We start from the raw sequence: 103678 nt of genomic DNA, 5'->3' as shown, positions 1-103678 counted from the left end.
GGTACTTAATTTATGCCCTGAATAGTTGTTTAGTTGCTATCTCTGAAACTCCTGAGAATTACCCCCGATCTAGTGTTTTGTTTATTGCCTTTTTATACCGTTTTTAATCGCTTAATTGTTACCAAAAACCAACTTTGAATTGTCTTAGCTTGAAATTGAACCAATAGAACCATAGAGTAAAACTTGGTCTTCGTGGGATTCGACCCCTAAGTACTACTTCTTTGCTGTGCACTTGCAGTAGGAAAATAGGGTTTAAAAACTCTGTCTATCAAGTTTTTGGCGCCGTTGCCGGGGACCAAATTTTTACCTTTGGTTTTCGGCGAAAATACTAGACTAAGACCTTACTGATTTGTCTTTCTGCTTCTTCTTTGCGTGTGTTTCAGGTGCATGTCAAGAAGATCTACAAGAAGAAACAACACCGAAGAACTAGTTGCTTTGTCAGCCGCAGAGCTCTCTTTGGCAGAAAGAACAAACCGCAAGAACAGAAAGTTTCAATTCGTCAACATGGGTGACAACAGAAACAATGAGGATATGGCTGCCGAGTTGCAGCAACTTCGACAACAGTTGGGGCAGTTGCTCCGTGCTCAACACGAAAGAGCCGCGCCGCCACAACTGTCCATTGGGGACAAGGACAACCCGCATGTGTTCTACACCAACCGAGCGGCGATTGTTCCTCCCACCATCCAGAGACAAGATTTTGAGATCAAGCCACAGATGATCTCTCTAGTGAAGCAGCACCTATTTCACGGTCTCCCAGCTGAGATTCCGATGGACCACATCGAGAATTTTGAGGAGATATGTAGCACCACTGGTTCAAATGGGATACCACCAGACTTTCTGAAGTGCAAGCTCTTTCCCTTCTCTCTTGCGGATAGAGCTTCACGTTGGCTGAAGTCATTGCCACCTGGGTCTCTGACATCATGGGAGCAGTGTAGATCGGTGTTTCTGGACCATTTCTACACCAAGGCTAAGACCGCTGCCCTGAGAAACAAGATTTCATCGTTCCAACAGCACACTGGAGAAGCCTTCTGCAAGGCTTGGGAGAGGTACAAAGAGTACCTTAGAGAGTGTCCGCACCATGGATTCAGTGATGAACAGATTCTGGGCATTTTCTATGATGGAGTTAACTGGGACTACAGAAACGCTCTCAACTCGGCCAGCAATGGGGATTTTATGACAAAGTCTAAGGAAGGAGCATATCAGTTGATTGAGAACCTAGCTGCAAGCTCCAACAACAAGGCTCCTGAGTATGACAGGTCCGTGAAGGTCAACAGTGTCGATACGCAAAAGATTGACGAGTTGACAGCCAAGGTGAACCTTCTTCTGAAGGGGAGCCAGAAAACTGTCCATTTTGTCGATGAGACCGAAGACATGCCGCTAGCTCAGGAGATTTGTGATGGAGAGGATGAAACGATGGAGGTTAATTATGTGAGCTGGCAAGGTTTTGTGCAGAACATGGGTTTCAACCCGAACTACAAAAGCCATCCGAATTTGTCCTATAGAAGCACCAACGTGGAGAATCCTCAGGATCAGGTGTATCCGCAACAAGGAGCTCAGAATCAGATGGGTTATCAGAAAACCTTCTCAAACAACTTCCAAGGCAAACAGTTTGTGCCCACTCAAAACCGTTTCCAAGGGGGGAACCAGCAGGCATATACAAGCGCTCAGCAAGCACCGCCTTTCACCAACCAGCAGTTGGGATCTTCATCTGCTAGCAGCTCTCAGGATGAGCTGAAAAACATGATGCAACAACTCTTGGTGAATCAACAAAAAACTTCAGTGGAAATCAACGCTAAGGTCGATACCATGTACAATGACCTTAATGGGAAGTATGAGGCAGTAATGTCACATGTGAAGAAGCTTGATGTTCAGGTTGCACAGACTGCTGAAGCCGTGAAAAGAACTCCTGGGACTCTGCCCGGAAAAGGAGAAGCAAACCCGCGGAACGAGTATGTCAATGCGATTGAGCTAAGGGGAGGAAAGAAGTTACCCCCTAGAGAAGCACCATCCGCTAGGCTTGACAAGGGCAAGGGTATTGCTGAAGAATACCTTCCTCAACATGCTGCTGAGACTCTACCGTTGAGTCAAAAAGAAGCCGAAGCATCCGGCGAGCATGTGCTCCCACCCAGCGAGCACGTGCTCCCGACTCCCGATCAGACCGTTCCTACTGAGGTACCTCCTGCACGCGTGTACACCCCTAGGGTTCCTTACCCTGTTCCTCCTAAGAAATCTCGCAAGAATTTGGAGGATGCAAAGTGCAAGGAGATGTTGAGAGAATTGACGGTAAAACTACCCCTAGCTGATGCTGTTCAGATGATACCTGCTTTGAAGAGATATGTGAAAGGGTTAGTTTCTGGGAGAGTGTCAGAGGAAGAGAACGTGATGATGGTTTCAAGAGAGTGCAGTGCTGTGCTGCAAAACAAAGTTCTAAAGAAGAGAGATGATCCAGGGCGATTTGTCTTATCCGTGAGAATCGGTAAAACGATTTTTGCAAACTCCCTCTGTGATCTAGGTTCCAGTGTGAACCTTATGCCATATTCAGTGGCTAAAAGGCTGGGATACACAAAGTTCAAGTCTACATGGATTTCGTTAGTATTCGCGGATAGATCCACCAAGCACCCCATAGGAGTGTTGGAGGATTTACATGTCTAGATAGGGGACACGCTTATCCCAGCAGACTTTGTGGTTCTGGAACTTGAAGAAGAACCACGTGACCCCCTGATCTTAGGTAGATCATTCTTATGCACGGCTGGTGCGATTATAGATGTGCAATGGGGAGCGATCGATCTCCAGCTGGGGGATATGATTGCAAGGTTTGAGATGAATAAGCTACTCAAGAAACCTATGATAGATGGTCAGACTTTTGTGGTTGATGATGGTTCAGAGGTTGCACATGAGGTTACCGATGAAGTTCTCACTCTCGACCCGTTGGAGGTTGCCTTGACAAAGGCAGAGGGTAAGTATGGATTCTTGAATGAGGAAGCTGATGGTTTAACACGCATTTTGGATGCAGGTACACGGTTCCAGCAACTGGTAGCTTACGCCATCCTAGACGATGAGAACCCATCAGAGGAGGAATCCGCCGAGGGAGCACCTGCTCCGGATTCCGGAGCACATGCTCCGGTAAAGTCAGCGGACGGTCCTTGGAGCGAGTTAAGAGCTCCAAAGGTAGAGCTAAAACCACTTCCAGCCGGGCTAAGGTACGCGTTCCTAGGTCCTAACTCTACATACCCCGTGATAGTGAACTCTGAACTAAACAATGTAGAGACCGCTTTGCTCCTTTGTGAACTTAGGAAGTATAGGAAGGCTCTAGGGTATTCACTAGATGACATCCCAGGAATCTCACCAGATCTTTGCATGCATAGGATACATCTAGAAGATGAATCAATGACTTCGGTAGAACATCAAAGGAGGTTGAACCCGAATCTAAAGGATGTTGTTAAGAAAGAGATAATGAAACTTCTAGATGCGGGTGTAATTTATGCTATTTCTGATAGTTCCTGGTTTAGTCCAGTTCATGTAGTCCCTAAGAAAGGTGGAATTACAGTGGTTAAGAATGATAAGGATGAGTGGATTCCTACTAGGACAGTTACGGGACATCGCATGTGCATAGACTATAGAAAACTTAATGCTGCGACCCGTAAGGATCATTTTCCTTTGCCGTTTATTGATCAAATGCTTGAGAGATTGGCTAACCATCCTTACTACTGTTTCTTAGATGGCTATTCAGGTTTCTTTCAGATCCCAATCCATCCCGACGATCAAAAGAAGACCACATTCACATGTCCTTACGGCACCTTTGCTTACCGCAGAATGCCGTTTGGCTTGTGCAATGCACCAGCGACCTTCCAACGATGCATGATGTCCATTTTCACTGACCTGATTGAGGATATAATGGAAGTTTTCATGGAAGATTTCTCCGTCTATGGGAGCTCCTTTTCTGTTTGTTTGTCTAATTTGTGCAGGGTGTTGCAGCGGTGTGAAGACAAACATCTGGTGCTGAATTGGGAGAAATGCCACTTCATGGTCAGAGATGGGATAGTGCTGGGACACAAGATTTCTGAAAAGGGGATTAAGGTTGACAAAGCCAAGGTTGAGGTGATGATGAGTTTACAACCGCCTAATTCGGTAAAAGGGATCCGCAGTTTCCTTGGCCACGCCGGTTTCTACAGACGGTTCATAAAGGATTTCTCCAAGATAGCAAGACCACTTACCCAGCTGTTGTGTAAGGAAGTGAAGTTTGATTTCGATTCTGCTTGCTTGGAAGCCTTTCACACGATCAAGGGAGCCTTGGTTAGCGCTCCGATTGTACAACCGCCAGATTGGGACCTTCCCTTTGAGGTCATGACTGATGAGAGTGACTATGCCGTGGGAGCAGTTCTGGGACAGAGAAAAGACAAGAAGCTGCACGTAATATACTATACCAGCCGCACCTTGGATGAGGCTCAGTGCAAGTACGCTACAACCGAGAAAGAACTTTTAGCGGTTGTGTTTGCTTTTGAGAAGTTCCGATCATACCTTGTTGGTTCCAAAGTGGTTGTTCACACTGATCATGCAGCATTGAGGTATCTACTGACCAAGAAGGATGCAAAACCAAGGCTACTCCGTTGGATTTTGTTGCTTCAAGAGTTTGACTTGGAAATTAAGGACAAGAAGGGTATTAAGAACGGAGTTGCAGATCACTTGTCAAGAATGAGGATAGAAGAAGAGCTACCCCTGGATGATAGCCTTCCTGAAGAACATGTTTACTCAATCGGCATCTTTGATCCCGCCGAGCACATGCTCCGCCTGGGAGCACATGCTCCGAAAACCCCGTGCAAGGCAATCGATACCAACAAACAGCCGAGTTTTCCCTGGTTTGGAGAGTATGCAAACTACCTAGCAGCAGAGAAAGAACCTACTGAGTTTGTGGGGAACAAGAAGAAGAAGTTCCTGAAAGACATAAGGCGATATTTTTGGGACGAGCCTTACCTCTATAGGCATTGCTCGGATGGTGTTTTCAGGAGGTGTGTGACTGAGGAGGAGATTCCTGGAGTCTTGTTTCATTGCCATAGCTCACCCTCTGCTGGACACTTTGCTACTTTCAAAACCGTGTCCAAAGCTCTTCAAGCGGGTTATTGGTGGCCTACCATGTTCAGAGATGCGCAGTGGTTCGTGTCTACTTGCGACATATGTCAGAGACAAGGTAACATCAGCAGGAGGAATGAGATGCCTCAGAATTTCATCTTGGAGGTTGAGGTATTTGATGTTTGGGGAATTGACTTCATGGGACCTTTCCCGAACTCATTCGACAATGAGTACATATTGGTGGCTGTAGATTACGTGTCCAAGTGGGTAGAAGCTTTGGCCAGCCCCAATAATGATGCAAAGACCGTGCTCAAGATGTTCAAGTCGATTATTTTCCCACGGTTTGGTGTCCCACGGGTAGTCATTAGCGATGGTGGATCGCATTTCATTAACAAGGTCTTTGAGAGTCTTCTCAAGAAGAATGGAGTGAGGCACAAGGTTGCCACCCCCTACCACCCACAAACAAGCGGCCAAGTTGAGATCTCTAACCGGGAGATTAAGAGCATTTTGCAAAAAACAGTGAACACAACAAGGAAGGATTGGTCTCAGAAGCTAGATGAGGCTCTATGGGCTTATAGAACCGCCTACAAAACACCCCTGGGGACTACACCGTTTCACTTGGTGTATGGTAAAGCGTGTCACCTTCCTGTTGAGCTAGAGTACAAGGCTGCTTGGGCAGTGAAAATGATGAACTTTGACACTAAGAGCGCCCATGAAAGGAGGAAGATGCAACTGCATGAGCTAGAGGAGATTAGGCACCTCGCCTATGAAAACTCAAAACTCTACAAGGAGCGTACCAAAGCCTACCATGACAAGCGGATCCTCACTAGGACTTTTGCTCCTAATGATCAAGTCTTGTTGTTCAACTCTAGGCTGAAACTGTTTCCCGGAAAGCTAAGATCACGATGGTCCGGACCCTTCACCATCAAGGAGATTAGACCATATGGGGCTGTTGTGTTGCTGGACACAAAAGGAGGAGAATTTGTGGTGAATGGACAGAGGCTGAAGCCATATCTTGCCGCCTCTGAGCACGCAAGGGGTGAAACCTTCGCCCTAGGCGACCCTCCTATTGCCTAAGGAGCTTCCAAGTCAAGCTAACGACTTAAAACAAGCGCTGGGTGGGAGGCAACCCACTAGGTATATATTGCTGAGTTTTTCTTTTTCTTTTTAGGATTTGTTTCTTCTTTTTTCGGTTTCAGGAATGTTTGAAGAAGACGCGGAGCACATGCTCGCAGGACGCGAGCAACCCGAGCACATGCTCGGCGAACTGAGAAAAAAAGAAAAAAAGAGAGGAGCGATTGGGCCAGGTAAGTTCAATGCAATTCTTTGGCTCAGGCCCACCAGGCCCAATAGCCTACCAACTCGCAAAACCCTCCTCTCTTCTTCTTCTCCTTCTTCTTCTTTCTTTCTTATTTTCTTCTTCTCGTCGCCGTCAACCTCTCCTCAACAACAAAAGCCAACTTTTTCAGCTATAGACCGATTTCTGTGATTTTTGAGACTATATTGCATTATTTTCTACCACCATCATCAATCTCTAGTCCATTTAAGCACACACTCAAGGTACAAAATGGCCCCTAGACGCTCCACCTCGAGAAGAAAGAGCACAACTAAGAGACCAACCGACGATTCACAATCATTCCCGTGGCCACGGTGCGAGGGAGAACCGTTCAACATGAACGATGACTCGTTACCCGCCGAGTCTGACATGGTTTGGGATCAGAGGGACGCCAACCAATACAACAAGCTGTTGTCCGTAAAGATCGAGCCCACCCGCACTCTTTGTGATGACACGCTCAAGATGCTTGGCTTGCACGACCAAGTCTACCAGATATTCTGCCAAGCGCGTGTTGGGATCTTTACCACTTGGGAGGGAGACTTATACCCTGACTTGGTCCGGCAGTGCCTCGCCTCCGCCACACTCACACACGCTGACCCCGAGAAGAAATCCATCGCTGGCGCCACATTCTCTTTTAAGGCCAGCGGGCGCCGTTACGAATTGCCCATGCATGACTTCGTCCTCCATTATGGGTTCTATCTCGAGGACGAGAACATGAGCTTCCCGAGGAAGTTTCCAGAGGCAGCCACCTTTTGGAGCTTGATAGCTTCGGGGCCCTACCGCTCCAACAGGGCCAGCCAGACGAGCATCTGGCATCCCGCAGTCAGGATCGCCTCCCGCGTCTTCAGCAACCTCGTCTTCAACCGCGACATCGGGAACAAAGTCCACCACGACGACTTGCTGATGTTGTACTTGGGGTGCAGCTTTTTGACACCCGCGGCTCCCGGAGCACATGCTCTGTTTCCTGGAGCACCTGCTCCATCTGATGTGCGGTGCAACATGGCTATGCACTTCGCTGAGATGATCTGTGCTGCTAAGCAAAAGACTTCTGGCCGTACAGAGAGGATTGGCAGCCTTCTCACTCATCTCTTTGAGCATATGCGGATCGATCTGACGAGGTATTCTCGTGTAGAGCAGAGGGAGCGCATTGACATACAGCATCTGGTCCACTCCCGAGTCATCCAGTTAGCCAACCCCTTCTACACATACCGGTACGGTGGCCCTGACGGTAATCAGAGGAGCATTCGCCTCCCAGCTCCTGAGCTTACGCAGCTAGCCACGGTGGATGATCTGCGTTTCTCCTGCTCCCCACTGCTTCTGGGAGATGTTCCCCCTCCACCTACCCAGTTTGATCCACCACCAGCGGACTTTGCTAGCTCATCCCACCACCGCGAGGACAGCATTCCACCATTCACATCATCCGATCCTCAAGATGAGTTTGATCTCCCACCGATCTCTTATGAGCCCGATACCGCTGATTACAGGAGATGGATGGTCGAGTCGCAGCAGAAGAACAACAGCTTGATGCGGCGGATCCTGATGGCACTATCTCGCGGTTGCTGCCACCACACCACCGCCGCCGCCGACCCAAGCCCCCCAGTGAGACCACCACGTCGGAGGCGCCGCCTTGCCCGTTCGGAGAGCGAGAGCCCAGACGATTCCGACGCCTGATCGCGGTTACACACACCATCACTGTCCTATCCGCCTTATTTTATTTTCATTTTTTTATCTTTATTTTTTCTTCTTGTCTAGGTCTCTCTTTGGCTTATTTTCACACCGGAGACGGTGTGAAGTAAGTCTGGGGGAGGGTCACCTATGACATTTGTTTTCTTTATTTTTCTTTTTATTGAATCAGTTTGTCATGTGAGTCGAACCAAAACTTGTGGGAATTAGGACCGAAATCTGTGATGCTTTTAACCATTTGTGAGTTTGACCGTTTTTCCTAGTGACCATTGTTGCAGAACTAAGAGTACAGAGACGAGCTAATACCTCTTCACATTCGGACCCTTCTCCTGTCCAGAAAAGCTTCATCCCATTAAGGTTTCACCGAAAAGACTTAGACTCTACTTTATTGGAACCTAACCGGATTTAAATTCTTCTCGTTCTGGGCATTAGGATAGGGAACGTGTCACATATTCAGGACTTCTTATTCATTTTGCCAATCTTGTTGATCCTGAATAGCTAGCTCATTTTAAGTTAGTACCCACCCCGAGCCTAACCTCCTTTCAAACCACTTGCACTTGTATTTTCGTTTTCTCATTCTGTGCAGCTATGTGCAAAACGGTCGGGGAGAGCAGGACTGACACAATCTCTAACTCGCTCTTGCTGGAGAACCAAAGAGGAAAAAGCCGGACGGACAGAGCACGTGCTCTAACCCAGCGAGCACCTGCTCCGAAATTATATAAATCCGAGTCCGCGAGTTGTTTTGAGCAGAGAGAGAGCCTAGGATACGGTCCGCATGCTCCAGGGGCAATATCAGAAGAAGATCCCCCATCATCCTTCATATGTCTAAAAAAAAAAAAAAAAAAAAAACGTTTAAGGATGATGGAAAGGGACCAGAGCTAGTGTTACACACCCCCGAGCACGCGTTGTACCCTGAGGAGAAAAGAGAGGCTGAGTTTGAGAAGATAAGAAGAGGAGAATGATTAGAGGTTGTGGACATCAATGAGTCCACTCTCCCTTACCATTTTGTGCGATATCCTGCACCTCTTTCGAAGTAATGGTAACCCCTAAACACTCTATAGCTCCACCATTAAAACAGCCTTTTATCTATCAAGCCTCGATTTCACTAGCTTAATGCCCTTAATGAGAAGCTCACGCCAATTTTAATTGAATGTAAAGAGTCTTTGTCTGGAAAGTGATCTTTTTCTGGGTTTGATTGCCAATTATGGTTCTGGTTTTGGAGATGTTTGCTGGAGAAGTTTTTGGTGAGAATCGGTATAGCTTGTTCTAACACATGTGGTCTGCAGGTCATGGTCTACTCACGGTTTCTGAGATTTTTGCGAGTTCCCACCTAGGCTCTCTTGGCGCTTGGTTTGAGTTTCTTTGAGGACAAACAAAGATCTAAGTCCGGGGGAGTTGATATGTTATGGTTTTGACTCACTTTGACCCCGTTTATTTGATAGTTTTGTAGTTGTTTGAGTCTTTTTCAGGTTATAATAAGAGGCTAGGAAGCTAAAAGCAAGGATTAGAACAGCAGGAGCAATCGGAGCAGAAAGGAGTTGAATTGGAGCAGAAAAGCTGATTTTAGACCCAGGAGCAAATGCTCTCGATTTCCGAGCACATGCTCCCAACTCTACGGTTTCATGACGACACATGGCAAGCATCTAGGCGCCGATTCCCTGCCTAATTCCCCTTATTTTAGGTGATCCTTTGTGAGGGAAAGAGGGCTGAGATCGCTTTTTAATAGGGAGATTTGAATTTGGAATCTTTTCTTATTTTTCTCTACTTGTATGCTATTTAACCTAGGGTTTTAGGAGAGAGATTTGGACCTGTTTCGTTTGGTTTTTGAGCGACGCTTTTGTGAGAGGGAGAAGAGCGGCTACCTTGTGAAGCATTCTCTGAACCCTTTTTATTTTTATGTCATTGAATTTCTCATCTTTTGCTATGATTCATTTCTCTATGTCTGAGTAGCTTTCTTGCTAGATTAGGGGTTTCATGGGTTAGCAACAGAACACAAATAGGATTCTATATAATCGATTGTCTTCACTATTGTTAGTCTTAATGCGTAGGTTGATTTGATCACCCAATCTATGATTTTAGGTTTATCTATTCATCAAAAGTGTAATGGGTTGCTAGAAAAGACATTAGTGGGCAAATTATCCTAGACCTGCGAAAGTTGATGTGTAGGTGATTTGTGAACATATCATTCCTGTTCTTTAATGCTTGTCTGCGATTCTGGGCTCAAACGACAGTTTAGGGTTTATGGACCGCCGAGCATGTGCTCCGGATTTCTGAGCACGTGCTCCGCGTTTCCGCACAGAATCGATCAGATAGAGTTATTGATACCACGACAATGGATCAGTTTATATTTATGTTTGAGTTCTAGACTGATACTTAATCTATGCCCTGAATAGTTGTTTAGTTGTTATCTCTGAAACTCCTGAGAATTACCCCCGATCTAGTGTTTTGTTTATTGCCTTTTTATATCGTTTTTAATCGCTTAATTGTTACCAAAAACTAACTTTGAATTGTCTTAGCTTGAAATTGAACCAATAGAACCATAGAGTAAAACTTGGTCTTCATGGGATTCGACCCCTAAGTACTACTTCTTTGCTGTGCACTTGCAGTAGGAAAATAGGGTTTAAAAACTCTGTCTATCATGAAGCTTACTGGCAAGGAAAGACATCAATTGCTGAATCTGAGTCGTAAACAAATCTCCAGTGACTGCACCAGGATCACTTGATGCATCCTCAAGAGGAACATTCACAACAAGAGGAGATGGCTTGTCAGTTTAGACATTTGGCTTAAAACTAGTAGGATAGTCATGCTTCTTCCAGCACTTATCCACAACATGACCTGCTTTCCCACAAAAAATACAATGTGGACAATTGCTTCGCTGATAGGTAGGACTACTTGCATCTAGAGAAGTAGGAGCCTGAGTTGGTTTACTAAATCCTTGAGACTGTGACTGAGACACCTGAAAAGCAGCAGTACTGAGATCACATGTGGCAGAGACTGTTACACTCTTCTGGCTGTCATCTTGGTCCAAGAGATTGTAAATCTCATAAAGAGAAGGAAGGCTATTCTTCATCAAAAAGAGATTGTGAAGATTATCATAAGAGTCATTGAGCCCCGTCAGGAAATCTATGACCCGATTAGTCTCCTTTTCTGCAAGAAGATCCTCAATGGTATGAGGTGTTGTTTGAATGTTGGAAAGTTCCTCCCACAATATCTGAGTTTGAGTATGATAAGAAGACAGATCCATGATGCCTTGCCAGAGAGAATGAAGTTGATGATGCAGCTTGTACAGTCAAGGCAAGTTAGACTTGTGAAAGCGTGTATGAAGATCCTTCCAAATGTCAGAAGCATGCTTGATATACAAGATGCTGGAATAGATATTTTTAGAAACTCTGTTCATTAGCCATGATTACCATACTGTTGCAACGACACCAAATCTTAAAATTTGGATCATCAGCCGCAGGCTTCACAATAAATTCATCGAGAAAACCTAGTTTGTTCTTAGCTTCGTGACTAGTCATCATAGCAACCATACAAACACTGTAATTATTCCCATCCAAAGGTTCTTATGCTAAGACTAAACCACGGTGATTTGAGCTATGCAAATGATATGGAGAATAGATATTATCCGTCGAATCAGATACCTCAAACGGTTCGCGAGGAGGAACAATTAGAGATTGGCGAGTATCCGCACTATCGGACTGATCAGACCGCGATTCACCAATCCCGAAGCTTCGCGAGGTTTGGATGACTCGTCGTGGCCTCTAGGTGACAACACCGTGTCGGATTCTGGTGAATATGGTACAAGAGAACGATACTTCGACTTACAGTTGTGTTTTCCCATTGAAATCTGAGTCGACTTCTCGAAGAGAGATGAAAAGACGATACAGAATCAAGAGAAGAGTAAAGACGAAGCAAAGAGAAGCTCAGATGAGCTGAAATTGTAGAGAGACGGTGAAAATCCGGGAAGATTCCGATGAGATTCCGTTGAAGGATCGAAGCGGAAGTTAGTTGGAGAATGAGATTAAGATATTTTGCTCTGATACCATTTTACCAAATAATTTCTTTCTCATTAATTCAATAAAGATTATAAATGTGAGTTTATATATAGTTGTTAGAGGCCAAAACAAAAGCCTGAAATACTGTAATACAAATAGAGACTATATGTATATTTACTATTTCCACTAACATATTGACCAATATACACTAATTGAAACACAGTTCGAACAAAAAGAGTCAAAAATATCAGACATTTGTTAGTTAGTTAGTTAGTTAGTTAGTTTGTTTGTTTGTAACCAGAATAAAAAGAGACAACTTAGCGCATCATTGTCTTACTCTGTACCGTATGGATAGAATCTGAAGAAGATTGAATTAGGACGGAGAACACGAGAGACAGAAATTGATGCCATGTCCCTGATCAGGGATATTCAAAAATCAAATGCATTAATAAGACAAGCCCTCAGAAGTGAAAAACAATAAACAAATTCACCAACTTAGAAACCACAAAAAAAATTAAGTAAAAAAATCATGAAAACACCATTTGTAATTCAATAGGGGAAACAGGGAGAAGAATCCCTAGAATTAGTTCAAACCCTAACCCTAGATCTAGATGGGGATGATAGATTAAATCGCAACTTAATCATTCCCATTTCAAACAATCAAAATGTATTTACAGAAGAAACGTACCACTTACCAACTTGTCGTCCTTGTAGACACAAAATCTCTCGAGGATTCTAAAGCGATTTTTTTTTCTTTCGAGAAACATCATCACCACGAAAGTTTTTTTTTTTTTTGGTTAACAAAATACAAGATCAGTTCAAACAAGCCAATTGGACGGTAAATCGTTTATATATGTAATTAAATGTGAATCTACACTAGCACATCTCGCCAGCTTGTCCGTTTTGCCATTCTACAATCGGAGAATTAAGACTAAAGAGAAGGAGAGAAATTCATCCTTACCAACTTCAATCACATCGAAATAAGACTTGAATGCAGGCCACTCGGAGGGCGAAGACACCATCTTCACCAAGTCAGAACAGTCCATAAGGAAACGACATCTTGATTATCTACACCAATCATACACCGCACTGCCCAAACTAGAGTGGGGAGAGACTACGTCGGAGATTAGCTGCACCTATAGTGGGGTACTCCCTTACAGGAGAAATACAGTACCATCCGCGACCAGCATGCTGGCCAGTCGCTTTCCAAGATCCATCCACAAAACATCAATAACTTGTTATAGGACTATCCACCACCAAATTATTAGTACCCCTAACAGGTCGGGATCCAGCTTGTGGGGGATCCCCCAAAGGATCCTTCTGGGCCGAGAACCAAACCTTGGATTCTTCCTCTGGTAAGCGTAGAATCGCTAGTGGGTTAAAATCCAGATTACTAAAAATTTTATCATTTCGAGCTTTCCAAATATACTATAGAATCCAAGGATTGATATCCACCGAAGAAACCTGCTGGAATCGCCAAAACAAAGAGTCCATGTTTGCATAGATAGACGCCAAAGGGAAAACCCCCCATCCCGTCGGAGACAGGGATAGAGCCCAAACCTGGCTCGCCGGAGGACACTCAAATAGGGCATGATTAATTTTCTCTTCCGAACAGCCACAAAGCGCACACTCAACATCACATCTTATTCCACATTTCCGAAGATTAGTTGTTGTTGCTATACAACCAGTGATTGTTTGCCAGAAGACATCGGATTTGCCAAACAAAGGCTTGTAAAGGTATAATATTTGGGCTGCAAGCTTGCATAACAAGGGAAGAAACCCGCTGCTGCTGCAAAGCCTTATACCCAGATTTAACCGTATAAAACTCAGTTTTTGTCAAGTGGCAACCCAACCTATCCAGTGAGTTTTGACTACCCAAAGGTAAGGCATAAATAAGGGCAACATCTTTCGGCTCAAAAGTGGCCAAAAGCAACGCCATATTCTAGGAGTTTGAGCTCATGTCAATGAAGGTTTTAAATCAAAGTTCAGGATCGAAAGACGATCCCGAATGCAGTGCTGGTCTCGGAAATTGAGCAGGAATTCGGGGATCAGACAATACTAAGATGGAATCACCGGATCTTACCTGTTTAATAAGTCATTTTTTTACTAGAGAGCGAGCAGACACCATAATCCGCCACACATAAGATGGTGAGTAAGATTTAATTGGATCCAACAGATTAGAATGTTTATAATAACGACCTTTAAAAACCCTAGCAAATAGTGAGTTCGGAACTGTAATCAATCTCCAGAGCTGTTTAGCCAACAAAGCAGTGTTACAGTCATACAAACATCAAATCTCAACCCCCCATCCCGCTTACTAAAACACATTTTATCTCAAGCGACCCAATGTAAACCCCGCAATTTCCCAGATGAGCTCCACCAAAAGTTAGATATCACACTAGTAAGCTTTCGGGTGACCGTTTTCGGTAGACGAAAGCAAGACATGACAAAAGTAGGGACAGTTGTAGCCACTGACTTAATCATGACCTCTTTCCTGCCCCTTGATAACAGTCTGGCAGGCCAGCCACCTGTTCGTTTCTGTAATATATCCTGAACGAATGAAAAAAAAATTGTTTTTAGGCAACCCAAACTTTCCGGTATGCCTAAATAAGAATTCATACCACCCAAATTAGTGATGCCCAAAATACCTTTTAATTCCTCGCGCAAGTTCACATCCACTGTATGCCAAAATTGTACCAAAGATTTCTGGAAATTGATTTGTTGGCCAGATACTCGTTCATACTGCTTAAGTATCCCTAAAACAATCTTGCATTGCTCCTTTGTGGCCGACAGAAAAAAAGACTATCGTCCGTAAAAAATAAATGAGAGATCGCTGGACAGGCTATCGATACCTTAATACCCGTAATAAGTTTAGACCGCTTTGTCGTACAAAGATTTGCACTGAGCACCTCTATACAACAATAAAATGACAGGGGATCCCATGCCGAAGCCCTAGAGTAGGAATTATAGAACCATGGGATTGACCATTTAGCAAGACTTTATATTGGACTGACCAAATTTCCGTACAAATGCTCAACTCTACTCGACTACGGAAGCTCTTTATATTATGATTGATGTTGGGTCTTTTTTCTCAGTTTATTCCAATTTTTGGACTGGCTTTTTTCAATAACTTTTTTTTTCTTATAAGATTTTTAGTTTTTTTTTAATGAAATTAAGTCATGTTTCCACTTCGAGTGTTTATTTTTTTTTTAATTTTACATAAACTGAAATTTGTTTCTTTTTTCGTAATCGAAAATTAAATATACCAAAATAAATATATTTTATTGGATCTAAATGGTCTGTAAAATAAATTATAAGTCATGCAAGAAAATTGTATTTTATTTTTCATTTAAACTGCAACAGAAAATGTAACTACAGAAAGGAAGAAGAAAATAACATGATTTATGTTTTTATCAAAAGACAAGATTTTGTCACATAGGACTAGATTCAAACCATCATGAGCATCCAATATTGAGATTTTCGTTACCCTTTGGAAGTTTATTTAGTTTGGCGACTGCTGCTTCTGTATCTAACTTCACCTTTTCAGGAACCGAATGCGTCATGAACATCATCTTCTTCGTCACGGTTCCTTGCATTATAAATCGCGAAGCTAATGCAAATTGTTTCTTACTCGAAGCGCGGAAATGATACATCCACACAGCTTCCACGCGGAAATCAGCATTGGGAAACAAGTTTTCCTCCCAGTTTTTCTCTTGTGTTCCACCAATCGAAGACTCACCTTCTTCCTTATAAACATTCTTATCCTATGTATACAACAACAACATACATAAACATGCTTTGCATATGATACCTACTAATCAGGCATAAGTGTTGACGGAAACAAAACATCAAATCTAACTAAAATTGAAGCATAAAATGTTCGTACCTTAAATAATATGAAGAGACCTAACATTGTTCCATTCCATGCGACTAAAACATTTCGCAACATCTCAACTTCTTTCCAGTTCATTACATCCACGGCCACCGCCAAATATTTATGCTGCTGAAAAAAGTTAGCATCTCTACCCACCAAGAACATGTCCCCAAGATTTTCTATCTCCTTCAATTCATATAAACAACTTAAACATGTCAAACAACATATAAATGATATATCTATATATATATATATATATATATATATATAATGCAAATGCTTGTACTTACCCGAGCTTTATGTGAAATATTATAGGTCATGGTTTGTAATCTCCCCTTGTTTATAGACTCATATTTTGTAGTAAACAAAATTCTAGGGGTGTTGATGACGAAGTCACATATCCCATCAAAACGGTAGTCAATGGAGAAAATATCCAGAAGAGGTGCATACACCTCAATACCATCAACATTAGAGCAAGCCACATGCAAGAGCTTTAGGTTATTGTTACGAATCTTCAGGCAAGCCCTCCCGTTATCCCACATGACATGAAGCACCAGCACCTTGAGAGAGGGGCACGATGCAATAATTGTGTTTAACACGTCAACCTCAATAGAGATTTTTTCAAGTTTGAGAATCAGGAGGTTATGACATCGGTTGAAGGCATATGCGGTTTTTAACTCGTATAGACATAGAGAGAGTGATGCGAGATATGGATGGGAGAATATTTTTGGGGGCAAGTAGAGCTGATTGAATCCCCTACCATGAACATGAAGGTTTGAAAGTGAGAGATTCCTGGTATGTTTCTAAAGGGTAAGTAATCGAATCCACGTTTCCAGCACACCGTTGTGACATTGGTGATACTCATGTTTGATTGTGCATCCCTCAAGATGACCATTGTGATTGTTTATAACCTATAAGAAAACAAGATTATAGTGGTTTTAATAAAACTACTATACACATATACAAAATATAAGTCGTCAATACACACATATATATATATATATATATATATTAAAGATTTGAATCTGAAGCTACAGTTATCATCACTTGTTAAATTCATTAAACTATATATATATATATATAATATCATGTAATTAACTATTTGAATCAACCAAGAGATGTATTATTAGATTTTCATTAAATCTTATAATAATGCATCTCCAATCTATGCTCATCTTTTCAAATATATTGATCAATGCTCCAAAAAAAAATGTGCGAAAAACCGTTGTTATCACCACATTTTAAGATAAAACCCCATATGAAAACATGTTTAAACTTTTGTAATAAGAAAATTTCTTGTGGTTTTTTTACAAAAGTTGTAGAAAAAAAATCATAGAGTAAACTTTTTGTTCTCTTTTCCATCATGGATTATCTGAGATTGTTGCTTGGCTCTAGTTGTCTAAGATTTTTGTATTCTATATATATACAAGTGTATTACAAACAAAAATGTACTCATCAATTTAACCATCAGTACCATGGTCAAACAACAATAGAGAGAGAATACTGGAAAATAGAGAGAAAATAACCTTTGTTATTTCATTGGCAACACGATGAGAATGATCGGTCAGAGTTTCCATGTTGGTTACGATAGAATTTTGCAAATCAAAGACGAGGTATGGAACCTTTTTCCATACATTCTTCCATCGTTTAGACAACACACTTGTCTTGATGACATCTTCTGTGACCAGTTTATTTAGGATCATGACCAACACATCATCTGGGAGTTCACTGATCCGGTCCTCCACCGTATTCTTGGATTTGGATGGGCGATGAATGTGAAAGGTTTTTAGGATTGAGAGAGGGAAGCAAGTCATGTTTTACTTTGAAGTACACTCAGAGAGATGATGTGGGTTGGATTAAAAATATGTCAGATGTATTACGAAGAGATAACAAGGATTACAAGTAGCCAAAACATATATATGGCTGGAATTTTTTTTGGTAATAAAAACCTAATTGATTTTTTAAAAGTTTTTATTTATAAAACTGGAAATAATTCAACAAATTAATGCATTTCTTATTATTTATAGAAAAAAATATTGCTTTTGGTCAAACTAAAAAAAGGTAATATGATAACAAAATATGGAAATACCAAAATATACACGTCACTAAACCCACTTTTTGATTGCAAAATAATTCTTCTTTGTTATTAGGATTTTACTTGGTTTAAGATGTAATTAGGCTAAAGTATAAACGAAAAAGCATCGCATGGGCTAGGCTGTAACAAAAAAATTCTTATGCATTAGACAGAGATCCCTTTATGATAATAGTAGAGATTTTGTCAAAATTGAGAATTATGAGGTTATGCCATCGGTGGAATACATGTACAGGTTTTAAATCGTAGAGACAGAGGAAGAGTAATTCAAGATTTGGATGGGAGAATGTTTTAGGGGACAATAAAAGCATATTGACCCTACAATTAACATGAAGGCTTGAAAGTGAGAGAGCCCTCGTATCATCGTATGTTTCTGAAGAGTAAGTAATCGAATCCAAGTTTCGATTATACCGTTGTGACATTGGTCATATTGGCTATAATCATCTCCTTTTCAGTAAAAGGGAAATACACAACATAGTTTTTGTAGACTTTATATTTTTAATAAATGGTTACTAATGGTTATAAATATGTTATAGATAGGTTATAGATTAATTCATATATTAATCGGTTACACTTAAATATTGAGTGCAACCTTAATTAGGAATATTCCAAATTGATAATTGATATATTAATGGTAACAAATAAAATCATGGATATTTCAAACTGTATTTTCGGAAGATTTTAGTCCTATATCAAGTTGTTTCCAAAGATCTTTAAACACAATATTACAAATTTCTTTTCCACAAATTTTATTGATAAACCACCACGTTCAATAAAAATTAGGACCCGTGCTAAAGCACGGATTGAAATTTTTTATTTATATTATAATTTTAAGACTTACATACTCTAGCACGGGTTAAAATTTTATATACTCTAGCACGGAAGCTGTTGGACACACTCTAGCACGAGTTAATAATTTTATATACTCTAGCACGGGTTAAAATTAACAATATAAGACTTACATAATAGATTTAAATTCCATGAGTGATATTTACCATAAAAATTGTTTGCATGAGTTGCATCCAAATAATATTATCAGCAATTACATATATAATATTTTAAAAATAATGAAATGTATTTCAACCCGTGCTGTAACACGGGTCAAAATCTAGTATTTGATTATCCAGCTAACTAGATGATCATTGTGATTCTTTATAACCTTAAAAAGAAAAATAAAATTCTTGTGGTTTCGATAAAATAAAGTAAAAGATTTGATTGTGAAGCTATTGTTATCATCACTTGTTAAATTCTACAATCTAAAAGATATATGTACATATATAAATAATATCATGTAATTAAGTATTTGAATCGGGCAAGCGATTATTTATTAGATTTTCATTAGATCTTATAATAATGCATCTACAAAGAAAAGGGAAAATTTGATAGCTACTTAAGTACTTAGTGTAACGCCCGCGTCTCACGATCCTAAAGGGGGGCAATTTATTTTAAGAAAAACAATAGCTAGATGAGCTTAAGTAGCTAAGCTACTAGCTCAAATAGCTGGAATACGAGCTGAACAAGCTCGATGAACAAGTTAGTTCACCTGCGGACAGCTATCGGCCAGCTGTGGACAGCTAGCTGCGGACAGCTATCGGCCAGCTGCAGACAGCTATCGGCCAGCTGCGGCCAGCTAGCATCCAGCTAGCGTCCAGCTAGCGTCCAGCTCGTCCAGCTAGCATTCAGCTCGTCCAGCTAGCGTCCAGCTCAACCAAAGCTCGGCCAGCTGGACGGTGTGGACATTGTGCGGGTCAGCTGGGGAGCTCGTGGGCGGTCAAGGTACGTGGTGACCGAACGGGCATGGCCAAACAGGCACGGCCAGACAGGCACGTCCGAAGGGTCTTGACGGACAGGTTCCTTTTGGGGCCTAGACTTCGGCCAGGACAGTATAAATAGAGGGTCTTGCCTTCATTTTTCGACACCATCATCCATCCATCGTCCATCTAATCCTAAAAAGAAAAGGGGGTGCGGCTCGGCGAGTATACTCGTCCGAACTGATGCGCATACTACCTCTTTATCGAAGGTACGATGAGACGAGCGACGGGTCGGCAATCAGGCCAAACCGATCGAAGGATAAGCGGTGGTTCGGCGATGGAGTCGAACTGATCGCAGGATGATCGACGGTTCGATCATAGCGTCGGACCGATCGAAAGGTCATCGACGATCTGCATCCATGGACGGATCGATCGAGGGTTGACTGGTGATTCAATAGCTAGTCGGATTAGGTGATCAAAGGATTGACGATACGAGCCGTAGGTTGGATTGATCGGTCGGGTGGTCGACAAGTCCGTCGGAAGTATCAGCTCGGGTCTGTAGTTGATCGGCGATTCGATTATGGGGTCGGATCGTTCGATCGGACCTGGCTCTGATACCAAGACTGACAAGTCGACGGTGTTCAATGGTATGACCGATGGGTTAACTAATGGCACGTCCGATGCCAAGCTTCGGGAACACGAGTGGTTCGAGAAGCCGATAGAGCAACCGTTCACTGTGAACCGAAGGGACTATATGTCCCCATCCCTAATGTGTGAAAGCTTGTGGGGTTAGTTGGTTGTATGGCTAAACACAAAAGGATGGGTCAAGGTTAAAGTTATATTCCGCTGTGTGTAAAGGGGTTTATAAAACAAGGCCGCGAGCCAAAGCTAAGTAACCAAATCAATGGATATTCGGCCAAGAATGGGCCTAATGGAAGTCGTGACCGCGGACGCTGGGACGTCCGGGTCGGGGTCTTTCACTTTGCCAAGATGCTATTAATAAGAAGCATACTTTCAGATTTCGAGAAGAGATTGAGGCCCAGAACTTCACACATATGTAGACTTGGTTTCAGCGTCTGTTGAATGGAGGCAAAAGAGCCGCATATGAATATCCATTTGTTGTTGCTAGTGTCAACTGTTCATTACTGTTCATGCAAATGCTCGATCTAGAATCCTATGAGTATCTCCACTCACTCTCCAACAGGCTCCCCCTTGCCTAACTCCTTCTCCCTTCTCTCTTTCTTACCAATCAAATTCCTGTTGTCACTTTAATTACATTTAGACAAGTTCACATAAGGAAACCCAAATTTAAAGAGATAAATTTTTTTCTTCATTTTTTTATTTATTTCAAATATCGATCTAATTGGAGAGATGAAAAACAAGTTTGATGTAAGTCATTGACTGAAAAAGATTTTATACCATAGAAAAATGGGATAAAAAAAACAACATATTAAAGTTTTCTGAAAAATCATAACAGATTTTGTCACACATGACTAGGGATATTATAATATCCTTCTTAGATTCGAACCCAATTTCATCAGAAGTATCCAATATTGAGATTCTCGTTACCCTTTGGAAGTTTCATTAGTTTGGCGACTGCCGCTTCTGTATTTAACTTCACCTCTTGAGGATACGAAGACGTCATGAACATCATCTTCTTCGTTACGGTCCCTTGCGTTATAAACCGTGAAGCTAATGCAAACTGAGCCTTATTCGAACCGCTGAAATTAAGCATACACACAGTTTCCACACGGAAATCAGCATTGGGAAACACTTTTCCCTCCTCCCACTTTTTATTCTGTATTCCACCAATGGAAGATTCACCTTCTTCCTTAGAAGCATTGGTATCCTAGATATATACAAGAACATATACATTAACATGAACGTGTTGGATATAATTAATAGACACTAATTAAACAAATGTGATAAAATAAACGTACCTCAAATAATATATTGAGGTCCCCAAGAATTCCATTCCATGCTACCAATATCTGCCGAAGCAGCTCAACTTGTTTCGAATTCATTACATCCACGAACACCGACAAAGATCTAAGCCGCTTCAAATAGTTAGCATCTCTACTAATCACGAACTCATGCGCAATGTATTTTCTCTCCTTCGATATAGACAATAACTTAACATGTCAAACAACATATAAAATTAAAATAGATATATAATACAATTAATTGCTTGTACGTGTACCCGAGATTGACGTGAAATGTTGTAGCGCATGTTGAATTCCGCCAAGTCTAAAAAGCCATTATGGTGCAAAGGTCTTGGGGCCTTGATGATGAAGTTAGCTTTCCTAGCAAAATGAGTACAATAAATCGAGAAAATATCTAGAAGAGGCGCATTCACTTCAATGCAATCAACATCAATGCAAGACACATGCAAGAGCTTAAGGTTGTTGTTGTGAATCTTCAAGCAAGCCTTCTTGATGCGCCACACGACACGGTGGAGCACCAAAACCTTGAGAGAAGGGCACGATGCAATAATTCTGTTGAACACATCAACTTCAGCATGGATTTTCTCAAGTTTGAGAATCTTGAGATTATAGCAGTTTTTGAAGTCATGTGCAAATTTGAAATCATATCGATATAGGAACAGTGTTTTGAGCCTTGGATGGGAGAATATTTCTGGAGACAACCGAAGCTGATTGGTTCCCGTACCGTTTCCATGACGGTTTGAAAGTGCGATAGCATTGGTTTGTTTCTCAAGAGTAAGTAATCTGATCCAAGTTTCGAGCACACTGTCTTGACACAGGTGGGCGTAATGAACGATTGAGCAGCCCTCCAGATGATCATTGTGACGATTTATAACCTTCCAAAAAAAAACAATTGTTTAATATCTTGTGCTTAAAATCTCACTAATTAATACACATATATTTATATATATATATATATATAAGTAAAATGGCTATATAGTTTTATCAATTGTTAAATTCAATTAAATTGAAAGATAATAATAATATCATATGTAAAATATGAGAGTAAGGCAATAGATTTTTTTGCCTAGATTCTCATCAGCTATTAAATAATACAGTCACAACCTAACCGTATAAGCACATATATAACCACAAAGATAAACATATAAAAGCTATTGTATAAACAAGTGTTATTGTAATGCAATGATCATCAATTCAACCATCATTCTCATTCATAAGCTTAAAGGGAAACGAAATAGATTAAAAAGAAAAAAACATTTCCAGGTAACAGATTAAGAACTCTTAAAAGAGAAGATGCTAAAAAATTAGAGAAAAACCTGGGTTATAGTTTCCGGAGCCAAAGGTGTCATTTTGTTCATATCAACTAGCATATCGAAGTGGAGGAAAGGCACCCGCTTCCATACACTCTTCCAACGTTTAGACAACACACTTGTCTTGACGGCTTCTTCTGTGCTCATAGTCCCTAGGATCTTGCCCAACACAGAGTCTGGGAGTTTGCTGAGCCGGTCCTCCACATGATCGACAAGGATCCGTTTGCCTCTTTCATCCGACGATAGTGATGCGTTCATGGGTTTGGGTTGATCATGAAATTGAGAGCCTTTCAGAATAGAGAGAGGGAAGAGACTCATTTTTTTTAACTTGTGTATACGAAAAGAGAGGTGAAGATGTTGTTTGATTCATGGAGAGGTAAGAAGATTATATAGACAACAAATGTATCTGGGTGGTGTTTGGTTGTTTTACTACTATAACCCTAATTGGAGTGTTCTTTCTTTTTATTAAAAAAAAAATATATTTACTCTCATATGACCATGACAATTAATAAATCATTTTATAAAAGATGGAAAGAAATTTACAGTTATTGCTTTCCTTATGACTTACAAGGTAAAACATGGTTTCTATATAAAATAAAAAGAAAGAAATGTGTCTGGAAATCAATTATTTAATTGCTGTAAAAAACTATTTAATTACAATTTTTATTTTATTTTAGTTTATAGTAAAGAAATTTCAGTTATACCCAAAGAAAAATAAAATAAAATAAAATAATCCGGTATTTGCCTTAATTATAATTCTCTATTTTATCTTTTAAGATTTCTTTCCATTTCACCAGATTTCATAGCATATATACCACATAATAGCTTTCTAACTACATTATTATGTGGTTGATTTATCAAAAATGTCGTGGTGGATTTGGGGAACTATAGCATGTAAAAACAAGCTATGGTAACTTTCTCTTTATTAAGTTCAAATAAATAAAAAAAAATTCTTTCATTTTAATATAAATTTAATAATATAGCACATATTTTTAAACTCATATCGTTTGTCATCTGCTAAAACTTAGTTTGAAGTCTAAATTTTAATAAAAATTGAACACTGCAAATCTCTCTCAATGGTTCATCTTCTACTTCTTTGGATTCTAGTAACTGGACTAAACTCAATTACAATTCATGGACTGGGCCAGGCTGTAACATTTTTCATCTTCTGTTTCCATGACGGTTTGAAAGTGCGATAGCATTGGTTTGTTTCTCAAGAGTAAGTAATCGGATCCAAGTCTCGAACACACTGTCTTGACACAGGTGGGCGTAAAGAATGATTGAGCAGCCCTCCAGATGACCATTGTGACGGTTTATAACCTTCCAAAAAAAACAATTATTTAATATCTTGTGCTTAAACTCTCACTAATTAATACATAATATATAAGTAAATTGGCTATAGTTTTATCAGTTGTTAAATTCAATAAATTAAATTGAAAGATAATAATAATATCATGTCAACTATGAGAGTAAGGCAAGAGATTTTTTTGCCTAGATTTTCATTAGCTACTAAATAATGCATTCACAACCTAACCTATGCTCTTCATTAAAAAAAATCGAAATGAGGTTATTATTGTGGGAATTTAAGATAAACTGTATAAGAACATAACCACAAAGATAAACATATATGAGATATTGTATAAACAAGTGTATATTGTAATGCAATCATCAATTCAACCATCATTCCTAAGCTTAAATGGAAACGAGATAGATTAAAAAAAATACATATTTCCAGGTAGCATATTAAGAATTCTTAAAAGAGAAGATGCTAAAAAATTAGAGAAGAACATGGGTTATAGATTCCGGAGCCAGGGGTGCCATTTTGTTCATGTCAACTAGCATATCGAAGTAAAGGAAAGACACCCGCTTCCATACACTCTTCCAACGTTTAGAAAACACACTTGTCTTGACAACATCTTATGTGCTCATAGTCGCTAGGATCCTGACCAACACATAGTCTGGGAGTTTCCTGATCCGGTCCTCCACAGGATCGATGAGGATCCGTTTGCCTCTTTCATCCGACGATAGTGATACGTTCATGGATTTGGGTTGATGATGAAATTGAGAGCCTTTCAGAATAGAGAGAGGCAGTGACGTGTCTCATGTGTATTGAATAGGACATCTGCCCAAAGCCACAAAATAGTAAAAAATTGTAAGGGCACGTATCTTTTTAGTTAGGTTATGTATTTAGTTCGAAAATGTGTTTACGTTATTTATTTTAAAAATTACTGATATTTTGTTTGTTATTAACTCCTTTTATTTCATATTTCTTAATCTTTTGTTTGTATTAATAAAGTATTATATAATGTATCAGATGTTTGAAAGTAAAATGACAAACCACATGAAAGTTCAGAATTTTTATTAAATTTTATACAAAAATATATTTTTAATGAACTAACAAAATATTAATGTGATAATAAAAAATAGATGTTGTGATATTTAAGAGTTTATTTTATGTGTTATAAAAACACATACGTTTGGTTGAAAAAAAAAACACATAAGTAAAACTATTTTACTTATGTTTTGTTCATATTTTACGTATGTTTTGATTATCTTTTGGAGGAATTTTCAAAAATACTTTTTTACATGAGTTTTTTAAAAAAATCTCATTCATGTTGACCATTTTCAAAACTACCGCCTTTTATGTACAAAACGACCAAATTACTTTTTTTTTTTAGTGACAACAAGAATGTACTATTACCAAAATTGAAAAAAAATCTATAAGTTTTTATAAGGTTTTTATAAGTGTCTACAAAGTTTTTATAAGATTTTTATCAGATTTCTATAAGGTTTTTATAAGGTTTTTATAAGATTTTTATAAGATTTTTATAAAAAATTTATAAGTTTTTTATAAGATTTTATAATCCATGCAAAATTTTTATAAGGTTTTTATAAAGTTTTCCATAAGGCTTTTATAATATTTCTACTTTTAAAAACTTTATTAATGTCTTATAAATATTTCTAAATCATTTAAAACCTTATAAAAACTTTATAGAAATTTTATAAAGAGTATTGGACATGATTCTCTACATGACGACCATGATGACCAGCCTTCTGGTTCAGATAGCGAGGTTAAAGAAGTCTTTTATTTGCTCATCTTCTTTTTACTCAGATTTTTACTTCCTCGGTGCTTTACACGTTGCTGTGCCTAAACTGTTATGTTCATAGTTGTATCCAGATCAGTCAAACACAAGAGAATCAATTCATTGTGGTGCCAGTAGGTAATGTCGTAATGATGATGACTAACAAATCCTAGTTTGTTTATGCCAGTCTAGTAAAGTATTCACGAACCTGCTAATCTTGATAATAATCGAACAGAGAAACAAGATGATGCTAAATTTAATTATATAACACATATTTTTTAAACTCATATTGTTTGTCATCTGCTAAAACTTAGTTTGAAGTCTAAACTTTAATAAAAATTAAACACTGCAAATCTCTCTCAATGGTTCAACTTCAACTTCTTTGGATTCTAGTAACTGACTGGACTAAACACAATAACAATTCATGGACTGGGCCGGGCTGTAACATTTTTCATCTTCTGCACTATTTTTAAATCTAAAATTAATTATAACAGAAATTAAAAATAAAGGTAGGGTCCACTAAGAGCAACGAACTTTTTGGTAGCGCTTGTACGTGACTACAGTCTATAATAGGTCGTTAGACGATATTACCCCTACTATACTCACCAAATACCAACGTTGCCCATAAATATCTTCGGAACGTTAAGGAATTAGTCGATATTGCCCCTGCTTTCACCACCAAATTACTAATGTTACCCCTAAATGTTCTTCTCCATTTCTATAAACTTCAAACAAGCTCCCAAAGAGACTACTCTCACACTACCATTTCTCTCCAATTTCGAAATTTAATTTTTGAAATTTTCTCTTCTTCTCTCTGAGATTACTGCGACTACGAACCACGTTCTTCGTTTCCAGACCTCTGCGAAAATGGTGAGCTGAAGTTCTCCGATCATCGATTTCTCCTCTCCGCGAGCGTTCTTCTCTTCGTCTCGCTTTAGTTTTCTTAAAATCTGAGTTCAGTTTTGCGTTTGTTTATACCTCAGGTTGTGATTCAGAAGCTGAAGGAAGCAGAGATTACTGAGCAGGACTCGCTTCTTCTGGTAAGCTACGCCTACGCCGATCATAGAGCTTTTGAGTTTTTTTTTTTTTTTTTTCTTAAACGATAAGTGAAATTTCTAGTTCCTTCCTGATGATTTTCGCAGATTTTGATCTGAATCTAACATATCGAGCTCTTAATCTGCTCTGTGTGACTGTTTTTTTTTTTTGCTTAATCTGAGGAATCGTGAACTGTTTCTACGTTTTGTACACTGACGTCTTTGTTTTGGTTCTCGTTTTGTTGAAATAGACTCGGAATCTGCTTCGTATTGCTATCTTCAACATCAGTTACATCAGAGGACTCTTTCCTGAGAAGTATTTCAACGATAAATCGGTTCCTGCTTTAGGTGAGACGCTAATCTGGAAGTTTCTAGAACTCTCTGCCTTTGGGATCTTAAGAAATCCACTTTAATTTTCGATTTCTGTAAATATAGAAACTAATTTTTTTGGGCGGATGATTTTGTAGATATGAAGATTAAGAAGCTGATGCCTATGGATGCTGAATCACGCCGGTTAATTGACTGGATGGAGAAAGGTTTATTATACTTAAACGATTTTAGCATTCAAGGGATGCTTCGTTTCAATTGTTTCGTCGTTTATCTTTGGTGATTTTTGTTTCTTATCATGGAATCTAGGAGTCTACGATGCGCTTCAGAGGAAATATTTGAAGACGCTCATGTTCTGCATATGTGAAACAGTTGATGGTCCGATGATTGAGGAATACGCTTGTAAGTTTTGGCGAGTTGATGATTGCTTAGCTTTTGATGAAAGCGTGGTTTGCTGGTTTATGGTCTGATTAATTGATTGAGGAAAACGCTTGGAAGCCTCTCTGATTAATTGGTGTATTCTTTGACTAATGTGCTTTTTTTGCTAAATCGTTTTTACGGTTCAATGCTCTTATATAAATGTAGCATCCATTAATGACTGATGAAGAGTTTGTGTAACTGCAGTTTCTTTCAGCTACTCGGCTTCTGACAGCCAAAATGTCATGATGAATATCAATCGTACTGGAAGCAAGAAAGATGGAGGAACATTTAACTCCACTGCTGACATTACCCCAAATCAAATGAGGTGCACTGTTTGAGATACTTCTTTCCTACTTTGAGGTCTATTTGGTTTTATCTTCTGTAACATGCTTTTATTTTTTTCATGGCTGTACTGAAATCAGGAGTTCAGCTTGCAAAATGGTTCGTACACTAGTCCAGCTGATGAGGACTCTTGACAAAATGCCAGATGAGGTTATGAATATATTTGTAACTACTCTTCAGGAGTATTCCAATTACGTCAGTTTCCAAATTGCTGATTACTGAGAATTACCACTTTTTTGCTTCTGTTACAGCGCACCATAGTGATGAAGCTTCTGTACTACGATGATGTGACGGTATGGTTACCGCCTTACTAAATTCTCTGGTGATATTGTTATGATCACAATGCAGCTTGAGTAGAGCTTCTTTTGTGTAATAGTTCTGACTTCTAGGTTAACATGTGTGCTTGTCAATCAGCATTCTATTTTTGTGCTTGTCAATTTCCTATGTACTGATTGGTTCTACACACTTATAACATAGACAGAGTAGCTTTGAAGTTATTGTGTTTGCATACAAGTTCTTGCTATCTTTTGTAATAATTTCTATACCATTCACCTTATCTCACTTTCCTCTACTCTGCCAAAGTTAAATGCCCACAAGAAAGACTGACAGCTGTAATTTGAACCTTTTTACAGCCACCAGATTACGAGCCACCTTTCTTCAGAGGCTGTACAGAAGAAGAAGCTCAGTATGTATGGACAAAGAATCCTCTGAGAATGGAAATTGGGAATGTTAACAGCAAACATCTTGTCTTAACGCTAAAGGTAATGTGATTGAAGAACGATGCAACTCGCTAGACATATTTCTTGTCTTTTGATGTCAATTCATTGTGGATAATCTGTATTCTGTACAGGTCAAGAGCGTGCTTGATCCTTGTGAGGATGAAAATGATGATATGCAAGATGATGGCAAGAGTATTGGACATGATTCTGTACATGATGAACAGCCTTCTGATTCAGATAGCGAGGTTGAAGGAGTCTTTTATTTGCTCATCTTCTTTCTACTCAGATTTTTACTTCCTCGGGTTCTTTACACGTTGCTGTGCCTAAACTGTTATCTTCATTGTTGTTTCCAGATCAGTCAAACACAAGAGAATCAATTCATTGTGGTGCCAGTAGGTAATGATGATGACTAACAAATCCTAGTTTGTTTATGCCAGTCTATTAAAGTATTCACTAACCTGCTAAACTTGATAATAATCGAACAGAGAAACAAGATGATGATGATGGAGAGGTCGATGAAGGTGAATTATTCTATAACTATTAAGGCACAAAAAACTATATTACATGGAATTAGACGAGCTTCTTCTAATTTTCACCTATCTGTGAAATGCTTCAAGACGACAACACACAGGATCCAGCTGAAAATGAACAGCAGTTGGCAAGGGTGAAGGACTGGATCAACTCCCGTCACCTCGATACTCTGGAGCTCACAGATATTCTAGCAAACTTCCCAGATATCTCCATAGTAATGAGTTGTTCTTATTGATTCTCACCTTAGAAAGTGTAACTGAGCTTTTACGTATTTAGTTTCTGCCGTTTCTTAAATCTAAGCCACTTTCTTTCTATGATTTCAGGTTCTATCTGAAGGTAAATCACTAGGCAAAAACACACCACTTGAAGCATCCTCATATGATGATGAATAATAATACAGTTTGCTGATAGCTATCTGCTGTTTACTTCAGAGTCTGTCTTCCTACACTAACTGGTCATATTCTGACTTTCAGAAATCATGGATCAGCTCGTGAAAGATGGTGTTCTTTCGAAAACTGGGAAAGACACGTACACTAAGAAGGTGATTGTTTTATCCTAAATCCTACTGACCTGATTTCATTTGGTTATGATTTTCTCTTTGCTTTTTGATTATTTTTTCTTACTTACCCAAAATATCAGCAGAAACCAGAGAGTGAATTCACCTTTGTGAAAGATGAAGCTGATGATGAAATTGCTCCAAAGAAGGGGAAACCTGTAGCTCCTGAAGACTACTTGTACATGAAAGTAAGAGACTCTGATTTCATACTCTGTGTTTGATACACTTGCACAAAGGATAGAAATAAAGATGGTCCTGAGGTCCATGACTCATGGTTTTTATGTCAGGCTCTATATCATTCTCTTCCGATGAAATATGTGACTATTACGAAGCTTCACAACATGCTGGATGGTGAAGCCAATCAGAATGCAGTTCGTAAATTAATGGACAGGATGACCCAAGAGGGCTACGTGGAAGCTTCTAGCAACCGCAGGCTAGGTTTGCTACCTCCATTCAGACCCTTCTCTGTTAAGTTTTGTTGGTTGTTGTGTTATTGTTTCCTCATTGATGCAATGTTTGTAAATAGGGAAACGTGTGATTCATTCTAGTCTAACTGAGAAGAAGCTATATGAAGTCAGAAAGGTTTTTGCCACAGATGATATGGTAATAATACTTGAAAACTAGAATTGAAACATCCATGGAGCAGCTTTATAATGTGAATGCTTTCACAGGACGTGGATGATAACGAAGCTATTGACAAGACCAACGGCAAATTGGCCAAAGGAACCGGAGGTACACTCCTGTTAGCACTTTGCACACAACTTTTAAGCTGGTTTATCTATCTTACATATTTGAAACAAACAGATGTATCTACGTGTGGAGGTATCCACTCCATAGGATCAGACTTCACACGTACGAAAGGAAGATCTGGGATGCAGCCGAATGGCTCAGTTCTAAGCGAACAGACTATCTCTAAAGCAGGGAACACTCCCATTAGCAACAAGGCACAGGTAGAATGAAATCACCACGGAGTGATAGACATATTCTATTGGCTGAGACTCTTTTAAAAGTGTTTGCTAATTTGGTAATTGTGGCTCTCACTCAGCCTGCGGTATCGAGGGAGAGCTTTGCAGTAAACGGAGGGGATGCTAAAGAAGCCGAGACAGCCAACTGTAGCCAAGCCTCACAAGACAGGCGTTGCAGGAAGACCAGCATGGTATATACACCAAACCACATTGCTCCTATCTGTTTTCAACTTAAGTTATAATTCTGAAACTGACATAAGCCTTTTTATATTTGGTTCTTATGATCCTGTTTGTGAAGGTGAGAGAGCCAATTCTGCAGTACTCCAAGCGCCAGAAATCTCAGGCTAATTAATTGAAGATACCACCTCTCTATCAGACACGTCAACCAACCACCTCCTCAGTGATTTAAATGATATTATCTATCTACTCCATAACCTCCTCCTGACACACTCGCTTTGATTGCTTTATTTACCCCTATGCGTTTGAGAATATTATCACGCTTGTTTTCTTAAGTACTTTAGTATCTTTAAATGTTGCAAAGGTAAAAAACAAACTCCAACAACTTTGTTGGTGTTATATAAACAAAGTAAACCCTTCTTTAGTAATTCTCCAGTGATCTACATTCTTAATTTTTTTATGGAAGTAAGTATGAAAATCGACCAACTTCTTAATTTAAAATTCCCTTTCGGTAAAATCCAAAACCTTGAAAGATTTTTATACGATCACCACACAATGGAAAGCAAACACGTACAATTGCGCAAGGAATCTCCTAGAATCTTTGCCCAGAGCTAAAAAAAAAACTCCAGAAACATCCACACACGATAACACCTTCCAAGAAAACGATTCCTTTTCAAGGGTCCCACCTTGTTTCCAGATCTCTTATTCTCAACCGTTAGATCACGTGGACAAGTCCAGTTCCACTCGTAGTTTTTAATAAATAAATAACCCAGTCCTCCTTCCTCACTCCTCAACGTGATGTGAAGATACTTTACTGTTTCACAACGTCATAGAGAGAGAGAACAGTGACCGTCTTCAAGATTTCTCAAGAAAGCAAATCGAAAAACTCAAAACTAAAGGTAAGAAAGAGATCATCATCATCCGCTTTGTTCTTTCTTTTTAAGTCAGAATTATAATAAATCAAGAGTGATCTCATCTTCTTTGGTATATTAGATGGAGACAGAGAAGAAGAATAGCAAGAATCTAAGCCTAAAGCATCTGGGGTTCGTTAGAGTTGCAGCGATCCAGATTCTGGCTTCCGTTTCAAATCTCTACGACTACGCCAAACAAAACTCCGGTTCTCTCAAATCCGCCGTGGAAAAAGTCGAAGGAGCTGTCACCACCGTCGTCACCCCTGTTTACCACAAACTCAAAGATGTTCCAGATTCTCTCCTCGTCTTTCTAGATCACAAGGTAAACCAAACCCAATTCGTTTTTTTGGGTCTGATTGATGTATAAACCCAATTCGTTTGTTTGATCTGATGGAAACCAGATCGTGTTTTAGTTGTTAAGTTTTAACCTTTTTTATAGGTGGGTGAAGCATCGTACAAGTTTGATAAGCATGCTCCTCCGATGGCTAAGCAAGCGGTGACTCAAGCACATGTGTTGATCTACAAGGCAACAGAGAAAGCTCAGAGCTTTGTGAAAGAGGCTCGTACTGGTGGTCCCAAAGCTGCGTTTAACTTTGCTGCGACTGAGTACAAGTGTTTCGTTGTGACCAGCTCTGTTAAAGTCTGGGCTAAAATTAACCAGTACAAGCCAATTCATGCAGTGGGTGAGAAAGCTTTACCTGTGGCTGCGCACGTTTCTACTCGGTACAATGAATTGGTGACGGATATGACTCAGATGGGTTACTCTTTGGTTGGTTATCTTCCTTTGGTCCCTGTTGATGACTTTGTGAAGGCTTATGAGAAAGAAGATGCAGAGCAGAAGAAGAAGAAAGGAGAAGATACAGCTACTACTGATGGAAAGAAAGGAGAGACTACTGCCACTACTGATGGAAATGAATCATCCTCTGATTCGGATTAGGAATGATTTGGTTGTTGCCTTTGGAGAGTTGGTTACGTATGTAAATGACCTTAGGACCTCTGCTTTTCATCTTAGGACCTCTGCTTTTCTTTTTTTTTGTTCGATCTCAAAACTTGGTCAAGTGTCTCTGTTCTTGGTGGTGTGAAAAATGTGATGTGTGGGGTTTCTATCATCTTTAACCACAAGAGATGTATTTGGCAACAAAACTTCATATATATCAACCGTGTTTCAGAAATTTATATTCATATCAAAGATGGAGAATCAAACCAACTTTACTAAAAAGCCAATGAGCATTCCTTTCCCATTCGTAAATGAGTCTTTGAGCTATTATTTGAGTTTGTTTGTTATTGTACCAAGTTCTCTCAGTAACAAATGGAAACAAAGGGAGTACAATACCTGAGAAAAATAACTTGAAAGCAGACACAGACAAAACAAACAAGTCAAAATTGAGTAATATACTTTGCTCCGGGCAACTGCAAAAGCCAACAAGTATTGACTGTAATATTGAAAGCTAGTCCACACTTCATTAATCTACTGTATGTTTATTTTAACTCAAAAAGTGGTTATTATGTGAGCTTAAAGGATTTTGCAATTTGTTACGGAGCAATTTTGCTCAAGTTCTAATGAATGAAACTTTATATAGTTAGATAGATACGAAAAAAAATGTCATACAAACAAGACAAACCAAGTTGTTAAAAGACATTCCAAACATACAAACAAAATAATGCTATGGCTAAGCGACCGGTTTGAGTTCGATCAATATCCCAAATCAATAGAGGCAGTCATCATACATCTCCATATCCTTTCATAGATCTTCGGATTTCGTCACAAAATCAAATAATTGATCAAGATCGAACTCTTGATTGCACCCATCGAAGCTCCCAAGTAAACCGTCGTCGTTCGCTAGGGTTTGTTCTTCATCAATATTGTTTTGAAACCCTTGGACGTTCACAGTTAAATCATCCATCTCCAAATTCTCCCATAAAAATTCAGGTTTCGTCTCACAATCAAAGATTTTATCATCAACATCAAGCTCTTCACTGAAGCTCCCAACTAAATTGTTGTTGTAGACAGAAACCGCTAGGGCTTGTTGTTCTTTAGTGTTGTTGTTGTGAAATCCTTGTACATTCACATATACATCATCTACTTCAACGCACAGACTTGAAGAACTGCAGGGTTGATGATCTAGGGTTTGTTGCTGATGAGTTACGTGTAAAACACCCTTCTCCTTCTCCACGTCCACGCGATCTCTTTGCTTCTTTTCCAACTCCTTCAGATCGTGTAACATCTTCCTCATTTAATCAATCGCGCAACCCAAATCCTCCAGATTCTCTGAATCGGCGAGATTCTCATCTTCCCACCAAAACCCTAACCTTTCATCATCATCCCGAAGAGGAGTCTGATCGGCGAGGAAAGCTGCAACAACACTATCGACAGAAGAGTGACCAAAAGTGTAGAAAGAGGCGTGTGAATTAGAAGAAACCGGAGACGCTATGATCGCAATATGAGCGTCTGAGAGAAGACAAAGCTGAGAGGCTTTGCTGTAAAGACCCTTACGGCGTTTGAAGAAAGCAACCGCTGGTGGATCTTTCCTCTCTATCTTTTTTCCTGTATCAATCTTACTCTTCAATCCACCCATTCTGATATTTTCTCTATTTCACAGACAAAGAGAACGGAGACAAGACTCTAAGATTTTTTTGTTGTTGTTGTGTTTGGCAAAGAATGTGATATCCACGGAACTCACTCTGTTTCTAATCATATATATAGACTTTAAGCCTGAAAGAACTTAGCTTCTAATTAATCCTTGTTGTTTTCCATTTTCTGACGCCACTAATCAGTAATGAAAGTTATTAAACGACTTAAGTAAAATTGTTTTCCTTTTTTGAATTCTAATTACTCAACTCTCCTGAGACCGAACCAGGTATGGTTTAATTAAACCATCGACTTTATTTCCTTTTTCTGATAATCCGTTAATCGGTAATTAACAAATAAGTAAAAACTGTTAAAGGGTTTAAATTGTTTCCTTTTTAAAAAGAAAAGTAAATTTACCATTTTAATAGGTTTAGTGAAAACGTCTTAATCTATGGTTTTATAGCTGAACTTGAAACACATATGTAGTAAACCAAAAGTAAACCGAATTTGTATGGCTAAAGTCCTAACTCCTAACCTTTATTTACTTTTTATAGGTTGGTGAAGCACCGTACATTACAAGTTTGAGAAGCATGCTACTCCGATGGCTAAGCAAGTGGGGACTCAAGCACATGTATTGATCTACAAGGCAACAGAGAAAGCTCAGAGCTTTGTGAAAGAGGCTCGTACTGGTGGTCCCATGCGTTTAACTATGCTGCGACTGAGTACAAGTGTTTCGTTGTTATCAGCTAGATTAAGGTCTGGGCTAAACTTAACCGGTACAAACCAATTCATGCAGTGGGGGAGAAAGCTTCATCCGTGGCTGCAAACGTGTTTGGTGACTGATATGTCTCAGATGGGTTACTCTTTGGTTGGCTATCTTCCAATGGCCCCTGCTGATGATATTGTGAAGGCTTGTGCGAAACAGGATGCAGAGCAGAAGAAGAAAGGAGAAGATACAGCTACTGTTGATGGAAACAAAGGAGAAGATACAGCTACTGTTGATGGAGATAAATCATCCTCTGATTTAGTGTAGGATTGAAAACATTGTGTGATTTGGTTTGTTGGGTTTGGTTACATATGTAAATGGCCTTAGGGCCTCTGTTTTTCATCTAAGGACCTCTGCTTTTCCTTTTTGTTCCATTACAAAACTTGGTGGTAGTGTGAAAAAAGTGATGTGTGTGTTTCTATCATTTTTAATCAAAAGAGACAATTTTAGCAACAAAACTTCATAATGGTCATATAGCAGAACTTAATATTTCATATCAAAGATGGACAATCAAAACAACTTTACTAAAAAAGCCAACAAGTATTTCTCTCCCATTCGTAAACGAGTCTTTGAGCTATTATTTGAGTTTGTACCAAGCTCCCTGATGAACAAATGGAAACAAAGGAAGTACAATACTGAAAAATAGCTTGAAAACAGACATATGCATCCATCAATCCAGAGAGCATAACGCATCTTCCTGCACCAGACAAAACAAACAGGTCGAAAACTGAGTTTCAACTTCTCACACAGCAGCTAATTCTAGTTGTGCCTACAGGAGACATTAATGAAGCTGAAACTGTAAATAGATAAGAGGAAAGCACTGCAGATTTCAAGCACATATGTTTAGTAAGAGAGGCGTATAGACTCATCAGATGTACAATATATACTTTGCTCCAGGTAACTATGAAAGTTAAACAAAGATTTGCTACATAATAGAAACTATCAACCAACCCATCATCAATACAGCTTAGACCCACAATTCGAAAGCTAGTGTAAACACTAATAGTTCAACCCATTGCTAACAACATAAAAAGTATAATCATATATCAACCAACACACAATCCTCTATTGACAGAGACAAAACTGTCGATAAGTACCAAGTAAGACCACAAATTCTAAGAACAAATGTGAAGGAGAAAAGATGTACAAACTCGTCACTATGCTGGTGATCCAAGGATTCGTTAAGTCATATATTAAACCAACACAAATTCCTCTACCAACCGAGAGACAAAAGCATATAAGAAACTCACCATTGTTTGATTAGTCTGAAGACGACGAAGAAGGAGGAGTGTAGTTGTCCTGAAGGAGATCATCATAAGGATCCCTTCGACCAGCAACCTGACTGATCTGAGGATCCCAACGAAGCTGAGCATTGTGACGCTCAAACGTCCAGAATCCATAAGGACGAATAGGTAACGCCCACATCTCCTTAATCTTCTTGCACCTCTCATGCATCTCATATATGTGTTCCCTTGCTTTCCTGTCTCTATCCTCCGGATTCTCCATTAACCTTAGCACCAAATTCTCCGCAAATTCCATTATGAAACCCATCTCTCTCTCACTGCAAAACTCAAAACACAGACCACTCACTCGCAATCGATTTCACCCCAATGTTAGGTTTTTTAAAAAATCAAATCCATAAATTAGGCTCTGTGACCTAAAATTACAAAAACCCATCTCGTTTCTATAATCAATGCTACTCAAAATCATACTACACACAATTCAATTTCACCCAGAAATTAGGGTTCCTATCAAATCAACGCAATTGATTTCCACAAATTGGGTTCTCTGACCTAAACATCACGGTACACTTCGGTTCCCATCTAGATCTAGGTTAAGGTTCTAGTTACATTACAGCAATTAGGGTCTCTTTTATATCATTCCTCCTGAGAGACGAGGATCGACACAAACCTAAGACTAAAGATCTACTTAAAGATCGATACTAAAACCATTTTGAGAATGAAATGGAACGTACCTTGAGATACGAAAACCAAAGGATGAAGATCGCTGAAGCTTTTTTTTGGCTTTGGGATGGTCAGAGAGTTTTTGATACAACGCAGCGCAGGGCGAGTGAATGAAGAAGAAGAAGAAGAAAACAGAAAATCTGATAGAGAAACAGAAACTGCGTGTTGTTTGCTAATTGGAATGAGGGAAACAACAAGACGTTTTTTTCCGAAAACGCCATGCAGTTTTATGTGTCAAACCCCGAATTGTATATCTTTAGAGGTCCGTTTTGCTCCGTTGGTTATCACATATATTCGTTTCGATTTGATTTTTCAGAATCAAGAATCAACAAGTTTACGAAATCAAGGTAAAAAGTGAAAACACTAATGTGGAGTTATGGTTGATGTATTATTATTCTCCAATATTAATATTAATATATATATATATATATATTTTGATATTTTTACTTCGTTAATATTTACGAAAAAAAATAAAAGATTTTAAGTAATCTATTTTTATCGGGATGACCCGTAAAAAAATAAATCAAACCTAAAAATAATTAAAATAGTCGATTAAACGAGTAATTGAACAGAAAAGATGGCTCGCGAATTAGTAAATCCATTAAGGGTCTTTTAATTTTTGGTCTCAAAGTGTGTTCAAAAACACATTCTCCTTAACGAGTAATTGAACAGAAAAGATCGTTCACCTTTCATAGTCTGTATAATGTATGCAGTATGCTATACTCTCCATTTCTTTGTCGCAGGCCTCACGTACGTCTGGTGAGCGTTCAATCTCTTATCAGAAAATGCAATAATTAATGAAATCCCATAGGATTCGTAAAACATTAAAAAAAAAAATTCTACCTAAGTGGCCGCACTATATTTTTTACACAACATTTAATTTCTTTATATTCCCTACCTAAAAGGCCATAACTATATATATACACACAACATATATACGTATGTGTTTATGATTTGGACTAAAGCTGGCAATTCTAACCACTAGCAATAAATGGGCTGGGCCTCTTGTACCAACCCCCATCCTCTTCTTTTTTTCTACTTTGTTTTTTTCGTTCAAATTTCAATTTAAGTTGATACATTTATTTTGTGACCCCAAAGAGAAGGTAAATGGGCAGAAAGATCCAAATTTTTTTTGTTGATTGATTGCAACAGAAGCTACTTAATAAGTGAGTCAATTTTGGCAGATGATTTAAAAAATTTCTACCCACTGAACAGTAATTCTATTTTACTTTTTAGGCATTGACAAAATCAGTAAATACATTTTCACGATATTTAGTTAAATTAATGCAAAGCTTGTTGGTCCAAAATATATTTCTCTACATACTTCTTCAAGAAATCAAATTTTTATGAAAATGTGCCTATGTGGAGTCAATTTTTATGAATTTTTATAGTCACATAACGTTATTTGATTACCTTGAGCTAAATTCGCATAGATTAGATTCTCATAGGATGTTAAATAGTTATGCCAAATTTTGGAAATTATTTTTAGTCAAAAACTATATAACTATACTTTAAAAAAATCACCATATAGTATATTATACTCTTCTCACATTTTTAGTTTGTTATGTTTATTCCATGCTTACCACACGTGAATATTTGATACTTGTGTTCTAGTAATTCCATTACTTCCGTAGTTATGTTCATCATTGTTCCTTCCGCTGTGACTAGTTGGAAACATATATATGAGTTAAATTGAATATTTTTTTTTTTGTCAAATTGAATATTTCTTTATTTAACAATATTGCTTTATTCTTTTTATTTTTTCTCATTTACACTTTATTTAATTTATCAAAGACTATTTGATTAAAATGCTTTGCTGGTGGGTCTAAAGTTTTTTTCTTTTTTAAAAATCCCACTCCCTTAAAAAATTCCTCATTCTCTCCCACTAATACACTCTTCTATGTTCCTCCCTAATTTGCTTTTCTTGTCATACTAATCATGTTTTGTAACGATAACATGTTTTGAAGATATGGCATAAGCAACGTTCCTAGTAAATGTATGATGTTATGTTCATTTGGTTGTTAGTCCTGGTTTAGAAATCGCAAGGCGCTAGTCGGGCGGTCGGGGTGGGCCTAGCGCCTAACGAGAAAATCGAAGATTAAACGGGGATTAATCGAGGACTAGTTTTAAGGTTATTTTATTAAATTAATAATAAAATAAAAATATATAGTATTAAATATATGTATAATTATGTTTATGTTAAAATAAAATAGAAAACTATAGAATTGTCTTTAACATTATGGTAAACACATGAAACGTAATCTTAAATTTTTTTTTATGATTTTCATTAAAAGTTTGTACATTATTTATTATAAAGCATCATAAACTCTTAATTTAAATGTCTAAATAACAAAAAAAAATACATATTTGATTTATATTTGGCTTTAAAAATAATCATTATATACAAAATTAAGCGGAAAGTAATCGGATTAAACTGGTTATAATCAAATTAGACAAGTATAATTGGATAATCGATGCTAGACGAAGATTAGTCATTAATCGAGGCGGAGAGGTGGGCCTAACGATTTTGCGATGCGTAATCGGTGCTAGGCGGAGATTTAAAAAACAGGGGTTGTTAGTAGTCTACAAATTTCGTCGAAATATACAATCTTTTAAGATTTCATAATGTTATACGAAAGAAACTTTATATTAACAAAATCTTGTTTTCTTGGTTCCCTTATTTAGTGGTAAAAGTATATATGCAATAGTGATTTGAAAGCAAATTGTAAACCAATGATGATGGGCCCGTGAAATAAAACATTTGTGTTTGTCAGCTAATATCGTGGTTGTGGAGACAATAACATAACGTATAAAAGAGGGTCCACGATCATTTATTTAAAAATCAGAAATTAAGCTTTCTGTTAATCCATATCTGATTTGCAGTGAGGTTTTCCCGGTCTGTCTAATTGAATTTACGAAAAAGGAAAAAAGCACGAATTACATGAAGAAAAAGAAAGCTAAAATAGATCGCACACCCCATGATGCTTTGTCACCCATTAACCTTAAAATTTTATTACATAATCACTACTTTTATTAATTATTAACTGTTGCCTGCTGCTGGTATGAGTATCGACAATATTTATTTTTAAGATACAAACTTTACCTTGAAAGCTAAATCTGAATTATCAAGACACGTTCATTTGTCTATAAAATCATTGTCGTGCGGATTTAGTATTTACAAACCCTTCGAATTAGGTGTGGTCAAAATATTCCTAATGAGTAGTCTCTTACCGCAAATTTATTGCTTCAAATTACTAACCATATTGTACAATAGTGGAGCTTTTAGCACTTTTACGTGAATAAAATGAGAGTCACATTTTAACAAAATAGCCGATAATGTGAAATTAGCGATAGTACTGTCAGAAATTACCTTAGCTAGGAGCTCGCTTACTTCAGTTTATAGCTAACTCGCTTCCTCTTTTACTCTTACCGCACGTTTTTACTATTTAAACTTGTTATTTAGTTTTTAACTTTTTATCTCCTTATAGATTTTAGTAAGTTTCCTTTTATAACATTTTCCATTTATAGATATTTTCCAAATCTGAAAATTTTCTTGTATAGTTTGACTAACCTTTACTTTTTTTACTAACCCCCAAATTCTTACTAACATTAGGTTTTGAACCCACACTACGCGTTGGTTTATTTGATATATTTTGATAAAAATTATATATGATTGATTACGGTAATAAAATATTATCTCATAAAAAAAATTAAAATTAGTACTAAGGAAAAAAAATTAAATTTCAGATACACAATTTTTTAAAATATAAAAATCAGTTGTGTTATAAAATCAAACCTGATAAAAAAATCATAAATTTAACTTGACGTCTAGGCGAGGCAAATCAAACTGATGACCTCACATATCCTAAACCATTTTCTTTGACCACCAGAAAAACGAAACAATTTTATAATCATGAATTTAACTCGTTTTCATATTTAATTGATCGTTACCACCTATGTTTTCGTGTTTTTTATTCAATATTTTCTTATTCTTCATATTCTTTCCTGTCATTTTCATTGTCAAATTTTGTGTTAATTGTCATCGTAACTTTTATCGTTTGGTTCTTCATTATACTCTTTTTCTTCTTCTTCCTTGTTAACTTCTTCACATTCTTCTACTGAAAAACATTTTTTTAGACTACCACACAACTTGTTAACTCATCAAACTCCAAAAACAAAATCATTTCTTTTCTCATAAAAATTTGTGAAATTCATGATTACCAGCATAGTCAACACATGCACCCAATTATTGACAATTTTATCCATATACTTATTTGGTTTTAGATCCACGCGTTTAGAAACTTCTCAAACCAAAATCCTTACTTGGTTTATAATTTTTAAAAACATAATAAAATATACTAATAATTATTTATTTAATATGAATCATATGATATATAGAAATATGAGTACACTATAAAAACTTATTAATTATAAATAAATAATATTAATTATATTATATCATCAAATAATATCAACCGTATCATATTATCAAATAATCGTAACCATATATAACAGTAACCGCTTGAACTGTAACTTTATTTAAACGTAACCGTTTGTTAAACGGTTCTGGTTAAGGTTACAAAAATTTCTAACCATAACCAATGGTTAATAAACCTTAACCGTGACAACCGTAACCCTGGTCATGCCTATGTATAGCTAATAAAACATGTGTGTTTGTCGTCCATCTTTCTTCTTTAAACCTCAAAATTTGAATCAAACATCAAATTAAGGTCTTGCGATGTCAATCCTTCTTCCTTAGACCCAAAAATAAAAAATTAATGAAAGAATATCAACTCATCTATAAAATCATACACAAAAATATGTTTTACAGCTCATAAGAAATAAAAAGCACAAATATAGATAAATAAAATAATTTATGTTTTGCATCAATATTTATAATATTTTAAACTTTTAAAATTTAAAACTTATAATATTTAAAAACTTTTTAAAAGCTAAGAACTTTTAAAAGTTTCAATATTTATAATATTTAAACTTTTAAAATTTTTAAATATTATAATATTTTTTTGAAACTGTTTAAAGTTTTAATTTGATCAAATAAAAAACCAGATCAAACCAAATAAAATTTTTAAACTTGGACGCCTGAAAAATCAAACTTTCCTGCTCATTCGTTGTTGGAAGCATATTAATCTTATTTATACTGGTTCTGAACCATTGTCTAAAAAATTTCTAGCCGATGTGGGATATTGTGCTTAGTTCTTTGATTTCCATAAATTTAAAAAATTTCTTTTTCTAAAAAATTCTGTAAATTTAAAAAATGTTAATGAATGACATGTCAGATCATGATAGGTTGTTTAAAATAATTCTTAATATAGAAAATTCTGGAAATTGTATAAAATGTTAATAAGTGATATGTCAAATTTCTATTGGTTGTTTAAAATCCTATGTGGACGGTCTTAGGAGCTTATAGCTCCTACTTTTTATTAGTATAGATTATAGTTTTTGTTTTATTTTATTGACATCTAGATTGAATAACAATTCAGAAAAAAATGAGAATATGTGGTTGTTATTGGATTCTTATTTATAAAAAATTTTGAATACTTCAATAAAATCATCAAAAGTGATAAGTGAAAGATTGTTAAAGATTACTAGAGAGTATTCTATAGTTTTGTTGGTTAGTTTTCTAAAATCTTGTAAAACACTTCAAACAATTTATATATTTTCGTGATATTTTCTATTACTTTATTTTGTAAAGAAAGTGTATAAAATCATGAACCAATAACATAATAAATGAATTCATTAACAATCTTACATTTTTTTGTTTTAATTGAATAACACAAAACTTTTAATAACTTTATAAAAGTTTGAATCCAATAACCCAAATTTGTTAAGATTTTAAATATTATTTTACAAATCACAAACTAATAACACTAAACTTTAGCAGAGTTTAACAAAATATTGAATCTATTAATAATAGATTCTACATAACATTTAAAATTTTTAAAACTCCATTCAAATCTCAAACCAATAATCACTACTAACATTTTTTCACAAAACTTACCATGGGCAGCACACATACCTAAGTAATCAACAGGAGACAAGTGAAAAAGGTTGTTCGTGAAAAATCTATATGGTATCAAACCTATACTAATTTTTTTTTTAAGACACATACAGCCATAACATACTTAATAAAAAGATCAATACGAGAAACTTGAAGACTACGTACCTCGCCCAGATACTTACTAAGTGAAAAAGCCAAAGAAAAGAGAAAAATTTCGAAGGTGTTTAAAGAAGGAGACACGAATAAAGGATCCACAAGTGTCATGGATCCACAAGAGTTTACAATTTTCTGAAAATGAATACTTTGCAAGGTCTCCCGCAGGTCAAAGAAGTATGCCTCCAAAGCTTGAACATCCGGGAACTTTCACAATTAAATGCCTCAGAGAAACACATGCGATCTTATGTAAAATGTGAGCACCATTGCCGTAAAACTTTCAAGGAGTTTGAAGATAGAAAATGATGGAACATGTTGCCGGAAATAGCAACCTCGATCATGAAAGTGTTGGAGTAATGGTTGTCAATATAATTGCTCAAGTCAATATAATTCCAAGTGACTTGAAATCCTAAAAAAAAAAGTCCATTCTTCGCAAATGGTCAAGAGCAATCATAAATGTTTAGAAGGGGACAATGAAAATGAGTTTATTATTATGAAGCAAGATGATTGAATTCAAATATGGTGTAGGGACGATATGCAAACCACGAGGGGAACCTAATGCGATGCAAGAAAAAGCTCAAAACACTCAAGATAAGGGTCAAAACTTCACCCTCCAAATATGAAAAAGGAATACCAAAACCAGAGACGAAATCAACAAAATCAGAATGTGAAGATAAAGAATAAAGGAGAGATCAGCTCCTTACGGCATTAGATTTCTCGACAAAAGTAAACACTAAATAATAATTTTTAACATGAAAAGTGAAAAAAAAGGCCGTTCATTTATAACTCCTCTTTACAGTCGATTTGGAATTACAAAAATTACTCAGCTCGATAGTCGATAGTAATATTTTTATCCTAATCTTTTCCACTAATAGCAAAAAAAAAAATGAACCAAGCTTCCGTTTTTTTACCTTCATCTCTCGCGTCGTTTTTTTTTTTTACTATTCAAAGCAGCCGTTACATTGCCGTTAACTCATTGGAAGCAAAACATTATCACCGTTACCATTACCGTCAATCTGAACGTTACCTTCACCACCTTCAACTTCATCAGGCCACCGTTCAACCGGGACACAGTCCATCTTATGCCGGAGCTTCCAATCCAAAGCTTGACAAGCGCGTGAGCAATAATTCACAACGCCACAAACCGAACACCTCCTAAACTCATGCTTCCTCGTCTCCGGCCGTCCACATCCAGCGTGTGAACACAACCTCAACCCATCTCCGGGATAATCTCCGCCGCGTACGGCGAACCACTCAGCCAAAAACTTATTCGCCGGATGCGTCTCCGGTGCCGGTACATTACACCCGAAATCGCTAAGCAAAGGACATCCTTGTCCATGGTTAGGAGCTGGAGGTGGCTGTGCTAAAGTGAGCCACGTTGGCCTATCTTGTACCCCGGAAGATAAAACGGCGGCGAGCTCACGTGCGTTGGCTTGAACGAGAAACCTACGACCTTCGGACACGTTTTGAGGAACACCATAACCATCTTGAAGACAGTGACCAAGCTCGCGCAACGCATCGACGTGTCCAAGAAAAGCCGCACGCGCACACAAAGCCACACCGGCCCTAAGATCTTTATCGTTCTTGGAACCACCGCTTCCGTTGAACTGAATCACGGCTAACGAATACAAAGCCGGCGCGTGAGAACTAATCGCGGCTTTAGCCATCAACGACGCGCCGTTTCCTCTGTTTTGTAAACAATAAAAGCGAATCTACAAGAAAATGGAAATAAATATCAAAACTTAACAATTTATTTTCACGATACTAAATAATTAAAGTTTTAGGGAACTAACCATTCCTAGAGTGTAAGAAGCTTCGAGACTTCCGGCGTCGACACACCGTTTTAAAAACCGGTGAGAATCTTCCGACCAGTTATGAGCTTTAACAGCAATAGCTTTAGGAGACAACTTCGACAACACGAGAGGGTTCATAGCTAATCCGTTTAATCTCTTACATCTGTAACGAAAAATAAAACACAAAATCCCAAATTAGAACTCTGTAACGCAAATAAACCAAACCGGTGAAAAAAGCAAAAAAAAAACCAAACCGGAGAAAGCTTACGTCATCAAAACGTTGATGAAATCAGCAGGACATCGTGAAAAAGAGCCAAGTTTACAGAGGATAGACACAACAAGATCGTCAGGGATTGAATCTAACAAATCTACACCGCCACCAACACCCACATCAACAACACTTTCCGGCGGGGGAGAAACAGAGGAAAGAACGACATCAACACATCGCCGGCGTTTTCTTCCCGGAGTTAAGTCGCCGGAGAAAGCTCTCTTCGTTGTTTTTGTAACGGGTAACATAATAATCTTATTTGTCTTTTTTTTTTTTGAGAGGAGGATTACACACAGAGACTCTTCTTATCTCTTCTCACTATCTTTTTTTTTTTTTAATCTCTTTGGCTTATAAATATACAAAGTGGTTGAGTTGTATCTCTCTCTCTCTGGTCTCCAAAGCGTACATACGTATGCGAAGTTGGAATTACGGTTATACCCTTGTACTTTTGTCTTTATTCCCCGGTCAAAACGTCGTTGACCCCAATACTCGCTTTTACGTAGCTTCAAGAATAAATATATTTTATTGTGAGGTTATATTTATACAAGAGAAATAAGAGGATCTTTTAATATTTATTTTATAAATAAATCAAAACAGTTACAAAAATGGACCAAAATTTGTTGAAACTAACTCCGGTTATTTTATTTTCTTTACCGTAGAAAATGCGTGTGAAACACGTGAGGGAAAGTGCGAGTAAAGGATTTATGTAACAAACTAGCTTAGGAAAGAACTGATGTATAGGGAACAAGAGAGAGAGAGGTCAAACGTAAAGAAAGAATCAGCAAAATTACTATATTTTACAACGGTTACTTCTTTTGATCTCTTTTTTTTTTTTTCTTTTTTTAATTAATACTTTGGTATTTTGCTTCTTTTTTTTTTCTTTTTTGTATAAAGGGGACAAAATTAAAAGTTTGCATTTGACTCAAAGAAAAAGTAAAGTTATCCTTTTTATTTCTTTTTTTAAAGTGTAAACTGCTTCCGAAACCAAAGAACAATTAAAACCAATTTATGATTTAAAAATGTCATTTTAATTTATTTATTTTTAACTTAGTCAATATATTTTTGAAAAATTAGCATGGGTTTAGTACCTAAAATCCTACATCGTAAATTAATTAAAATACATGATTTTAGGAAAAATAATAATATATATATCTAAGATATTTACCTATATATAGCTTAAAGGCATGATTTACTTTCTCAAATTAAGACAAAATAGTCAACAAACACACAAAATTATGATGGAAACCATTAAAATATACAAAGTGCTATAAATTAGTTAAAATATCTGATTTTTTTAGAAAGAAATATACAAAAGATAACCTCTGTATATCATAAAGACATGATTTACTTTCTCAAATTGGGACAAAATAGTCAAGAAAATACAAGATTAAGATGAGAAACATAACAAATACAAAAACCTATAAATTAGTTAAATTACATGATTTTAGAGAGAAATATACTAAATATATTTACCTATATATAGCATAAAGTCATGATTTACTTTCTACAATTAAGACAAAATAGTCAATAAAAAACAAGATTAAGATATGAGAGAAATATAACATACACAAATACAAAGCCATATAAATTAGTTAAAATACTTGGTTTTAGAAAGAAATATACTAAAGATATTATTTACCTATATAGCATAAAGTCATGATTTACTTTCTCAAACTGGGACCAAATAGTCAATAAAACACAAGATTAAGATGAGAATCATACATTCTTTTAGAAAGAAATATACAAAAAAAAATTCTACCTATATAGCATAAAGGCATGATGTACTTTTTCAAAATGGGACAATATGGTCAATAAAATACAAGATTAAGATAAGAAACATAAATATAAAACACTGTAAATCAAGATATAATGGTCAATGATATAGAAATTTTTTTTTTTGGACAAATAATATACAAGATTAAGATTAAAAAAAAACATAAGTTATATCAATATAGAAAAAGATTGGCGACCAATTGCCACTAACAAATACAACTGGATAAATGCGTTGAGAGTGAGAAATTTTAGAATGTTAAATAAATACACTTTTTAATTTATTTTCAAAATCGCATATTAAATTTATTCAAAAATTAGATAAATATTTTACATTGTTTGATAACAATAAATCACATGATAACACTTACTTCATAAACAATGGAAAACTAAAAAATAAATTGTAGGTATGAATGTATAATTTGATAGTAATAAAATCAGAATATTGCCATTCGGTTTAGATCAATCTCATTCATTGCCATCTAACAAATTTAAAGTCTGACAAATCACAAAATTGCCATTATTTAGTCGAGTTCAATATCATTCATTGCCATCTAACAAATTTTTAGTCTATTCTAACAAGTCACTGTATTGCCATTTAGTGTAGTTCAATCTCATTCATTGCCATGCCCATCAAACAAATTTGTAGTCTTATAATTTACAACCCCTTTCCCAAAGAAGTAAAAACCATCGAACCTATTTCCTATTAACTTGTCTTTGCTTTATTGGAAAAGTCATCCCACGCCTCTATTTATATTTCCCATCGTCTCTGTTTTTTCATTATATACCTTTATACTCTATGCATATAATGCTTTTAGTGCGTTTTAATGTCACCACTTCTTAACAGTATGTGAATAGCTTAACAGTAAACACTTGAAACATTATGCGATTGCCCATAGTTATTTCTATCTTTAATCTTAATAGTCAATACAAAAATTCAAGTACATCAAATCTAAACCGACTAAAAATTTCATATATGACATAGTATAAAATAAAAGTCGGAAAGTTGAAAAGACGTGTAATTGACAAGGCAATTAACTAATAATATACGTAATTAATAGTATAGATATAGTGATTATCAATAACAATGTAAAAAAAAAAATGGTTCTCAAGCAAAACAATTCGTCGGCGGGCGTTAGCTTGAAGGCCTGGTTAAGCTAAGCTGATTGACGTGAATCTCCACGACCCACAAGGACCAGTCATCTTTATGCCTCTTTGTACGTGTGGGACACACTTGTCTCCCCTCCCTCCCTCGGTTCTCTTTCACAAAATCCCATTTTAAATTATTTTCATCTTGTCACCAATCTCGTAAGTCGTAAGAATAACAAAGCCAATACGGTAACGCTCAAAATATTAGTATTAAGTTTCCAACAAATAAAAAAGGAACATCATCTTGTCACAAATCTCCTATGTAATATATCTAACAATGTCCTCTTAATGTAATATGAAGTGTTTTGCATTGGATTTGTCATTTGTGGGTCAGTTTCTGTTTTTTCTCGGTCCGCGATCAACGGGGAAAACATACAGTTGAAGGACAAACAAAAAGTTAAAAAGACGAGTTGGGGGAACAAAACCAATGAGAGAATGGTTTATACTTTATACACATACATTGTGGAACGTCTAATTTATATTTTGAAGCCGACGTGATTTGACATTAGTTTGTGCACAAACAGGATACGTCTCTAATAATATAAAGTTTATTTACGTATCAGTTGACCTTGAGACTTCGTTGTTACAAAGATTTATCCTTTTATCTGAATCTACACATTTCTAATGCTTTAGTTGTTAGTTACTTCTCTTTAAAGAAACAGCAAATCCATATTTTAATACTGTTTTCTCTTTGATTTTCACCTTTTATCAAAGATTTTATGATTTACACGTATTTTATAGTACTAAACTTTCAGTGATTTTAGATTATCTCCAATAATTTTCCCTATCTTTTCCTCTATAATAGAAGTGAGTTTTACTCTATTTTTAAAATAAAAATATAAGTGGGTTCCAACAAATTTGTTCTAAATATATGTGAATTATATGTCATTTTCTGGCACTATCTTATAGTATACTCATTACTACTATAGTTTTACAAATCATGTAATCTTCATATACTTGTAAATAATCTGACTACCCGTATATATCTGTATGGACGATAATAAGGCTATGGTTATTATCGTACATTTGAAAAAGAAATAAATTTTAGTAAATTTGTATCCATTATCTTTTTCTGGTCTTAAACATGATTTCATGTGATTATTCCCTCTGTTTGTTTTATGATTTTCTAGTTAATTGTTTTTATGTCATGTTTTTTTTATTCCCTCGTAATCCGTATATGTCATGTTTTATTATTCCTTCGGTTGGTTCCTCTTCTTAATAATTACATAAAGATTTTTTTTTTCAACTATTGGACCACAGCAGCCCGACCCATTAGCCTAATCCATATATTTACAGGGAACAGAACTCGATCTATGGTATAATAGTATCTTGTGAATTAAATATTTACATTTGGTCATTATACTAAGATTACTTCACAGTACAAATTCTTATTTTATTATTATATCAAAAAGTAGTAAATGTCACCTATTTTTGGAGGGGTGATTGGATGTATATAGATATACATTGTAGTAACTTGAGTATATAAGTAGTGTGAATTGCATCAAATTATCACATTATTTTTTTAAAAAGAAACATAATTCATAGTTTCATACTAGTGGACAGTACTATTTTATTTTATTCTATGTTTAAGGTTTTGATAGATAAAATACGAAAATATTATTTTTTATGAAAACAAAACATCATTTACTATTAAGTATTAACATAATCAATATTCAACCAACGAAAAAAACAGAAATTAAAATTAAAATTAAAAATAATTAGTAAATTTAGATTAAGAATGTAAAATCACTTAAAATAAAACAATCTATTGCGCCTAAAATATCTCTTATTATAATAATACAAAGGAAAGTATGAATTGACACTTTTCAAGTTACACTCAACTACAACACAAAAGATACTAAGATAAAAATAGAGAGAATGTTAATCTAGTCACCATTAAAAACAGAGAGATACATAAATTAGTGGTTAACAATTAGCTAAATTAGTTGTCCAAATTCCACACGCAACCTAACCTTTTAATTTTTTTTTGCTTTTACACACGGGGTGCTCTTAATGCTAAAACTGCATGGCTTTGTAATCTAGTTATAGGCCTTAATCATGATGCTAATTTTAGAATTTACAAGGGGGTACGTTTAACTGACAACTTTCAGAAAACAGTAGGATTTGACTGATCTACTTTGACACTTATTAGTCAATGGACGTAAGATTTGATTTAAATACACTGTCGTGAAGGGAGGTAATCACGTGGCAATATTAGAGAGGCATGCAAAAATGAGAAGCGAAGGCGTCGTCCCTTGCTCCTCCATTTCACGGTCTCGCCGTCGCTATTACGTGCCTTTGCTTCGCCGCTGCCACCTCAACTCTCACGGTTCTGTTGCTTTGATTGTTGGTGAGGTCACCACGTGATTCCAACAACTTTCAAGCTAACTCGTATTTGTTTTTTTTTTGTTGTAGCTAACTCGTATTTGTTTTTATCGTACTCGCAGTATATACTACCGTTCCAAAATAATTTTCTAAATTTTACTTTCTCTTGTTCAACAAAAAATTAAATTTTGTAATTAAAAAAAAAATAAGCATTTAGATTTTTGAATTTACGAACTGTTATTGATTTATGTTAATAAGAGAAAATATTGTATACACATATTCATTATCATAAAATTTCTGTGAAGATTCGGAAATTTTTATCATATTTTTAAAATAGAGAATATAGATATTACATATACCCTTAATCAAGTCGATCAATTACTGGAAAAGTATAATTAAATATATATTTTACTTCGTATAATCAAATACTCCCTATGTCTCATAAAGATTGATGTTTTGGAATATTTTTTTTATCCCACAAAGATTGATGTTTTATAAACTTCAAGAAATAATCATTGAAAATATTTAAAATTTGAATTGTTATTAGTTTAAAAATTAAATAATATTTCTTTAGTCAAAGAAAAAAATATATTTAAACTCAATAATCATTATTTTCTTAAAATATGTAAAAACTTCTAAACATCCATCTTTATGAGACAATGGAGTAGTAGATACAACAAGTATACATGAGTTTATCCATTCATTTTCTGTGATCTAAGAAATTTCATAGTACTTCAGCTTTGTTTTGGGTTACTCAAGATTACAAAACACTTACTAATTAATACGTGTAGAAAATGTTAAAAAATAAATTATATTCATGAAACAGAAAATATCTTCAAAATCTTCATATATTTTCTTCCTAGTTCCTACCAAATCATAGATGACATGTATGTAATTCTTTCGACGAACTAATAAAATAACCAAAACTCAAATCAGTCAAATTCAAAACTATCGGTCGTACTCTTCTTATTAGTTTTAATTTGAAAGTTTATACGTAGATATGCCAAATATTCGAAATGGCAAATAAGAGATAGGGAAGTTGGGACCTAGAGAATACCATCCGTTCACTCTACTAAACGAAGATATATGATATCGAATCAGTTAAAGATGAAAAAGAAAGAAAAAAAAATGCTGTTAAGAGGTGGGAACCACTTCTTGCTGGGAAGTTTGAAGACAGATTTTTGTTGTTCCCTTCGAGTGGTGCACGTCTCTCTTCTCCTTTTGCCACGTCGCCTCTTTCATTTACACGTTGTCCACCTCAACCAAACTCGAATCTTTGGGTTCTTATACTTTTGTATGAAGTTTGGGAAGATAGAGAGTATTGGATTTATAAGATTTTTCTCTCGTTGACTTAAAAGAAACACGAAAGTGTTTAGTAAACACATGGAATGGAACATTACGGCGTTAGGGGGGATCGTACGTGGACGATAGGTATGTTGTCACTTGTTCGGGCATAATGGAAGGGGAATTGGCAATAATGAGGATGTTCTGCTGCTGATTGAGTTTATTTAATTGTGGATTTTAGTGAATCAGTCTATATAACATGTGAATTCTAAATTGATAACATTAGTTGTGATGTGATGTGCTATGCTTGCGGTTTTCCGAAATTGATTTAATAATTTTTTTTCCTATACAGTATTTATGATTTTTGATGTTAAATTAGTAACAGAGCCTAATATAAAATCTATAAAAATAACAAAACTATATAGTTTATAACATTAGAGAACAAATGAGATTCCAAGAGTAATTAGGATTAGCAGATTAGATTTATACATGTGATATTTTAGGAGTTTACAGAAATAACAAAAGAGCCTAAATTCCTAATTGTTTTGGGGTTATCTAGGTTTTATTTTCATATTCATAATAATATATCTAGGATCTACTACTAATCTCTACAAGTCCGGGACCAGAAGCAATGTTAGACTATTCATTTTGGAAATTTTTCTTTTTCTAGCTAAGCGGATTCGAACTAAGGATTTTATTGGTCCGTACTTTTGTTATTTCCCAAGAAAGTCAAAAAACCATTATAACTTGATCAATATTTTGACCCACACGTACTCCCCTAGCCTGTGCTATTATAATCGCGATGGACTTACTCCGTTACTCGCAACCCCCACAGAGTCCTAATCTACTCCATAAATCCATAACAATGCAAACTGAGTCCTAACCTCTAGCCATAAAGCTTTCCAAGCAATAAAATGGAAAAAAAAAGAAAAGAAAAGAGCTAGTGTGTTTCGTAGAGCAGACGAGTAACAATATAGGCGCACACGTGTGTTGAAAATACGTACAAGGCAAGTACGTGTCTTATGTATAACCACATGTATGTGTTATGTAGCAATGTTTGCTTCTGACTGTATTTATATATACCGTATCCGTATGTATACGAAAATAGAAATGATGGAGTGTTGTTAGAAACAAACCCTAATTAAATATATTTGCACTTTTTCGAGATATCGGCCATGCATGCAAAAGGTACAGAGTACGTAAGAGTTATAACCAACAGATTCTTTGAAAATAATTAAAAATCAGATCGTATAACAACTTTTGGGAAGAAAACAAGTAAAGCAACCTCACGCGATTGTCTGTAAACAATAAATATTTTTTAATTTCGAAGTTACCTCACGCGAAAATGTGCATTTCAATTAACTTAGAACGTCGCCAATCTCTATCTCGTACCTTGGCGTAAAATGATGGATTTAATTAATAATGTACTATGAATTTTCTTATTGGCAACGAGACAAATATAGGAGGGGACATTAAATGTTAGTTAAGTATTTGGTTTGTCAAAAATAGTAATAGCTCTAAATGGCATTTTAAAAAGTAAAATAAACCTCGAGTAGAAAAAAGGAAATTAAAATAAGACGTAAGACGTATACTATAGAAATGGGCAAGACCGTGATAATTAGTAAAAGAGAGATATGTTGTTGCTTGACGCATGCGGAGTCCACTCAAAGCTCGCCTCGTAACTGCAGTGACGTGTACTAAGGGACTGCCTCACGTGACCGATATTGTTATGTTACATTGATACGTTAAGTTCTATTCAAGGGTTAAAGCTAGCCTATTTCACTTGAATCTAAATTTTTTTTTTTTAAAAAAACTTGTTATCTATTTTCCTATCGTTTGTACTTTGTAGAAATTATGTAAATGTTCAGTATCGGATCATTAAAAGGTTCTAACATTATCTTTCTTCTCCCTTAATTACTTATACTATCATGTATTTTGGTAATAAAAGTATAATTCTAAATTTCGGGTCTCATATCGATCGGCGTAAATTTATAATTAGGTAAAATTATTCGGAATTAATTAGTATATATACATCTTCTGATCGATGATGGTAATTAATCACCAGGTGATTAATTATACCCTTGGATCGGAGCCCATTACAGAACAAGCAACAGTTTTGGATGTCTTTCATGCAAAAAACGTACGGAATAAGAGCAATACACATTTTTTGATGTGAAAATGTGATGAGGACAATCATCTCCATCTCCATGTTCACGTGATTTTCTGCCTCAGGAATGGACATGAACGGTAGAGCATTGATCCTCAACTGTTACATTACTTGTTTGTATCCTTTTTTTTGCCAGTTCTTAATTACCCCACCTTGCTATTCGCTATACCTTTTTGTTTTGTTTGTTTTCATTGCAATTTTTGTACTTTTAAGACTTTATTGTATATTCAAAAATGATACCACTTTAAAAACGTTACATTATGGACTATGGAGTATGACCACCTATATGTAAATGTACAAAATAAAATTATCTTGATATATAAAATTTAGCAATTAGGGTACTAGTCAATATTAGTGTGGCACATCGACCTTGGACTATAAAAAGTTGTCCGAGAAGAACCATCTTTCGCATAATCCATTTATGCGACGTCCGTCTACCAAGCTCGATAGGAAGAAACAAGCACACCTTACTCAGAAAAACGAAGAAAAACGACGGTTGGTGATAGGATTATTGGTGATGTCGTTTGAGGTTGTAACTTGTTAGATGTTACAAGCATTAATTTTAACTTAGTTGGGGAAAGGAAGAGAATTGGTTCAACGACTACGAGGTAATATAAATGAAATATAGGTTTGGGAACATGAAAACAAAGTAATAGTACTCTGAATTAATCTATCTTTTTAACGTGTCTAGTAGGAGAGGAATTGGATTGGGCGGGTAACGTACGGTGGAGACGAAGATAAAATTGATTAAAAGATGCGGAGTTGGTGGAACCACATATCTCTATAAATTAAGTATCCTTATAAGTTATATACTTATAGCTCAATCAAGTAAGCTCCAAGTGTTAATGCATTTTCATACCACTAAGTTTTATTTTATTTGGAAGGCAAGAGTGTGAGACATTTGTTCCTGGAAGATGAAGTATCCCACACATGCAGTAACCTACGTGCAAATCTATGCACCATATTTAATAAAAATATAATACGAGTTTGGGTGTGTGTCTGTGTCAATTATATATCGTGTGCATTAATTAATATAGGCATCCAGAGAATTCAGATTGCGCATGCATTACCCTCTTTTTATATTACTAATTGGGTATATATGGATTAAGTAACAATGTAATATGAAGGAATATCAGAAGCGTGATTCTTAAATTCGCAAAAATCCGAAGCTCGGTTGGTTAATACTTAAAATAAAAACATAATAGTACGTAATAATTTAATTTTATGCACCGATCTAAGTGTGGTTTACTCCACCGGTTAAAAGAGTGATGTTACAATGTTCTCAGATTGACAGAATCCTAAATGGGAAATCGATTCAGATGAGAGATCAAACATAAAAAAATTTGGTTTCGGATTTAAAATATTTGTCGGACAAAAGTCTGGAACTGTATATGTATAAATAGTACGGCGCATTATATACCTCGCTTAACATGCACATGCACCACGTATTCAGTTTTGCATGCTTATTTGGTTACATGTTTGTCCGACAATAACTTGAGGAACTATTTTTATGTTTGGTGAGAATTTTTTTGTTTTGTTCTTAAAGTTACTGAGAAATGCAATATATTGTTTTGAAGAAGTCATATTTTTCTTAATGCGTAATTATTCAGAGGATTACGGATTGTTAAACGCAGAAACACGTATCCATAATTCTTGGGATAACGTAGAAAATTTGATCTAACTAAACGTACAAAATATATAAATTATATGAACATGAAGGCATGTAGCTAGAAGTGGGGATTTGTGAAAATTTAGCGTAACGAACCATAATAATAAATGGGATTAGGAAGAAGGGAAACCAAATACATAACTTAACGTTGTGGGCATCTTTCTAATAATTTAAATTTCCAAACAAATGTTTTCGAATGATTAAGGGGCAAATTGACTTTTGATATGATACATTTTGGAACCAGCTTATATGGTCTGGTATCATCATCAATTGGTTTCTACTAGATCTCAATTTAAATTCTAAACAATGTATAAAGTAATTGTTGGTCCCATCCCATGTATATATATCTGAAACCAGAAAAGAGAAGAGACTGGTACAAAAATATGAAAGAGAAGGCGTGCTTCCTTCAATTTATGTTTGAGTAACATTGAAGTTATCCTAACATTCTCTGTTCATCATTTCTCTTTACTATTATATTTTTCAATTTACTCATTTTTCTTTTACCTTTGTGAATAAATAAATAAGTAAAGTTTCATCGAATCCAAACTTCAAATAATTTGGCAACTTGCTAATAATACTGTTCTCTTTCTCTTTTGTACAATTTGTACATAGGTCTTCTTTTTGGGTCAAAGTCAAATTTATGTACCTAGTAATAGACAGCCTTTTTTTGTGTGTGGTTGAGATATTTTTAACACTTTCAGCAAACCCGAAATTTGGATGAAGTCAAAGATGAAATAAAAACGTCCAGGTTTCAGTTTAATCGGTACAAATTTCTGACTTTCCAAAAAAAAAAAACAAGTGGAAGCAAAGCAATAGCTTATATTTCAAAAATTAGTATTGTCAAGTGAAAAAATAGAGTCAGTCCATTTTAAACATAGAAATCGATGGCTCACCTTTACAAAAAAAAAAAAAAAAGATTTACTTCGAATTTTTCTTAAACTTAAACGAGTTAGGAGGACTTAATTACTAAACAAACTGTATTAATTTTGTTGACCGACGAAAAAGGGAAACGTCTATAACATCCCATCTTTTACTCTTTTTTTTTACATAAGAGAAGACAAAAGTAGTAATTAAGGAAAGATTGAGAGAAAACATGGTCACATGATCGACGAGAGGGCTGAGAAATTGAAGACGTACGTCAACGGCATTAAGTAAAGTTACAATTAGGGTTTTCACAAGAACGTGATCATAAAACCAAAGCACCATAGAAGACTCGTAAAACATTGCTTAATGCCTGCTATTTCTTGGACAACCTTTACGTGCATGATAAGTGAATAAACTTAACCTCCTTCTAAGTTATCCCCTAAATTTTTTCCCTTTTCAATTAAAAAAAAAAGGGTTCACTTATCAATTGAAACTGAATTGTATGCCATTAGTTATATATATATATACAGTAAAACCTCTATAAATTAATACTCTATAAATTAATAAACACTATAAATTAATAAATTTTGCTGGTCCCAAGTCGGGCCAGTGTAAAAATTAACAATATTCGATAAGATAATAAGATAATAATTTTTTCGAAATCTCTTTATAAAATATGGTCCCAATAATATCATAAATTAATAATTATGTAAATTTATATATATATACTGATATAATAGTGTATGTTTCTCCTAAAGCTCAATTCTATAGAACAATTGTAATGTTGTATTTTCAACCTATAATGATATCTCTAAAATATTTTATAACATGTCATACAAATAATTAAATTTAAAGTTTTAATTTTTAGATATGCATCATTTACAATTTGATAATTTGACAGATTATTAAAATAGGAGAATTGATATTATTATTCATAGATTTGAATTTATGTGTCTCATGTATATAAGTCAATTTGTCTATAATATTTGTAATTTATTGTAAATAGTGCTTTCTAAATATTACAAGTTTAATTCCTAAACCATAAAATTTATAACATCCGAAAGTTTAATCTTATTTTGCTATAGTTGTTCCAATTCATAATTTTTTAAAAAATAAACAATTAAAAATATATCTATAAATTAATAATTATTAATTTACACTATAAAATAATAATTATTAATTTATAGATAAATTAATATCACTATAAATTAATAAAATGTCTTAGTCCCAACATTATTAATTTATAGAGGTTTTACTGTATATAGGTGAACTTATAAAAGTGACATTTCAATATACTATAATCTCCCCCTTCAAAATTATATATTAATGATGATATTAATTACTATACATTACTAAAAGTTTTGACATAGTAACGGTTAGAAATATCCATTTAGGGTGATTACAAATCCGTAAAATTTGTTACAATATAGTCTTCGTATTCTATTTGAGGACAAGAACTCGTTTGGAATGTTTAAGCGACGGCACGGCTACCTCCAAACCAGTAAGGCAGTAAATCTCGTGTTGTTTGCTCGCATGTGTTAGTGACTCAATGATCACCTCTTTAATTTTCTGGTTTAGCATACGGCTCTGGCCTATTTTGTCACTGTTCCTTCTATTATGAGTTGTGAGTTTTTGCAACATTGATTGTAAATTTTTGTTTGAAAGAAAAACCATTGATTGTAAATTTTTTTGGTTGAATAAAGTATTACCTTACAAAATGAAACTAATTATTTGGTATGCTAATTTCTGACATATTTACGACAACTTTTACTCCGTATATAACCACGTACTATAAAATTTATCTTCTGATATTTTTAACCTAAAACCGAAAATTCACGAAAACTTGAATTAAGATTTTTGCCCAAAAAAATATATATATATATATATGTATATGTATATAATATGATATCAACTAACAAAAATTTAATATTTTTTACACCTAATTTTTAGTTTTGGCGGAGGCTATCAACTGCTTTGCCTTATTAAGCATGGAACCTTCCGGTTGATGTAACATGTTCTAGATGTTTAATAACATCTATGCACACTATGACAAATTGTACTTACTTACTAAAAGTAACACCAACCAAAATTTAACTTATACGCTGATTAATATCTCAAATAATCGATTTTGATTTTGGCACAGACCAGACCATCCTCACTTGCTGCGGTTTTCACATACTTTTCTTTTTGCTAACTGGTTTTCATATACTTCTTTTAACCTAAACTCATCAACCACTTGAAAAGTATTCTTTGTATACATTTATATACATTAGCGTCATGATATGAACCTACGACAAATTTTATTAATCATTTCTTTGCAAGGTCAGCTGAAAACTACATTAGGGATACATAGACCCTTCGCATGTTTTATTTACCTCTTCTTTTTAATATCTATAAATTATGTATATATAGAGTCTGTTTGGATGACTTAATTTTAATAATGATCAAGGTTCTCTTAACTTAATTAGTTCGGTGACGTATCCTATAGTTGGATGAATCGATTAACTTAAATTTTAGCATTGAAGAAATGGTAAGATTTATTTGATGCAGGGGTAGTAGACAATGATGGACGGAAAAAAATGAGTTCATACGGAGCATAAATGCAAGCAAAAGAAACAGTCCACCACAAGGTCAAAATGTTGTGTTGTCGATCTTTCTTAAATCAAGAGTAATCCGATCTTTTGAAACACATGTTGGTATTTTGCGCAAGGCCATTTGGGTATTTGAGTTTCTGCGTTAATTTGCGAAAAAAAAAATCTTAATTACCAAAGAAGATGTTCACCTCTGGTCTCTGGATTTTTAGTGGACGTTTCAGCCAAATTACCTATGGTAAATCTAAGAAACACATTGTAATTAGTTCAGGCTGTTGATGACAGTGAGCTAGTAATACTTTAGAGTTTAGACTGATACTTTCTATACCGGTACTTTACGGGACATCATTACACGGACTAATATTTCATGAGACAGCACACTGAATACTTGGCTACCTTTAGTGTAAATACTCAAGATGTTGGCTGGCACGTTTAAGGCTACTTCTCCAGTTTTGCTATCTTTCTTGTCATTTTCATTTATAAGACAAAATACATTTTCTTGCATCATTTTCTTAAATTTACCTCACGCAAGAAACACCTTTTGTTTTGAAATGTCATACTTGTGAGGAGTTTGTTTTTGTTATTGCTGTTTTGATTTTTTTTTTTATTTAACATTGAAAGGAATATTGTATGGTATATTATTATTTTAGACGAGTTCGAGTTTTTTTAAAAAAGGTTTGGATATGGTCAGATCGATCCATATTTTCTTTTTATGCTGTATGGTTTTCGTTATAGTCGCAAAAATAATTGTTAGCTCAACATGTGTTTTTTTTTAATCGGTTGACAACTTTACTCTTGATACAGGAGACTACGACAAACATATGTACATGCATCATTATATTATGGAACTTTAGATATTTCTTGCATTCATTAATTTGTAAGAAATTACGATTTCTAGAAATCGTATCTAAATCTACTGTAAAAGACTTTTTAAACCATTTTCCATTTGAGCAAAGAGGTTCAGTACGTCTTAAAGATTAATGGTATCAAGTTTGGATTTCGGAAAAATAGTGTAGATATTTAGTTTATGAAACCCATGCATGATAGTTGGATTGGATTAATCAAGTTAAGATGTAATTGAAAGGTAGACAAATTGCGAGTTTGAGAGCGCCCTTTCATCTAACTTAAATCTACTCACTAATCCTTTCTCGTTGACTAGAAATAGAATATGTTATCCACTTAATTGCAATCACAATTAGAGCTAAATGCATATGCTAATGACATATGCAGCCGCCGCCTTTTCAACTATGGCCTTATGATTTGATGAATTTTGAAAGCGAGAGGTGGTAGAACAGTTAGTTCCACGAGCCATCGTTGCCCTAAATTTCATTAAAATAATCCAACTTTTGTTCAGATTTTAATGGGTCGGTATCTAATTTCGATCTAAATAATTGAACTCGATCTTATTACAAGACTGGTGATTTCATTTTCTACTAACCATTTGTGTATATATGCATGTTGGTTAATATATCCATTTGTCTTGTTGTTATAAACATATACATGGCATGCCGAGTAGTCGGTAATCAGTTACATTTTATTATTACAGCTTAAGACAAAAACTGAAATTATGTCCATCGACGTCATTTTTGTTGTTGTTGAGAATATGTCTTATTTTGTAACATTTCTTATTTATCTTAATTTGTAAAAAAAAAAAAAAAAACGATGTTGCAATTTAATTTTAGAGTTAGAAAAATGTAGAATTTTGTTTATATTTTAATGCTAAATGAGCATTGAAAAGTTTACTAGTCCCTCCAAAAAGAAACATTTTATTTAGCAAAAAAACAAAACACATTTTAGGGATTTTGTAAGAAAATTTCGAGGTTATAGTGCTTTTATCATTAAGCCATGGAGTTATGATTAGTTAACAACAATTATCTTTCTTAAGTTTAAAATGTTCAATATAACAACAGAGAACCCCAAACAATATCAAAAAATTTAGTGTAGCTATCTAGCTCCCTTGCATGCCAAGATAATATATAATTACAAAAGTGTGATGTGTGGGCATATAGATATTATTTCGATATTATGTCAGATAATTCCAACAAGTAAATGTTAGTTATGTTTGTAGCCTATGCCTATTCATCTTCAGTTAATAGTTCTTTAACTCTTGGTTTCTTGCTGATAACGACAGAAATTGCCAATCTAAATGCATATACGCAACCTACCATTGGAAATATTAAGTCCCGGTACAATGTTCTTTTCTATAATATGTTGATTGCCTTTGTCGACTTCCTTCGCGACATATATCAACATCTTTCTTATTCTAATTGAAAATTGACTTTAGATATTGTATGTTACGTCTATCTCTTATCTCATGGAACATATGTCATATGTGCGAGTTGTGGTTCTCGGTATAGGAAACTAGTTTAATGAGCTAGAGGTAACCGGTACGGTGTAACATTTTTGCTTTGACATGGTGTTGAAATGATATTTATAGGTAAAAAATCTCCAGAGATATATGTCATAGATTCCGCACAATAATATAGGTGTGGATGTTGGGAATGTCCTGAAATCATTTGTTCTTACTCTAGTTTAAGTTGTATCGTCAAAGTTTGATAGTCGAATAATATTAGATGATTATAAGGTTTTGCTAGAAGCCTCTTATAATCAATGACTTTAGAAGTTCATTGCTAATATTATACAATCCTACAGGTCACACACCTAAGCAAACTGGATCAACATTGGGTTTAAGTTATAGTATATATCATATGAGATATGTATGTACCTATAGTTGTGTAATTATAAAAAAGTGTTTATTATATAAAAGATATATATGTAGTATACGATATACATATCTATATATATACAATGTACGTGAGGTTAGTTGGGCTTCGTGGCCCATTACTAATCTAGGTTAACGATAATGACTATATGTAGTCATATGTAATCACGTTCAAACACATCTTTAGGTGGCCGCAACCATAACCCGACGAAAGTAGTTTGTCATCGTTGAGATTTGATCCCTACGGTACTAGCATCCCGTTCGATCCAGTTTGTGTGCGTGTGGATACCAGTAGAGGCACAACGTTTGGAGTGCTTTACATCCTTAGTTTATTTTAGTTCATCTTTCCGTTGCGAACTATCCAGGTATATTAGATTATGACATAGATTTGATTCAATATTTACATGAATCCTGGCAATAGAATTTGTGACTAGTTTTATAAATCGTAATAAACCGGTTAAATTCCAACAGTGGATGTACGAGAAACTTAACGAGTTTAAAACATGACATATATATGTCATAGATCTTCAAACAAAACATATTTGGAAAGCTACCGTTGCAAACTTTTGGACGCATTTTGGATCATTCCAATCAAAGTTTTGGATAAAAAGATATAGCACTACTGTATTACTTACTAATTTGTGGCTATCTTCTCTTTTTGCCACACACAACCACAATTCATTTTTTTTTTTTTTGTTAAAGAACCACATTTCAAACCCGTGGCTGTGGTTATGAGGGAAACTATCTATATGTTGCCTTTGATAGCTACTAGTTGTGGACGGACCACTGACTACCACCGACGGGCTTAGCACGGATTGGCCATGGGTGGCCTAATGTTTGTGGCGAATATAGTCAAGCATGCATGACAGCATGAATATTATTCTCTGTGAAAATATAGTCATGGTCGGCTCTTAGAATGATGTGATATAAGCTATAGCAAATAACATGACTAACAAAAAATATATAACAAATCTATATATATATAAAGTTACCTTTTCCTCTCTTCTTGTTCAGCCACGTCAACATTTCTTCTTTAATAATTTGGGTTTTTCGGATTATACTTAGCCCAAAGTTTTGCAAAGATAATTCAGGCCCACATGTTTTTCTATCCTATGGATTAAACCTATTAATGCCTCTCCTCCGCGCTGTCAAGGACGCTCCATCTCCACCGGTTGCTCTTCTCCTTAACTCACGATCCATGTCGTTTCACCATTTGATGCGAATTCAAGTCTTCTAGTCCTCTACACTTTCACTTATCCTTCCATGTCTTCCATCACAATTGCTACGATTTCGTTCGTAACTGGTAATTATGTTCTTCCATCTTCTCTGATTTAATGGACAGTCCACTACTTCTTCCTTAAATTTCGTAAGTCCTTCTATTATATAAACCAATCTCTTGCTATTGTCATTTCCTCAACTTACACTTGGCCTTACATTCTCTTCTTAGAAGTATGAACTCCTCTTTCGTTTCTTTCACTGATCTTAAAGCTGGTTGACTTGACCAACAAATTGTAGGTAAGATCCTCCGTTTCTGGCCTGCTCGAAACGTTTAAAAACGTGGACAACTCATGGGGGTTGATTTCCTTCTGATTGACGAAAAGGTACCCTCAATCTCCATTCTCCCCTTCATTCATTCTGAATTATTTACTTACCCTTTTGTTTTTATTTACCTCTTTTGCAGTATACTTTGATGCAAGGTTCCATTTACGTCACCCACCTTCCCAAATTCGAACATGCTCTGCGTGATGGGGCTATATATAGAATATCCGCGTTTGACGTCACTAGAAGCAACACCCGTTTTTAAATTGTCGGATTTCCACTTTTCTATACGGTTCACAGCAGCAACTCTTTTTGAGGAGGTAGAAGAGTCTTTCTGTGTTATTCCAAAAGAGTTTTTCCGCTTAAGGACTCATGAAGAGTTAGTGTTGCTTGCAAACACCAATACAGAGCTCCCAAGTTTGTCTAAGTTTTCTAACTCTTAATATGTAGACTATCCTTGAAAAGTGTTTTCACTTTGTTGCATCTATAGTATATTTTCCTGGAAATTTAAAATTAAACTATATGGGTTTTGCTCTTATTAGATGTCATGGGCGAAGTAGTTTCCACCAAAGCGTATCGTAATGGGATGTCACAAACTTTGGAGAGGATGTTAGTTCATCTGCGTCTTCAAAGGTTTCCCCTCATCATTCTTGCTAAAGACTTTCTCCAGTGAGGTTGCCTGGTCGTCAAATGCACTTAGACGGACATTCTGACCACTATAACAAAAGGCAACATGTGGTGAAGGTAATAAAATGCTTAAATGGAGAGGAGAAAACCAGCTCTATAGGAAAAATACAAAAGTGAGAAAACGTTAAAAATTAAAATGACAAAACCAACTTTTACTGTTTCAAAATGGCATGCATAAGTTTAGTCAATGCATTCACTTTAATCTGACAGAATCAATAGACGTTATAATTAAAAAGTAAAAAACCATTTGAAACAGTTATATAAAATGGCATGCATAGGTTCAGTTTCTGCAATTCTATTTAAAACTTATGTATTTGTCTCTTTCATTTTAGTTTGCAACTATTTGATAGATATATATAGATTTAAATTAATTTCATCTACCATTATATACTAATCTTTTACAATTTTCGTCCTAATGCAGGATGTGCTAATGAGTGAAAAAAGAGAAAAAGAAGAGAGAAAGCGATTCTCCTGAGTTTTAGAGATTTCTAGCCGTTACTTGAAAAATCTGAAAAACCAAAAAACACACACAAGATGATCTCAATCTCTCCTGAGTTTTAGAGATTTCTAGCCTTTACTTACCGCAAAACCTATTTGTATATAAAATATCCAACAAAAAAACATAAGCAACCAAAATCAAATACAACAACAAACGTAAATATGACTTTACGTAACCAAAAAAATAAAATACACAACACAACCCAGAATACACCTTCATCTAACTACCGCGCGTAGCGCGGATCAATTGCTAGTAGTATATAAAACAACGGCTAAGAAAATATATATTACTGATGTCTTGCTAGCTCATCCCAAAATTGAAAATGAAATAACCCAAAATTTTAAGTATAATAATGTTAAACTCTCTCTTTTTCAAATTGGTATTATCATAATTATTTTTATTATCTATATGGTTTAAGTATAATAATTTTAAACTCTGCCTTTGTCCACAAAAAAAAAAAACTCTCTTTTTTTCAAATTAGTATGATCATAATTATTTTTGTTATCTATTTGGTGACATAATTAAAGGAATTGGGCTAGGCTTATATTATCTATTTTGATTTAAGTAGCATAATTTTTCTAGTTTAGTAAGCTCATTTTTAGACATGATTTTCTTTTCTTCTCAAATGGGCCTTATTAAGAAAGTGATTAAAAGTCTAGCCAATTCCTTTAATTAGGCTGAATCACAATTATGGCTTTTGTGGAGGGGGCATTATATACACCAAATTGTACACAAGGGCTTGCACTTTCGTCGTTTACGTTTACGTTTTCGCTCCACTCTTGTAACTTCCACCTTCGCTGTTGGAAGTCAACTCCCTTTAGTCTGAAAATTATAACATCAATGGATTGTAATTAGTCCTATAGAAGAGGCTCAAGTTTGGCCGAGAGTATGGTTTTGCTATCTAGAGTGGGACAATCATATTAGTTATCGGATGTGGTATTTTGAGTTTTGAAAATTTAGTTACCATGATGGCCGGTCCAAATCTATTTATTTTTTCATATTATATTGACAAAAGTCACAAAAAACATGTAAATCGCTCTTCCCTAAATTGATGCCAATGTCCAAAAATTATATAGCACTTATCATTTTTCTTATACTTGTATGTCTTTTTAAATAGGCAAATGTGTAACTAGGCTTCATCAAAAGACCAACCATGTGAGACAAAGAGTAATAACAATAGAATACATAATTTATTTTAATGAGAAGCCTCTGGATAATTTATGAATTATAATAACGATTTTTAAACTCAGAAGAAGAACTATGCGGTGTTCCAATTAAAAGAAGTAACGAAGAATAGATTTCTCTGCGCTCTTTAGCAAAACCGGTCACCTGGCTGGTCGCTCATGTTAGCAGCATTGGGTATCTCGAAGTGCCAGAGTCTACCAGCGGAGGTTGTTTTATACTTCTCGCAAAGGAACTCATTGGCGAAAGCCTTCTCCACTTTGCGGTCAACGTCATGAAGGAAGACGTGTGTGGTGCCAGCTCCTTTCCGGTTACGTGCCATGACAGCTGAGGAAAATATCGCGGCCATCCTCCCTGGAGCTAGTGGGAAGTATCCTTTTGGTGCGTCCACCATGATCAGATCCCACTCGGTATCATAGAATTCATCAGGAAGTGAGGTCAACGCCAACGGACACTTTTGGTTGTAGCGGATCGGGAAAGCATTAGCCGGTAAACACATGGGTTCGTTCTTGTAGTACGAGAGAAGGCTCCCGGCTTGAGAAAGATGGGTACGGTACTGAACATGGTGGGCTCTGAGGGACGGTGCATCCTTGAGGACGGCCTCTATCCACTCAGGATCTTCCTCCAAGAACACAGTGTTGCCACCTGGATTAAGGGATGCCCACATGAGGGAGTCACGGCCAAGGCCAAAAACTAAGAAATTGCAAGGGAGACGCTCCTTTAGGACGTTTAACGAGATCGAGATCTCTTCGAAGGATTGTTGTGGGACGGTGTGTGAGGTGGCGTAGTGGACGATGGATTGGAGTTGGATTGGGGTGGCTGTGTATTCGGCTATGGATGCAGCCGTGTTTTTAGCTGTGGAACAGAGTGACAAAGTGTTGTCCGTAGCTCGGATGAAGCTTGTGATGAGGAGTGCACCACCTAATAGACCAGCTAAAGCAACCGCGAGGAACCATGGTCGCTCTAGAAGCGTTTGCTTTCCATTTTTGGACTTGTCTTGAGTCATGTTTGATTTGGTTTTCCTTGTTGGGTTTGGCGAGAGAGGCTGATGAGTCGTGGTTATACTAATTAAGATGAGGGGATCGGATGAGAAAGTGGAGAAATAATGCTAATGGGAGAGTCAACGACTGTGAAGCACGTCGGTCTCAATCATTGCACGTAATATGATTGATCAATCTTCGTTGTGTTTTTAATCTAATTTACTTATTTCTTTCAAGAACAAATCTCAACTGATCAAAAATGTTTTATTTACATCTCGATGAAAAAACTTTAAAATTGGGTGATTGTAAAGATTTGTGCAGTTAAAAATGGGTAATTGTAAACATTTTCTTATATGACTACACATAAATATATATATATATATATTTAATTAAATAATTAATTACATTTTGGGTCACATTTAATACAGTGTATCAAATTAATTTTGTTGAAATCTAATAGTTAGCTAAATTAATAAAAATAATATTGGGTCATAATTTATATATAAAGTATATATAATTATTATTTTTTTTGTAAATTTTACCTTTTCTAGATCAAATAGTGGTTTATTAATCCCAATATATATACAAAATACGACTGTTGAAATGGATGTGACAAAATGAATAGAAATGCTAAGAACAAACACATCTTTAGGTGGTTCGTTAACATTACCGGGAAAAAACGATTTTATATAGTATGAGAATGTTTTTCCTAACTTTTACTAACATTTCGACATTTGACATCTTGGTTTTGATGACACTTTGTCATTTTTTATCTGATTACTTCAGCTTTGTTTTTCTAATATATATTAAAAATCTTTGTCATTAATTCTAGAAGAACATATAACAAACAAATTTACATACTAAAACTTTTTTTCGTATTTTTTTATAATTTGTATCTTGATATTTGTCTGTTGCTTTCTCTATTTTTTTTTCATAATTTCCTTTCTTTCATTGATTCTCACATATTACAATTTGCTAATTAAATTTATTTCAATCTAATAATTATTTCTAACAAAACATATTACATAATATTTCAAGATTCTAACAAATTACAACTTATTACATAATACATAATCATTTAAATATATACAAATTACAACTTATTACATAATACATAATTATTACAAATTATTTATAACAAAACATATTACATAATATTTCAATCTATTCTATCTTTATAGATTTGACAATTTAAATATATCTGAAATGACCTGATCCATTTTTTTTTTTAATATAATGATTCTCTAGTATTACTATAGGAAAAGACATATATTTTTTCAGAATACAACAATCAGAACAAGATTTTATGACCTTGGCATATTCATTAATATTCTTTTTTTTTGTTAAAATATTATCAACTGTTTTGGATTATCAACTATATTATAATAATACTATATTATCGAATATGAGAAGGTAATCAATGAATTTGCTGCGTTGCATATTCATTAATATTCCTACCAATTTAGATGTAACTTGTACTGCTAAGTTTCATATTTGTTTCCCATTTATATATAACTAGATTAAGACCCGTGCTAGAACACGGGTTGAAATTCATTTTATTTATATTATAATTTTTTATAAAATATAATTCATGTGATTGTTTTTAAAGTTTTTTTGGATGAAATATTATGCAATAAAATCATATGCTAAATATGATGACTTGAAAAAGACACTTATTTTGTAAGTTTTGTATTGTTAATGATTCTAATTAAGTACATGTGCTATAACGGTTAAATTTTATTTTATACAAAATTTTGTAGATTTTCTATTTTAAAATAAAATTTTAATATGTTGTATTACTTTATGTACGTGAAGTTATTTCAACAATGTATATTCTACCTCATGACTTGAATGTCAGACATAATTTTGTGAATTTGGTTTTTAAAAAGCGAGTTATTATATTATGAACAATTTCATATATTGTTATACTTTTTATTTTAATATACTTGGTTTTTTTGAAATTAGTTCATATTATAGTGACATATTATTGACATTGCTATAACAAACCAATTTAGAGCATTTATAGTTTCTAATTTTAATATCGAGTTTTAATATTTTAAAAATGTTTCAAAATAAATTATTTAAAGTTTATTATATTATATAAAATTATAAAATTCAACAAAAAAGTATGAAATTGAATTTAAATATTCAAATTTTGAGCCGTTACTCAGTAAATTTTAATTCAATAGATATTAGTTTTAAAGAATAATATTAATAAAATTGAATATTTTATAGATTAAATCATTTATATTTGTTTTTAAAAATTCAACTTATGATATATCCGAAAATAAACTATTTTTTTAATTATAATAAATAATATGATAATTATTTTTTTCACGAAATAGACTCATATATAAAAATGAGAGGTGATGTATAATAATAATTAAGAAATTAAAATGTTAAGTTAGATATTAAAGGATTTTATTTGATGAATAATTTAATAAAGGAAATTAATATGGTAATTTAGATAATATCAAATGATTCCTTTAGAATATTCTCTTTAAGATTTTTGGAAACAATAAATCCAGACTATACAAATAATATAAAACTTAATTTCTAATCTATTTGTAACTAACTTATTAAAATTATATAGTATACAAAACAATGTTGTGTACTTCCGTTTTATTATATAGCGGATGAGGTTGTCGCAACCGTAAAATAATTGAAACTTGGACGTATTACGACAATTTGAAACTTGGACGTTTTAGAAACAATTTCTAATTGGACGTTTTAATAACTTCTGAATTGACACATACCTTATGGACAAAAAAAGTAACAAACCATATATAGATTTGTTTATTATATAAACACTATATGTAGTACGTATAAAATCAATAAACTTAACTAGTCGACTATATATGGAAACTTGGGGCACAAAATGAGTCAAATGATTATGTACTATTACGTATGCTTCAATCAAATGGTACATGTTGGTGTGGGATTTAGCACCCCTGACATACCGAACTAAACCAGAAAGACAATTTGGTTATTTAATTGAGAATCTGGTTAAAAACTCAATTAGGTCATTTAAGCCCAATTCGGATAGAGGAAGCCCAGCCTCGAGGGTGAAGAACCGACTTCCACTTCGCCCGGCGGCCGATCTAAGAGATAAAGCAACCTTTCTTATTTCAGTTCGTCTGATAAGGAAAGTTGCTATATTATGCGATCTATGAATATGTATAAAGGGGGAAAGACTTCTCCATTGTAAATCATCCATTATTGAATACAATTATTGTGTTATCTTCTTGTTCTTAGCAATAGAAATCCTGATTGTTCAAAGATCAATTCCCTTTATTCTAATATCAAAGTTTAGATCGGTTTTCCAAGAGAGTTTACTTTACTGAATTTGTTTTCTCCCATAAACAAATTCATTGTGGAAATCCAGTTTCTACAGTACAAGTGAAACATTCAAATCATCATTCATAAAATATTAGTAACACTATAACAACGAACGATGGTTTTGGGAAAACAAACTGGAAAAAATTCATGTTGCATTGAGATACATGAAGTAGTTCATTGAAAGCAAAAATAAAATAAAAATGATTAGTCTCCTTTTCTTCCAAACAATATCCAAGAATAAATTAGTATGTATGAGATTAAATATTAAAAATTCGTCTAGCTCAGTTGGTTGAAGGCTCTTAATCACTACAATGAATGTTCGATAATGAATACTACAAAAACTGTCTCAAAATGATATTAATCCATTGTGTGTGAAAAATGTAATTTATGAAAACATTGGGGGAGATATGAGGTATCAATCAAACCATTCTCCGAAGACTATTAGGCCTCGACCGGAAGCCCACGGGAAACCACACTCCAAACTCTTTCCAGGACAACTACCTTTGCTTATTGTTTACCCACTTTCAAGTTCCATAACTTTTTTCTTCTGCTTAACGCTTAACTTTGATGCTATAAAAGAGTTTTGTTGGATATGGGTTTCACCCTGCCTTAACAGGTCTTCTACCTGGCCCATCTACGAAATAGTTAACATGACTCTTGGAAGCGTTGACTGACTGGATAATTCTTATCGGACCAGCAGAATTTCTAGAAGGTCCAATAAGACGGACAGCCCAGTAAACGACAGCCCGCAAAGAAACAGCCACCGACTAAAGTTTTGAGGCGGTGCCACATCGATCTCGAGGTACGAGGATGAAACGTCCCATCAACTATAAATACCGGGGCTGAGGCACGCAGAAGAGCATGAAGTAACCTGAAGCAAGAGTTTAGATACGATCTGATTCCAGCCCTAAGTATTAATAGTCATATCAGGAGAATATAATTTTGTAATTAGCCGACCGGCTTAGAACTTAATATATTGTAATTCACCCATCTTTGGCTATCTTAATAAAGTCATTTGTTTCGCTTTCTTTAATTATTATTCCCGATCGAGTAGCTTCACTCGTTCAACAAGTCTCATGTTCTTGCTGATGTAAAAGATGTCTCTGCTTATAAGCTATAAATTAAAGGGTATCTCTTTAAAATATATATATATATATATATATATATATATATATATATATATATATATATATATATATATGATCAATCAAACCCACCATTTTCTCTGAAATCATTTTTGTTCCTAAAAAAGTTTTTTTTTTTCTTGCCATCAAATTCCTAAAAAAGATTTAAACTGAAAAGTTAATTCATTTTTAAAGAAAAAGTGATAATTTCTAACATCTGCTAATATTGGTTAATGGTTAGAACGACATTTTTTTTTTCTCAGAAATTGACTTGGAAAAAAACTATAATATCAACAAAAACCAAATTACTTATTACAAACAGAATCTATTTTAAACCCAAAAAATTCCTCAAATTAGCCCTAATCAATATGTTGGCTACATAAAATATCATGTTACGACTTTTGAGGATAAACTCACCATGTTGTAGGAGATTTTTATTTTTTGGACAAAGTTGTAGAAGATAGAGTTATTTAATTAAGCTAATTAGATAAATGGCAAAAAACAAATGAAGAATTTGGAAAATAGTATAAACAAAAATATTCTCTTTCCCTTAATTTTGATTTTGATATTTTAAAAAAACTGATAGTTTGTTTCAATGGTAAATCATATTCATGTATAATGTTGTAATGAATTTAGCCTTAAAAAGCTAAGACCTTAGGGCAAATAGTTCACAGGTGATTATGTTGTCGAGTGAAGCACAAGTGTTTCCAGCACCTAGGATAAGGACGAGATTGAAGATTGGTTCTTTCGAGCTGCCGAATTTTACTCCATCACTCATCTCGTTAAGCTCTCTGAATGCAGACGCAAAAGTTTCTGACAATCTCTCTAGGGACACACCAAGACTAGTAGTAGAGAAGTGTATTCTGAAGCTCTGCATCAACCAAAAACAAGATTATAAGCAAAGCTTCTGATGAGAGGCTAACATACACAGAGTTTAAAGAATCTCATTCTCACCGTCGTGTCTTGCCAAGAAAATGTATTTTCAGACAAGGTTTTGTTGAGAAGATATACACGGAATCTTGATACACTCTCCAGTTGTTGTTGTTCTTCTCCGGAAGCTTCTTGAAGTTTCCTCATTAGTTCAGTTGAGATAGAGAGAACGGTAATACACATTTTCCCATCAACAACTCGTTTATGCAGACAATCTTGGTGCCATTTCTCTAGCTTAAATCCCCAAAAATTGTAATCTCCTTCACCCAACTGAACTCTGCTGTTTTCATCTTCAGTTTCTGTATCTTCTTCCACGTATAAAAATAGGTTTCACTTCTACAAGAGTTCAATAGTTACTGTTAAAAACCCAAAACTGTTGGACAGATTTGTGACAAGGATGTAAAGGAAGATTCTACGCAGTATTCTAACCTTTTCGGAAGATCGGGGACAAGGATGTAAAGGAACATAGGATTTAGGGTATTCAGTACCCTCCGAAGACTTTGCCAAATCCAATAAAGTAACAAAATTTTCGTGAAGTTGGTCGCTCTCTGATTGTTTTGTGCGCGCTGAACAGAAAACCACAAAGAGTATAGCTGATGAAGAGCTTGAGCGGTTAAAAGACTCTGCTATTGCTTCGCTGTTTGTCAATGCTTGATTCAGCTCAGCAATTGCACCTTCGTTTCAAAGATTCATCGTGGGAGGGTCAAGTCTTGATTGTCCAGCCATGTGAAGAACACTCTTGTGCAGTGGCCTGACGTAGATGATATTGAAGTAACTGAGTTTGCTAATCAGTTTGAAGCTTATTTAGAAATCAACGAGGAGACTTTATTCACCTGACTGTAAGGTCCAATGCAGCTAGGTGCCCAGAAAGATATACTTTCGACATGGAGAACTCTTTTGCTTTCGTCATTCGCAACTAAAACCTCGACATAAGCTTTTCCAAGACCCGCTTGTACCAAAGGGAGTTCTATTGTACTACCTGAAGGAACACCGAAAGGGCACTTCTCTTGTGTGATAAATTTCACATATATCTCATTCGCCACAGCAAATTCTCCCATGTCAGAGATATAAAGATGAATGTACAATACATTCTGCCATTTATACCCGTGTTTTAAAAGCTGGGATTCAAGTTCCGTAAGAACAGTCTCGGGATCTTCTTTCAGACCTGTTTAAAGAGGATAGAGCAAATATCAGGTACATAAGTGGAGAAATCTTGAAGATCTGGTCTGTTTTTTTAATTACCTGTAGAAGATTCACTAGCATCTTCCAACCAGCAGCAGATGGAGAATGTGTTGCGTTTCTCAGTCGTTGATATGTGAAGTCTGTTACTTGTGTGCTCAACTAGATCAACGACTCCATAATCTCGTTGGCAAGTAGAATCTGATGTGTTAGGACCATCTTCTAGTACCTCAGACACTAAACTCGATTCCTCTATAAGGGAATTGGAATCGGGATTCCCTTTCTTTTCAAGATGGAACGTAGATGGATGAAGAACACCAACAGGTGCAATGGAATCTGGTGAGCGTAGCACAACTTGAAATTCATCAAGCACGATCCTCGCATTCTACGAAAATGCAAATTGTCAAACTACAAATAATTGTGAGAAATTAATGAACACTAGTGTGAGGACATACAGTGAAAAGCGGGCAATCTAGAGTCAGAGTTTCATATTCTCATCCTTCACCGCAAACATTACTTCCATATTTCCTAAGTAGAGAAGCATTCAGAAGCTTTAGAACCAACGTAACACAAACAGATAATACTATAAATGAAGCCATAAAAGAGAACTCTGGCATACTCTTTTAACTTCAAAAGATATGGTTCCATGAAGGCTAAGTCTTTACCTAAATGCTTTGAGGGATCTAACCCTATTGCCGCGACCTGTTAAGGTGAAACTACCCATAATTATAAGAAGAAGTTGAAGGTTAATAAAAGCAGGGAAAATATAACAACAATCCTTATTACCTTGAGTAAAATAGCTTTTATCCCATTTTCTATCTGCAAGTAAACGAGAAAAGAGTTAAATAAAAATTGAAGAAGAAAAAGAACATAAATTGAGATTGAAATAGACTTGAATCTGATTCTTCGGTTTCTCTTATCCTGAAACAGTTTACCATTTCTCGAAGAAGCAATGTCTGATCTTGTTTCCACAAAAATGCCAAAGAAAACAAGGCCTAACCTTGAACAAATACTCTCCACCCGCAGTCGTTGGTAATCCGAGGCAATAACACCAGACGAGACTGCAGTGATGGAAGGTATCTGTCTCTTCACTTCACTTAACAACAAAAACATATCTTCCACTTCATCATCCGGAGTCATTTCGTAGCTAAGCTTCTGATGCCTGTAAAACAAAACTATTTCATTAAATCATGCCTTGAAATCTCAAGGCAGAAGAAAGCCTAACGATTCTCACCTCGAAGATCCTTGGATTCTTCTTCTGAACAATGGCACATTCATACACTCTGCGTAGCCCACAATAAACTGGTGGCCTACCTGAACAAAGAGTGCATCCAATCAAAGAACAGAACTTAGGATTCACAATATCATTCTTACTCTCAAATATCTAATCTTATTCTTCTCAAGAACAACAACCAGATTAACAAATCACATAAATGAGATAGAAAAGGCTCAATCTTTCTTCAAGTCCTTGTTCTTACATAGAACTAGAGATAGATAGACAAGGAATAAGCAGCAGAATCTTACAGTTTGATACATCTAGCTGTCCAATTCATCGACTGAATCATCCACCGGTAACAAATTAGCCAATGCCACGATCTGTGGAAACACAAAATCAAGATTTTGAGTTGGTATAGCTTAGAAAAAATCAGACTTTGAAGAGGCAATTTCACATAAACTTTTTTAAAAAACTAAGACAAGGTAAGAGAAGAAAACGGACCTCGTGGCCGTATTGAATACACTTGATCATAGCATAAAAGCTATCTTTGCCTCCACTGACTAAAGCCACGACCTTCATCGGAGTTGCCAGTGAGGTTTCTTCTTTACGTCGTCGGAGAAACTCTGTACTCGAGAGAGAATCATCAAGTTAATAGAGTTTAAGGGTGACTTTGAAAATATTGAATTTTAATAAAATTTAGGAATCTGGCGTGATTTTTCTACTTGTTATTAGATTGGCCCCTTTATTTCTGAGAGAAAGATTTTTGTCAAAAACATAAAACAACTAATAAATTTCTGATAAATATTCTAAATTACTAATAAATTATTTTTTTATTCCAAAGTATCATTATTATATTTCTCTTTTAAAAATACCACTTTTAGTCCAAAAATACTCTAAAACATTATTTAAAAAAAAAAAAATTGGATTTTTGTTTTGTATTTTGGGTTTATGATTTAGTTTTTAGGGTTTACAATTTAATTTTTAAGATTTAGAGTTTAGTTCTGAAAATTTTAATTTTATGATATTTTTGAATTATTTTTAATGGTATGTTTGAGAAACAAAACTAATGATAGTATCTTTGAAAGATGTACTTATTTTATTGATATTATGAAAATTATCTTAATATTAAATGTTTTTTAGTTGAACAAAAGAAAATTTTAATAGAGTTAAAATTTTTATAAAACAATACAGTATTGTCCAAAATTCACCTCTTTATAATTTCTCCTCCCGTGTCGAGAGCTAAAATCTTAGGGCAAAAAGGTGATATCGCCGAGGGGACGTCTAGCCACCGTGCCGCCTCCTTCTCCGGTTGTCTCTCTCTACTTCTCAGACTACTCCAACAGCTATGTCACAGGTATCACTGCCCACTCTATTCGTCGGCCCCGTCTTATATAGCTGCTTGACCTCAATATCGCAGATCTGAGACTCGGAGCTCTGCTTTCAGTGCTTTTTGTGATCGGTTTCTATATGGTTACAGTTACTCGAACCGCATCGAATCATTCAATTTCAATTGCGTCACTCTGAATCAGTTTTTAATATTCTTCCTCGTACCACTGATCTCAGTGTTGTTTGATCGGTGAATTTGACTTATTTTCTTTGTATTTTTTTTAGGTAGACAACAGAAATTCATCAGCTGCTAAGCGTGCTAGAACTGACGGTAATGACATTTTCTTGCTTCCAAAAACTATACTGTTGTGTTCTGTAGAGTATATAGCTCGGAAGATAGTTTCTGTGTGTACATTGCATCCAGTGTCTAGCATGCTTGTAGTATTAGAAATTACACTGTGTTATATCAACTTACTTTCGACATATTCGAAAAAATTGTCAATGTGTTTTGTTTCGGTTTTATTGAGTATATAGTCGGTTGTTACAACGCCGTACTAAGATCTTCGTCTCAGTTGTATATATGTTTACAAAGTGTTTTAGATATCAGACTTTCTGTTTCTTATACTACAAATATGAATAGCTGTTTCTGTTTGGTTTACTCTTTTTGGTTGTGGATAGGGGGCCGCAGAGAAGATGATTGGATCTGTCCAAGTTGTGGCAATGTCAACTTTTCATTCAGGACAACTTGCAATATGCGTAATTGCACCCAGCCTAGACCTGCAGATCACAATGGGGTAAAGTCGTTTTCAGTTGCCATTTCTGATACATGTCTTTCTGCTTTGAAACAGTTTTTGTGTTTAGTCGTATTTTAGAATTGGTTTTGCAAAACAGTCATTGGCTTCTTTGCATGGGGCTAAAATTTAGAGATGTTATCTTATGTCTTGATGTATTAAAATATCCTTATGTATTGATGTATTAAATATCGGTCTTAGTAGAGCTCTTCGAGTCGCACATTTATAGAAAGCAATGATGGTGAGTAGTTTGGATCAGGATTTTCAGGTGTTTGTTATGTAATATAAGATCAAATGTATCATATCAGTCTTAGTTATTGCATCTACTCTAGTCTGTGTGCAAGAGATTGTAGCTCTGTGACAGCTGCATTGGCAGTCAGCAGCAGCAGGTGTTGCTGGAGGTTGATAGGTTAACGAAGGGATAAGCAGAATGTAAAGGGCATTCAGGATATTTCTTGAGTTTTGTTGGGTCATGTGAAAGAACTGGGTTCTCTTGAATAATCACTTGGTTCTAGCTTTTGTACTTTGATCTCATTAAGGATATAGAAGAAATACTTTCAACTTTACAACCCATATGTTGTGTATCTTTCAACAAGAGCAGCAATATGTGACTTATGATCCCTATTTAAACAATTATCTACTTGGTTTTCTTTTATTTCCATGCTTGTTGATAACCTATTTGCTACATATCTGTAACAGAAGTCTGCTCCCAAACCTATGCAACCTCAACAAGGTTTCTCCTCACCCGGGCCATATTTAGGATCTGGGGGTCCCCCGCCAGTATATATGGGCGGGTCACCATATGGATCTTCTCTCTTTAATGGGTCGTCTATGCCTCCTTATGACGTCCCATTTTCTGGGGGTTCGCCTTATCATTTTAACTATAACAGTCGAATTCCTGCCGGAGCTCATTATAGACCACTACATATGTCTGGACCCCCACCATATCATGGCGGATCTATGATGGGAAGTGGTATGTATTTTAAATCAGTTTTTGGTTTCTGGCTATTTCTCAATCGGTGTCAAGTCTTCCAGTTACCATCATTGTACGTGTGTATAATTTGGCTACTGTATTGTTGGGTTTCTTTTTTTCAGGTGGTATGTATGGCATGCCTCCACCAATGGACAGGTTTGGCCTTGGTATGGCAATGGGTCCTGGTGCTGCCGCTGCTATGGTATGTATAACAGTAAGATGCTTGGTTTTGATCATAAGCAAGATCTTGTAAGTCACTGGACTTGTAACATGAGCTGAAATCTTTTCACAATATCTGTGTGCCATTCTTTGCAGATGCCAAGACCAAGATTTTACCCAGATGAAAAATCACAAAAGAGAGGTATGTGCTAGACAGTTTATTTATTCCCCATTCTATAATATGTCAGTTGTAAAGCTGGCCTTTATTATATAGTGATATTCAACTTGATACATTCTGTTGTTTTACAGATTCTACTCGCGATAATGATTGGACATGTCCTAATTGTGGAAATGTAAATTTCTCATTCAGAATTGTATGTAACATGAGGAAGTGCAACACTCCAAAGCCTGGTTCCCAGGTTTGTGCTAATTTTTGTTTCAGTTTGGTCTTTTCATATAGCGAACATGTACACTATTTAAATTTCTTGAGCATGATTTTCCTATTGAAAACAGCTTGCTTAATCACTATAGATTGCTTACTTGGATAGATCTTGAGTTTTTTTCTCTTAATTTCTGACCTTTAACCTCTTATAATTGCAGCAGGGTGGGAGCTCAGATAAAACATCCAGTAAGCCCCTGAAAATTCCTAAATATTGCAGCTTACTTGATGAATTTTGAGACTGACATATGGATATGTGTTGCTGTTTATCAGAACAAAATGCACCGGAAGGCAGCTGGAAGTGTGATAATTGTGGGAATATAAACTATCCCTTCAGGAGCAAATGCAACAGGCAGAACTGTGGAGCTGATAAACCAGCGGATCAGTCTAATGAATCTCCTTCCCGTGCACAAGAAGAGAACGATCAGGTTTGTCTGATGTATCTATGTGGCCACATCTGCTTGTTAATAAACTGTTTGCCTCTGAAACTCGTATATGTAACAATCGGTGTAGATTTTATGCCTTGCGAAAGCAGCGGCTATTTGTTTATGAAATATTTGACTCTGACTATGTTAAAAAAATTTAAACCCAAATTTAGAGTCTCTGAACGGTGTGTTTCAATTTGTGGTCTGTTCCAGTGAGTCGTAGACATGTTTGGGGGTTGCAAAGGGTGAGTCTGATCCAGCGGGTGTCGTAATGTCAGTCAATGTCTCGTCAGGTCGTCCATGTTGAAGCGGTCTCGTCAAGTTTGCTTCCTTGCATTTGTCTCTTTACCACTCTTTGGGTGGCTATGTTGTATTAATAATGCATAAATTGTTTTATCTACTTTGTGGTCGTCGTGGATCTTGTCTTCCTATAGAATTGTCCTTCAGGTCGTCCATACTGTTTACATCCTAATCTTAGTTGGCACCTATGGTTTGGTTCTTTGTAATCCCCCTCGTCAATTTTTACGTTAAAACCATTTTCCTAAACTTAGAAACACTAAGATAGTTTTCTGGGTTATAGAGTCTATCTAGGGGATGCAAGTGGTCGTTTCGTTTTAGACGAATAAATTTTTTCATAGGTATCCACTCATTTTTCTAAGAACAAACTGAAACGTGAACTAGCTTTAACTAAAAAGTAAATCTATCAGACTACTAAATTGCACTATGGTTAGAAAATAATTTGTACCTTCATATTTCAATTCATTTTTATGGAGCGTAATAGAGTGCCCAAAGCCTGAAACTGTTGCTTATTAACTTCTCTAGTTATGCTAGGCGCTAAGAGTTCAACTACCATGATATCTTATAGCCGTATAGGCGATGAGATTAGATGAGACCGTGGAAGAGTAACTTATGCGTCCATAGACAGTAAGTGTACTAACAGCATTTAAGGTATTCTGGTCATTCTACTTCAGTCATTAGCTGTGTCTAGCAAGCATTTTCTTTCGCAAGTTCTTGTATTGATACATTTGATATGTACAAACCGTAAACTTTCATACATAAAGGGAAGATTGTGGTCATATTACAGTCTTCTTCCAATATTTATTTGCACACAACACCACATCACAAAACAAAATCATTCACATCACGAAAAGGCAGAAAGCTCTAATAAGCAATTATTCCTGGCGAGTATAGCAGTTTGTGATGCAGGCTTCAGCGACCGCGAAATAACACTGTAATAGTGTCATACCAGAAACTAGCAAACGAGGAAGTAGTTCCATGTGATGTTGCCATTTCATTGTTTATCTGAGGTACAATAGGTATACCTATTTCGGCTATATCAAACGTTATGTTTGGCATGCTCTTTTTTTTTATCAAGATACTCTGTTATATCTTTCATAGTAGGTCTGTTCTCTGGATCTCTCTGTAAACAGAGCATGCCTAGCTTCAAAAGTAACTTGGCATCTTCAGTTCTAAAGATACCTGCTAGGTTACTATCAACGGTATCCATTAAACAACCTCTTCTCCCGCAACTAGCAACCCATTCAACCAAAATTCTTTGTTCGGGTGATCTCTCTAGGTCTAGTGGCCTCCTCCCGCACACCACCTCAAGGATGAGAGCTCCAAACGCATACACATCAGTTAGCTCATTAGCCACACCAAGTGTGGCAATTTCTGGAGCCATGTAACCAATTGTTCCTACCACACGAGTTGGTTGGAGAGTCTCGCCACGATCATGGAATCTAGCAAGCCCAAAATCTCCAACTTTCCCATTTAAATTAGAATCCAGAAGAATGTTGCTAGCTTTTATATCTCTATGTAGCACAACTTGTTCCCAACCTTCATGTAGATAATGAAGAGCAGAGGCCACTCCCTTTATTACATGAACTCTCTGAGACCAGCTAAGATTGTTGCCACCGAACAAGTAATCAGAAAGACTTCCATTTGGCATGTACTCGTAGACCAGTAACAATTCACCTTTCCTTCTGCAGTAACCACGTAGTTGAACCAAGTTCCTGTGACCTAGTCTTCCCATTGTAGCAATTTCTGAAACATACTCTTGCATGCCTTGTTCTGCACCATGAGAGACTCTCTTAACTGCAATTTGAGTACCATCAGAAAGATCTCCTCTATAAACCTTGCCAAAACCTCCTGCTCCAAGTACCCGATTCTCCTTGAAACCTTTGGTTGCTTTATAGAGGGTCCTAAAGGAAAATCTTTGGGGACTCTGTTTCTTTTCCCATTGTTCAAACACCTCTGCATATCTCCTTTGGTGGTAAAGGTATGCGAATCCGCATGCTATTACAAGAAACGTGGTTGTTGTTGCAAAAGCAAGTATAAGCGGTAAGTGATTGGGCGGTGGTTGAGGGAGATCCAAAACTTTAGAAACGTCAAGGCTTTGTGCTTTTTCTCCTATAGCCAATGCCCATCCAAGGATGTATTGGTTAATTCTAATTGTACCTGTCGACCCCGAAAAACCGAAATACATTTGCTCTTTGAAGATTTTAGAAAGATCTATAAATCTTGACAAAAGAGGCAAACTTGGTTTTGGAGTCTCGAGTGGAGCAAGAGTTACGTTTAGTACTCTATGCTCACCATCATAATCTATCCAAATATGAATTCTTTGTTTGCTCGCAAGCACAAGTCTTTATCTCAACCCTTCCGTATCATCAAAGTAACTAGCATCAGCAGAGTAGACCGATACTATACTGTTTATATCTATCCCTACATGATTATCACTTTCTTCAAGTGCTTCAGAGCTTGCATTAGTGTCAAGTTCGGCAAGGATATGGTTTTCGGTTTTGTTATCATTCGTCCTATTGAATATCCCTAGATAAGATGTTGCAGCACCATACCTCAGATCAATGCTCGGCGATATAAGAAACGCCATACCTTGACCGTAGCTGGTACTCTCTTCTGGGACGATTGCAAATACGAATTCAGTTGAAAATGAAAAAGACGTGTTTGTGTAATTTATAGGTGATTTGTGGAAGGCATGCCCCGTGGCTCTCTTTGAACTATTAGTAATTTTTAACCGTCCATCTTCTATCGTTGCCATTCCATCTACGTATAGATCTGCTTTCTTGAAGTCGTAATGCACAAATTGGTTACCTTCTTGAGCTAATGACATAGAGATTGCATGGATCGAAGCTATCACCAAGAATACAAGTAGTTTCATAGTAACAACCATATGAACATGTTAGTCTCTGGACGTTCAAATTTTTTTTTTGTAAACTCACTTTCTTTCCGAATTATTTTTCATGAGAATGTTGGTTGACTAAACTAAAAGATCATGCAGAATATATCAGCACAGACGAATCATATAAATTAGAGAGAAGCATGAGAGCTGACTCTTAGGAAATTTCCTTTCTTTTGAATTGGCAATAGATGATCTGATTTGTTTGAATTGGTCTTGAGTCACTCTGCTTATATATGGCATCATAGCTTATCTTAATTAACCTGCTTCTTTATTTATTTATTCCCGAAATGGTAATTATTTAACCGTTAAGTAGCTAGTGTCTATAAATATTATACGTCCACCGCTCTGATTGTTTATGATATTTATGGGTGATCTATGGAAAACATGTCCTATGCCTATCTTGAACTGTTTGTAAATTTCAACCGTACATGTTTCGATAGTTGTCATTCATCTATGTACAATTTTTTGTTGTTGTTGAAATATTGATAATAAATTATTTGTTTTGTAAAAAAAATTGATCTTCATTATTGTAAATCTCTGTGCTCACATTACAAAAGTTTATAGAAGATTTAAAATGATTTCAGATATATTGAAAAAGAGTTAAACAACTGAAAATTACTCTATTTAGGTTTAAACATTTTGTTTAATTAAAAATTTTTAATAAAATTTTATTTACTGATTCGTGAATTTCAAATGTAATGTAACATGTTTGTGTTACACAAAATTTTATTTAAACGTATGTGTATACCAAGTTTATGTTGACTCGAAAATGCATATTTGGATCAACAATATTTTGAAATCGCATTTCACATATTTTAAATTCACTTATGCTAAAAACTAATTTTCTATTTTTAGTCAAAACATAATTGGTTATCATCTCCAACAACACAATCTGAAGACTCTTTTTTTAGGTTAATTAGTTTTTTTTCCTTGGGTATATCAACATCATATACAAATTTGTATAACACATTGACTAAATTATTTTGATTACTATGGATCAATGTATCATGGTGTTAAAAGTACACACATTTTAAACCGCTTGTCAATAATTGAAACAGTTATAAGTCACATAATTTTATTTTTCTATTTAAATATTATTCGTAACAATGTTCAATGCTTGATGTTTTGTACTGTTGATGCAAATACATGTTTGAAAGTTATTGTTTATCTTTTTATATTGCCACGCATATTTGAATAAATAATATCTCAAAAAAATAATTCAAATTTTGTTAATTCCACGATAAGTTGATGAAAAATATTTCACTATATGTTTCTTAACATAATTTGTAATTATATCTAACAAAAAAAATCTGAAAAGATATTTTGACACTCTTTTGAGTAAAAATTTATTTTTCCATAATAAGGTTAATATTAGATCCTTACTTTAATGACTTATAAATTATAGAATTTACAATTTTGTAAGAGTTTTCTATATCTTTTGAATTCATCAACGAGTTTTTTTACATGTTATCATTTTTTTTAGAATTTTCGTACTCGAAGATAATTACAAACTTGTATAACTCTGACTACTAGATCTTTGCCCAAGGAATTGAGATGACATAGGCGAAAAAATATAATTTAATTATATCAATAATATCTACTAAACATAGTCACATATATAATTTAAAGTTTCATTTTTTATACTAATAAATATATAAAATTTAAGTAAAATTTAGAAAAATTTACAGTTCAAAAAAATTAGTATTTATCAAGAACAATTTATAAAAGTATAATACAAAATAGAAACTAGATTGATAATAATATGTAGTCTAGTAGTTTGTGTTAGTGTTGTTATTGTGTATGTTGTTAACAAAATAAAATATGATTTTACTAATAATAGAAATTAATATAATTATGGTGATCCAAAATTAGTATCTAATATACATAAACATTTAATAAAGTTTGATAAAGATGATTAACAAATAAGAAGTTGGTAAAGAAGTGAAAAAGAAGAATTAATGAGATAGAAAAAAAATTAGCAGATACCAGCACGAAATAAATGTTACCTACATTAAACTATTACCTTATGTTATTTGTATTTAGGAATTTTATATATTGCAAGTTATATTATTCATTCAATAATACGTATATGAAAACCGACCACCATAACTTCCTAAATGAATCTATAAACTTTGATGCAGTAGGCGAATGTTTCAAAATTGAATATGGAGATTTTATCTGCTGTCTACTTAAACGTAACCCTGAGACCTATTATCCGGCATCCGGTATCTGATCCGGGATCCGCCCATATCCGCTCCGAAACACCGGATATCCAGCTCCATCTCAGGGCTACTTAAACGGTTCCAACTTCCACTAAAGACCCAAATTAAAACAAACACAAACTTTTAAATTTGGATGCTTGTAAAGTTAAGTTTTATGCTCTTTCAAATTTATATTCATTTTGATCTTATTTATAATATGACTCTTAACATTAAACATACACGTTTTCTTCATTGCTTAAGTAATACATGTCCGTTTTTCAAAATTCATCAAGACAAATGTAAAAAAAAAATCTAGAATTTTATGTATTATATGATCATTCAATGCAACTAAAAAAATATTAAAAAAAGATGATATAAAAATCATAATATTAAATCTAAATTTTTTTAATCTAAATATCTATAATATTAATGATGGAACATTATTTGGATATTTGAAATTTTATAATTAAAATTAAAGTTTTTTTTAATTGTGTTTGGTTATATGTATAGTATAGAATTAATTGTAGAAGTTGTTTGGATACATGTATAAGTATTTTCATATTTCATGTTTATCCTTAATGAGCTTTTTAAAATCAATGAAATTTTATACAATATCTTGCAAAATAAGAGTATCTCTCTCAAATATATTTCAAAAATGTTAATATGAATATTTTGTATTGCTTTTTAAAAAAATGTTTAGAAAGATTACGCAGATGAATTATGTGATATTTGTCACATTCAAAAAAAATTGATAAAAAAAACTTTGAAAATATATCTTGCAAAATTTGATAACTTTATTTTGGGAAATAGTATAGAAGCTACGACGTGATAATTAAATACAATGAGAATATGAGTTTTTTTTGCACAAAACTCTTTATTAAATTATGAATCCAATAACCCTAAACTTGTCAGATTTAAGATTGTCATGATACTTATTATTTTCAATTGTAAAATCATATATTTTAAAAAAACTAATTATCATATTCATGATTCTTCTTCTAAAAAACATTTTTTTTGGTCGAGCAATCAACTTTTTTTAAAAAAAATGTCTCCAACTTCCAAAAATGATTGGAAGAACACCAAACTTTCCGATTGTTGAAAAAATCCAGTACTTTTATTGATTTTACATCTTAGTTACCAATTTTTATTTAACTGAAGCAAATTTATCCCATCGTTAAGTGGTTTGACGGAACCGTTAATTCTTTTGAGACGACTTATAACGTTAAGCGACATGAACAATTTGGATAAGAGACTTTTTATCTTTTGGGTCCATTAAAGGCCCAACGAAGAAACTCCCGCTCCTCAGCCTACAACTCTCCCGCGCTTTCTCGTCGAACCCCTTTGACGCAAGTGCTCACGAACAGAGAACACCGAAGAAGAAGAAGAAGACGAAGCAGTAAAACATGGAAGTGATTCGATCTCAGAAGCGAACAGCCTCCAACGACATCGTTTCAACTCCCACGCTTCCCCTCTATCTTACAGCTCCACCTATGGAAGTCCGCTTAGAAGAGTTCGAGCTCTTCGCCATAGATCGCCTACGAGGTTTCAAATCAAAATTAGCTCACAATTTGTTTCTTTTAGAGGAGAAATCCATCTGGGTTTTCGATAAAAATTGTTAATTTGTTTCATTTGTGATAGTTCTGAAAGGAGTCTCAGATGGATTAGCTCGTGGACGAAACCCTAACGAAATGGATGATCTTGTAAGTTCATTAAAAATTTGATTTTTTTTAGTGAATAATTTTTTTTCAAATTTGATTCATTTAAAGCTCGTTTCTTTTTTGATTGTAGGTAGATACTTTGTGGAAAGAACATATGAGACTTCCTGATGTTTCAGAAATGATCAATAAAGATATAATTTCACATTTCGTACTACGTCTTGTTTATTGTAGATCGTAAGCTCTTGTCTCTTGTGCGCCTTTTGGTTTGTTTATCTTTGTTTTTTTTACTTTCCATGTAGCTTTATACTTTTTTGGATCTTTGGTTTTAGGGATGAATTGAAGAAGTGGTTTCTTAGTATGGAAACTGCTCTTTTCCGCCATAGATTCCGGATTAAAAAGATTGAAGAACAGGTACTTCTGCCTTCGTTTTTGTTCTATGCGTCGGGATGTGATCTGGCTCCTAAATTTTGGCTTTTTGTTTGTTTGTTCACAGAGAGCAATTGTGGGAGAATTTGGATTACCTTATAAAGCAGTCATAGGGGCAGAACTTGAGGTAATTGCTAGATTAATATATACCTGAACTTTGATATTGTTACATTGTCCTGCGATATTCAGGATTGTGGTTGGTGGTTATACAGAATTCAAATGATTGAGAGGTTAAGAAATTGATCTTTGACCATTTGCAGAGTTTGAAGGAGAGGTTGGTGCTAGTTGCACGTTCACTTTGTCAAACTTCATCTGATGGTAATGATCAGATAAATCTCAGATTTCTTTTCTGTTTCTTAGCTTTGGTGTGTGTCCTCGTCTTGTATGTGGGTTTAGTTATCCTTTAGTATTAGCACAACATAGTATTAGCATAGCTGGTGTTCTATCTTTTCAATATTTTCCGGTCAGTAACTAGTCATATATTAAATTTGTTGTAGTTCGATTCAATCTAAGCATCATCTACTTCCAGAAATTGTATCCCCTTCATCTGAAATTATTTAGCAGTAAGACTTGTATCTTTTCTAATGGAAATTTTCTTGTCTTTCTTCTCCTTTGCAGTTGAAAACATATACTACAAGGTTGGTCTTCCTCTTCTTTTGTATTTGTTCATATACTACAAGCTACAAATTCATTTATCTGAGCAGTTGATTCATTTTCACCTGAAAAAGGTTCCTTTTGAAGAGGTTCCTGACCTTGTAGCTACCCGGAGAGTATTATTACAGAAAGGGTATGCATTTGTAGCTGGTAGTCAGGTAAGTCATGGTTTCTATTTCAAATTGAAAACTTAACTTCTCCTCGGTAGAGAATAGTGTCTCTTTAGCCAACTCGGATTTCCTTTCTTCTCTTTGCAGTTGGTTTCCCTTGTTGTTACCCAATTTCGATCTCATTTATCAAAGGCCCTCATTCTGACAAACAGGTTATTCTGGTTATATGAATATCTAGAAGGACCTCTTAGATCCATCACACCTTCTTAACCGGAGTTTTCTTTTTGTCTGCAGAAAATGGACAACTACCATTCGAGAACGAGAAAAAGACAGACTAACTCCAGTAAGCACAGACCTTAAATTAACTGAAGTATTTCATGTCCCCTGTTTCCATAACTTATCATTGTTCTCATTCAGATAGTGGAAGCATTATCTACAAGCTACTTGGGTCCTGATTATACTCAGGTGAGGACCATCCTGTGAAACTTTTTTATATACATTTATAGATTTGAAATCATGGAAGTTGTTAATATGCCTCCACAGTCAAGTGAGTACGCTGACATATCACTGAAGGATATTGATCAAGTTTCCAAGAGTTCCTTTCCCCTTTGTATGAGACATCTATTTGAAAAAGTAAGTTGCTTCATGGCTTTTAAATCTTCGATTCTTCGTTAGTTACATATCCTGCTCCCATGCAACTGTAACATGTGATTGTTTACACACAGCTTCGAGAAGATCACCATCTAAAACATGGAGGAAGAATGCAACTGGGTCTTTTCTTGAAGGTTTCATTTTAACCTCTCTCCGCCTGTCAAGTTTAGTAGTATCTGAATGCGATATGATGCAGATAAATTCACTTCTAGATTTGAGGCTAGACGTTCTATTGGTCAAACTTCATAATATATAAGCACCAGTTCTTGTTACATGTTCTGTGTTGTATTTTTAAGTCTTTGAAGTTGTCTACCGACATGTAGGGTGTAGGTCTGAAGTTGGATGACGCCCTAGCATTTTGGAGGGAAGAATTCACAAAAAAGGTAACTTGATTCTCACATGTTGTATCTGTTAATTTGTCATATCCGTTTTATGTGTATCGTGTCCAGTTTAGACCAACAAAAGAAGCTAGTTTCTTGTGGTCCTCAAGCCTTTTCACATGTTTTTGTGTGTGGTAGCAAATTTGAATGCAGAGATGTTGGGTAGACATTTGTCTGCAGAAACTAAGTAATACTGAGCGAGGTACTTATTTCTTTTTTTCCTTTCTATCCTCAGGTTGGCTCTGAGAGATTTGATAAAGAGTATGCGTATGCCATTCGCCACAACTATGGGAAGGAAGGCAAGAGAACAGTAAGAACCTAACTCTTCTTCTTAGGCCATTTTTCAGAGTTGTCATCGCTTCTTTATGTCAATGAAAGCGGCAATGATCAGCTTCTGATACCAAATTCACATTACAATTTCAGGATTATACCCCTTATGCTTGTTCAAAGATCATCACATCGGCTCCTGGTGCTGGGGATCATCATGGCTGTCCTTATCGACATTTCAGGTCAGTTTGCTCAGTAGAAATATGTTCTCTTTCTGTGAAAAAACGGGAAAGTGTTATTTATTATTCATGTAGTATCTGTTATCCATCACCAAAATCGCATATCAACACTACCAGCGACATTTGATTAGTGAACATAAGGAGAACATCTTTACAGAAACAGAAACTCCTTTCTTGAACTATATATATTGTGCACTGAAGCGAGTTAGAGTGCATAAGGCTTCTTAAGTCTTGTTTAGCAGAATTTGTTGCCCGAGAGGCCTTTGTCTAACTAAAAAGCGAAACAATAATACATATGTAAAGATGTGTGAATGATTCGGTGAATCCCAAAGTAATGTATCTCATGCATTGTGGTGCTTGGTGACAGTGAGGATAACCTGAAAGCAGCACTTAGTAGGATGGGATTGAGTTCTCGTGGGATGGAAGACGTAATGGACAAAGTGCGAAACAGACATTATCAGGTGATTCATCTCACTAAACCTAAAATCTCTTTTACTTCAATTTTAGCAATAACTAAAACAGGGTCGTTTTCATATGCATGTGGTGGACTCTTCAAAACTAAAGCTCGCATGTACCTTAACCTTCGAAGCTGTTTATGGTACATCATGTGATACTGGGATCAACCATCCAAACCAATACTTTGAGGAGAGTCAGAAGATTTTGAAATCTAAGACCCCAACTGCTCCGGTTTAATCTTCCTATGGTTCAATGTAATCCAAAGCATATATACATGCTTACTCTTGTTCCAATATTGTCTTATTGTTGGATGCTTTCATTTTGGATCCGGATTCTAAATGCATGCACTTGGAAAAAGCTGCGTCATTAGGATCTTGATTTTGTAGGAAACGACAAATACTAATTAGGAGTGTCAGTTTAAAGGCATGCACATGTTTCTTTAATTATTCAAGGAGATGAATGGAAATGAAGTGAATCTCTTGCTCACACATCTGTCCTCGTGACTTGCAATAAAATACTATCCAGTTGTATGATAATCAACATCTAGATAATGTCATAAGTTTTAAAACCATAGTATAAGTGTATAACTATAATCTAATGGTTTAAGATTCAACATTAGAGATATTTTCTGCAAGCATGGTAAGATTGACTTGCTTACTACTACTAATATATCAGATTTGACTACTGTGACCACAAATCCTACGGGGAGGGAACTTCCAAGAAGAAAAAAAAAAGAATATAAATTAAAATTGTTCATTCGTAATTATTTCATGTTAATACTTGTTTTTTTGTTTTAAAGAATTTTTTCGTTTTATTTTTTTTTTATTTTTTTTTACTTTGTTTTCTGGAATTGAAAGACAAAGGACAAGATTGAAGAAAATTGATAGGTAGACATGTGATTTAATGTTTCATTATGGATGTTCTTTACTATTTTTGTTCACAAAAAAATTGCCAGAGAAAGATAAGTGAATAGAGAGAATAATCATTTACGCAGGGGTCATACACATAACTGTTAATTAAATAGAAAAGAATTGAAGATGACATTGGAGATAAAAAAAAAAAAAAACAAGTAGTTAGTTCCATAGAGCCACTGTAGAGTCGGATCAGACTGCTTAAAATAATCAACTCATCCTAGAATCTACACTAATAATAAAATTAGGAGCTCGTAAGGCTGTCCACATAGGATTTTAAACAATCAATAGAAATTTGACATATCACTTATTAACATTTTATACAATTTCCAGAATTTTCTATATCAAAAATTATTTTAAACAACCTATCATGATTTGACATGTCATTCATTAACATTTTTTAAATTTACAGAATTTTTTAGAAAAAAGAAAATTTTAAATTTATGAAAATCAAAGAACTAAGCACAATATCCCACATCGGCTAGAATTTTTTTAAACAATGGTTCAGAACCAGTATAAATAAGATTAATATGCTTCCAACAACGAATGAGCAGTAAATCTTGATTTATCAGGCGTCCAAGTTTAAAAATTTTATTTGGTTTGATCTGGTTTTTTATTTGATCAAATTAAAACTTTAAACAGTTTCAAAAAAATATTATAATATTTAAAATTTTAAAAGTTTAAATATTATAAATATTGAAACTTTTAAAAGTTCTTAGCTTTTAAAAAGTTTTTAAATATTATAAGTTTTAAATTTTAAAAGATTAAAATATTATAAATATTGAAAAATTTTAAAAGGTTCAAATTTTATATTTCGAAACCTTTTAAAAGTTTAAAATATTATAAATATTGATGCAAAACATAAATTATCTTATTTATCTACATTTGGGATTTTTTTTCTTATGAGCTGTAAAACATATTTTTGTGTATGATTTTAGAGATGAGTTGATATTCTTTCATTAATTTTTTATTTTTGGGTCTAAGGAAGAAGGATTGACATTGCAAGACCTTAATTTGATGTTTGAGTCAAATTTTGAGGTTTAAAGAAGAAAGATGGACGACAAACACACATGTTTTATTAGCTATACATAGGCATGACCAGAGTTACGGTTGTCACGGTTAAGATTTATTAACCATCGGTTATGGTTAGAAATTTTTGTAACCTTAACCAGAACCGTTTAACAAACGGTTAAACGGTTACGTTTAAATACAGTTACGGTTCAAGCGGTTACTGTTATATACGGTTATGGTTATTTGATAATATGATACGATTGATATTGTTTGATGATATAATATAATTAATCTTATTTATTTATAATTAATATGTTTTTATAGTGTACTCATATTTCTATATATCATATGATTCATATTAAATAAATAATTATTAGTATATTTTATTATGTTTTTAAAATATTATAAACCAAGTAAGGATTTTGGTTTGAAAAGTTTCTAAACGCGTGGATCTAAAACCAAATAAATATATGGATAAAATTGTCAATAATTGGGTGCATGTGTTGACTATGCCGGTAATCATGAATTTCACAAATTTTATGAGAAAAGAAATGATTTTGTTCTTGGAGTTTGATAGGTTAACAAGTTGTGTGGTAGTCTAAAAAAATGTTTTTCAGTGGAAGAATGTGAAGAAGTTGACAAGGAAGAAGAAGAAAAAGAGTATAAGGAAGAACCAAACGGTAAAAGTTACGATGACAATTAACACAAAATTTGACAATAAAAATGACAAGAAAAATTATAAAGAATAAGAAAACATTGAATAAAAAACACGAAAATAGGTGGTAGCGATCAATTAAATATAAAAATGAGTTAAATTCATGATTATAAAATTGTTTCGTTTTTCTGGTGGTCAAAGAAAATGGTTTAGGATATGTGAGGTCATCAGTTTGATTTGCCACGCCTAGATGTCAAGTTAAATTTATGATTTTTTAATGAGATTTGATTTTATAACACAACTGATTTTTATATTTTAAAAAATTGTGTATCTGAAATTTAATTTTTTTCCTTAGTACTAATTTTAATTTTTTTATGAGATAATATTTTATTACCGTAATCAATCATATATAATTTTTATCAAAATATATCAAATAAACTCACGCGTAGCGTGGGTTCAAAACCTAGTTATTTTTTGATAGTTTAATAGTTTATTGATTCATTCATTTCCAAATTGGGTTCAATCATGTAGTCTTGGGCGTTCGGGTATTCGGTTCGGTTCCGGTTATTTCGGATATAGGAATTTAGGATTTATTCGGTTAATTTACTATTTCGGTTATTTTTGGTTTGGTTCCGGGTATCCACAATAATAAAACTTTTAAAAAAACTTTTAAATTTAAATAAAAATGTGATATTTTTTTGAGAAATATATCTAATATCTTCTAGATATTTAAAATATTTTAATATTTTAGTCTAAATTTATACTCCCTCTGTTCCACAAAGATTGATGTTTTGGGATATTTTTTTGTCCCACAAAGATTGATGTTTTGTAAACTTCAAAAAGTAATCATTGAACATATTTAAAATTCTGAATTGTTATTGGTTTAAAATTAAATAATATCTCTTTAGTCAAAGAAAAAAATATATTTAAACTCAGTAATTATTGTTTTTTTAAAATGTGTAAAAAATATTAAACATCAATCTTTTAGGGAGAGAGGGAGTATGATATTGATTCATTTGTAGCTTCAGGTTTTTAGATTAATCGTTATTACTTTATTAATCTAAAATGCATTGATTCACTAAAATGTCTTCGTAGTATAGTGGTTGCAGCTTTAATGCCTAGAGATCTGCGGTTCGAACCCTGGAAAAACAGTTTTAATGTGTGTTTAGTTTTATTCGGTTATTTACCTCTGCGGTTCGGTCCGTTCGGTTCGGTTAATCTGCCCAGGACTACAATCATGGATGCATAAACCTTATGCGCACATAAAATCACCAGAATCATGGATCCCGTTGAATCGTTAATGCAAGTTTAATTAAATATATGTACGTATTAAGTCCTACTAAGTTGGTACTCGCGCTATGCCGCGAGTTATTATTAATTTATTTTATTTTGTCATTTTGAATTTATAATTTATTCTATGTTGTTTGAAATCAAATAGAGAAGGTGTTTTGTCTAACTAAAGTATATTTTTACGTTATTGTGAGACAATTATATAATCTATAGAAAGTATAATTATCATTTGGTAAAAAAAAAGTAATTATGCAAGGTTGACTGTTATCTTGATTTCTAATAAATTGTTCTTTTATTTACTATAATCGAAATTTATTTTGTATTTTTTGAATAAAAAGAGATGTAAAACATAGTTGATAAAATAGTAGCGAATAATACATTAAAATGCAGCAAAATCAGAACATCAAAAAAAGTACTTTGCTCATTTTGAACATGAGTTTCACCATTTTGCCTCAACGTTATTTTTTAAATAAAAAAAGAGAAGAAAGAGTAAATAGTTCTACTTAATTTACTTAGCTCAAGATAAATAGTTCTACTTCCATATTGCATTGTTCAAAAGTTACAATAACAAACGATTAAAGACAACAAAATGGAGCTCTGAAACAGATAAATTATGTCCAGATCACATCAACTTTCCAGACATTGTTCTCCACTTTCACCTGCAGTTTAAAAGAAGAAAACTCAGGTCCAGTTCACAGTGAGAAAAACGAAACATCAGTTTTTCGAGAGACAAAATAATATTCGATTCTAGAAGTAATCAAAATAGGTTAAAAGAGAAAACATTCATGATTGGACAGTGACAATTCATTTAATGCCTAACATATTATTATAGTATGTAGAAATAGATAGTTGCTTACTGTATAAGTGAGCAACAGTTGAACAATACCAAAGTGCTTGTAAGAGTTATGGTTGACGAGGTTGTTGATCTCTTTGCTGAATTGAACTTTAGCGTTACCCTCACTATTTTTTAAGTATCAATACAATTTAAAAAGCAAGTCTAAGGTCTTAAATCCAATCTCAACAAGCCATCCAAATACTTAAGATACTATATGTACATTACTCTCGTGTCATACTAAGAAAGTGAAATCACCTGCAACCTCAACACTACATAACATCGTCCCCCATTTGTTGTAAGCACTATTTAACACTATCTTCCATCTGCTGAAAGCTCACCAACTATCATGAGCTTACTTGCAACCTCACAAGAAAACAGTAAAGCTTCCAAAGTTATCACAAAAACGACCAAATCTCAATAAACCATTCAGCCAACAAACAGAAAAACAAAGAGAATTTTGCATATACACCCACTTTTCTACAAAGTAATATCATCTACACCCACTTCCAGCTATTGCTATACTTTTTATATGTTTATTGACTATACTACCCTCTAACTTAAACTTTATTAACAACAATACATCTAACTACTATCTTATGATCCTTCTCTCTTCCTCTATTATCTCCATCTCTCTAATATTTTCTCTCTCCTTCGCTCACTCTATCAAAAGACCAATAGCCAGATTCACGCTTTCCTCTCCCTAACCTGTAACTTCTTCTCCTTCCATGGATTTTCCATTTGTCTCTATCTCTTTCTTTCTCTCATTACCAAACTCAACCCTTTCTTCTCCATCCTCTTATCTCTCTTTTATCTCATACACTTTCATTTTTCAATCTTCTTATACATCTTCTCTTTATCTCTCATCTTCAGACTATAATTAGATTGATGTTTGATTTGAACAATAAGTGAATGATGCTTTTCAGATGTAGAAAGGTTTAATTTTGGATTTTAGGTGTATTTGGTGGATGTAATTTGGTGGGAGTTAGAGAATTTGCAATTTAGGTTGCTGATTTAGTTATGATTTGTAAAATTATTATTTTAAAAGGGGAATACTTTCCTCAAGTTAGACTATCAAACTTTGTTCAATAGTAAAACCATATTACCGAATCCATGATAAGCAATCCATGTGGTCATAGTTTAGGATTTAGAGTTTAAACATTTAGGATTTAGGGTTTAAATGCATAGGCCAATAAATTCCTTTTAATTTGAATACATTGATCATATATATCCATGTGGTCATAGTTTGGTGGATACGCTTGGATGTTCATAAAAAAAAATGTTTTAATGTAAGCAATAGTAAAACCATATTACCAAATCCATGATAAGGAATCCAAGTGCTCATAGTTTAGGATTTATGATTTAAATGCATAAACCCAATAATTTCCTTTTAATTTGAACACCTTGATCATATGTATATCCATGTGGTCATAGTTTGGTGGATATGCTTGGACGTTCATTGATATGCTCAAATTAAACCCTAGAGCTACTCTCTCAAATTAAGAGGTCACTGTAATACTTAGGGGTCAAATTACACAAGGACTCAAGTCTACACAATAAATTATAGAGTTTTTTAATTATGCTAAACAGATTAATTTAAATTAAAAAGGCAATGCAAAGTATTAAATAAAAGTTGTTGTAAATTCAGAAGATCAAAAAGCTAGGCCTAGTGAATATCTCAGGAAATTACAAATTATTAAATCAAGAAATAATTAGGATTCAAGCAATCTAGAACTCTAAACACCTTTGTAAAATAAATCAGTTCTCAATGCAAATATTATCTAAATTTAAAACCAGAAAATCCAAATCTCTTTGCAAAATTCTAGGTAATAAATCAGCTTTAAAAATAAGTTTAGATTGTTCACAAAATCACTGAATCAAATCTCTTTGAAGAAGTGATTTTGTTCATCAAAATGTTTTATCAGGAAAATCAATTATATTCTCATATCAATTTATTTTCCTAAAGTATTAATTCTAGGTGATCAATCAAGAATTAATGTGAAGAACAACCTAAGATGAAAATCTAGAAAGATAATGAATCCTAAATAACAGATCTAATAAATCATAAAATCCCTCTGAAAAACCCTGAACCTAACAAACAAACTACTCAGACATGTTTAATGAAGAACAAACATAATTCTGAATAATAATCAATTGAAATTAAAAGAGTAAAAGGGAGTTCAAGAATTCTTCTCTCAAAGCAGTTTATATCTCTCTCTCTCCAAAGCTCTCAAAATCTCACAGCGTTGAATGAAGATAAAACTTGCTAGAAAAATAACTTGTGTGTTTCTAAAACCTAAAAATACTATTTATATGTCCTAAAACACGTTAGGGACTTGTGTTGCAATTGTAGAAAACTTTGGGCAATTTTGTAAAATTTCCAAATTTGTGATTCTTCATCGGCTAAAAAGGGTGTCGATCGATGCCATTTCTTTGATCCGAGTCCAAATTGATTCTTCAAGATTTATGCTCCAAAATGATCCAAATTGCTCTACTTTGACCTGTAAAGACTCTCAAAGAACTTAAAAACACATCAAAAGACTCTAAAAGCACACTTATATCATGGTTAAAAACCGTAAAAACCATGATATATCAACTCTCCCAGACTTAGCCTTTGCTTGCCCTCAAGCAAAACATAAGTTTAGACATGTGAAAGAGGTTTGAAAAGTGGAAACTCACTCAATTGCATGATGATTCTTATTCGCACTCTTCATTTACCTGACTCAAGAACTTACTTCTTATACTTAACCATGATAAGCATCAACATTCCTTACTCAAATCCCACAACCCTCTGGAATCTCTAGTCTCACCATTGTCATCTCATTACATAAATTAAAGCAAGTACATGTGAGTTCTTACCTTGGGTGTATCGATCAGTGGTATATGGAATCTTTTCAGGCCAAGACATTCTTCATACATCTTCTTTCCTCTCCCTTTTCTCACTTCAAAGGAGTTGATTTCTCCCATTTTTTTTTTTAACATGCAAAGGTGTAAGCGAATACCGGGGTCATCGGTAATTTACCTACCCCTCGCTTCCAAGCTTTGTGTGATTATCTGACTCAAGAGTAGAATACCAAGGTCACAGGTAATTTACCTACCTCTCTAAACTGATCAAAATCATCTCATCTTTTATTCTCTTTCTTCCTTTTTTCTGATCTTTCTTTTTAAAGTACTAAAGGGAAGAGAGAGGGGAGACATACTTTGAAAAATTGCACTGAATTGTATGGCCCGAAGAAGAAGTCTAGTCCACTGATTTCCAACCCCAAAGTAAGAGATTAAGTCCGGTTAAAATCCTGATAAAAGTTGAGACAATGTTAGATCAATCAGATATCCATTGAATAAGGGCTTTCAGGATTGTTGATAAGACTCATAGTCTTTCTAAGCTTCAGTTATGAGATCAAGCATAAACAAATAATCATTAGAGTGTTAATCAAGATCATAATTCCCAAAGTCAAAAAGAAAAATTTGAAAAATTTGACTCAAACTTTATGGTTTTGACTGACACAACTGAAACTCAAAAACAAAAACATAGTTAGTAGATAACCTCCCCCAGACTTAAACAACACTATCCCCAGTGTTATCAAGTAAGAGGAAAGCTAAAAGAAACAAAAACATATTGAAGAGTGTAATGAAAAGATGAACTGTTCTCGGGTTACCCAGCGGTGTCGACCGACACCATGTCAGTGTCGATCGACACTCATCACGAATGGTGTTTTGTTTGCCGAAACTCCTTGTTAGTTGCAGATAGTTGTGTTGATGGATCAATCCTTGGATGATTATTCTGGTAAGAAGCACACAAACACAAGTTAAAAGCAACATGATAGATAGACAATTCATAATTTCAAACAAAAATCAAACAAAAACTGACTCAATGCAAAAATGAAAACGACTCAAAAGGAAAAGAAAAACCTAGAAGTGGGTTGCCTCCCACTAACGCTTGTTTTCAGTCATTAGCTTGACTGCGTTAAAGCTCCGACATCAAGTGGAGCAGAACATGGCAATATATGCTTCCGAGAGAATGTCCTCTTCATCCAAGGTGGTGTATAAGTTGTAGGTGCATGATGTCTGCCAAGCATGTGAGGAACAGGACCAGGGCGGGGTTTAGGGATGGGTTTGCTTCTCTTATGTCCTGCAAAATCATCAACTGAAGAATCAAACACTCTACGATAATCTCGTGGCTTGGTTAACTGCAAAATAGTTTTTGTACCTTTGAAAGTCTTATTGATGATAGGAGGGAGATTAGGTGCAGAAGATGTGTACCTTGGCCTTACTTGAGAACTCTGGAGTGTGGAGTGGGGAGGTTTCTATTTGGGAACAGTTTTCTGACTTGGAGCATAAGTTGTGGACAAGTTCAGTTTCGGATGTGGAGGATTTTCGACCGATGCTGATAGGGTGTCGGTCGACACTGAGCCTGTTGCTCGTGTAGTAGAAACTTTGCAGCTTATCTCAGCAATCTTCTCAACAGAAAATGTCTGTCCATCAATGGTAGGAGCTCTCCTCAGCTTATGCATCTCAAAGTTCATACTTGAACCCTCTACATTCAGTGTTATGTGTCCTTTCTGCACATCTATGATGGCACCAGCTGTAGCCAAGAAATATCTTCCTAAGATGAGAGGGTCTTTAGGCTCTTTATCATACTTCAGCACCACAAAGTCAGTGGGAATCATGAAGTTTCCAACCTTAATTGGAATATCCTCTAAAACACCTTCAGGAACTCTTCAGGAGTGATCAGCCAAGATAAGAGAAATCTGAGTTGGCTTGAATTCTGTCATTCCAAGTTTCACAGCAACAAAATGTGGCATCAAGTTGATACTAGAACCAAGATCACAAAGTGAGTGAGCAAACCGTTCTGCAGAGATATAGCAATCAAGTACAAAGCTTCCAGGATCTGGTAATTTCTCAGCAGTCTTACACTGAAGTATTGCACTCACTTCCTTAGAGATAACCACCTCTTGCTTCCTCTCTTTCCTCCTTTTAACAGGCTGGTTTAACAGAATTGCACTAACATCTTTTGTAAATAGTGCTCCTTCCTTAGGGCTCAAACCATTTGATACCATTCTTTTCACATACTGCTTAAGTGGTGGTGAAAGCTTTACTGCATCAATCAAAGGCATCTCAATCACCATCTTGTCCATCATTGCCTTGCATCTAGCTTCCTTCATCTCCTGCTTGGACTTTCTTGGCTTAGGAAAAGGAATCTTCGGTTTGTACACCCTCTCAGCAGCTGGAACCTGAGATTTTGCAGTTTCGGGTTTTGTCTGAGAGGGGTGTCGACCGACACCCAGGTGCTGTCGATCGACACCATCATCTGAACCCGAGAATTTGGTCGATTGTTCTCCTTGTTCTGCAGAAACAATTGCACCAACATCTTCATCTCTCACTAATATGACATTACAAGCATGCTTGGGGTTTGATTCAGTTCTTCCAGGAAGAAATCCCCCTTGCCTCTTGACGGATCCAACTGTTTGAATAACTTGATTCTCTAGCTTCTTGACATGATTGTTTAATGCATCTATCTTCCCATTCAGCTCAGTGTAGACATTCCATTGAATGTCACTGTCATATTCTCTTGTCCCTGAAGAAGCTGATCAAGCATAGCTTCCATCTTACTCTCAGAAGAAGTCTGGGGAGGAGGAGACTGATAAGATGAGTTTCCATAGGTTCTAGTATAACCATTGTTCTGTTGCTGCTTCTGGTAATCCGGTTTGGGAGTATAGCCTGAAAAGTTCCCATTGCAAGGCTTGTTGCTTTGCTGATTACCGAATCTCTGACCCTGATTCCCATATACAAAGTTGAGATCTGCTTCTTCATTCCCAGTCTCAGGTTGTGGCTCAAATGATTTAACTTCAACAGCAAAGTGAACTGATTTCTTACCAACCAGGAGATTGTGAACTGAATCAAGCTTAGCATTAACAGAAGCTAACTGGTTTGAATCAAATCCTCCATGCAATCTCTTCCTTTCAGTATCTACTCTCTTAGTGATATTGTTGGAAGCCAAATTCTCAATCAAAGCTTCAACATCTTCTGGAAATCTTGTCTTGAAGTTTCCATATCTTGCAGCATCCAAAGCCAGCTGATATTCCCAATCAATTCCTCTGAAAAAGATACTCAACAGTTGCACCCTTGATAAACCATGGTGTGGACAGTCCCTCTGATAGGATTTGAATCTCACCCAAGCAGCCTTGAAAGCCTCATATGATCTCTGTTTGAAGGAGGACAACTTGACTCTTAGCTCATCTGACATTGCATCATCATAAAAGTAGTTGAGAAAAGCCACTTTGACTTGTTGCCAAGATGTCAAAGATCCAACTGGCAACTGTTTCAACCATTGGGATGCTTCTCCTGCAAGTGAATATGGGAAAAGCTTGCAGTAGATGTAGTCTTCAGTCACTCCATTGGCTTTGATACTGGTCACCAGGTCTTCAAAGTGCTCAATATGGTCCAGAGGCTTCTCATTTGGCAGGTTAGAGAAAGGTCTCTGCCCAACTAGTTGAAAGTAAGCAGGTTTCAACTTAAAATCATTCCTCTGGAATGGAGGAGGAACAATAGCAGACCGGTTCTCATACACAAGATCAGCCCGGTTGTAGTCAGCAATGGTCCTGATCAGATCCCGGTTTTGCTCCTGTCTTCGAACCAGATTGTTAACGTGGTTTGCAGCTCCACGTCCGTCTGCAGCCTGTTGGTGTCGATCGACACCATCTACAACAGCAGCTTGCTCGTCCCCAACAGCAACCTCAACAATAACATTCCCTTCTGCATCAAGCTTTTGGCCCTGCTCATTGCGCAAGTGCCCCTCTTGATCCCTCAAAGCACCATCCTCATCACGCATCAGAATGATTGCAGTTAACCATCTTCAAGGATTTGGCTGCTTTTCTGTTTTCACACTCTAGCTTTCCCAACTCTTGGTTTGTAAGCTTCACAGTAGGACCAGTCTTGTTGCTCGTGTTAGGCTTATTAGGCATATACCTGAAACACCAAAGAGAAGAAAAACAAAAACGTGTAAGTAGAAAATAAAAACAAAAATTTAGACGAAATTAAAAACTCAAATCTAATGGTAGATCAAAGAGTTTCCGGCAACGGCACCAAAATTTGATATGCTCAAATTAAACCCTAGAGCTACTCTCTCAAATTAAGAGGTCACTGTAATACTTAGGGGTCGAATTCCACAAGGACTCAAGTCTACACAATAAATTATAGAGTTTTTTAATTATGCTAAACAAATTAATTTAAATTAAAAAGGCAATGCAAAGTATTAAATAAAAGTTGTTGTAAACTCAGAAGATCAAAAAGCTAGACCTAGTGAATTTCTCAGGAAATTACAAATTATTAAATCAAGAAATAATTAGGATTCAAGCAATTAAGAACAGATCTAGAACTCTAAACACCTTTGTAAAATAAATCAGTTCTCAATGCAAATATTATCTAAATTTAAAACCAGAAAATCCAAATCTTTTTGCAAAATTCTAGGTAATAAATCAGCTTTAAAAATAAGTTTAGATTGTTCACAAAATCACTAAATCAAATCTCTTTGCAAGAAGTGATTTTGTTCATCAAAAGGTTTTATCAGGAAAATCAATTATATTCTCATATCAATTTATTTTCCTAAAGTATTAATTCAAGAATTAATGTGAAGAACAACCTAAGATGAAGATCTATAAAGATAATGAATCCTAAATAACAGATCTAATAAATCATAAAATCCCTGTGAAAAAACCCTGAACCTAACAAGCAAACTACTTAGACATGTTTAATGAAGAACAACCATAATTCTGAATAATAAGCAATTGAAATTAAAAGAGTAAAAGGGAGTTCAAGAATTCTTCTCTCAAAGCAGTTCAGATCTCTCTCTCCAAAACTCTCAAAATCTCACAGGGTTGCAGAAAAATAAAACTTGTTAGAAAAATACCTTGTGTGTTTCTAAAACCTAAAAATACTATTTATATGTCCTAAAACACGTTAGGGACTTGTGTTGCAATTGTAGAAAACTTTGGGCAACTTTGTAAAATTTCTAAATTTGTGATTCTTCATCGGCTAAAGAGGGTGTCGATCGATGCTCCTAAGTGGTGTCGATCGATGCCATTTCTTTGATCCGAGTCCAAATTGATTCTTCAAGACTTATGCTCCAAAATGATCCAAATTGCTCTACTTTGCTTCATCCATGCCAAAATCCTAGAAAACCTGTAAAGACTCTAAAAGAACCTAAAAACACATCAAAAGACACTAAAAGCACACTTATATCATGGTTAAAAACCGTAAAAACCATGATATATCATTCATAAAATAAATAAAAACAAAAATGTTTTGAAGCAAACAATAACAAAACTATATTACCGAATCCATGATAAGCAATCCATGTGGTCATAGTTTAAGATTTAGAGTTTAAATGTTTAGGATTTAGGGTTTAAATGCATAGCCCAATAATTTCCTTTGAACTTGAACACCTTGATCATATATATCTATGTGGTCATAGTTTGGTGGATACACTTAGATGTTCATTAAAAAAAATGTTTTGATTCAAACAATAGTAAAATCATATTACCGAATCCATGATAAGCAATCCATGCGGTCATAGTTTAGGATTTAGGGTTTAAATGCATAGCCCAATAATTTCCTTTTAACTTGAACATCTTGATCATATATATCCATGTGGTAATAGTTTGGTGGATACACTTGGATGTTCATAAAAGAAAATAAAAATAAAAATGTTTTGGTGCAAACAATAGTAAAATTCATTGAGTGGTGTTGTTCAAGTATTTCTACATTTTGTAATGGACAAAACTTATTTCATCAAAAAAAAAGTTCAACTAAAATTGTAACAGTTCAACTAAAAAGTTAAACATTTGTTCACTAATAAGTGGATGACTTTTTAGAGTTAAACACAACTTACTATAATTGGGCATCCACTTATTAGTGAACAAATGTTCAGCTAAAATTTGACAGTGTATAATATACTAGTTCAAAAAAAATATAGCAATAAACATCTTAAAATGTAGAAAAAATATAATCATAATGTATTGTATAAAAATGAATAGATAAATTTTTGATAATAACTAACTAAAATATTACAACAAAGAAAAGAATAAAAAGAGAGATAGAAAACAAAAATAATGTAGAGGAAAACAAAACAAAAAAAAGAGAAAGAGGAAAAAGACAAAAATAATTATCTGTTGTTATTATCCACACAATGACACAATCTTCCTCATCCGTAGAATTAGAATTATTTAGCTTAAATCCAGTGGTCAAGAAACAATACAATCTCATATGTTTATTGCACAGACATATCACGATGGCAAGGGTATATTGTTTGGAAATAAGTTTCTCCGTACAGAAAACCTCACAAAAGTATACCTTATCTCAAAAATATGTCTACTTTCAAACTTAAACTCCTAAAGTAGGTGTAAGTGCTATTCTCCCAAAAACAAAAGCATAAAAAGATTAGAACCAGCCTTTTGGTCTCTTTAACGAGAAGCTTGAAGTAGACATCAACGAACTAAGGAGCAGTAGAAAAAACACATTTCAATTGATAGGGACAATGTTCAGTTCAGGGATGTGCACCAACATTTCTCAATTTGATGTCACCACAACCTTAGGTCATTCCTTCTTCTCCACTTATTCAACATTCTGAGAACACCACTTATACACATGAGGAAAAACATAACAGAAGAATCTTCTGTGGTGGTCTTCCTGTATCTGATTTTAATCTTACCAAAGAGCATAACAACTCAAGCAACGAGAACCTCCGGGACACCAAGCGTCCAGGCCTT

General features: G+C 35.0%; 8 protein-coding genes, 1 non-coding gene and 7 pseudogenes across 15 annotated transcripts; 6 read left to right on the top strand and 10 right to left on the bottom strand.

The window, feature by feature from the left end:
* Positions 1-978: 978 nt before the first annotated feature.
* On the bottom strand, positions 979-1085 carry LOC147941481 (small nucleolar RNA R71). Its single transcript, XR_015562985.1, has one exon. It is a non-coding gene; the product is annotated as a small nucleolar RNA R71 (small nucleolar RNA).
* A 475-nt stretch (positions 1086-1560) lies between these two features.
* LOC104704698 (uncharacterized) lies at positions 1561-6144 on the top strand (annotated as a pseudogene).
* Positions 6145-10706: 4562 nt separating this feature from the next.
* LOC147941480 (uncharacterized) lies at positions 10707-11927 on the bottom strand (annotated as a pseudogene).
* A 3475-nt stretch (positions 11928-15402) lies between these two features.
* LOC104704697 (putative F-box protein At1g67390) lies at positions 15403-17835 on the bottom strand. Its single transcript, XM_010420738.2, has 4 exons — positions 17482-17835; positions 16246-16866; positions 15968-16141; positions 15403-15845 (listed from the first exon to the last, which is right to left on the bottom strand). The coding sequence occupies exons 2-4, from the start codon at positions 16495-16497 to the stop codon at positions 15537-15539; spliced, it is 735 nt and encodes a 244-aa protein (XP_010419040.2). The 5' UTR covers positions 16498-16866; positions 17482-17835; the 3' UTR covers positions 15403-15536.
* Positions 17836-21173: 3338 nt separating this feature from the next.
* On the bottom strand, positions 21174-23416 carry LOC104704696 (putative F-box protein At1g67390). Its single transcript, XM_010420737.2, has 4 exons — positions 23058-23416; positions 21999-22616; positions 21739-21912; positions 21174-21647 (listed from the first exon to the last, which is right to left on the bottom strand). The coding sequence occupies exons 1-4, from the start codon at positions 23367-23369 to the stop codon at positions 21336-21338; spliced, it is 1416 nt and encodes a 471-aa protein (XP_010419039.1). The 5' UTR covers positions 23370-23416; the 3' UTR covers positions 21174-21335.
* A 3450-nt stretch (positions 23417-26866) lies between these two features.
* LOC104701344 (meiosis-specific protein ASY1-like) lies at positions 26867-31633 on the top strand. Of its 2 annotated transcripts, none has more exons than XM_087458912.1 (21): positions 26867-27004; positions 27118-27174; positions 27420-27516; positions 27636-27704; positions 27805-27897; positions 28120-28240; positions 28338-28407; positions 28509-28550; positions 28890-29018; positions 29108-29221; positions 29330-29372; positions 29462-29497; positions 29594-29728; positions 29981-30048; positions 30150-30251; positions 30351-30501; positions 30590-30666; positions 30735-30795; positions 30868-31013; positions 31109-31219; positions 31327-31633. In XM_087458912.1, the coding sequence occupies exons 1-21, from the start codon at positions 27002-27004 to the stop codon at positions 31378-31380; spliced, it is 1779 nt and encodes a 592-aa protein (XP_087315038.1). In that variant the 5' UTR covers positions 26867-27001; the 3' UTR covers positions 31381-31633. The 2 variants fall into 2 exon arrangements, with proteins under 2 accessions (XP_087315038.1, XP_087315037.1); XM_087458911.1 differs by having other exon boundaries at positions 30147-30251.
* Positions 31634-31639: 6 nt separating this feature from the next.
* On the top strand, positions 31640-33288 carry LOC104701343 (REF/SRPP-like protein At1g67360). Its single transcript, XM_010417008.3, has 3 exons — positions 31640-32104; positions 32199-32438; positions 32556-33288. Exons 2-3 carry the CDS (start codon positions 32199-32201, stop codon positions 33051-33053), a joined length of 738 nt encoding a protein of 245 aa, XP_010415310.2. The 5' UTR covers positions 31640-32104; the 3' UTR covers positions 33054-33288.
* Positions 33289-33717: 429 nt separating this feature from the next.
* LOC104701342 (agamous-like MADS-box protein AGL97 pseudogene) lies at positions 33718-34832 on the bottom strand (annotated as a pseudogene).
* Positions 34833-35286: 454 nt separating this feature from the next.
* Positions 35287-35718, top strand: LOC104704695 (REF/SRPP-like protein At1g67360 pseudogene; annotated as a pseudogene).
* Positions 35719-35895: 177 nt separating this feature from the next.
* On the bottom strand, positions 35896-37568 carry LOC104701341 (uncharacterized). Of its 3 annotated transcripts, none has more exons than XM_087458909.1 (3): positions 37427-37568; positions 36702-37012; positions 35896-36220 (listed from the first exon to the last, which is right to left on the bottom strand). In XM_087458909.1, exon 2 carries the CDS (start codon positions 37000-37002, stop codon positions 36712-36714), a length of 291 nt encoding a protein of 96 aa, XP_087315035.1. In that variant the 5' UTR covers positions 37003-37012; positions 37427-37568; the 3' UTR covers positions 35896-36220; positions 36702-36711. The 3 variants fall into 3 exon arrangements, with proteins under 3 accessions (XP_087315035.1, XP_019083219.1, XP_087315036.1); XM_019227674.2 differs by having other exon boundaries at positions 35896-36148; positions 37427-37559; XM_087458910.1 differs by having other exon boundaries at positions 35896-36052; positions 37427-37559.
* Positions 37569-44347: 6779 nt separating this feature from the next.
* Positions 44348-46161, bottom strand: LOC104701339 (F-box protein At1g67340). The gene is made up of 3 exons (XM_010417007.3): positions 45649-46161; positions 45381-45543; positions 44348-45299 (listed from the first exon to the last, which is right to left on the bottom strand). Exons 1-3 carry the CDS (start codon positions 45894-45896, stop codon positions 44556-44558), a joined length of 1155 nt encoding a protein of 384 aa, XP_010415309.2. The 5' UTR covers positions 45897-46161; the 3' UTR covers positions 44348-44555.
* A 19909-nt stretch (positions 46162-66070) lies between these two features.
* LOC104701338 (arabinogalactan O-methyltransferase 2 pseudogene) lies at positions 66071-67418 on the bottom strand (annotated as a pseudogene). The gene has a single exon (XR_015560860.1). The product of XR_015560860.1 is annotated as an arabinogalactan O-methyltransferase 2 pseudogene (transcript).
* A 4767-nt stretch (positions 67419-72185) lies between these two features.
* Positions 72186-75443, bottom strand: LOC104704694 (diphthine--ammonia ligase-like; annotated as a pseudogene).
* A 584-nt stretch (positions 75444-76027) lies between these two features.
* Positions 76028-79523, top strand: LOC104701337 (ranBP2-type zinc finger protein At1g67325). 2 transcript variants are annotated; one of them, XM_019227667.2, is made up of 10 exons: positions 76028-76218; positions 76476-76521; positions 76869-76984; positions 77681-77954; positions 78077-78156; positions 78270-78315; positions 78423-78532; positions 78714-78741; positions 78826-78980; positions 79191-79523. In XM_019227667.2, exons 1-10 carry the CDS (start codon positions 76210-76212, stop codon positions 79191-79193), a joined length of 867 nt encoding a protein of 288 aa, XP_019083212.1. In that variant the 5' UTR covers positions 76028-76209; the 3' UTR covers positions 79194-79523. The 2 variants fall into 2 exon arrangements, with proteins under 2 accessions (XP_019083212.1, XP_010415307.1); XM_010417005.3 differs by having other exon boundaries at positions 76049-76218; positions 78717-78741.
* Positions 79524-80077: 554 nt separating this feature from the next.
* On the bottom strand, positions 80078-82164 carry LOC104704693 (putative L-type lectin-domain containing receptor kinase II.2 pseudogene; annotated as a pseudogene).
* A 3514-nt stretch (positions 82165-85678) lies between these two features.
* Positions 85679-89703, top strand: LOC104701336 (putative DNA primase large subunit). 2 transcript variants are annotated; one of them, XM_010417004.3, is made up of 18 exons: positions 85684-85916; positions 86013-86074; positions 86163-86266; positions 86362-86443; positions 86526-86585; positions 86719-86776; positions 87077-87096; positions 87187-87270; positions 87370-87434; positions 87517-87565; positions 87640-87687; positions 87766-87855; positions 87948-88007; positions 88197-88256; positions 88489-88563; positions 88677-88762; positions 89127-89220; positions 89324-89703. In XM_010417004.3, the coding sequence occupies exons 1-18, from the start codon at positions 85778-85780 to the stop codon at positions 89450-89452; spliced, it is 1365 nt and encodes a 454-aa protein (XP_010415306.1). In that variant the 5' UTR covers positions 85684-85777; the 3' UTR covers positions 89453-89703. The 2 variants fall into 2 exon arrangements, with proteins under 2 accessions (XP_087315680.1, XP_010415306.1); XM_087459554.1 differs by lacking the exon at positions 87077-87096 and having other exon boundaries at positions 85679-85916; positions 87163-87270.
* Positions 89704-103678: the final 13975 nt, after the last annotated feature.

This window comes from Camelina sativa, chromosome 7, assembly GCF_030686135.1.
Source record: "Camelina sativa cultivar CO46 ecotype springtype chromosome 7, ASM3068613v1".
Classification (NCBI taxonomy): domain Eukaryota; kingdom Viridiplantae; phylum Streptophyta; class Magnoliopsida; order Brassicales; family Brassicaceae; genus Camelina; species Camelina sativa.
This window is presented reverse-complemented; position numbering and strand designations above follow the sequence as displayed.

Coding starts and splice junctions, on each gene's coding strand:
- LOC104701337 (XM_019227667.2), top strand. Junction 78,157..78,269: donor CTGGTGCTGCCGCTGCTATG/GTATGTATAACA, acceptor CATTCTTTGCAG/ATGCCAAGACCAAGATTTTA. Junction 78,316..78,422: donor TGAAAAATCACAAAAGAGAG/GTATGTGCTAGA, acceptor GTTGTTTTACAG/ATTCTACTCGCGATAATGAT.
- LOC104701341 (XM_087458909.1), bottom strand. CDS start 37,002: ATGGGTTTCATAATGGAATTTGCGGAGAATTTGGTGCTAAGGTTAATG.
- LOC104701336 (XM_010417004.3), top strand. CDS start 85,778: ATGGAAGTGATTCGATCTCAGAAGCGAACAGCCTCCAACGACATCGTT. Junction 86,267..86,361: donor CGTCTTGTTTATTGTAGATC/GTAAGCTCTTGT, acceptor CTTTGGTTTTAG/GGATGAATTGAAGAAGTGGT. Junction 86,777..87,076: donor TTGTCAAACTTCATCTGATG/GTAATGATCAGA, acceptor TCTCCTTTGCAG/TTGAAAACATATACTACAAG.
- LOC104701344 (XM_087458911.1), top strand. Junction 30,049..30,146: donor AAGACACGTACACTAAGAAG/GTGATTGTTTTA, acceptor CCAAAATATCAG/CAGAAACCAGAGAGTGAATT. Junction 31,220..31,326: donor GTTGCAGGAAGACCAGCATG/GTATATACACCA, acceptor CTGTTTGTGAAG/GTGAGAGAGCCAATTCTGCA.
- LOC104704697 (XM_010420738.2), bottom strand. CDS start 16,497: ATGTGGGATAACGGGAGGGCTTGCCTGAAGATTCGTAACAATAACCTA. Junction 16,142..16,245: donor ATATTTCACATAAAGCTCGG/GTAAGTACAAGC, acceptor TATGAATTGAAG/GAGATAGAAAATCTTGGGGA. Junction 15,846..15,967: donor GTCTCTTCATATTATTTAAG/GTACGAACATTT, acceptor TTGTATACATAG/GATAAGAATGTTTATAAGGA.
- LOC104704696 (XM_010420737.2), bottom strand. CDS start 23,369: ATGAGTCTCTTCCCTCTCTCTATTCTGAAAGGCTCTCAATTTCATGAT. Junction 21,913..21,998: donor ACATTTCACGTCAATCTCGG/GTACACGTACAA, acceptor TCTATATCGAAG/GAGAGAAAATACATTGCGCA. Junction 21,648..21,738: donor ACCTCAATATATTATTTGAG/GTACGTTTATTT, acceptor GTATATATCTAG/GATACCAATGCTTCTAAGGA.
- LOC104701339 (XM_010417007.3), bottom strand. CDS start 45,896: ATGTTACCCGTTACAAAAACAACGAAGAGAGCTTTCTCCGGCGACTTA. Junction 45,544..45,648: donor TTCATCAACGTTTTGATGAC/GTAAGCTTTCTC, acceptor TTTTCGTTACAG/ATGTAAGAGATTAAACGGAT. Junction 45,300..45,380: donor CTTCTTACACTCTAGGAATG/GTTAGTTCCCTA, acceptor ATTTTCTTGTAG/ATTCGCTTTTATTGTTTACA.
- LOC104701343 (XM_010417008.3), top strand. CDS start 32,199: ATGGAGACAGAGAAGAAGAATAGCAAGAATCTAAGCCTAAAGCATCTG. Junction 32,439..32,555: donor TCGTCTTTCTAGATCACAAG/GTAAACCAAACC, acceptor CCTTTTTTATAG/GTGGGTGAAGCATCGTACAA.